Source organism: Phyllostomus discolor, chromosome 5, assembly GCF_004126475.2.
Source record: "Phyllostomus discolor isolate MPI-MPIP mPhyDis1 chromosome 5, mPhyDis1.pri.v3, whole genome shotgun sequence".
NCBI lineage: Eukaryota > Metazoa > Chordata > Mammalia > Chiroptera > Phyllostomidae > Phyllostomus > Phyllostomus discolor.
Window position 1 is genome coordinate 15150084 of NC_040907.2, and position 140404 is coordinate 15290487.

Here is a 140404-nt window from a genome sequence, read left to right on the forward strand (position 1 = left end):
TCCTGCTGCGGGCCTTCCTTCCCCAGGCCTCGGGGCCTCACCTGGCTCCAGGCAGCCTCCTGGGGCCTTGCAAACAGCTTGCATGGTTGGGAGGTTCTCCCCAGGGGCTGCAGGATGGGGTGGCTTTGGGAAGGTGGCACCCAGGCCCTGGCAGACGGATGTGATTTTGTGAAATGTGATTTTGGCAGACAAAGGCATCTGGTACTAATTCTTTTTTCTTTTTGTTTTCTTTCTTTTGGGGGGTGGTACCTTCCAAGTCATCATAGATCTTAGATAGCTGGAAAGTAGCTGAGTGCCCTTCAAATCTAAATCTTTCATTTCATACCGAAGAAACGCAAGCTCAGAGAAGGGCATTAACTTGCCTGAGGTCGGCACAGCCAGGGAGCAGCAGAGCTGAAACAAACCCTCAGCTCCCGACGCCCGGTCCAGTGCTCTCTCTCCCACTGCAGAACAATGGTCCCGGTTACAGCTGTGTCCCAGATCCTATGCTGGGTACTTCACCTGCCTTACATCCTCACAACCTATAAAGCAAATGCTGTTATCCCCATTTTACAGATGGGGAAACAGACTCAGAGTCTGAGTCTGTTTCCCCAAATGATAAAGTTCAGGGTCCCAGTTAGCAAAAAGCTGAGCCAGGTTTCAAACCTAGGTCTGTTTAGAAGCCTGAAACTTGGAACACTGAGCTATCTAAGACACTGTGAGTCTTTCAAGATGAGCGCCTTAACTTTTAACACCCCGAAACCCCCTCACAGGAGTTAGGGAAGCCCAGGGCCTGGGGGCTGGAAGAGAATGAAACCAAAAGCTCCCAAACATGTCCCGTCCAGACGGGGATCTGTCTGAGTCGTCACTTAGTCCAAGAGCAGCCAGATGAAATACTGTGACCCAACACTGGGTCATCAGTCAATTCAGAGGCCACTAGTATTTTTGAAACATGGCCAACCAGCCACCTGCTAGAGAGTCAAGTCACCGTCACCTGACTATCAAGACTCTTAACTTCTTCGAGGTTTCCTCAAGGCCCAGCCACGGGCAACACTGATCGTGTCTGCTTATGGCCTCAACGTGCAGAAAGGAGCAAATGACTGAGCTCATTGTGAAAGGCGAGAGGGCTGCGGCTCAAGGAAGCGTCTCTTTAGGGAGAGCGGTGGAGGCGTGACTCAGGTTTGGAAGGAGCCTGGGAAGAGAAGAACACTCACGCTTACCCGCCCTTGAAGCCGCGGAACCTGGTGACTAACCTCCCCCACCAGGCGCATCCACATGGGGCTGAGCGCCCTGGGTAGCAGGAGCAAAGGAAGAGACAAGGAGCTCACTGTTTCACTGGGAAGGCAAGATGTGCCCACCCCTAAAGATGACAACAGTAGCGGACATTATCTGGACTCAGTGAATGAGAGAAGTGCTGCGTGCTTTCCACGTGTTACCTCATTTAATCTTTGCAACAACCTACACGGTAGGAGCTGTGCCCACTTTAAAGATGAATAAACTGAGGTGCAGAAAGACCAAAGGACTTGCCCAAGGTCACACAGGTGGTACATGGTAGAGCCAAGATTTGAACTCAAATAGTTTGGTCCAGAATTCAAGCTCTCAACTAGAAGTGCTCCACCCTGTATGTGTGTGTGTGTGTGTGTGTGTGTGCACACACACACGCGAGTGTGCACGTACGTGCATAGGGGCTGGTTCTCTGCAGTACAGAGCCCTGTGTCACCTGGAGGGCGAGATTAGAGAACTCCCACGGAGCCCTCCAAAAAGAGGATCTCTGCAATTTGATGACAAATTGAATTTTGAAGAATTCCAGTTGTAGAGAAAGGAGGAAAGGGTTTCCAGAATAGAGGGGCCGATGAAGGTGCCCCACCGGGCTTCCTTGTGGGCAGAAATACACCTTACTGGTTCCCCTCCCCAGCCTGCACTACAGACACTCCACCAGGACGGTTCCTAAGGTTACTGACAGCTGCTTGTTGAGGAAACACACCGTGGTGGTTCGCGGCTTCAGTGTTTGAGCCAAACAGCCTAGGTTCAAATCCCACCTTGACCTGACTGAGTTCTCCAGCCCCTCTAAGCCTCAGTTTCCACATCTGTAAAATGGAGGACGTGATTGTGCCTAAATCCTGGGCCGCTATAAGAATTGAGGGACATGGGGAGGTGAAGTGCTTGGCACAGAGCCTGGTACACAGTTAAGTGGTCAAAGAGGAGAGCTACCTTTATAATTTATAATAATTAAACAAATCTCTATATTCATTGTACAAGTGAAGGAAGCATACACATAGAGCTGGCCTTCCCATGGAGAGGATCCGAGAGCAATTGGAGAATGAAAGGTGGGGCTTACAGAACCAAATAAACGAACCCCATCTGGGAGGGAAAGCCGACCACAGCGTGGCCTGTGCATGGGCTGTGGGGGCGGCCTGTCCAGAGCAGCTGCAAGGGGTGCTGAACTGACGGTGACTTTTCCTGGGGGACGAGCCAGAGGGGGCTGATCTTGGCGCCAGACACGGCTCTTCCAGGCCAATTTCGATGTCCTTCTCCTTCTCACCCCCCACTGCTTAACCACCTGCACCCAAACTTAGAGCCTTAAAAGTCACTCAGGCAGGTCAGCCGTGGATTTAGAGAAACCTTCACCGGAGTGTCCAAGGTCCAAGGTCGAGCACTTCACCTCTGACCACATGGCCTCTGCCTTCCTGAGAAGGTGCAGGGCCCAGAGGCCCTAGCGGATCACTCCCCCTCATCCCACCTCCAGCGAGATCAGATCTAAACAGACTCCAGGGGCAACCTTGGAAGGACAAGTCTTCATGGGAGAGGACCTTATGGGTTAATTGTGTCCACCTGAACCTCTCTGAGCTCGGAGCAGGCCCCGCCCAGCCCGACCCCACCTGACTGCACCCTGCCCCACCTCACCTCACCTAGGACAGCAGCCCGGCCCCCAGACGCTCACCCCTCCTGCCCGGCACTGGGGCGCCAGGACCCCGTCTGCCCGAGCCAGGCATTGGGCATGTCTCCTCCACGTACAGTTCCTCAGGGAGACCCTCATTCGAGCCCTCCAAGCCCCTAGTTTGACTTCAGATAGATGGGGGGGGGGTACGTTTTTAGTGCTGTTTGCCATGCTGGTAGGGGGGATAAGTAGGTTTTTCTCAGTGAAGCCCTCTTGCATTTGGAAGTGGGCAATATTTTGCTTACTGGCCCTTTTAAGATGCAGACTGGTGATGGCCAACAGGGGGCGGGGCAGGGGGCCTCTGGGGCCAAGCCCACTGGATTCTGTTCCGTCCAGCGGGCGCTCTCCTTCGGGGGCTGAGGCTGCATCCTTCCTGGCGGTCCGCTCCCCAGCTGCCTCCTATTCTGGCTGGTTCCTGGTGACAGAGAAAGACCTCAGACAGCCCTCCGGCTGCCTGCACCGTCCCAGCTCAGGGATAAGCCTTCTCCGACTGGTTACTTTTTAATAACTGTCAAGTTTCTTTTTTCCTAGCAACGGAAGAAATAACAGGTATGGACACTAATAGCTTGTGTCCATAGACAAGCTAAAAGAATAAAATGTAAATCACCCCTGACCCCATTATCCGTGGCATTCTGCTGTGTTTCTTTCCTGTATTTCCTCTATTCACACAAATGGGTTTTAAAGATAGGCATGGACCAGTTTACTAAAGGGAAGTGAAAAACTTAAAGGTAAGGGTATCGGACCCAGGTTCGAGATCCAGCTCTGAGACTCCCTGGAAGTAACCTCAGGTAGACTGTTCCCCTCCCGTGTGAAGTGAGGGTGATGGTGCTTCCGTCACGGGGTCGTGAGGACTAGATGGGCATCGACACCGAGCCCGGTGCCTCCCACACAGGAGGGACTCCCGCCTGCTGCCAACTGTGCTGCCAACTGTGCTGTGCGCTGGGGAGGGCACTTCCGGGGCGCTGGGGGGCCTCCTCGGGGCCCTTTTCAACGGGGCTCAGGATGCAGCTGTGTTCAGTGTCTCAGCTTCCCTCCCCAAGCCTCCGCAGAGGGGTATTTACATTCACTCTCATTCTCCAGGATTGGAAACGGTGCTCGGATGCATCTCCTTGCAGACAGCTCTTTGCTCCTGGAGATTATTTGCTCAGACGAAATTCCTGTGAGTGAAATTGCTCGGTCAAAGGGTGAGCTCACATCCGAGGTCGAAGTTTGGGCCAGTTCACACCCCCTCTGGCAAGGAGAGAGGTTTCCCTTCACCTGTGCCAGCGCTAGGGCTTAGCACCCTCTTCCATCCTTATCGTCTTGATTAAAAATAATAAAAAGTAACTGCTCGTTTGCTTCCAGGGTACTGGGAGACTCTTGGTTTTTTTAAAGGGAGCTTTTAGAATGACTTTAGACCCCATGATCCCTCACGTCCAAGGCACCTCTGGGAGGAATGTAGGTGGTGTTGTTGGCAGAACTGTGATAAAAATCTAAAGTACAGAATGTCAAAGGGCCTGGAGACTGCCCGCTGCTTCTGCTGACCCTCCGCTCGCACGACTTCCAGGTCCTTCCATGCCTCCGCATTGGGGCCACATTCTCTGTGCAGGGGGTGTGGCCTCTCCCCCACTTACCTCCACTGACGGGGTGGAGATTACCATGAAGCATTTGCAGAGCTTTCGGCGTGCACCCAGGATAGTACTTCTGGGACCCCTTGGGATCCGTGATGGTATCGGGGGTGATGCTTCACCCAAAATCTGAGGCTCCAATCCAAACTCCTTCGCTTAAGTAGGGGTCTTTCTCTGAACCTGTTTATCTACCACAGGGGGCCAATAACACACTCTCCCTTCCCCCGCCCCTGGCTTTATCAGAGGAGATAAGCACAGGAAGACACTTTGTAAACTGGAAAGAGCTTTGCACACAGAGGGGGCTGATTTTAAGGGGGACCCAGCGCTGAGAGCTGTGCGCTGAGCTGGGCACGGGGGCTGGGGACAGGTGGCGGCAGCGCACCCCGAGGCCAGGGACTCCCCTGCAACACCAGCTGTCTGTTACTGTGTTCCCGCTTCTGGCCATGGGCTCTCCATTGAGATCTGATTTAATGTGATCCCCAGGTCAACCCAAGGAGGTACGACGGGACATGCACTAAGACTTACAGAACTGAGTCACTGGGCCAAATGCGCATACTAATAAGCGGGAGAGTAGGAATTCAAATTACTAGTAGGAGGTCTTCCCTGGGGGTGGGGGTGGGGATAGAGGCAACAATGGCTGATTTTCCTACAATGTCAATTACCTCGTGTAACACCCACACTCCCCATTTTTCATTTATTCAACATGTGTTTATTGAAAACTTACTATGTGGAGAGCTAGGACAAGTGCCACGTAAAATTGATCTTTCCTTGTATAGTTTCCGTATTCCAGAAGCATACAGATCCTTCCTACCTTACAACTCCTATCAACAGCCTATTACTTTTCTTTTTTCTTTCTTCCACCCACCCACCCATCCTAGGCTTTGCTCCAAAAAGGAATGCAGGAGCCTTAAGGACCTGCTTCCACGGCTTTGCGGTAAGACAAACCTTGGTTCGATTCTATCTCTGCCTCTAAGTCTAGAGACAGCTGACCAGCGGCCTCACCTCTCCGAGCCTGTCTCTCTTCTGTGACATGCAGGTGGTTATGACAGCTCCTCGATAAGCCTCGTGTGGAATTTCACCACACGTATATAAAGCGTGGCACACACCAAGGACATCGTGTTATCTCCTCTAATCCACGTCACAGTCATTTCACCGAGAAGGAATTTGGGTGCCAGGAAGGGAAGTTGCCCATCCTGGGTCTTAGTCAACTCCAGAGCTTTCGTCCTCTCGTAGCTCGGCCGATGCTCCAGCAGCCAGTTCCATCTGGGTGGATACTGTGAGCCTATTTTACAGGGAGGAATGAGACCGAACATCTATATCATGAAAATGCTCCTTTTATGATAGCTGATCGTTTTAAGTAAGTCAAGGTCAGATCTGATTCCTGAGCTCACTGCTCACAGCCCACATGCTGGGTGATGTGCTTCGCAGGGACGCTCCGAGCCGGGGTCCTGAATCCCTGCTGTCTTCCCTCGCACCTTTGCTCCAGGAAAAGCAGGGACACACTGACCTCTTAGTCAACGGACATTTATTTTGATTAATGACATTTAAACTGGAATTTTTATATGGAATTTCTCATTACAAAAGCAAGGGGAGATGAAGGCAGAAAGCTTGGTTGGGGGGGTAGAAAAAAATTAAAATTCTGTCATTTTGGAACCTCCGGAGAAGCGCCGTTGACATTTGGGCATTTGCCCTTGCAATATTGCCATAGAGGTCGATGGATTTTCATTGTTTTGGATGACCATGACGTCTTAAAGAGGTAGAAAAGGAAGGGCTGCTAGCAAGGCCACCATGCCCAATGGTGCGAGTCCCGCACTGCAAGTGGCGCTACGACTGTGCAGGACACAACCTCCACAGACACAAAGAGCAGCCCTGGCTCTCGGCACGTACTTGACTTAGTGGTTCTGACCTTTCCTCCTCCCCATGCTAAGGGAATCACGCTCTTTTCGAACTGTGTCTCATGGGCAGCCGCAATCCTGGAAAGGAGAGGGAGGGATGAAGGACTGGGCCATCCTTCAGGAGAGCAGGAGGAGTAATATCAGGAGGAAGAGCATTTCTTTTCCAAGAAGTAATCTAGAAAAGAAAAGCTAGGTGATTTAATATGCAACTGCGCCCTTATAGTGATTCCCTGATCTTGTCTTACACGGAGGGAAACTGAGGTTCCAGGGGAAGAGCTTTACCCAGTCACACAGCTAGTACGTGGCCAGCGATCAGGCAGAACTTGAACCCAGGACAATCCCTAACTCAGTCTAGTCCTACAAGAATGGAAGCAGAAAGATGTGGGTTCAAATCTCAGTTCTTTCACTTATTAACTTCTGACTTTTAACAAATCATTCAGTCCCTCTGAGTCTCAGTTTCTTCATCTGTAAAATGGGGCAACAGCTTCCTCATTAGGTTTAAATGAGAATGAAATGAGGAACAAAGCTTTCCTAAAAAAATTATTAAGCGCTGTGTATCAGATACTGTACAATATAACGCATATACGTTATCTCATTTAACCCTCACGGTGACCCTCTGAGGGGGATACTATCTTCATATCCGGTTTTACAGGTGCGGAGACTGAGGCTCAGGAAGACCGTCTGTCTGCCCAGCGGCACACAGCGGTGAGTGGCTGAGCTGGGATTTGCACCCAGGTCTGTCGGTTTCAGAGCCATACTATCAGATGACACAGGTAACTTTCAGCACAGTGCTTGTGGCATACAAACACAAAACAAATAGTAGCCATCATTTACCGTGACTGTTGTGAATGTAATTATTATGTCACTTGTGATCGGCTGGTCTCTGTTTCCCGTCTCCTCAGCCAAGAATCCAAGAACTGGGCCCATCCAAGAAGGCGAAGAGATGCCGGCCCAGCCTCGCCCTACCCGAGACCACGCCACCCCATCCAGGGCGCCTTCCGGAGCACCCCGGTGTGTGGAGACACAGAAACCCTCTGCCCCGTGGTTTGGGCCTCTGCTGATCTCTGCAGATGGGTGCAGGCGATTAAAGATTCAGAGGGAGAGGGAGAGGACCCATTTCAAAAAGCCCAGCGAGCACAGACACGCCACCTGAATCCCAGTCTCCACCTGAGCCCAGCCGGCATGAGTCACCCACAGCCCTTTACCTGTGAATTGCAACACAGCTGATAGAAACTCCGGGCCTTCCAGGAGGTGGGGAGGCGGGCACACAGACGAGCGTGCCATCGTTTGGGCCGTCGTAAGCTTTGCAGGCACCTCTGTGAAGTGGTCGGACACCCAGACTCCGCTCTCCGGTCCCAGCTTTAGCTCCGCCACCCCCGGGTCTGCGGCTTGAGTAACTTATTTAATCACTTTGTACTGCAGTGCCCTCATCTCTAAAACGGGGCCCATAAAAGTGCCTATCTCAGAGGGCTTGTTGCAAGGATTCAATGAGACGATATATGTGAAGGTTTAGCACAGTGTGGTATACTGAGCGCCTACTGTATGCCAGACAGTGCAGTAGGCCCTGGCGATTCAGCAAGGGAACAAGACGGACAAGGTCCTCACTCTCTGGAGCGCGTGGTCCAGAAGAGAAGACTGACAATAAATAATTAGAAAACTATCAAGAAGTCCTAAGGGCTTTGCAGAGAACCAAAATAAAGAGCTGTCACACAGTGACTGAACGAGTCTGCCGTTGCACGGACGGGTAGCAAGGCCTGCTCTGGGGAGGTGGCGTGATTAGCAATTATCACGACTGTTCACTAGTATCTGACGGGCCCATCTAGGCTGCCCCCCCAACACAGCCTCCCGTTCGGGGCCAGCCCCTGACAGCTCCCAAACCTACTTCTCCCTCTCCGTAGGCCTGCCCCCACTCTGAGAAGGCTCCTCTGGATCCTGACTTTACCCTGAACACCTCCATCGAACTGGCAGGAGCAACTGAAACCCCGCCTTTCCCTGAGAGAGAAAGGAGTGGGCCAAGGTGAGGCTCCCAGGAAAGCAAAGCAAAGGAATAATTTGCCAAAAGAGAAGGCGGGGGTTTGGGGGGTTAAGAAAGAGAGAAAGGGGGGAGAAAAGATGCCAAGATCTTTGGCTTAGATTTAATTTCAGATTAATCCTGGTGTAAGCTCTGGAAAAAGCTCCAGCATTCTCCTGTTTGTGTTTGTGGATCTTCTGGGTTTACCAGCCTTGTTCTTCACAGAGATGGCTCACGGCAGTTGTTCCACAATTACTCAGTCTAACAGGCGCCCGATTTCTCCTGTTCCCAATGCGGAACGAGGCACGCATCCGGGGTTTGTGAAATGCCCGGCCTGCTACGGCTCTGGAGGCGGCTGACCAAGTTTTCCACCCTTCCCGTGCTGGCCAGAGGTATGTGGTTTGCTTGCATCTCGTTCAGATCTGTATCACACCAAATAAAAGGTTGCCTCCCACCCCCCCCACTCCATGCCACCAACACATGCACACACCCCACACTGTGAACTCCCCCAGAGCTGCGATCCTGTCATTCTGGCCTGTGCCTTCTCAGAACCCGGAGTAGGGCAGGGCACACAATAGGTGCTCAATGAATGCTGAATTGAGGCCGCTGAGTGCAGCTCGAAGGGACAGCCAGACTTGGACAGCGAGGTGGCTGAAGACTGGGATCTGGGCTCTGACGCTCACTAGCCTGTGCCCTTGGGCAAGTGACTTTACCGCTCTGGCCTCCATTTCCTCACCTACAAAGGTGATAATAATCTAAAGAAAAAAAAAAAAAACAAAGAAAGGGAACTTATACAGAGACCCACCAAGGAGATCTCCTCTTTCCTTTGAGAATTCCTCAGTGGCCCTGAAGTATGATGCGGGGTAGAGGAGGAGGCAAATGAATTGGGGGGGGGGGGCGCTGTTCCTGGGTATCCAGAACACTAACTAGACACAGGAACTGAGATTTCCTTTAGCCAAGTTTCTGTTTGTCCCTGTACTTTTCCTCTAGCTATCTTCTTTCCAACATTTTTTTTCTTCCCTCTCTCCTCCCTCATCTCCACCCCCCACCCCCTCACCAAGGACGGAATTGGCCAGCTCCACCCAGCCGGCCCCCCTGGCTCCACCCCCAGCTCAGCAGGGCAAGAGTTAACAGCTGCACCTGTTGAGGTATACCTGCTGTCGCCGGCACCTGTACCTGTAGCCAATCAGCACCAGCGCTGCCAGGAACCTACCTGTCAGCAAAATCCCGACACTCAAACCTCAACATAAATCAAACACTTCCCCGGGCAGGGAATGTCTGTGTCAGGCGAGAAATAGAGACAGGAGCAGTCAGCCGAGTCTCGGGGCCGGTGCCTGTCGTCGGAGCCTGGGAGCAGGAAGATGTCGAATGAACTTGAGTGAGTAAACATCGGTGGGTGCCTGGCGCTCTGAGAGCGTGGAGGCTGGACAGGATTTCCAGAGGGGAGCGAGCAGGGAGGCCGGCGCCAGGATTCACAGAGCAATTTGTAAGAGTAAATGAATGGGCTGACGATCTCACTCTGGCGTGTAGGGGCAAGCACCGTCTCAAGGGAGAGCTGAGTGTTTCCCTGGGAAAATAGGGTGTTTTTTTTTTTTCTTTCCGTCTCTGCTGAGCAGTTTCGAGCTGAGCAGGGAAACACGGGGCTGAAACTGTGAAGGCTTTCGGCACCACTTTCTGACACTCCGAGGGCCTCAGCGATCAGAGACAGCCTCGGCTCCGTCTCGGCTGCCTGCCTTCTCGCCAAAGGAAACTTCTCTGAGGCGATTCTAAGAGCTGTCTTGGGCGTAGAGTTGGGTTGCTCCAAAGGGGCTTGTTTGTTGGGTTGGAAGAGTCCCCGGTGGGAAGGACACCGTGTGATGGTTAAACACACACACTCTGTAGTCTGCCGGACCTGGGTTCAAATCCAGGCTCTGCTCCTCGTGGGCTGTGGGATCTTGGATAAGTCATTCAACTTATCTGAGCTCCATTTTCCTCATCCGGAAAATGGGGGCGAGAATGCTTTGTTGGATTCTTAAGAGGGTTAGGTGTGATAAAGGCTGTAAAATGTTTAGCAAAGCTGAGGTCTGAAGAGGCATTCGATAAAATATAGGTGGTTTTATTCAGGGGCAGTCCTCGGGCTGAGGCAGGCGAGGGGTGGTTTTCGGTGCATTTGTCTCTACTGCCTGGCCCGATTCGGGTGCCTTCCCCCCACCTCCGGGGTTTAGAACCCCCACTGGCTGGTGCCGACCCTCCCCAGGACCCCCTGCGTGGGGTCTGGATTTCGGGGAAGGTGGGATACAGCGGAGGTTCTGGGCTGCTTTAGCCAGGCTTCTAAAATACACTCTTTCTGCCGCCTTCAGAGGTGAGTGGGCACAGGCAAGGTCGGAGCGATCTTTTTTTCTAGCTACCCCTCCGTAGACTGTTTTTAAAACTTGAAGGCCTGAGGGCAGAGTCGTTGGTGGGTCCTGGCTGCAGACAGAGTTCCATGATACCGGCTAGCTCCGGGGTTCTCCCGGGCTAGCCGACTATGTTTGGTCATAGTACAGTCACTAGGTGTCAGGTTTCCCTTGGATGAATTCCCTGGAGGTGACGACACGTTGGTAACTGGAATTAGAGCAGGGCCACTGGAACCAATACACGGGTTCAAGCCCCAGCTCTGCCACTGCTTAGCTGTGTGACCTTGGGCTAGTCATTTCTGAGTCTCCGTTCCCTCGCCTGTAAACTGTGGCCACAATGGTGCCTACCTCACAGAGCCGTTGGGGGAAATCCAGCAGCTTCAGAGAACTGATCAGTTTAAAACTCGGTGAGGGGCAAGCTAATAATTCTCTTGGTACTTCACACACAAGTTACCAATCAACAAACATTTCTGAACCTCTTGCTATTTTTCCATACTTTCAAAACAAGCAAGCAATTTTGGGTGTGTGTGTGTGTGTGTGTGTGTGTCTCTCACCCACTTAGAGCTGCTCCTTAAAACTGCAGAGGCTGCAGGCAGAAGCTATTCACTGATGCCCCGCAGGGGGTAAGTGTCCTGGAGCTGAGTTACTCCAGCAGAAAGGTTTCCTGCTTTTCTCTTCCTTAATGATTTGAGTTTGAAGTCAGATGGGCTGACAGTTGACGCTTCCCCATGTGGGGTGGGGTGGGGTGGGGTGGGGTGGGGTGGGGTGAGGGGTCTTGTGCCTGCAGAGTAATTGCAGGCGACTCTGAAGCCACTATTTAAGATTACAATGACAGAGCCTCAGTGCCTGGGGGCTCAGCTGCCCTAGCTGACGTGTGTGTGTTGGGGGGTGGGGGGAGGTGTTGCATCGAGCACTTGGTTTGCTGCTGGTGCTGCTGCGGCCGTGTTCTTGCTTGCTGCCTCATTCCCCTAAAAAGTGTGGCATTGGAGAGGACTGGTCCTGGAGGCCATCTCGCGCCCCGATAGATAGAGAGCAGGACTTGAAGGTGACTCTAATTTCCGTCACTTCCCAACTGCAGGATCCTAGTGAATTTGTTCTCCACCCTGACCCTGCGTTTCCTCCTCGGTCCAGTAGGGATATAAACACTAACCTGGCGGTGGGACAGCGGGGCCCCTCTGCCCAGAGCGGGAGCTCCAGAAACGCAAGCCTGATTCCCAGGTCTCGGTGGGAGGCCCACTTGAGGGTCGGGTCGGGTGTGGAGGAGCCTGGAGGCCAGGGCGGTGACGTCAGACTCAGCTCCAGGCAGCAGCCGGGTGGAGCCCAGGGGCCTTTCATGTGGCCGGGCCCAGCCCACTGGGGAGCGTCAGCCAGCCTCCAGGCCTCCGCAAGGGGTTGCCTCCAGGGCTTGGCCTCCAGTGCTTGTCCTTCGGCTGCCCCGGGGACTAGAGTGGGCCGCAGGGATCTGGGGGCCCAGGGGCACCCAAAGTCGCTGCTGGAAGTCCTCCCCCAGCGGGAAGACAGTGGGTACCTGTGTGCTGCCCGCCATCTGGGCCGCTTGGGGGGCTACGGGTCTGGCAGCCTGAGTCCCAGCCTCAGGAGGGGTGCTGTGGGGCCCTTCTGGACGCTTTGGGGTTCTATGTGCAATGGAGCCCAAGGGCCTACTGTGTGCCAGGCGCACCTGTGCCATCTCACCCTGCCCCTGCCCTCGAGGGGATGAGGTCACGGGATTGAGTGACGAGCATATAGATAGTCCGTCTGTGGAATGGACAGCTGAGTGAGCGAGGCCCTCCCAGATTCCCCTGTACAACCTCGCCGGGTCCACAGGCTGGGCTCCGGAGCCTCGGAGAGACGCACCTGAGGGTGCGAGGGGACGAGAGCCGTCCCTGCTGGATCGCGGGCCTCTGGCGAGTCTCCAACTGGTTCCAGGAGGCTCGGCTCCAGACTGCCTGGAGCACTGAAAGAGTTAACCAGGAACGCCTCCCCGCTGTGGTTTTGTGGTCGAAACCATGATTGCCAGGAGCAAATTTTTGTCGTGCACAAGGTGTGTTATTAAAAGTCGTATGCTGGTGGTGAATGAAAAGTTAAAAGCCCTCATTAAGCTCGGGCTGTAAAACAGGCGGACTGGGCGGAGAGGCTGAGACAACCCTAACGGCGGTGGGGACCCCGGGCTGGCCGCGGATCCCTCCGGAGGGCTCTGCCCCCCAAGACTGCCTTCGACCAGTGAGGGCCCCAGGTCCCGTGCCTGGAGCCAAGAGGGTCTTTGGGGTCCACAGAGAGGCCGCAGGGCTGAAGCATAATTAGTCTTCTCAAAGCTCCATCTTGGTTAAAACAAAAATAACAGTCAGGCGTTTATTGAGCGTGGATTCCACCCTTGACTCAGTGTCCAGTGCCTTGATAAATACAGGATCTCCTTTAACCCTCCCCACAATCCACTGGAGGGCAAGGGGTAGAAATGCAGTTTTGCAAAGAAGAGGACTTAGGCTTGTCCCGAGCTTGCCCAGGATTTCACGGAATAGCTGGGATCTTAACTGAGGGGTTGGAAGGATGTCACCAGTATGCCGCCCGCTTCCCACCTGCACGGGCATTGAAGGAGGATGAGCAGATTGTCAGACCGATACAGCGGCGACCGCTGAGTGGAGGGCGCAGGCGATTCCAGCCAGTGTTTCTGCTTGTTCCCCATTTCATACCTTATGTTTTACAAACCCGCGTGACTTGTGAGATGGGAAGGGGAAAGAGGGAATAATTTTTTAAAGAGAAAATTATTGGCTTACCTAAAAACAGTATTCTCAAGATGTGGTCCCTGGACCATCATCATCATCTTCATCATCATCATCCCCTGGGAACTTATTCAAAATGCAAGTTCTCAGCCCCACCCTAGACCAACTGAATCAGAAACTCTGGGGGTGAGACTCAGCAATATGTGTTTTAACAGGCCCTCCGTGTGATGCTGATGCGCATGCAAGTTTAAGAACGGCTGGCCTGGAGGACGTGGCAGGGAATTGGGAGGCAGGAGGTTCCCAGATCCCCTGCTGACCGGCAGTGGAGTTGCTGAGTCAGCAGGCTGAGTGAGGGCTCTGCTACTTACTGTGTTTGAGCCCAGCTTTGCCACTTATAGACTGGGGGGCTTTTCAGTGAGCTCCTGAACCTCTGGAAGTGTCCGTTTCTGCATGTGTGAATGACAACAATAACACCGCCTCCCCTGGGCATGTGCGTATGAGAATGAAAAGGCACAGTGCCTGACACTATAGAATAACTTCGTTCCCTTCCCTTCCCTCCCCTTCCCTCCCCTTCCCTCCCCTCCCCTCCCCTTTCTGGAATTCAGCTTTCCCATTTGTAAAATGAAGCCCATCGTGGCTGGCTGCCTCCCTGTCTCCCTATTCCTTTTGCCTTTTAAAAGGGTCAGAGCAAATGATCTAGTGAAGGTTTGGAAGAAATAATCTTACTAATATTTGTTACTATTTCACTGGACCTTCCTAGGAGGTCGGCGAAATCGGGAACTTTCGAGGGCAGGGACAGCGTGGTATTTACCTTCGTGCCCCAGCACCCAGCACAGGTCCTGTTACGGAGTAACGCTCAGCGAATGTCTGTGGGGTGAATCAGTGAGCGAATGAATGAATGAAAAGATGTGGCACCCTGGGTTCATGTGGACTCCTTTCTCAACTTTACTGAACAATAAAGAAAAAAATTATAGGAAAATTGGACCCCGCCCCCCTGCCAAAAACAAGAGGAGAATAAAGGATGAAAGAAAAATTCCCATAGAAAGGATTTTTCAAAGGGAAAGTGAGTTTCTGGTATAATCAGAAAATGGCATATAAGTAATTTACATGCAACGAGAAGAGTTGGGCTGGAGCCTGACCGCCCTCGACTTGCCCACTTGGACCTGGATGATGAAGCTGGCAGTGCTCACCCCCCATATCTGGGGATCCCCAAGCATCAGGGCTCCTTCCGCCATGAGGAGGAGATGCCCCACTTACAGGTGGGACAGAGTGAGGCTCTGACTTGTCAGGCACAGGGCTGGGGCTGTCCCACAAAGTCTTCGTAATAAGAATAAGAGTTCGCCTTATTATGTGTTGGCACTACGCTGATTATTTACCTGCATTATCTCATTGCATTTTCCAACAGTGATACCTCACAGGGTTGTTGTAAAGATTAAATAAAACGATGACTGGGAAACTGTTGAGCCAGCACCTGGCACTTGGTAAGCCTCAGCAAACTGTAGCTATCATAATAACTCCATGAGGTTGGTAGCCTCATCTTCCCCCATTTAACAGGAAAACCCCCCCAAGGCACAGAGAGGTCAAATTGCACCGTCACACAGCCAGTAGCCAGGACCCAGGACGCTGCACAGCTGGAGCCCAGGTCTGCAGAGCTCTGGGGCCCACCCCCAGCCACAAATCGGCACTACCTCCTTCAAACTGGAACCATGGCAGAGCTATCCCCCCACCCCCCGTGCTCCACCACTTTCTCACTGAAGCCCCCACACAAGCCCCAGCATGGACGAGGCCCATTTCACAGCCTGTGCCTCCAGAGACCAGACGGGCCGCGGGCAGCAGGAGAACCCTGGAGCACCCCTGCCGTGCCAGGGGACACCTTCCGTGGGGCTGACTGACAAATGAGTCCTTCACGAGTGGCTGTGCCAGGGCCTCCCTGTGGGTAATTAGTGAGTGTGATTGATCACCACTGATGAGGCTGGGTGGCTCCCACAGGGTTTGGCAAGTCATTGGGTGTATCTGGGTGTCAACACCCAGCCCAGGTGGCTCCTGGACCTCTTCCTCCTCAGGTTGGAGGGCAGTGGGGTCCAGCTTGCTCAATGTGTCCTGTGCCAGGACCTCCTTGGGTGGGGCTTGAGGTCACCCCCTTGGTGGTGAGCTTTCTTCCCCCTTCTGCAAAGTTGAGCAAGTCCTTATCCATCTCTGAATCAGTGAGACGGCTTTGAGCTAGGGCCTCGGTTGAAGGAAGCACTGGGTAGGAAGCTGGGAGCCATGAGTCCCAATCCTGTGAAACGCCCTTAGGCAAGTCACGCCCTTTCTCTGAGAGGAGATTTCTAAGGTCCCTCTGCACCCTAAATTGCTAGGATCCTAACAAAAGGAAATGAAAGCAAAAGGCTTCGGCTAATGGCTGAGACACATTTATTTAATCTGACTGGGAGGTTTAAGTGGCTCGTCCAGAAAGCAATTGGCACGTAGAATCCAAGAGGACTCCTGGGGTTGAGACCCCACTTCCCCACAGTAGGCTTCCACTGGTGCCGAGAACAATGCATGTTGGAGGTGTAGACTAAGTAAGGGTCTGAGTGGGGCTGGAGCAACTGGTACCCACCCCCACCCACCTCCTCCAGCCCCGGGGGAAAGACCCCACCCACATTAGAGCCCCTGCTTAGGAGGTTTGCACATTCTCACAGACAAGGGGTAGGAGGCCTCAGGAAGTGCGGCCAATCAGTTAGATGCCCAAGCTCCTCTCTCTTGATTTTGTAGGCAGCCCTCTCCCAGGAGAGAAGCCAGACCAGGCACGCTCTGAGGAAGTGGCCCTGTGAAGGCTCTTGGTGCTGGAAGCCAGAGACCTCTGTTCTAGGCTTGATGCCACGAGATACCAGCTGAGTGGCCTTAGGCAAGCCGGTGGCCTCTCTGTGGCACAGTTTTTCCTTCTATCGAATGGGGATAGTCATACCTTCCCTCCCTACCCTACAGGGGTGTTGCAGAATCAGAGGTGATGACAAATGTATGAGAAGCACGTTGAAAAATATAGCACAGTATGCAAATATGAGGGATTATCAAATCTTAGACTTGAGTTTCCTCCTCAGTAGGCTGGCCTTCCTTGAAACGAGGGAACGTGTGCAGGACCGGGCTCACACCTGACACATAGTAGGCGAACAGGCTCTGGCAGCTGTCCCGGGCTTGGTCTTGAGCCTTGCCTTTCCTCGTGAGGAAGGTCCAAAGTCCTCTCTGCTTGCATCCCTGCTCGCTCTCCCCTCTTCGGCCTTTTTCCCAACAACATCCAGTCACTCCCCGGAGTTCAGCGGGTTGGAAGTCCTCCTGCTTCTCTTCCTCCGTAGCTTTCTTCTCCTCTCTGATATTCGCTGGTTTTGTGGCCATTCTGTCTTGCTGCCACTAAAATTCGGGGTCCGAGACGGTGGGGAGGACCTTACTGTCTTGTTCGCCCAAGGCAAGACCTGGCACATAATGGGAACTCGATAAACATTTGTCCAGATGAGGGATGGGTGCCTCCCAGAATTATTTTTCCCCTCTCTCCTACATCCCTTCTTGGAAACTGGTGGTCTGATGGAAAGGCATCCAGTCATGAAGTTAGTTCCCAGGCCAGATCCCGGGAGGTCTGGCTTTGTAACTCACTGGCCGGCCCCCGTCCCCAGAACAGGTTACCTGTCGTCTATTTCCTGGCCTGCAAAGTAGAGATAATAACACGGCCTGCATGCCGGGAGGCTCCAAGAGATAACGAATGTGAAAGTCAAGGCAAGGGCTTATTACATGTCTCTTGTTTTTCACTCCGAGCCTCGCTCACAGGAGGCTTGGGGAGGATGTTCATTTAAGAACCTCAGGCAGAGTCTCCCCTCTGCTCTCATTTGGGGGTTCTGAGATGATGATGGTCACGATGGTGGTGGTGGTAGTGGTGGCGGTGACGATCGCTAGTATTTACGGAGCGATTATTCTGTGGCAGGCTCCAGGCTAAGCACATTTCTTGCATTAATGCGCTTAATTCTCCTGACAGCCCTCGAGATTAGCCCCGCTCCAAAGTTAGCCAGCCCTGCTGACTCCATCGCTTGGCTGTGTTCTAATTTTCTTCACGGCACTTATCGCTGACTAAAATTAACTTATTTACCTGCTCGTCATGGTCTGTCCTCCCAATTAGACAGTGGGTTTCGTGGGAGCAGAGCCTTATCTATCTTGTTTTTGGCTAATGCCCCAGTGCCTAGAAGATGCCCGGACTGGCGCAGAGAAGGCACTCAATAGACCCATTTAACCGATGGAGAAATAGGCTCAGAGGGGCTAAGCGCCTTCCGTGAGGACACACAGTTCCTCGGGTCTGCCAGGCTCTGACTCCAGTGCTCCTCCCCCCTCCCCACCCCCTGCCCCCGGAGCTCCTGGTTCTCCCAGACTGAGCCCTAGTGGGGATCTGATGCCAAAGACGTTGCCCAGGGCCAAGCCCTCTCCCCATCCCTGCACCCCATTCCCTTTCTCTCTTCTGCTGGCTGAGGAGCTCTGCCTGAGACCGGGACACCAACAGGAAGATTGCGGAGGCCCCGTGCAAGGCGACCGCACTGGGTGGGAGTTGCTTGGTCTCTCCTCTTTGCTCTGGCTTTGTCGCCCCTGAGTAGGCCTCTTTCCCTCTCGGAACTCTTTTCATGGTCTTACCCACTGGGCCCTCGGCCCTCAGTTCCAGCCTTTAAGGGAACAGGTTCTTGGATTTCAGGATTTGGCACATGAGGCAATGTTAACCTTACCCATAGTCAAGACTTTCTAGGCGGCAATTCTTGGTCTTGGAAGGAACATAGAGTTGGTTGGTAGCATGAGTGGGCTCCTGGCCAGGAGCTCTCCCAGTCGTCTTGCTCCCTCACGTATTTGTCCTGCACTGTATTGCGGGAAACCCCTCTTCATCTTGTGCTAGCGGATGAGGTCAATGTATTCCGGGGGGGGGGGGGGGGGGGGGACACTTTCCACAGTAGGACAGGCATCTAAAAGGAGACTAGTTTGGGGTTCAGAGCGGGATCTTGAAGTCCAACAGACCCAGGTTCAAGGAAGCCTCCAACGCCTACCGGCTGAGTTACCTTGAGCAGGTAACAGCGCCTGTGTGGGTCTCTGTTTCCCTAAGAGCTGTCTCTCAGGACTGTTGTGCAGAGCAGAAGATACAACACAGAGGAGGAGCTGGCGGCAGCGTCTGCATATGGGAAATGCTTAAGGCGGCAGCTGCTGTGCACCCGGGAGTCAGAGTTTGGGGTCCCAACGGGGTGGACTGGAGACCCTGGGAGGCCAGAAGAGCCTCCCAGGGGACAGCAGACATTGTCTGTATTTTTGTTTCTGATGCAACTTTACTATTGTCTTCTAAAATGCAATGGTCATTCCACTGGAGTCAGCAAATTGGGGCTCTCAGCCCAAATCTGCCGCTGCCTTGCGGGGTGGCCATGCCTAGTGCCGCTTTGCAGGAGCTTGACATCTAGCTCCAAGCCAGGCCCAGAGCATGATAACAAACAGCTCAGACACATTCAGCACTTGTTATGCGCCAGAAACAGTTCTGAGCATTTTTCATGTGGCAATGCACTCAGTCCTCATAATTCTACATGGTGGGTGCTTTTATTAGACCCCTTTTACAAACAAGGACAATGCTTGGCACCGGGGTCCCCACTCACCCAGAGTGTGAGGTCTACAAGGCCTTTCCCCATTTCTCCCGTGCACTTTGGTTTGGGAGTTCCCTGTAGCCCGGGGCTGGGAGGGGTGGCGGCAGCCACCCTGGGCTTGCTCTGTGAGTTCCTCTAACCCCAGGCCCAGGAGGCAGCTAGGAGGGAGGGGCCCATTCTCATCTCTCATCTTGAGGCCCTTGATTTACAGCAGCAGAATCTCGGGGTGTGCCTTCCTCTCCGCACCCCTGGAGCAGGAAGGTTTCTGTCATTTCTCTTTTTTGTGTGACAGCTCCCTCTCCCTCCCTGCCTTTCAAAGCCCAACGCCCTGCACCCCGGGGCCCAGTGGGATGGGAGACACTGTGCCCTGGATGAAGCCCCTGGGAGGGCCGCTGCCCATGGCCTGCCTGGGTGTGGCTGGGCTGCTGCTCCCACTTGGTGTCTGAGAATGTAGGCCTGAGCCTCGGGGCAGCGGGAAGGTCCTCCCTGTGACACGATTTGCCCCCTGCCTCCCCCCCCCCCCCAACCCCGCCAGTCTGCCGCAGTGCCTGGACTTTTGCCACTTCAGTGTGCGTCTGCTGGGGCAAGGACCTCCCTCCCTCCTGCACGGCGGTAAGGCAGTGTGGCTTCGTGGGGAGCCTGCGGCTCTGGTGCTAGACAAGCCGGGCATTAATTACACCCAGTTGTGCCATGGGCTAGCAGCCTGGTCTTGGGCATTTATCCTCTCCAAGCCTCTGGTTTCTTCGTCTGTGGAATGAAGCAGATGTCCCTTACCTTGTAGTGCTCTTGTGCGGAAGTTAATGAGGGGAGAGCGTTCACACATATTCAATGAAAAGCAGCTGACATTGCTCCCAGGGCCTCACCTGAGCGAGTCTGCTAGGCTCACCCGGGGCACTGGGGACCGGGAGACCAGCCAGTGCCCGCTTCACCTCTGTGGCTCTCTTTCCCAGCCTGACTGTCCCCATTGTCTCGCTCACCACTGCCCTTTGCACGCTCTTCGCTCCGAAAGGAACACAGACAGGACTTTCTCGCCTCTGTGCCTTTGCTCACAAGGAAGAGCATGCTCTGCACCAGGGAGTCTCCAAGGACGGCTCCCAGGCTGCCAGCACCAGCCTTACCCGGGGGACCTGTTAGAAAAGCAAGTGCTCGGCCGCCCCAGACTTGCTGAACAGAAGCTTCCAGTGTGAGGCCCAGGCATCTGCTTTCACAAGCCTTCTAGGTCATTCTGACGCAGCTCCAGTTTGAGAGCACTGTTCTGTAGGACAGCATCATCCCACTGAAGCTTCACCCGCTCTGGGCCAGGAGCTTGGGCAGGAGCCTTAACTTCTCTCAGTTTCAGCTCCCTCACCTACCAAATATGAATAACAATAGTACCTGCCTTACAGGGTTGCTGAGATAGTTAAACGAGAGGATCCATGAAAAGGGCTTAGCAATGGGCCTAAAAACATGGTCAATGCTCAAAAAAGACTAGGTATTATTTTTTTTAACCTGCTTTTTAAAAAAGATTTTATTTATTTATTTTTAGAGAGGGAGAGAGGGAGGGAAACATCAGTGTGTGGTTGCCTCTTGTGCACCTGATACTGGGGACCTGGCCTGCAACTGAGGCAGGTGCCCTGACTGGGAATCGAACTGGCAACCCTTCGGTCCTCAGGCCAGCACTCAACCACTGAGCCACACCAGCCAGGACAGGTGTTATTTTCTTCATCATCATCATCATCATCATCATCATTATTTGGTATATCCCTATTCCCCTCCCCTCCCACACATGTTCCTGAGCGATATAGTCCCCAGCGCTGGGTGTCCCTAACTACAACATCTGCCTCCTCCAAAGAGGCTTTCCCGACCTCTCTCCTTCGAGCGGCTGTGGCTTGACTCTTGGGCCACATGCCTTGTATTTGTCCGAGTTCTCGGCACGGTGCCCAGGTCCTGCTGGCCTCAGGGTGCCAGCAGTGTTCTGTGCCAGGTCCTGGCCTCTGCTGGGAGCACCTGCTTGGACACTGCAGTACGTGTTGGTTTGAAGTACCGTTTCCCAAGACCAAGTGCCCCTGAGGGCTTCCTCGCTCTGACTCTCTCTCTCTCCACGATTGGAAACGATCCCCAGCCTTCTGCACCTGTGGCTTTGGAGAGAATTTCTTCAGAAGAACCCACGCTGCGTTATCTGGAGATGTTATTCTTTGCGGCTTGTCTTTGTTAGTTCGCATCCTGGTTGCACACATTTCCCTCGAATAAATATCCACTATGGAAGTGTGTCGTGAATCCTGTCTGAAGCCCCGCCAGGTTGGGATGAGGGTCCTCATGGTGTAGGTGAGAGAACCGGGGCCCCAGGTCTGCAGCCGCCACATGGTGACATTTAGTGTGGACCCGGAGCACCTAGCTCCAGGGCTCTGGTGCATTCTGGGAGAAGAAGGGGTTTCCAGTTTTCAGGGTCACTCTGCGTTCCTGGGCATGGGTCTGAGGCCGACCATGCTTGGACCTTCTTCTGGGACAGCCTAAATTTGACCCTCCTCGCTTGCCTTCCAGTTTCAGGTCTGTGCGGCTGCTGAAGAACGACCCAGTCAACTTCCAGAAGTTCCCCTACACCAGCGAGGACGAGGCCTGGAAGACCTACCTGGAAAACCCCTTGACGGCTGCCACCAAGGCCATGATGAGAGTCAATGGGGATGACGACAGTGTGGCAGCCCTGAGCTTCCTCTATGACTACTACATGGTGCGTTAACCCCCCCGTGGGCGTGCCCCACTCCGACTGAACACGCGTGTTCGCTCCCAGGCCCCACGGCTCAACAGCCTACGGCCATGCCCAGCCCACCGCCATGTTCTTGCTCACCCCTCGGCCTTTGCACATGCTCTGCCCTCGGCCTGACTCCCTCCACTTTCCCTGGCTACGTCCTCCTCTCGGCTTTGGGTCTCAGCTTCCACCTTACCTCATTCATTCGTTGAAATGGGGGCAGGCTTTCTTGGATCTCCCATTCGGAGCCTCCGCTGGGCACCCTCAGCAACCGCCCCACCATCATCATCCTTGATTCGGGCTGTAGAAACCTGCTGTTTGTGTCTTTATTTCTTCATCTCCCTCTTGGTACTGAGCTCCTAGGGGCCAGGAACTGTGCTGTGATCGTTACCGAATCCCCGGCACCCAGTGCTGCCTGCCGCACAGCACTCAGTACATCCCAATGGAATGGCCCGCGGCCCCATCCACACTCACTCCATCATAGTGACACCCCCAACCTGCCACCTTCCTTCTGCCCCTGTCCCTCAGGTCACCCCAATTGCCTTGTCAGTCCCACCCGCCTCTTTGAACCCCACCACCTAGAACACGCCTCCTGCTCTTGAACCCATTCCCCTCCTGCAGGGCCCTTCCCACAGCCCGCCTTCCCTGGGCAGCCGTGCTGCCACGTCGCCTCTCCCTCTCCTGCCTTACCGCCCTTCCTACCCCCGCTGCCCTTAGGGGCCCTGGAATACCTCTGACAGATGCTCTCCTGTTATTCTCTCATTGTTTCCAGGGCCTCAGCCTCGAGTCTGGGAAACTGTCAGTTACTGGGGACAGAAACTAGGTCCGTCCACATCTGACAGGTGGGCTCGAACCAGCTAGTGATCACTAATATGTAAAACTTCCCCGGCTGCTACCTGCTGCGCATGCGGCTGCAGAAGTACGGCCTGCATTCTTACGGGGGCAGCGTGAGGCCACAGAAGCCCTTTGAACCCAGGCAGCCCCTGCCGCCCAGGTGTCTGCATTGGCACGTGGCAGCCAGCTTGCTTGCTATCCCCAGGCTGGGTGATGGCTCTCAACTGGGAGGATGGGGGACATGAACAGCTAACTGTTGAGATAACTGGCTCTGAACTTGGAGTTTAAAGCCGTCTCATAAGTCCTCAAATTCACTGGCCCAGGCAGTGTTGTGTCTACTCTCAAAAGAAGGCAGGCAGACTGTAAATGTGGACACCAAGGGACAAAGAGGTCCCAGGTATGAGAAGGCCCCACTTCTCCGTCTGGCTTCGGCTGTCATCCTGAAACGGCGTGGTCACCCCTGCCCTACCAGGCCGAGAGCATCCTGGTAGCATTTAGCCCAGGTTGATGGAAAAGAAATCTGATTTGGCCACCTCAGCTTGGGGACGTGGTAGGAGCCAAAATTCTAGGTCTGGACTTAAACTCCAGCCTGGTATTGACAGCTTAAGGTTCAACGATAAAGTAAAACCCAGCACCACCTCCCCTGGGCAATAGGCCATTCCCAGGGCCAGAATGGTAGGGATGGGCTCTGAAAGAGACACATGAAATAGAGGTTTATTGAGATACAGTGTCCTGGTGAGACATACCCACGCCACCCCGGCGCACTGTGGATTCAAGCAGCCCTAACGGGTGGCCTGACAGTGTGGAAAGAGCACCAGGTTGGGAGTTTGAGATCTCGTTGTGCCGCAGACTGGCGAGGGGGCTTTGGACAGTGCAGTCCTGAGGGCTGCCACTGACCGTTGCTTACTGGTTGCCAGGCGCTGTGCCAGGCGCCTCCCCTCATGCTCTGCATGGGGTGTGATGAGGAGCCCAGGTGCTGGAGTGACTGGGCTGGGTTGGACACCTGGGTCTGGCTTCGGCAGCCTAAGGGAGAATCGACCTGGATACTCAGAGATACAATAGTATTATAATCATAGTCAAAAGGTGAAATTTATGTAGTGCTGTCCATGTGCTGGGTGCCAGTCTGAGCACTCACACCCCAAGGCTGGTATTCTTCTTATGATCCCTATTCCACAAATAAGGGCAATAAGCTACAGAGAGGTTCAGGGACCTTCCCAAGGTCACACAGCCAGTGTGCGGCAGATCTAAAAACCGAGCCTGAGAAGTGTGGATTCAGAGTGCAGGTAGGTGTCATGACCCCCTATCTGACGTAGGCAGAAACAGTCTCTGAAAGGTGCCGTCATTTATTCAAAGCGCAAAGCCCTTTCAAGTGGTAGAGCCAGGACTGGGGCCAAGCCCAGCTGACTCCAGCATTCCGAAATTCCTGCTAGTCTGGGGATACTTCTCCCACCTCTAACTCATCAGACTGAATGATGGCCAGACCTCCCGCCATCTCCAAGTACTGGCGGTTTTCTCCCAGGGACCAAGCTTGCTCCCCTGACTGGTCAGGTGCGCAGGAGCGGGTTGAGGCTCCTGACAGCCAGACCTCACCCAAAAGCCATACATATGTCCCTCCTTCTTCCCCTCCCAGGGCCCCAAGGAGAAGCGGATCCTGTCCTCCAGCACCGGGGGCCGGAACGACCAAGGAAAGAGGTGAGGCCCCAGCACCGCCATCTCTGCCCTCTGCCCCACCCACCTCCACCTCCGCCGCCGGCCTCTTAGCCACGGAGCACAGAAGGCACAGTTCTTAGGGCCCACGAAAGTGTTTTAATGTCTTTTAACATTAGAAAGAAAAATACATAATCTAGCCTGGGTTATATTTGTTTTCCTACCAGTGCAATTGTAAAAGGTATTTTAAACTATGTTTTATGGAGGAAGGGACCTATGAAGGCAAAACAGGTCAGGGCTGACAGAAGTCCATGCGACCCTGCGGGCGTGCGCACACCAACATACACACACACACAGGGACACTCACGGATGCCAGCAGGCCATGCGGGCTGGAGTTTACAGAAAACAAACTTCAAAGCCAGAGCAGTGGAAAGGCCCTGAAGGCAGCTTTTCCCAAAACCCTGCGCCTGCAGCCTTCTGGGGAGGGGACACCGAGTTCCTGACTTCCCCCTGGCTTCCTTGGGCCTCTGCCAGCCGGTCTTTCTCCAGGTTCTCCCTTCCCCAGGGAGGCCCTCTGCCGGGAAACCTTCTGGGTGCCTCCGCCTTCTGGAAAGCCTGCGCTGCTGAGGCTCCTGCGGCTGGCACGGGGCCCTCTCCTGCTGGGAACACTGGGTCTCGGTGCATGGAGACATTTCTCAAAATGAGCTTGTAAAAATGTTGTTAGCTTTGCTGATTATAAAAGTAATACCTGCTTGTTGGAAAATATCCTAATTCTACAGCAATGTAAAAAATAAGAACTTTCCTGTAATCCTTCTCCTCTGCCTCCTCTAAAGTTTGGAGTATATCCTTGCAGACCTTTCTCTCGGCGTGTATTAACTGTGCTCAGAGAGATGCACTCCTGTTCACACACCCACAGGAGGGCACGCCAGTTGTTTCAAAGTGGGGACATGGAACTCTGGCTAAGAAAATAAACAAACTTTAGTTGTTAATATTGCCAAAAACTAAAATGAATGAAGCAACCCCCAGCCTGTCCTTGGCCCCATGGTTGACCCCCTCATCCCTTCCCTGCTCGTTCCCATGACAAACTGGCCTACTCCACATCTCGTTCCGTGCGGCACCTAAACGTCACATCCGATTAAAGAAGGTCAGCGTGCCAGTGTGAAGGCCGCCCTCCAGCCCCAGACCGCGGCCCCTGGGGGGGAGGGGCGCGCTCACTTAGCCCCGCCCGCTCTCCGCAGGTTCTACCATGGCATGGAGTATGAGATGGACCTCGCTCCCCTGGAGAGCCCCACGCACCTCATGAAGTTCCTGACAGAGAACGTGTCTGGAAGCCCAGAGTACCCAGACGTGCTCAAGAAGAATAACCTGATGAGCTTGGAGGGGGCCATGCCCTCCCCGGGCAAGGCGGCCCCGCTCCCCGCAGGCCCCAGCAAGCTGGAAGCGGGCTCCGTGGACAGCTACCTGCTGCCCACGAGTGACGTGTATGATAACGGCTCCCTCAGCTCCCTGTTCGAGAGCATTCACGGGGTGCCGCCCACACAGCGCTGGCAGCCGGACAGCACCTTCAAAGACGACCCGCAGGAGGTGAGGGCCCCTCCCCGTCCCCTTACGTGTCCGGAGGGAAATGCGCATGCGTGTGCGGAAGGCGAGAAGGCGGTGAGGCGGCCTGAGCTCTGGAGTCCGGGGGAGGGAGTCCTAGAGCGGAGGTGGGGTTGCCCCGTGCTGTTGTCCCGGTTGGAACTGCGCGACCTGCATAGCCACATTCCGTGCCGCAGCAGCCTAAATAGGGTCACTTACTCCCTTGGGGTTGTGCTTCTCTGCAGTCGCTGCTCTTCCCAGATATCCTGAAAACGTCCCCGGAACCCCTGTGTCCAGAGGACTATCCCAGCCCCAAAAGGTAATTCGGCCCCTGGGAACCCTCGGCCACCTGGGTGGTATGGTAGGCAGGGGGCTGCAGACAGAACCTCTCACTGTCCTCAAACCAGGCATTATCGTGAGTGAAAATCAGCGAGTGAAGATATATAAGAGAAAAGGCACAAAAAGAATGATTTCTACATCCCTTTCCTGGGCTCCGATCTCAGCGCCCTGTTAGAAAACCAAGGCTCTGTTGCCCCCAGTCTGCCCTGTGGCTTTGTCACCTCTCCAAGGTCTCTCTGCGTTCCATTATCTGTTATGCAGCAGGATGGTGACTCAACAAAGCCATTAAATAGAACCCCCCCAAGATGTGGAAACTGAGGCCCAGAGAGGTAGAGTGACTTACCAAGGTCACACAGCAAGTCCACAGCAGAGCCTCAGGCTTCCTGTCCCACTGGCCTCTGGAGAGCTTTCGCCTGGGAGCCCGGTCTCACTGTCCTGTCCCTCCTGTCCTCTCCCTCCTCACAGTGACTTCGAGTACACCCTGGGCTCCCCCAAAGCCATCCACATCAAGGCAGGCGAGTCGCCCATGGCCTACCTTAACAAGGGCCAGTTCTACCCCATTACCCTGCGGACCCCAGGAGGCGGCAAAGGCCTGGCCTTGTCCTCCAACAAAGTCAAGGTGCGTTGGACCTGGAGCAGCTTGGGAGGGGGTTGGATGGCCAGGTCAGCCTGGCCTGCCAGGGGCCCAGGGAGAGGGCACTGTGGGATAACTGCCCATTGCCAGGGAGGGGCGGACGCTGGGGCAAAAGGGCAGGGCCACTGGCGCCAAGCTCAGGGAAGGGACGCAGACAGCGGGGGCCTTTCCCGGGGCTGGGGGTCACACGGCTGCTGTGCTTTGCAGAGCGTGGTGATGGTGGTCTTCGACAACGAGAAGGTCCCGGTGGAGCAGCTGCGGTTCTGGAAACACTGGCATTCGCGGCAACCCACCGCCAAGCAGCGGGTCATCGACGTGGGTGAGAGCCGGCCCCAGCGCCCGTCCCAGCCTCTCTCTCTCTCTCACACCCCTCCCCCCCATCACACCCTTTCTTTCTGTGCCCCTTTTCTCTAGCCCCTGACCTCTGCAGGACTTAGTTCTGACCCCAGCTTCCTGCCCGCCCCCTGTCTCCGGGTCAAAATCTGTGGGTTTGCAGGGATTTGCATCTGTTGTCTGGAAGCGGTGGCCCCTTTTCCGTGTGCTTTGGGATAAACAGGGCCTGGGGGTCCCAGCTGTGTCAGATAAAAGACCCCTGGGATGCGGGCTGCTCCTCACACATGCATAAGATAACAGTGTGGCAGGTCGCTGGTGATTTGAAAGGCTTGAGGCGGGCCCTGGCCAGGTCTGTTTTGGGAGCTGGGATGCAAGCTTTGTCAGAAATCCAGGGGCGGGGGCAGGCTCTCTGTGTGTGCCGCCTTGTCCCTGCCCCAGGCCCCTGATGGGTGGGAGACCAGACCGGCTCAGGCCTCCTGGTTCTGGCTCCATCGGTCTCTTCCGGGTGTGTGGCCTCTGTCACCGCTCCTTCCTGAGCCTCAAACTCTTCAACTGTCAAACGGAGCAAGGCCAGCCGCCCCGCCTGCCTGGCGCCCTGCTTCTGCCTTGGAGCAGTGTGTGCCGGAGGACATGATACAGACGGGGACAACCTGGCGACTTATCCGAAAGGCTAGAGAGTGCAGTGGTTTGGAGCCAGGGTTCCAGAACCAGACAGAGTGGAGCTCCGCCCCTTTTGCTTGTTAGCTGTGGGACCCCGGGCAAGTGCCCGAGCTTCTCTGAGCTTCACTTTCCTCACGTGTCATCGTCTGTGAGGACTAACCAGGGGCTCGCCATACTGCACAGGTTCCTAAGTGCTAGTGGTACGGCTGTCTGTTCCCCGTCAATTCAGTGGTTCAGCATTAGCAGTCCTGGCACCACTGCTGTTCCCGTCACTGTCACTGCAACTGTTCCTTCTGCTTTACCCGAAGGACCTCCTGACTCACAGTCTCAGTGAAAGCATAACCTTCACCCTGAAACAGCGAAGGCCTTGGCCCAGGCGGCAGAGTTAGAGACTCCCTCCAGGGTTTGGGCCAATCTGCTGCCCGGGTTTTCCCGCCGGTAACCCAGGGCACAAGAAGGGTTTCCTCTCTGGACTGACACGTGGTTCTCAGGGGAAAGTACGTCAGTCCCTGCAGGAGCGGGACCCAGCTTCTAAACGCCTCTCCCCCGTGGTGTCCGCAACTCCCCTCCCTCCTGACTGCCCATCTGGTCTCTCGAATTGCAGCTGACTGCAAAGAAAACTTCAACACCGTGCAGCACATTGAGGAGGTGGCCTATAATGCACTGTCCTTCGTGTGGAATGTCAGCGAGGAGGCCAAGGTCAGTGCTGGGGGCCAGGCTGGGCCACAGAAGGCGCCGCCCCGGGCAGAGGGCTTGCCTGCACCCAGGATGGTGGCAGCTGCTCTGCTCCTTGGGGGGCACCGATGGAGGAGGCGGGGGAGAGAGTGGTCGAGAAGCACAGGCTCTGAGGCCAGAAAGGCAGGGTCCACATCCCAGCTCTGTGGTCTTGGGCTGGTGCTGTGGCTTTAAAACTGAGGTGTCATCGTAGTGCCAACTGTCCGGCGGATGGAGGGTCACGTGAGGTCAGAGAAAGGTAGAGCACAGCCTGGCTCAGGAGCGGCGGCTGTGGTCCGTGGGCAGCCCACCCATTTACCAGAGAGGGAACCTGAGCCCAGCACGAGGTCACACAGCAAGCGGCCGGTGACACCAGGTCTCCTGACTCGCAGGGCAGTTGCAGGGGAGATGCCTGGGGGTCCAGAGACGAGGCCTGAGATCCCAGTCACCTCCCTTCCTGGGCCCAAAGGGAGGACGCAGTGATCTGCCTCCTGGGGTTGTGGCGAAGACGCCACGAGACCACTTCTGTCTCAGAGGCGGGCACGCGGCCAAACCCATCAGGAAGGCCTGCGAAACAGAGCCTCTGGTGATTCTTTTCATACCAGCAATTAAGCCACTGAGTGCTTAAGGCCAGCCTCCAGCGTACCGTGTGCTTCTGGGCTCTCGGTGTCTCGGTTTTCTGTTTGGAGAGCTGGCATCGTGCAAAGGGCACTCACTGGCCTGAGAGGCAGGGGCTGGCCGACCCCTGCCTTCCTCTGTCCCTTCCCCTCCCCAGCCTGGGTTTCCTCCGCCAGAGCAGGTCTGGGTCCAGTTCATGGCAAGGGCATTCCTGGCCTTGGACAGGCTGGGAGCTAATCCCTGTCTCCCCACCTGTCCAGGGAGCCAGGGAAAATGGAGGTGAGGGGCTCTGAAAACACAAAGGCAGGGATTATTATTATTCAAACAGACGCCAGGAGCAGGAGGAGGAGCTGAGGCCTCCAGTTCAGGAGGTGGGGAAAGAGTTTCGTGGGAAGGGAGAGGTGGGTTTCGGTTGGGATTTTCTCACAGCCTCTTAAGCCCCCAGGCTTGGGTCTTTCTCAGGTGTGAGCTGGGTGGGGGCTGCAGTAGGGCTGAGCTGGCTGGGGGGAGGTATGTCTGGCATGTGCCCAGGGCCCCCACGGCCTGGGAAGGAAGGGGGTCTGCTCACACCCCACCCCTGCTGTTCAGGTCAGAGTCATTTCCAAGGGAAATGTCCCAAAGAACAGGGGCCAGCTGGCTGGGGCCTACCCGGCCGAGGCTGGCCCCAGGCTGCCCTCAGTCAGGCACAGGCTGCAGGGTGAGACCCCGGCTGCCCCACTCAACAGCTAGGCGTGCCCAGCCGTTACTGCGTGCCAAGCCTTGCAGGCAATCCGCATATCCTCCCAGCACCACGAGATAGGTTTAGTTGTCCCTATTTTGCAGCTAAAGAGACTGGGTTCCATGTGGTTAAAGCAGTTGTCTTGTCCAAAGCCACATGGCTAGTGAGTGGCGGAGCCCAGCGTCCCACCCCAGGTCTGGGTGGCCCCATGTCCAGGCTCCTTCCACTGTGCCACCCCGCCTGTGGAAACGTCAGAAAGTCTCGTGCCTGCCCAGAGCCTCCGTTTCCTCGGCTGTGGAGGGCGGTGACCGGTCCCGGGGTGGCTGGAGCTGGTGGTCGGGTGCAGAGGGGCAGGGTCTTGCTCGCTGTGGCCCAGGCGCAGCAGGACAGTGGTCTCCTGAAGCTGGGAGGCTTCTCTGCCGCCTCGCTCTGAGCTGCAGGAAAAGGAGGCCCCTGACTCTAAGTGCCCACGGCATCTCCCTCTCAGGGCCTTGCTCCCTTGGGCTGCCCCTGGCAGTCTCAGCATGCGTGGCTCCCTGGGTGCAAACCCTGGCTCCCCCACACCCTCCCTGAGTGACCTTGGGCAGCTGCCGCTCCTGAGCACCAGCCCCCCTCTGTAAGAGAGGTGATGTGCGCCTCCCAGGGCAGTGAGAGGTGACAGGCACCGCCCCCGCCCCACGCACACACTGGGCTCAGCAAAGGGGACCGCGGGGCAGCAGCGCTGGGGGCGTGGGCAGGCTGCTCACTCAGCTCCCCGTCTGTCCCCAGGTGTTCATCGGCGTCAACTGCCTCAGCACAGACTTCTCCTCGCAGAAGGGGGTGAAGGGTGTCCCCCTGAACCTGCAGATTGACACCTACGACTGTGGCTCGGGCACCGAGCGCCTGGTACACCGTGCTGTCTGCCAGATCAAGATCTTCTGTGACAAGGTGACCCTCTGCGGGCCCCGGGAGGGGGAGCGGCCGGCAGCCTCCCCGGCCGCTCAGGGGGTGTGTGTTCCTCTCTGTGCTCGCTCCCTGAATCTCTCTCTCTCCCTCTCTCTCTCTCTCTCTCTCTCTGCTTGCTCTCTGAACATCTCTCTCTCTCCCTCTCTCTCTCTCCCTCCCTCTCTCCCTCCCTCCCTCTCTCTCTCTCTCCCCCCCGCTCCTTCTCCTTCTCTCTCCCTGTGTGTGTGCACGTGCGCACCATCTGTCTGTCTTGGTCTCTCTATGTACGTCTTTTCTGTCTGTCTTCATTCCTATCTCATCCCTTTCCGAAGATGTCTTTCTAGAGCTCTGTAGATGTTTCTCCATGTCTCCCTCTTTCACGTCTCTCTTTCTTCTCAACTCCCTCTGACTCCATTTCTTCTCCCTCCCTCTCTCTGCATTGGTGTTGGGCTGGGCAGGACCGGCTGGGCCGGGCTGGGCCAGGCGTCGGTACCTTCCTACCTCCTGGTCTCCGGGTAGAAAGCAGCACCAGAAGGCTGGCCATATTTAAGATGCAAAGCAGCCAGTCCCTCCCCAGACACTTGGTGACCGTCTCCCCCTCCTCTCCCGCAGGGAGCCGAGAGAAAGATGCGGGATGACGAGCGGAAGCAGTTCCGGAGGAAAGTCAAGTGCCCCGAGTCTGGCAACAACGGTCAGTGGGGCCGAGTGGAGAACTGGGCCGGGTGGGTTGGGGTGAAGGGGGGAGAAGAAGACTGAGGAGGTCCCCAACCTCCATTGGGGACATGGATGGTGGGACCTCAGGTCACGGTGCCTCCCTTTCCCCATCAGGCATCAAGGGCTGCCTGCTGTCCGGCTTCAGGGGCAATGAGACCACCTACCTGCGGCCTGAGGCTGACCTGGAGACCCCGCCGGTGCTGTTCATTCCCAACGTGCACTTCTCCGGCCTGCAGCGTCCTGGAGGGGTGAGGGCCTTGGGCTGAGAGAGGATCCCGGCCCCTGGGTGGGGCCTGCCTTAGCACAGGCCAGTGGGGGGGGGGGGGGGGGGCGACCTGCCACTCGGCCAGTCCCGACCCATTTAGATGTTGATGGGTCCTAACATTCTTCACGTCAAAATGAAAGCACCTTCACTGAATCGCAGGAGACTAAACGAACATACAAATGTGGTCCCAGACCTTCGGGGACCTTTTCTCCTCAAGAGGAGAACGCTAACGAGGGAATGGGCTCTAGGGCCGTCAGAACGTCTCTGCCTGGAGCAGACACAGGGGCGGTTTCTGAGGGCTGAGCCCCAGACTCGAGTGCAGCCCCCCAGAGCTGGGAGGGTAACAACCGTCTCGGGCGCCCTCAAGAGCACTCCCTGTGCACCAGGCTCGGGGCTCCCCCCGCACCAGCCCCTCTCACCCTCGCTGCACCCCTGGGAGGTGGGTCGTATTGTTCTCCCTGGATTTGCGGGGTAGAAACTGAGGCACCGGGAGCCCCCAAAGTCACACAGGCAGTGGCGGAGCTGGAGCCAGGCAAGCTGTCTGCAGGATCGGTGCCCTGCACCGCTGGCTACACACCCCCGCAAGCCAGGAGCCATTCATCGAGTGCCGGCATGTGCCGGGCACGCTGGGCCCAGCCCTGAATGCGCCCTTTCAGGTCCCCTCACAGCCACCCTTGGAGGCAGAGACCGGTTGTCCCCATTTTTCCGGACAAGGTCGCACAACAAGTCAGTGGCAGAATCAGGGTCCCAGAGCTTGTCTGCTGGTTTGCTTCCACGTTAATTTCCTTCCCTTGAGTTGGAGCTCACCACTGTTCAGGGGGTGCTGGGGGCAGAAACAAGAAACAGCCTTTAGGGTCCGAGACACATTATGGGGCTGGAAGAGCCGCCGATGCTGGTGTCGCCCTTGGCACACTTTTAAAGCCCTTCCCATGCCCACCGCCTTCCTGTCACTCTGCCCCAGGGTCGGTGCCGTGGCCCGCACAGCACAGGCGGCTGCACTGACCCGCTCTCCTTCCCCAGCCAGAGGCCGAGTGGGGGGATGAGCCCTGGAGATTGAGGGCCCCGTGGCCAGGCTAACAACAGCTCAGCTGTGGGGAGGCAGGGGGACCAGTCTTTGCATATATGCCCTGGGAGGGGAAGGCCCTCCGGGAGGCAGGGAGCCGGAAGAGGAGACCCCGAGTCTGGAGCCTGAATCCTGAGTGCCTCCTGCCGGGGTTTTTCTCAGGGGCTCTCTTCCCTCTCTGGGCCTCAGTGGCCCCTCTAAGGCGCTGGTGGGGACGCACCAGGCAGCGGTGCAGGGCCCCTGCCTGAGCTCCCACAGCTAGTCACCTGCTGCAGGGCAGCCCTCCTGGGCGTGCTGGGGCTCGGGTGGGACTCCCCGCTCCTGCCAGCACTTCTGCTCAGACACCTCCTGTGTCACTGAGTCCCTGACTCACACCACCTGGGTGGGGGTGGCATGCTTCCTTTCAACCCAGGACCTTGGCTCACGGGGGTTGTTACCTGAGCATCACGGACCGGGAGGCACTGAGACGGAGTCTCCCTCCGCTGTCCCAGCCAAAGGCCGTCCCTCCCCTAAAGCCTCCCGCAGCTCAGGGCTCCTCTCGTCTTCCTGCCTGTGATGGACAATGTCTCCTCTTTTCATTTCAGGCGGTGCCCTCGGCAGGACAGGGCAGCTCCGGCAGGTACGGAGACAACAGCCCAGGGCCGCGCCTCCCTGCCTGGCCCCCCTCACTGCTCTCCCTGCCCCCACCTGCCCTTCCCTCTGCTGCTCCCCAAGCCGAGGGCTGGGCTCAGGGGAAGCGGCCACGGGGACTCTGCCCCCAACCCCAAGCTCCTAGATTCATGCTCCCTTCTCACTGAAACTGCCTGGGTTTTTATGGGTTTGTTTTATGTGAAAAGCTGGCGAATCTCTGGCGAGACATTTGCTTGTAAAAGGGGAAAGAAAAAGTCTCAGAGATGGGGATGCAGATTTGGAGGGTGAGGAGGGGACGCTGTGCTGGAGGAATGGGGGTGGGGGGCCGGAGCCCCCCCGCCTCCTTGGGAGGGGCCTGGAAGGGCCTCACCCTCCCTGTGTCAGCCACAGTCCCTTCAGGTCCCTCGGCCTCAGCCCAGAAATCTGTCAGATGAGGAAGGTGGCCTGTGGGGACGAGTCTGCTAGGAGCAGTGGAGTGGAGATGAATCTTTGTAAATGGGGAGCACTTTAGAAAATCATTTGTTGATACCAGTCTCGTCCCTATAAACAGGAGGTGCTTTTCCTAAGGTGTTTTGACACCGAATCATGTCTCCCCTCCCCACGGGCTCAGTGAGGCAGGCCAACAGGGGTTAGTGCTCCACCTACAGAGAAGGAAGCTGCGGCTCAGAGAAGCTAAGTGACTTGCCCGAGGTCACACAGCTCTTAAGTAGCAGGGACAGGCTGGAACCTTAGTCTTACTTCAGTTCAAGCCCACAACCCTTCCTCCTCCCACGGACTCACATCCAGTCGGATTCTTGCAGAGTTTAATGTTGATGATGCAACAGTGGCCCCTGTTCATTGCAGCCCTCCTGCGGGCCACACGCTGTTGGACAGCAGGCACAGCGTCTCCTTCAGCCCCGCGGCCTCATGAAATGCTGTCATTACTCTATCGTCATCCCATTTTATAGATGGGAAAGCTGAGAGGCTAAGAGACTTACTCCAAGTCACCCAGCTAGTGAGAGGCAAGGCTGGGATTTGAACCAAGGCAGTCTAACTCCAGAACATGCTACTCTAACCACTGCTCCGCTGCTTTGTGCCTGCGCTTGGGGGGGTCTCCTTCACCTCTGAGGCTCATGGGCCCTTTGCACTCCGGGATTTCTTCCCCTGGGTTCCTGATGAGCCCTCTCTGCCGCCCCACAGGCTGCCTCTGAAGCGTGCCTGCTTGCCCTTTGCTGAGGAGTTCGAGCCTCTGCCCTCCAAACAGGCCAAGGAAGACGATCTGCAGAGAGGTAGCCTCACTCCCACCCCTCTGTCGCCTGAGCCCACCCTGCCCCTGGCCCCCGTGGGCGTTCCCCAAAGCCTTGGCCACTGGTCCTGGCCCAGGCAGCAGCCGTCCCAACGAGGGGCTGCTTAGGCCCCAGAGCTGGGGTTGGGCCGAGATAAGAGCATGGGAGGAGGGGTAAGGAGGGCACCCAAGGTGCTTAGAGGGACCGTCACAGAGCTGGAGGGGTCCCACCACCTTTGACCTTGTTGGACGTGGGTGTCCTGGGGCAGCCGGTGGAGGTGACAGGCTGGTTATGCTGGACAGGTCCCCTCGCTGTCTCTGATGGAGGTGGGAGCAGGGTGGGGTTCCCATAGCTGCCTTTCTGGCTCAGACACTCCAAATCTGTGATTTCCTGGGGGTGGAGGACACCCCTAAACCCCTGGGGGCCGAGGCTGAAGCTTCCGGTGACCTTAACTGAGCCTTACCTTGCACTTGGCATTTCCAAATGTCATATTGATAATTCCCACAGCAACACCGTGGGTTCCACCTCTGTTTTCTGTTTGGATGAAATGGGACTCAGTGATGTTAAAATAACCTCTTCAGGTCACACAGCGGGCGGAGGGGGGCAGCGGGGATTCACACCTGCCTAGGTCGGCACAGTGCGAGCAAGTGGGTGGCGCCTGCAGAGCCAGGGGTCGCCCAGCTGCGTGCAGACCCTCCGCAAGGACGGGCTTTTTCTGCAGAAATCAATCTTATATTAAAAAAAGAGTATTATTTTTTAAGATGCCCCCACCCCGAGCGGTACCCCCAGGCTCATTTCCCCTCCCGGAGTGACCCTAAAAGTGACTGCTTCTCCCCTCAGTCCTGCTGTACGTGCGGAGGGAGACCGAGGAGGTGTTCGACGCGCTCATGCTGAAGACCCCGGACCTGAAGGGGCTGAGGAACGCGGTAAGCGCCTGCGGACCTCGCCTTGCTGGCCAGAACCCCCCTTGTGCGCCTGCGCACACGCTTCTTCACGCTTTGCCACACCGTTCTGATTTCCCACAGGAAGGCTCTGGGAAGGAACATGATGGAAGCTTGCTCGGCATTGCGGTGGCCCCCCTGGCCTGCCTCGCTGGGGAGGGCCGGTGGAGGGGGGCAGGGGCGGGGTGTGCCTCAGTGATGTTATCTGGCGGCCAGAGTCCTGGCTCCACCCGGGTGTCGCACACCCCATAAATCCTCCGTAATCTGATGGCTGCTGTCTGACAGGCCGGGGCTTTTTGTTGGCTTTGCAAACCTGTTTCTGTGTTAATGGGAATGAAACCCAAAAAGGCTAGGTCCCGGAGACACTTTTTTCTTTCCCAAGGGGCCTCATTCCTGTAGGTTATGGTTGGCTGGGGTTGAGGGGGTAGGTGGCACTGGCAGGAGACACCCCCTCACCTCCACCTCCCAAACCACCGGAGAGCAGGTGGAACAGCCCTGGACAACACCCAGGGCAGCTTTGGGGCTCAACAAAAAACCAAGCAAGCAGCCTCAGCAGGGCCAGATGTACTTAAAGGTCAAACCACTCAGAAAAGCCAGATCGTAGGCTGCAGAAGGACAACATGAATCAGATTATAACATTATCTGCCCTTTGAAGACCCACACAGTGCCCGGCATTGTGCAGGCACGCTGCACGGGCCAGCTCTGCCCCTTCTCTTAACAGCCCTGAAGACTGGGCACTGTCATTAGCTCCTCCTCTCCCAGGAGGAGAAGGCTTCCCAGACAGAGGCCAGGTGACTTGCCCAGGTGACCAGAAGTGGCGGAGCTGGGATTCTGGCCCAGCCTCTGTCCACCCTGCTCTGCTCTCCTGTTCTCTTCACAGATCGTCAGCCTTGCTTGGCGCCAGCCCCAGGAAGCTGGGCTTGCAAAAGGCCATTCCGTGGCATTTAAATATGCTCAGTCTCATTTGGGTCATTTGAATACAGACTCACTGGTACCTGAAAGGCTCAGCTCCCCCGGCTAGTGCCTGAGCTCCCTCGGCACTGGCTCTCCCCAGTGGGCGCCCGCCCACTCGTGACGGGTACAGTTCCTGGGACGCAGAGCTGTTAGCTCACAGGGCAGCCCACATTGTCTCTATGGAACTTACGGTTAGGAAGTTCCTAAATTCTTGCTCACACTGACCTGAGAGCTTCCTGGTAGCTTCCAGCCACGTCACCATTAAGACAGCCCAGGAATTTTTCTGGCCCGGAGGGATCTCTGTCAAAGCAGAGAATAACCGAGGAGCTGAACCTGCTCCTCGTCCTAAGAGGCCCAGCGAGGACACTGTCAGCCTGAAGCCGTTGGCCTGAGGTTCTCTGCCCTTCAAGGCAGCCTGACTGGGCCCTCCCCTGGGGGCCGGGGGCCCTGTTGGTACCTCCTCTTAGCACCCCATCACCCCATTTTACAAACGAGGAAGCTGAGATTCGGCAAAGTAAGACTTCTGCAGCCCCACGTGGAGAAGCTGGGGTCAGGCCAGCTGCGTCTGCCCAGCGGAGACTCGAGGCGCCCTGGGCAGAAGTGGCTGATGGGCGTAGTGGGTGCCGGCAGGCGCCTGCAGCCTCCCAGCTGCAGCTCCCTCATCTGTAGAAGGAGCTCCAGGTTTTAGAACCTGGGTTCTAGGCTGGGCCTGGGCAGTGCTTTAGCCTCTTCGAGCTCAGCATCCACGCCCATCAAATGGGATTACTGATTCCTGATGGAAGGAGGAAATGTTTGAGTTGTCCGCCCCCACCCCCACCCCCACCACCGTAGGGCGGAAGCATCCCTATTGCTGCCCTTCTGAAGTACTAACATGGCCACGGACTGAGTGTTGACCATTCATTCAGTACCTACCAGGAACTGTCCTAAGGGTTTTACGTGGACCGCTTCATTCAGTTCTTCCGGCCACCTTGGGAGCTATGCACTGTAGCCGCTGCTACGAGTAGTTTGCACAGAATTGGCCAGCTGGCAGAAGGGGCGCCCTCCGCACTGGAGCAAACCTCTGACGTCAGCCTGGGGCGGAGGGAGGTGGAGGTGCCCTTTGGGAGATTTTATAGCCACTGAACATGCTGTTTATTGTGATGTGGGAAGGCTTATAACATACAGGGATAAGTAAACCTGCCTATGTAGAATATACAAATACCCATATACATGGCCAAATGACGAGAAGGACTATATCCAGATGTTGGTGGTTATTATCTCTGGGAAACAGGATTATGGATGATTGTAATTTTCTTCTTTGTATCTTCCCACAATCTGGGCATGTATTACCTTCATAATTAGGAAAGTCGAAGTCGTGATATAAAAGAATGTTGCACACCCCCTCGGGGCAGCAGCTGATGAACCCTGCCGTTCTCTTCCAGATCTCCGAGAAGTACGGGCTCCCCGAAGAGAACATCTACAAGGTCTACAAGAAGTGCAAGCGGGGGTAAGTGCCCACTGCCGCTCCCCCTCCCCCCACCCCTCTCTGCCGGTTTCCTGTAAAGCGTTGCCTCAGGGGGCTCGCAGCAGGTCCACTCTGACTGGCATAGCCCTGCTGCTCAGGGCTGCGTGGTGTCTGTACTTGGCTTTGTGGAGAGGACTAGGGGGTCTGGAGTTGGGTAGAGCGCTCCCAGTCAGGCCAGGACCCCCTAAAGAGACCAGACAGGGATTGCTGTTGGGAAGGAAAGGAGTGGGAGACCGGGGGAAGTGCAGGGCCACATGTCAGGAGACTCAGGTTCAAGTCCCAGGGCTGCTGGATAACCAAGTCATTTGATTGTAATGATGACGACAGGGACTGTCATTCACTTGACCACCTACTCCTGTCAGATAGTGCGCTAAATGTATCTCACTTAACCCTCACAGTCGCCCTGCGGCCCACACTTCGCAGGGAGAGAAACGGAGGCCCAGAGGTGGTAGGAGTGTTCAGGGGCAGGAGCAGCAGGGGAGAGTCTCGGCGGCACAGGGCCCGGCGGCGGGGCTCCCTGCTGAGTCAGGGTGCCCAGGAGGGAGTGGCTGGCCGTGTATCTGGAATGTGATTGGGCGTGGTGGAGAGGGGGCCCCACCGGGGATGCTCCCCCGGCCCCCTCACCTGCAGGTCTGCACCCAGTGTGGGGGAGTAGAGCTGTACCCTCGGGGGGGCCAGGCAGTGCCTGTCGCCCACCCTGGGCTCCTGGGGGTTTGTGCTAAGGACCACAGCACTCTTCGTTTTCTTCCCGGGGGACCCCTGGGTAGGGCGAGGTGGGGACAACATGGTGACTGCCCTTCCAGGCCTCAGTCCCTCGGTCAGAGCCCTTGCTGCCTAGGTCACCCCGCCAGCCCAGCCTGGGGCCCCCGGGCAGTGAGGAATGGCCGTTGTCATGCCCTGCCCAGCGGATGCAGGCCCGGGGCTCTGGGAAACAGCCCCAGCCTTGCGTCCACAGCTCCGACCCTGGACGGCTACTCTTACTGGCTGTCCCCGAAAGGTGTTGAGGCATTGTCCCCAGGTCCTGTCTGTGGCCTCTCCCTTTTAGAAGGCTGCAAAGTGAGGCAGATTTTGTACTCAGGCTGAGGCCCCATCCAGTTAGGCCCAGGGCAGCCTCCCTCTCGCAGGCCCAGCCCTGCCTGCCTCCTTGGTTCCCACCCAGCTTCCCATCGGAGGGCGGGGTGGGGAAGGTGTGCGCCCCGCAGCCCCTGGGAAAGGATCTGTTTGGTTTTGGTTGTATGTGTCTAGTGTTTTTGTGTGTGTGTTTTTTCTTCCAAGTTTCGGTTTCAAACTGGGGCTCACACACTCTCGGGAGCGGGACCCAGCTCACAGCGGAGGGCAGGCTCTGCTCTGCCCGGACAAGCCCAGCCCCGCTCCCCGTCCGGTGCCAGTGCCGGCACCCCTGCTGCGGCCCCGCCTGCAGCGGCCTCCCTCCCAGGCCACGCCACGGGCTGGGCCGAGGGGCTGGGCAGGGCCCTCCTGTATGGTCTGGGGTGGTGGTGGTGGGGGTGCACATGAGGATGCCCCAGCCGCTAGCCCCGCTGGCTGAGCTGCAGGCCTTCCCCTTCAGCCCGGCTAGCTGGTGAAATCATAATTATAACTTCTGCTTGTGGAGCACTTTGCACATGCCAGGTGCTGGGCTAGATAACTCCCGGAGCTCATCTCACTGACCCCTTCAGTTTAGTGTGATCGTCTCTGTTTCTGCAGAGGAGGGAGCTGAGGTTCTGGGTAGTCCCAGCCCCAGAGTTAGTGGCTGGCAGAAGGAATCCCGGCCTGGGCACACACCCACTGTTTTATCTTGCTTCCTGCTTTTGCCTCTAACCACTAGCAATGAGCGAATAAAGGCTGTGTCCAGGCCAGCGTCATAGCCCTGGGCATCACTCAGCGGCCTTTCAGAGGCACCCCACACCCCTTGCACACCCCCAGCCATGGGAGCCTCAGGTCTGGGACTGCCTGTGATGCCCAATGAGAAGAGTCCCCCAAAACCCTCTTGGGGGAGGCCAGGTTCATTGCCACCTCCCGCAGAGTCAGACTCTCCTCATCTGAGGAGCAGGAAGTTCTCATCAGCGAACTAAACCTAGTTCTCAACAGCGAAAATAAACCTAGTTTATTTTCATAGAACCCTCCCGATGGTCCTCTGGACAAAGGTAGATACAGTCAGCCTTACAAGCACCACTGAATGCTCGAAAGATTAACAAATACATTGTTTTTGCTGGCAGCTGGCCAGCAGTTTCATGCGAACCAGGACAGAAGACAGCTAGACGCTAGCAAGTGAAGAGGCCCCCATTCAGGGCCAGCGGTTCCTGACAAGCCCCTGCCTCTAGGGCCCAGCCGTCATTGCCCTCTGAGGGGCAGGGGTCCAAGGGCCTGTCTGGGAGCCCCCGTGCACAGGTGTGTGCCTGGGCCCACGGGGGCCCGGCCCGGGGGCAGGCTGGAGGCAGGCAGGCTTCAGTCTGTGCACGCAGGCACTCACATAGCGCCGGGCCCCTAGGCTCACCAGTACAGGCACCCTGTGAACCAAACAAAACCCCGCCCGCCCCTCCACCCCGGGCCTGGCCTCCTGCAGCCCCCAGAGAGCCCTCTGTGAAGTGAAGGAACTGCATCTGAGACCGGAGGAAGCAGGGGCCCGTGATGAGACGCCGGTGCCAGCACCCAGGCCCCAGGGCCAGAGCCCAGACCTCCCTCTGAGAAGCGGCAGCTGCCTGATGCAGCTGCAGAGACCACCAAACCAGGGCGGTGGCTGTGCTCACCGCTGCCTGCGTTGCCCCTCCTAACCTGCGGTGGTGGGGACAGGGCAGCCACCCCCCCTGTGGGGTCCTCACTTGGGGAAGCAGACAGCTCCCTGCCAGGAGTGGTGCCCTGGGCTTCCCACCCTCCTGCCCTCTCACAGTAATCCAGCCCCCGTCTGAGCTCTCCCCAGCCCTGGACTTTGTCTTCCTCATGTATGCCACTTCTTTCATTTGTGGGGTTTTTGCATTTTCTTTCTAAAAAACATGATACAGTGGAAGCAGAAGAAAGTCTGGATTCAAATCCCAGCTCAGCCACCTACTGCCTGTGTGACCTGAGGGGAACGATGTGGCTTCCGTGTGCCGCAGCTTCCCCACCGACAAACTAGAGGGACAGGGGCACAGGGTGTCATCCTCCTGGGCCAGCTAGAGTCTGAGTGCTTGGCAGACAGGATCTGGGATCTCTTCTCGGCCCTGGTTTCCGTTGGCGTCAAGGCCCCGCCTGTGGAGAAGCCTCAGCAGACGCTGGTGGGGCGGGCCCATGAACGGGTGGACGAGATGCTCAGTTTCATTGCAAAGGGAGAGCTGGTCTGATCGGTCGGGTCACCTCTCTGTGGGGCCTTCATCAGGGTGCCCTTCGGCGTGTGCTCTGGCTTTACCCCCCTGCAGAGGGCCACCACCACGGAGGCTCTGTCCCTCACAGGTGGGCCCAGGTGCTTGCCTGAAGGGTGTGGGGAGGGAGACGGCCAAGCCCTTCGAGTCTGTTGCACCGCCCCCGAGGCTGAGCTTCACGGGGGTGGAGCCGAGAGTGGGCTCCTGAGGCACCTGCCTCTGGTTCGGGCAGGCGCCCCCGAGGGACGCACCTCATCTTCTGGCGGATGGAGCCACGCCGGCCCGCCCACCACACCTCCCGGGCGTGAACTCACGCTCTGTGCCCGAGTCCTCGGTCTGGCCTGGTAACCAAGGAGCAGCAAGTCTTCCCCGGGTGAACAGTTGCTCAGACGTGTCCATACACATATGTTTTAAGAGAGGCACCCGGCGCAGTAGGTGGGCGCGGTAGCAGGCGGGCCTGGTTTGAGTGGCGGCTTGGCCACATGGGCATTGTGCCGCCCCTGCAAAGGGGGACAGTGAACACCCACCTTGCGGGTTGCTGTGAGGGTGAGAGGGAGAGTCTGTGAGGTGCTTGGCATATTTGGGGCCCCTGATACGTAGTAGCCATGACTGTCATCCCTGATGCTCAGAGGCCCTGAAAGCAAGGGGCCGCCCACAGTTTAGCCTGTCCCTTGTCTTCCAGAATCTTGGTCAACATGGACAACAACATCATTCAGCACTACAGCAACCACGTCGCCTTCCTGCTGGACATGGGGGAGCTCGACGGCAAGATCCAGATCACCCTCAAGGAGCTGTGAGGACCCGGGGTCGGCTCCGGGCACCCACAGCCTCTCCCCACGCCTCAGCGCTGCTACTTGAACGCCCTCCCCGAGGGAAGAGGCCCTGGGGTCACAGAGGTCAGGGCCAGGAAGGGGCCCGGAGGGGTCCTGATAGGACCCCCGTCTCGTGCCTGGATCTGCTCTCGGAACTCCCGCCAGGGACTTCTCGGCCAGAGACGGCGTCACCTTGGTTCACGCACCCAACGGACCTTCCTCCTCGGCAGCCGCCCGTCGGGCGGGGGAGGCGGCCCCCTCCCCCCCGCGGGGGCTCAGCTGACGTTCTTGGCTCTTCCAGCGACTTCAGACCGAGGAGTCCTCACCCTTTGGTCGGTTAAACTTGAACAGTCTTGATTTTCAGTGTGAATGACTCTCAGAAGACACCGTGGTGGACACGCGTCTTGCTCGTGGACTTCACACCAGACGGACGGACGGAGCCCGTCCGCCAGAACCGCGTGGCTGCTGCTGCTGACCGCCATGTCTGCTCACCGTTGTGCACATTTCTCCCTCCTGGTTTTCGTTTATGTTATATATAATAAGTATATATTGTGTATATATGCAACATTTTATATTTTTCATGGATACATTTTTATCATTTCAAAAAATGTGTATTGCACATTTCTTGGACTATTTTTGTAGTTGTTATTCAGTTATGCATTTTGTATACTCATATAGTGTTTAGTAATAAAACTCTTCCTATGTATTACTTCACATGCTACACTTGTGCCTCTTGTGGAAGTCTTTCAGGAGGAGAGGGTGGAGGCAGACAACGCCTCACCCCTTCTCTGTCCTTGAGCGGTTCGCCCCGGACCTGAAGGGTGGTGAAAGCGCGGGGCACTGGAGGAGCGGAGGTCCCTGCCTGGAGGGCAGCGGACTCCTGATGCCCAGATCTCTGTGTCGTGTGGTCCCACAGGCTAGAGGTGATGACCTTAGGGTCACTGACTGGACATGAAGACGTCCTGGGAGAAGGGCCCAGGACCACCTCGTTGCTTGGGGCCAGCAAGCAGAACCCGGGGCTGGGAGCCGTGCGACCCGAGTTCTGGTGCCCACTCTGCGCCTGCACTCCGGGCTGGGCCACTCCCCGAGAGCCTGCTCCTGCCAGCTCCCGGAAGCCGCTGTGCTGGTCCCTTCTCAGTGAGACCCACGTCGGTGGGAGTGTGCACACCACGGGAGCTGACGGATGCTGCAAACCCAGGCCCTTGTTTCCCTAAGGAACAGATCACAAACCACTCCGTCCTCCCTCCCTCCCTCCCTGCCTCTCCTGGCTCACCAGCACACTGCCACCTCCAGCCCTCCGTTTCTTGAGCTACACAAGGAGGGGTGTGGTCTACATGAGTCATTCGTAACTACCACCTTTGAGCCCCAGGTTCACTGGTGGGTCTCAGAAACCACCACAATGCGGGTGGAAGGACAGCAGGCAGCTCTCAAGTGTCCTCTAGGACTTGATCATGGCAGCTTCACTTTTCTCCATGTACAGACGAGAGTTTTGCAAACTTTTGTCTGAACAAAACATTTTCTTTACAGTCTGAAAACCCTGGCGGTCTCTAGGGGCCTCCAGCCCTGGCAGCAGAGTGTACGGCGCTCGCTCCCGAGGCCCTGCCTGGAGCTGGGGCTGGGACTGCAGCTGGGCAAGTGCGGCACCGGCCCTGGGTGCAAAAGGAAGAGAAGGCGCAGGACTCGGTGATCAAGATATTCAGTGCAACTGTGTGTTTAATGACTGAAAAATTGACGATGAACAGAATATCAAAATTTGAAGTCAGGATCAGTACTGATGGCTCCCATGGCCTTGGGCTCAGACAGGGCTTGCCCTGCATGGGTTGGGGACCCTTGGAGCACCCGGAGCAGGCACCCTGCCCCTGCTCCAGGCCTCACCACTGCTCTGACACCACCCGAGTGGCCAGAGCAGCGTGATGTGTGAGGGTGAGACGGCAGAGTGGGTGCAGAGCACGGGCACATGGCCGGGCACACTGAGGTCCCCCGAGTCTGTTCATTTCCTTCCTTCCTGAGCTTCTTGCCCCCTCCCCTCCTGGAGCCAGCCGGGAAGCTGGAAGGTGGAACTTGTCACCCTTGACTGCACATTGGAATCAACTGGGCAGCTTTTGTGTCAGCACAGATCCCACCCTGGGACAATGAACTCAGAATTTTGAGGGGTGGGGCCCAGGCCTCCGGGCCTTTGAAAGACCCCTTGGTGATTACATTGCGCAATCAAGTTCGAGAACGACTGCTCTGAAGGCGCCAGAATTGCACAGGCCGTGAAGCCTTTGCAACCTGCTGGCGTGTGGCTGGGTGAATATGCACAGGGAACCGGCAGCCTCAGTGCAAAGCCGGCCGCAGAGCTCAGCGAAGGAGCGGGCAGCTCCCAGCCACTGCACAACCTCCTGCCTCCAGCAGAGCCACCGGGCCATTCTCATACCCTCCACATGAGGAGACGAGGGCTGTCGGGGCCCAGAAAGACCCCCGGGACCTCAAGGAGAGAGCACCGCTGGCCTGGAGGGAATGCAGTGCTGCCCTCACAGAGGGTCCGGGAGAGCCGCTCCCAAACCCGACAGCAGCCACCCCGGGCCTGTCCTTCCCTCCAAAGAGTGAAAAGGGTGACGGGGTGAAGGTAAGTCCTTTCCACGCAGGGGGCCACTGAAGAAAGGTGGCTGTTGGCTGGTGGGGAGAGCACCCCCTGTCGGCCTAGCAGTCACAGTCCCTGGGTGAGGGGAGGAAGCCACGGGTGAGGGAAGCCCACGTGCAGGCAGGGATGAGTGAGTAAACGAGGAAACAGGAAGGAAGGGAAGATGGGAGGAAGGAAGGAGGAAAGGAGGGAGGGAGGAAGAATGAAGGGGGGGGGAGGAGAAGGACAAATGGAAGGCCAGAGGAAGAGCAGAACAAAATGGGGCGTATTTTTCAGACCGTTGCTCCTCTAAGCGTGGCCCAGGGGCCAGCAGCATCAGGACCACCTGGGTGAGTGTAAGAAATGTTTCCGCCTCAAACTAATATAATGTTCTATGTCAGCTACATTTCAATGTTTTTAAAGGGAAAAAAGGGCAGATTCTTTGGCCCTACCCCAGACCTATGGAATCTGCCTTTTCAACAAGCTCTCCGAGTGATCTGCATGCACATGCACATTTGCAAACACTTTATTCATAAACTATCGGCGTGTCCTAACCCTAACCAGACACATTACAACCATGCTGAGAACTTGAATAAAGATACCGATGCACGGCCCCTCCCTCGGATCAATTCAACCAGAACTCTGAGGGCCGGGGCCGGGGCAGGCTGTTCCCGCACCAGCCCCCAAGGGCCCCGTAGGAACAGCCAGGCTTTCGGAACCAGAACGGGGGGAGGGGGGGCTGCATGGGGCTGTGGGCGGCCTGCATCATCTTAAGAAGGGACGGAGGCGACCCAGTCCCTCGGAGCTTGTGGCCTCAGCTCCAGCCACGTCTTCTCCAGAACACAGACCGAGAACAGCCCTGCTGCTCTCCTCCCAGGCTCCCTTCTTCCCTGACCCCACTTGGAGGGCGCTCCTTCTGGGGGGACGGCCCTCACCTGCCAGGGCTCAGCCCCACTGCTCAAGGGGAGGAGGAGAGCCTGTCGTGTCTTCTGGTGCGTCGTCCCCAGCCTCTGCCCGCAGTGACCATGGGGCAGGCTGCTTCCAGCCCCACGGCCTGCTAAGGCCCCCCAGGGGCAGAGGGACCTACACGCCGAGACCCTGGGGTCTGGCCCCACTGTTAAGAGTCTGGGAGCAAGGAGAGGCACAGCTCTAAGTGTCAGCTTTGAAAGGGCCTTCCAGACTGTCTAGCACCCAAGGAGACAACTGATGGCTTGCAGAGGCGTTTCCTTTGGCCTGAACAAAAAAAATTTAAATTGGAATGTGGTTGTGAACATCTCAAATGAAGAGGCTGCACATCTTAAAAGCTTCCCAGATGCTGTTGAAAACCTGCACATCTGGCAACAGTTTGCTGGACCAGTGGCTCTGTCCACTCCTCATTTCTGTTCAGGAGGCCGAGGGGTCGGCGAGGGCGGGGGCCCAGTCTCCAGGAGGCAGCTGGGGGCCAGGACAAATGCAGCAGCGCAGCTGCAACACCAGACGGGGGTGGCGGAGCTCATCAGCTGTCGCAGGTAAAAGGCACATTCTCTGAATGAATGTCCAGGGAACCTGGGCGGGGTGGCTGGTGGCCGGGGCTCTCCCCAAGGCCCTCCGAGGCCTCTACAGCACCGGGATCCACTTGTTGTCCTCATTGTAGAGAAAGGACTGCTTGCCAGGGAACTCCGGCTGGTACGTGGCTATGGGGACAGAGCAGGGCAGTATTGAGAGAGAAAAGGCCAAAGAATAGTGCAGGAAACAGAGAAGCTGAAGAGCTGTACGACCCATGGACATGAACTAAGGGGGTGCAGGAATGCTGGTGAGAAGGGCATGCAGGGCAGAGGGGGATAAAGGGGAGAAAACATGGGGGCGATTGTAACAGCATTATCAATAAAATGTATTTAAAAAAAAAAAAGAAGAAGAAAGAGAACAGGCCAATTGCTGGAGTCTCTTTCTTTCTACGTCAGAGCTAGAGGCCAGGCCAGCGGGGCCCCTGTGCCCGCCCCTGCCCCACACGTGCGGGGAGGCAGACAGAGGAAGTTCCCACCCAAGGCCGTCTGATGCCTAACTCCAACATGGCTTCCCACCTTCCTTAACTCACTTTAACTTCTTTAACAGAAGAAAATTGACAAAAGATCTTTCTATGAAATTTGAAAAAAATATATTGAGCAAAGCTATCTATACTCTTAAAGGAGCAAGGTGTCAGCTTGGTGGGGTTTGTTTGGATTTAGCTCAGAAATTTCCAGACAAGCAAGAGCCGTGACACCGCGGGCTCTCCCGGCCCCCAGCAGCCAGACCCACATGGGGCACCGGAACCACCACCGGGGAGATGGGAAAGGAGACAGGAAACTCTCTGTTGATGCCCATCTGGCGGCTGAGGGGCCGTGCAGGGCCCGGCTGGTGAGCTGCGGAGCTGCTGCTGGGGGCACGTGGCCGTCCAGGCAGGTCTGCACCCCCGCCCCGGGAGCCGAGAGGGCAGATGTTCGCACATGCTCACGCCCAGGAGGCCGCTCCAGGAAGCCCGCCTTGGGGTGGACAATCGGCCTGCCCGGTGTGCCGGGTGTCTCACACCGGGTGTCTCGCACCAGGCACAGCACAGAGAAGCTACCGAGAGAAAGCTCCTCCGGGACAGGGCCAAACAGGGTCAGACAAAGCTGCCCGCAGGTCCCCAGGCCTCCGAGACCACCAGCCGGAGCTCGCCACTTGTCTGGGACATTAGTGCATTGGCCGAACCAAACTGACTTCTACCTGGACTGACCAGATGACCTTAGTTAAGGTCAAACCTCTGCGGGTTTGTTGGTTCGATTACATTTCCAAGGCCAGAGCCATGAGGATGACTTTCTCCCTGTCCTGTCTACCTTACACCCTCCTCACTGGTGTGCTTGGAGGGGAGGGTATCTCCCCTGCCAGACGGACACCTCTGGGGGAAAGCACAGGGCTTAAGCCCCCTTCGCCTCCCCAGGGTGGGAGCAGCACCCACGCTCACCGAAAGGCTGAATGTGGCAGCCCCGGCAGCCGCCTCAGCTCGGCCTTCCTCCGCCCACACCACCTGCCCACTGGCATGCCTGTCAGTGCCCGTGCCACCAGGTCTGGTCAATGCCAGGGGTGACAAAGAGCTAAGGGGACCTACAGACAGCCACAGATAGCTCGGTGGGTACAGAGACCACCCACCAGAGTGAGTCCCTCAAGCTATTGGCTCTCAGGTAGGTCCCAGAGGGGACAGGGCTCACTGCTTACACTCCCCTGTGTGGAGGGGATGGAACTGGGTGTCTTAGAAGAGCTGCCCCAGTGAATAGTCCTCAGTTCATTTCACGACAAGCCAGGCACTGGGGGGGGCAGGGGGAGGTGCCCCACCCTGCCCCTCGCTCCCTGAGACCGGCATTCCAGGCCCTCCCCCTGTAGAGAGGCCGGTGATCTCAGCGTTTCTAAGAACATGGACTTTTCTGACAACCTGGCCAAAGCCACGCCCCAGAAACAGTGTTCACAGACAACGTCAGGGTCCCAGACCCCTGGGCACCTGTCTCGGAGCCTCTCGGGTACTCAGGGTCCTTGGTTGTGCATCCCTGGCCGGGATCAGCCCTGAGAGCCCTTTCACCTTAAAAAAAAACCTTTCATGCTCTGAAAGTGTAAGCGGAAAAGTCTTCTCCATCTGCTCTCACCCCTATAACCCGATTGGCAAACAGCCTACAATCAGTGGCATCTGATGGCCCAGGAATGACAAACAGCTCCTCCAGCCTCGGTTTTTACGATCATCTGAAACACTCCCCTGACCTGGGCCGGGCAGGCTGGGCTGGGTCGGCGCCGCCGTCCACCGGCTGGTGTTGGACACGAACGAGGCGCTGGAGACGAACAGCTTGGGGGGGCCGTTGTAGTCCACGATCTCGTACTGACCAGGGCCTGGGAGAGGCGGCCTCGGGGGCAGGGGCAGAGGCGGGGCGGAGAGCTTCAGGCTGGAGTTTCTCCTTTGGAAAAGATAAAACGTGAAGCTGCACTGAGGCCGTCTATGGGGGAAATGGGGGTGTTTAGACACAGCCAAGACCTGCCCCACACCCAGCCGTCTGCAAGAGGGCCGGACATGGTGGGGACGGGGGGTTGGGGGGACGTGGCACTAGGGACCTGCTTCTTCCTGGGGCTCCCCTGTGAGTGCGCTGGGGGCCTGGGACCTCATGTTCCTCATCTGCACCATGGCGATCGTGCTGCTACCTGCCTGGTGGGCCTGTCATCAGGGTTCCCTGAGACGGTACACCTAAGACTCGAACACAGCCCAGCACCAAGCGGGAGCTGAGGACACACTGTTGCCATAACAACGCTACTGAGCTACTCAGGAACGGCAGGCAGCATTTAGCTGGTTGTCAACTCTGCCCCGTTGGTAGTGCCTGGCTGGAGCTCTGTGTGAAGACTGAGGCTTCATGGGGGCTCGATGGGAAGAGCATCGGCAATCTACTTGTGATGTCTGCCATGGCCAGGGAAATAAAACAGGCCTCCCACATTCCCAGGATTTGCTATCCCAAACCCAGCAGATCTCTAGAGGCCATTCCAACGCTGGCATTCCGGAATCCTACCAAATACCTTCCTGTCAAGGCAGGACGTGGGGCAGGAGAATGCTGGGAAATTAAGAGACGTCTGCCTAATACTCACCGCTTACATTGCAATTGTTTGTCTCCAGGTCTGCCTCCCCCTCTCCCAGAAGAGGGGGTCTTTCATGTCTGGTAGTGAGAGAATAAGTGAACGAGAAGTGGTACCTGGACTTACACCCTGGCTCTGGCACTAACTCCCTCTGTGCCTCAGTCTCCCCATCTGTAAAATGGGGGGGTTGGGCCCGATGACCTCTGAGGTCCCTTCCAGCTGTGACATTCCATCAAGCCTTGACTCAAAGGGGGTCCACTGGGCTGCCCAGGGAATTCTGGGATTGTTATGGGAGTCCTACGGCTCCCCTGGCCATGCCGTAGAAGGGCTGCCCACCTCCGCCTCACACCTGAAGCTTCTCCTAAGGCCTCTCAGCACGAGGGAATGGAAGGTTCTCAGGGCACTGAACAGCCGCAAGAGACCCCCAGCTCAAAGCCAACCCATCGGAACAGAGGAGGGAGCGGGGACTCCCGGCCACTGAAGCCCCGTTGTCCCCTGGCCAGCTCCTTCTGGAACACAGGTGTTCTTAAACTTGGGGAGCAAGAAGGGACCTAGAAATGTCTTTTCCAACATCCTCGTTTTGCTGAAGAAGTTGGTGCCCAGAAAAAACAAGTCACCCAAAGTGCAGAGCAGGTTAGAGGTCATGCCAGCACCAGAACCCCAGTGTCAGCTGCCCCACAGTTTGGGGAAGGCACATGGTGGGGGTTGGGGTGGGGGAAGCCTTTGAGTTTTAGAGCCACGCAGACCTGAGTCTGAACTCCCGTGGTGCCTCTCACTGGCTGCGTGACCTCGGCCGGTCCGCTGACCTGCCTGCCTGCCGCCGGGCACGGCACCACCCACTCTTCCTAATGGAGCTGGTGAACGGGGAAAGGCATGGAGGACACCCAACAGAGTGCCAGCACACAGTAAGTGCTCAATAAAAGTAGTCATTGTCATTGTTATGATCCCTGCAGCACCTCTGCCCGCTGCTTGGCCTCAGAGGAGCCACTGAGCCTCAGGAAATGGAGACCAGAGGGCTCCCTCCCAGAGTCACCCAGAGAGTGGCCACTCCCGCTCCCGGGAGCCTTTGAAAGCCCAGCAAACCTTCCCGAGGCTCCCGCAGCTGGCGTTGACGCTTATATTTAGAACAAAGGTGCTGTAGGAAAGGGGGAAACACGTGGCCTCCCTTTTTTCCCCTCCAGCTGGCAGGGAAGAACTGGTTACAGTGTGTGATCAACCACCTCTCCCCTTGAAAATCAAAGCCGGCTGCTCCTTGTTCTGGCTTGGGTCACCCCTTCAAAGCACCCTCAGAAATCGGATGCGTGTGTGACTGGCATCCTTGGGAAACAGGCTTGACTCCAGGATGTCAGGTCTGAAATGGGCCAAGCGTTGTAGGAGGTCACCCCACTGTCCGGGTCACCCCCAAGCCCAGGTCTCTGAGAAGACCACGAGGGGTCTGCTCTCCCGGCCGGGGATGGCCTGCAGGAGGCTGAGCAGCCTGGGTCAGGGGCCTGTCAGGGTTCTAGGGGAGATTAAGCGGGACCGTCACATGCCCTCCACCCCCTTAGCGCCTCCAGGTGGGGCTCGGCACTGCCAGCTCTGCTCTCCCGGTCTGCAGAGAGCGCCGGCCACGAGTGCAGCTCTGCCCCCCACGCTCTGGGGGGGTCCGGGCTCTTCCATGTGAAGACACAGACCCGGAGAGCTCCTGCGGGTGTGGCCACCTGCTGCCAGGGACAGCCGTGCTGGTGACAGCTTCGGCAGCCGCACTCTGCTGTGCACTCAGACGGACTTCCCCAGTTACTAGCTGTGTGTCCTTGCAAAAGTCTCTTTGCCCCTCCTTGCCTGTTTCTTCTTCTGTAAAATGGTGGGTCCTAATACCTGCCGCCCAGGGTCGTCATTAAAACTAGCTAGTGCTTGGTACCCGCATTTTTTTTTAATATGGAATGTAAGACTAGAGATACAAACCACCTCGAGAGGACAGGGAGAGAGAGAGAGAGAGAGAGAGAGAGAGAGAGAGAGAGAGAGAGAGACTCATCGCAACTGAGTGAATCCGGAAATCTGCCCTAGCAGAGCGAGCATTGGCCCTGAAAGGGAAGCTGGAAGTCTTCAGGTGAAATATGCGGGGGAGGCGGCACTTCCAGCAGAGGAAGGAGCAGGGGCCAGAGCGGTACCCCATGTGACAGGAACTGGGACACCAGGAGACCAAAGCTGCACCACCTAGGCTGCCTTCAAACCTCAACCCCCCCATGATTTCTGGGTTGTCCACTTGTTTCGGACCAGCCGCCCTCACAGACCCTGATGAGAAGCTAGAGGAAAAGCTTCTGTTCACAGCCCTCGATCCAGCCCCACCTGCTCTGCTCCTGCTCCCGTGCCACCCTCCAGAAGCGCCCCACAGCACACTGCAGCGGCTCGGCGCCCTCACCCGACTGCCCCTTCTGCCAGGAGCGCCTCCTTCCCCTGCAGACTCTGCTTCAGTCTTCCCTGCTGGCCACCTGCAGGCAACCCCTCTCCCCCACCCCCACCCCCACCCCCACCGGGCTCCCTGGGTGAGCAGGTTTTGGGGTCTGACGGGCCTGGACTCTGCTCCATGCTGCAGCACCTGGGCAGGTCCACGCTTCACCTGTGCAGTCCACGTACAGTGCCGCCCACAGAGGAGCTGGAAGCTCGGCCCTAGATAATATCGGGGTACCTGGCCCCTCCACACATTCTAGCCATTCTTTTCTTGGCACGTAACATGCTGCATTTTTAATGCTCCTCACTTATCCAGCTGTGTCTGTCTGACTCATGTCTGGGGCCCTGTCCCTAATTCCGGGACATGTGCTGGAGGGCAGAGAAGAGCAGAAGCAAAGGGGGGAGCCCAGACAAATATCCCCCCGGCCCCCAGTTTCATCATCACCCAGGGCTGCCCCCTCCACAGCGACGGGACTGGGCAAATCCGAAGGCCAGGCCGGATCAAACCTCGGGCAGCCCTCAGTGCTCTGTGGCTGGGGCTTTTGTGCACGCCTCATTGTCAGGGGTTACGAAAGCCCACCTGGTCCTGCCCCGTAGAGAGAAAGCACCTGTCAAAGGCTCTGCGGTGGCCGCAGCCAGATTAAATGTGTTTGCAGCTTCTAGTGCGAGCTGTTTGCAAATCTTCCGAGAATAAAGGATGTCTGGGAGCACTCGGCAGGTCGCTGGGGGAAGGCTTCCGGGACCCTCGGGACACTCCCAGGCACAGATTCACTCTGCCTCGGGGATTCCCAGGGTCCGGAGGGACAAAGGGGCAATTTTTTTCTCATCATTAAAGGGCAGCTGATGCCTCTGGGGTGGAATGCAGCATCTGTTTAACGCGGCAGCAGGTGACAGATTACAGCGCTTGGGAAGAAGCTCCCCATATCTAATTGAAAATCCCAGGGGAACTTTAGGTGGGTCCCTGGTAATTACCCAAATTGAAGCGGGGCCAGCAGGCTTGGTTCTCGGGCCCCTGCTGTGACAGAACAGCGTGTCGGCGCAGAACCAGGGGCTTAAACCTCCGGGAAGTGGATCAGGGGTTAGGAGAGTGTCAGTGGGTGTTGCACCTCCTCCCCGGGAGGGAGCGTGAGCTGGGAGGCAGCAGCTGGGCGGGACTGTTTTGATCTCTAACAGCCCTTATCCTGACGCGCCCTGACTGATTGAGTCACCACTGAGACACACTCCCAGGCCCTGAAGACGTGACACCTTGGCTGACACTGCTCTTCTCAAGACCCCTGGAAGCGGATAAATCCGCTCAGGTTTTGAGTCACCAAGCTGAGCCATGGCAAAGGGACACCCCGTGACGCGTTCTCCAGCCAAGGACCCCAGAAATGGCCGCGCTAACAGCCTGCCAGCCCCTGGCACAGACCTGCCCTCCAGGCACCCCCCACCCCCCACCTCCAGAAACACCAGGCCAGAGTGGAGGGCCCTCTTCAGCATGTATCTGAAGTCCGCTGTGTGCCATTCCTGGTGTGCTGTGTGGGTCACCTTATTTCATTCTTGCAAGCGCCTTATGAAGCACCTGCTCTAAGTCACGGAGAATGAATTTAAATTTTGCAGGGAGCTAAGTGACCACCTCCCAACCCCACCCTCACCCCCAGTTCTCAAAGCTGGTGAGTGAGAAGGCGAGAGGTTGGCGGGGGATGGGGTGGGGGATGCCCCCCGCCCACCGTCAGCCTCCTGAGCATTCCTGTCAATCACCAACCTCTCGCCTCACTGGGCCCCACTTCTGCTGGTGGGGAGCAGGGGCTGACCACTCCAGGGAGAATGAACATCTCCCCCGTTCCCCCTGACGAAAGCAGAGCCAAACATCACTTTGCAAGCTGGGGCCCTACCCTGAAATGCGGAGCCAAGCACTTCCAACCCAAGAATCTGTCCCAGTGTCCCAGTGTCACCCCAGACACTGTCACCTGTGTGTCTGGTGCCGGCGACAGGAAGCTGCGCAGACCTTCTCAGGGGCCTGACAATCCCGGACCATCAGCGCCCAGGGACTCCTGTCCCTCCTCCCTGCAGGGACACGGGAGAGCCCACGGAACTCAAATTTAAGGGGCTGAGTTTGGACATTCCTGCCATACTCCAACAGTCAGCTGCATCTTTTCTTCCCATTACATCATGTGCCATTCAACACAGACGGACGGATGCCTGTTTAGAACAACCCAAAGCACGCCTCAGCTCTGTGCTCTTGTTTCCAAATGAAATCACAGGTTCCTCACCTTCATCCTTTCCTTGCCAATTTTAAAACTGTATTTTTTGGACCTCCTCCGTGGGTCCAGGCTGGCTCTGCAGTCACCATCCCCTCCACGCTCCCCTGAGTGGCACGCTGAGCACACCTGGGGTCACGAAGCGTCAAAAACGGGAAAAGTTCCCCTCTGTTCACAGGCACAGAGAGGAAGGCACGGCGAGGGGCAGGAGCAGCCCTGGACCACAGAGCCGGCCGACACAGACGTTCTGCCGCAGGCGCCGGGACCCCGTCCCCTCGACAAAGTAAACCCGAATGTAAGAGACCCCGGGCTTCACAGGTTCCTTTCCTGCAGGCCTTCTCCGGGCCTTTCCTAAGCCCACGCTCACTGCGGCGGCCCCAGGGGCAGAGGGCTTGTTGGCAGTGTTCCCGAGGCTCCTTCCCCAAGGCCGCACCATTCGCAAAGCGGCCCAGAGAGCCAGGGAGCCAGACCACAAGCAGGCACCCGGCCCCAGAGCACTGCCCGGCCGGAAAGACTGCCCTTGGGGAGGTGTGGGGCCACACGGCCCGGCATTCTGCACACGCTCCTCTGCCTTGCCCTGAGCTGCTCCCAGGTGGGCCTGGCCGAAGGTGTGTATGGTGTTCTGTTCACCTGAGCAACTCCACAGCCTCCAGCACAGAACCTGAAACCTCCAGAGCCTGTTGATTGACAGATGCAAATGCCATTAAGTGAGAATATTTGAAACCACTCATCCTAACTTAAGCAAAGCCGAGTGGCACCTCTCCGGGGAAAGCTGTTAAACACTGAGGATTCGCCACGCTCCTTGCACGATTTCCTTGATGCAGCTGCCAGGCTCGGGCTGGGGGCTTGAGTGGCCAGGCCGATGGCCAGCTGCTCCCTCTGTCCTGATACGGCCGTAGGTTACAGAGTAGTAGCAGCTGGACTAGGAATGGCTCTGTTCCAGCACTTTCTCGTCTAATCCTTGCAGCAGCCCCGAGATAAAGTTCTTATCTCCACCTAACAATGCGGGAATGGAAGCTCAGAGACAGCCGTGTCTGCAAGGGACAAAGTCAGGGCTCCCACTCGGGTCCGCTGAGCCTGTCCTCTCACCCACTCTTTTGTCTGGCAGAGTAGGGGACAGGCGGTGAGCTGTGGTGCCCCCGGGCCACCTGGAGGCAGGAAGTCCCTGATGTGTGGAGGCCGCCTGCTCCCACAGACTTTCCTGCCCTAGTCCTAGTCCGGGAGCCACATGCAGAGCCCCAGAACCGAAGGGCAGAAGCGGCTTACCCTGTGGGCTCCATCTGAGGCCTGGCTCCCTCCCTCAGGATCCTGAATTGCCCTCATTGGGTTCCGGTCTTGCTCCCCTCCCCGACTCCCTCCTTCTCGCCTTGGACTGACGGTCAGAGTGGCCCAGTGTTGCTGGCCTCCCCGAGGCACCCAGATTTCTGACCCACCGTGGCCATGAGCCCATTCACCTGCTCCACAGTGTCCTGATGCCTCTACGCTCAGTCCCAACCCTCCCAGTCAGCCCTCCCCGTGACCAGTCCCGCCAGGGGATGCCTGCCCAGGGGCGAGGTCTCGATGCTGACAGGGGGCCTGTCCTTAACTGCCATTAGTTTTAGAAGTCCCAGAGCCATTTGAGGAATAAACAAGCCTCGTGAGTTTTTTAGCCTCTTAGCTGAACATAACATTAAATATGCAGGATATTAAAAATGGTAACACAAATCCCTGTCTTCACTTTTTAAATGTGTGTTAATACTAAGTCACCATGTGCACCTACTATACATATGCCAAATATATGTGTGTGTGTGTGTGTATATATATTTTTAAGCATTTTATGTATTTATTTTTAGAAATAAGGAAAGGGAGGGAGAAAGAGAAGGAGAGAAATACAGATCAATTGCTTCTCGCATGCCCCCTACCAGGGACCTCGCCCACAATCCAGACATGTGCCCTGGCCAGGAATCGAACAGGCAATCTTTCGGTTTATCAGGTGATACGCAACCCACTGAGCCACACCAGTCAGGGCATATGCCAAATATGTATTTGTGAATCTGCAAGCAACACTATGGGGCATGAATCATCCCCACTGTACAGACGAGGGCGTGGAGGCTCCAAGGGGCTCGTATGGTGCCCCCCGTCACACAGCAGGAAAACGGCAGGGATGCAGTTTCTGTCCAGGTCTGACCCACCTCAAAGTCTAGGCTTTTAACCCATCAGCACAAAACGGGGAGAGTGCCACTGCTTCTGTATGTCGTGCCCTCCAGGGGAGGTTTCACGTTGTGAAACAGAATAAAGTCGGCACCAGGAGCGTGCAGCCTCACAGGGGATGTGGGAAGAGCCAGGCAGCCCCCAGCGTGATGCCCGGTGGCACCTCCGGCTAGCTGGGCGGACGAGGCGAGTCTGTCGGTCCCACTGACGCCTGACTTCCTCCTCCAGGAAGAATAACTCTTACAACAGGGTTATTATGATAACTGAATGAGACATTAAGTTCCTGGTACACAGTAGTTGCTCAATAAAATCATGCTTTCAATACATACTTACTGCACACCTACTATGTGTCAACAAGTATCCTGGAGAGCAACCTGGCACAGTGTCCTGACAAACTGTGACTCCCCTTCCTTTTCTGCCCATGTTGGGGTCCTTCCCAGAACCACCTTTCCAAAGAAATCAGAAAAATTGGGACTCACGGGATGACAGTCTTTGTCGGAATTTTGATGTGCTCATTGGGGTTGTAGTAAGCAGGTCCTGGGCCTGTTGACATCACTTTCAACCCACGGCCAGTTTTTGATTTGAAACAGGACATTAACACCTTTGGCGATGGTTTCACAAGGGATTCGTTGATATTATAATAACCTGAAGAGAAGGAAATGTTAACACAGAATAAGAAACTCATCTCAAAATAAATAAAAAGCCATACCTTACACCGAAGGATACGTGGAATGACTGTGAGGCGACATCGATCCAGGATGATCGCACGGAAGGGCCGTTGCTCAGGAAGCACGAGCCACCCGCATCACCTGTGTAGCTCATTTAACCCGCCCAGTAGCCCAGCAATATGCGTGTTATCGCCTCCATTTGAAACGCGAGCCATCTGAGACTCAGCGACATCAAATAATTTGCCCAGAGACATTCACCTAACCAGGGACTAAACCCAGCTCCCTCCTCCATACAGTAAGAAGAATAATTCTTCCAACTACAGGGTGGTTATAATAGTTGAATAACATTTTAGGTTCCTGGCACATAGTAGCTGTTGCATAACTATTTTGCAATCAACAAATATTGATTGAACACCTACTACGTGGGCCCAGGGCCACCTGTCTCCAAAGCCCATGCCTTCCCACCATGCCCTGTCTCAGGAAACTGTGACAGAATACAAGTAATCTGACTGTGCACAGCCTTCAAGGAAGAATGGAACGGTCTGATCTGGGACTCAGAGGAACAGTTTCGCCCTAAGTTGTCCATAGCCCTGTCGCCGGGGGTAGGCGTTGTGCAGTCCAAGAGCAGTGCTCGGCAGAAGCCTGGGAGACATCTGCACGCCCAGGCTCTGCACTACTCAGAAGTTAAGAAAATGATCCAGCATGATGGAAAAGCTCTGAGCACCAGGATGCACGTCACAGCAGTCCCTACCCCATGAAGACGGGTAGCCTAGGTGTCTACAGCCCAATCTGGCAGAACGTCAGCCCCGAAGATGATAAATATGAGAACCGTTAAACAATGGAATTCTATGCAGCAGAAAGAAAGAAGGAGCTCCTACCCTTTGCAACAGCGTGGATGGAGCTGGAAAGCATTATGCTAAGCGAAATAAGCCAGGCAGTGAAAGACAAATATTATATGATCTCACCTTTAACAGGAACCTTTAACAACAAAACAAAGAAACAAGCAAAATATAGTCAAAGACACTGAAATAGAGGACAGGCTGACAGTGACCAGAGGGGAGAGGGGAGGGAATTTCAGGGGAGAATGGGAAGGGTTTAAAGGAACAAATATAAAGGACACATGGACAAAAGCTAGGGGGGGGTGGAAATGGGAGGGAGGTGGGGAGGGATGGGTGGGTAGGCTGGGATGGGAGTAAAGGACAGGCAAATGTACTTGAACGATGATTAAAATAAAATTTTAAAAACATATATGAAAACCATAAGGCCACATGGCCAAGTTTCGGAAAATAAAGGTAAGCGAAAAAGTAAAATAAAGCCCAAACGTCTATATGTTCTGTGATGACATCTGGGTACAAATGCATTAAAACAGGCAGGCGCCCAGGAAAGTGGAAGTGATTACAAGGTCTGTCCAGAAGGTATCCAGCCATGCAATATGAAAAATAGAGACATTTATTGCAGAAGATACAAGATACAAGAAACATTGTACATAGGGCAATGATGCCTCACTCCCCTTCAAAGTAGGCACCTGGGGCCCTCACGCAGTTCTCCCAATCACCATCAGCTGCCCCGTTGTATTTTCCTGAATCTCATCAGCAGTCTGAAATCTCTTCCCTTTCAAAGGTGGTTTTAGTTTTGGGAAAAACCAGAAGTTGCAGGGTGCCAAATGCGGGCTACAGAGGGGCTGAGTCATCCGGGTGATTTGATGTTTCACCAAAAAACTCTGCATGAGACGTGATGCATGAGCAGGCGCATCGTCATGACGAAGCTGCCAATCACCAGTTGCCCATAGCTGCCGCCTTCTGAATCATTCGAATAGTTTCCAGTGAGGAATATTCAAACTTAACACAAAATTTGATGCAGATTCATTGCTCTACTCAGTCGGTTTGAATGCAACGACCACACAGTGCACATGCTCACTCAATGACATCTACCGCCCCCACTGACTAGAACAGTGAAGTCATCATTATTCACACATGTGCATTCCAGGCCCCTCTCCTTAGCTGCCAGGTTACATTGATGTCGGGCAAACTGTTCTCATTATATTAACAATGGCTGAACTTTTCCTGGACAGACCTCATATATTAGTGGTGGCATTTTAGGGTGGGGGGAGTATTCCAAATTTTCTAAACATTGAAAAAATGCATTTTGTTTTAAATAAAATGTACTTTTCATTGCACAAGTACTGAAAACAACATTACTACCCGATTAGCAAGATTTTACTTGGATGGTCATGGCCAGGGACAGTGAGGACAAGACGCGGTGCCTCATAGGAGCAGGACGACAGACTGTCCCTGTGCTGAGGGCAGTCCGATCACAAATAGCAGAAACGTGACATATGTCACATCCCTTTTGACTCAGCAATTTTACTGTAAGCAATCCGCATGAGGAAATAATCTCGATTGTACACAAGTTGTGAACGATGGGGACGCTTGCTGCCGCTATATTTGCATCAGTGATCAGTTTAAAACAGCCTGCGCCTCCTTAGAAGATGTGCATTCCTTAACCTGAGGTTCGCCATTCCATGGGGTACTGCGCATCTGTTTGAATAGGCTCCGGTTTCTCTTCAGGTCGCATACACTTTTCCCTCTTTACTATACATCTGTTTTGGGGGTTTTTTTCTTCAAATATTTTATTTATTTATTTTTAGAGAGGGAAGGGAGGGAGAAAGAGAGAGAGAGAGAAACATCAATGTGCGGTTGCTGGGGGCCGTGGCCTGCAAGCCAGGCATGTGCCCTGACTGGGAATCGAACCTGCGACACTTTGGTTCCCAGCCTACGCTCAATCCACTGAGCTACACCAGCCAGGGCTCTTTACTATACATCTGTTTTAAACATGATGTTCTAGGAGGATTTTTAGTAACTTGAAAAGATGTTCCCCACATATAGTTAAGGTTTTTTTAAAGCGGATGTCCAGCCAGCAGCATTTATAACATTGGCTTATGTCTGTCATGTTATCTTCCTGTTTCTTTTTTCCCCCCCTCTCTCTCTGTTCCATCTCCCATTTACCCCTACCAAAAAAAAAAAAAAAAAAAGGCACTCCTGCCCCCCACAGCTCAGAGAGGACCGAGGGTGACGTTCTGGCTCTCGAGGGTCGTGGGACTCTGTCTCACACCGCAGGGGAGCTCCTGCGGCGGATTCAGTTCTGGGCCCCAGGTTTTTCGGATGACACTTCATCAGAGGCATTTCCCTCTATGGCTGGTACGTGTCAACTTTGGAAAAGCCAACCAGCCAACGGGTGGAGGTGAGCGTTTTGCCCAGGCTTGAGGGCGGGGCAGGCCGACCGGGCCCTCAGCCCAGGCAGGGCCCTGGGGCAGCAGGTGTCACAGAGCAGGGGTGCCACCTCTGCTCACGTCTGCTTTTGTCCCACCACGGGGGACGTGGGGCCACAGCATTGCTTCCAAAGGTCAAAGCAGATTTTTTCTGGCAGGCGGCAGGTTGGCCAGGCTCTGGCCTCTGGCAGGCGGAGGTGGAGGAGGCATCTGAGGCACCAGGCAGGCCTCAAACCCACTAGACCCGGGGTTCAAATCCAAAGGGACTCTGGGCTCGTCGCCTGATTCCTGAGTATCATTTTCAGCTGTAAAGTGGGTATAAAACAATAGTGATAGCTCACACCTTCTGATCACGTGCTGGGCAAGTGCTCTGCGGGGGGAGGGGCGTTGGGGGGTGGCAATGAGGCAATGAATGTCAAGCCTCAGACACAGGAGTTTAACAGCTACTGGTGCCCCCTTCCCCCTCCCATTCTCTGTTGTCAGGGGCTGGGGGCCCCTCAGGTCCCCTCCCAAGGGGCAGGCACAGGTGGTTGGCTGTGGTGCCCACACCCCTGCTCCCTGGCAGGCCCCTGGCCAAACCCCAGGGACACTGGCTTTGTTCTCCTATGTAAACAAACAAGGCGGGGCTGTGCCCGAGGATGAGGCGAGGCGGGGAGCTCCGCAGAGGTTTAGCCTCCTAATTAGGGCTGCTTTTGTTATTCCGCTGCAGACTGATCTCAGCTCTAATCTGGATTTGCCCGAAATCTGAAATCTGATGTGCGCTGCAATTTCATCCACACCCCCCTGCAAGAAGCGTGACTGCCAGGGCAAACCCTCCTGTTCCTCCTGGGGCCCCTGGCGCCCAGAGGTCCCGTGGGGTCTTCTGTCCCCATTAGAAAAAAATCTAGTAGAATGAGTGCTTGTGTGTTGCAGACCCCTCTGAAAACTTTTCCCTTGGGCCAGCAGGTGGAGGCGGGGGGTGGAGGTTGTGGGAGGTCGGGGCACAGGAGGGGCGCAGTCACGCCTGGAAGACTCTTGCCAGAGCGCCCTTGTGCGCTCCCAAATCCTGGCGATTCCAGAAGTCACACCGGAACGACAAGGGAACAGTCTCCTCAGTCAGACACCTCTGACTTAGGTCGGCCAGCCATGTGGTGCTGGGCAAGTCACTGCCCCTCTTTGAGCCTCGTTTCCTCACCTGGATGGCCGGCCCAGGAGTGCCGACTGTGAGGACAGGTGTGGGAGGGCCGCAGGGAAGGTGCTGGGCAGGGAGTGGGTGCCCGGCAATCGGGGCTGTTTTCCTCCCCTTGGGGGCCTAGATGCTGACATCACCTCCAGGCAGAGGAGGAGAGGAGTCCTGCAGCTGGGTGCCCGGGCACTGGGCGTCGTGTGCCCCCAGCGGTGGCACCTGGGGTACGGGAATGTGCACACTTTGGAGGGGAGATGCCACTTCCCTACCTGGCTGTCCCCAGCAAGTGTGCCCCGTGGTAAGAGGGGAGGCCAACCAGGCTGCTCTGGGGACACTCCAGGAGGCTGCCACTCTTCCCTGAAGGGGTTACAGCTGGTCTTTGCTCCGCCTTCTCCTCTTCGTTCGACACCTGCCTCCACCCCCCCACCCAAGGCCTAGCTCCTTGCAGAGACCCCCTCAAGGAATGGGTGCCCACAGCTCAGATCTGCACAGGAGCCCTTAGGTCAAGGCCAGTGCAAGGCAGCTGCTTACCTGGGGCAGGTGCTCTTTCAGCAGCAGTGCAGAATCCTCTCTGGGTTTTGGACACAAAGCCGGCCCGGGCGCTGACGTTGTTCCTCTGCTTGCAGCACCAGACGGAGGCCTGGGGAGAGAGACTCGGCGTGGCGTGCCCGGTGCCTCCCCAAGTCCTCGGTCTTCGTCACCATGCCTGGGCGAGGGCCGCATTTGGGCACAAAATCAAATTCACACGTGTCCTTCTCAGAGCATACACTGACATGAGCAGAAAGGCCACACGGACGGTGCCTCACTGCCACACCAGCTGGAGCAGTCCTCGAGCCGGGGTCACCCGCACGCGTCCTCCGCCCCAGAGCGACAGCCTGCAGGCCCGGCTCCCAGGCTCCCCGCGCCACGCACAGGGCGGGCGGCCCTGCACACGAAGTTTAATTTCCCTGAACTTGAATTTGCTCCTCTGTAAATGGCTCAGACCATCCCTCTTCTACCTGACAGAGGTCCCTGGAAATCATCTACAGCAAAGTGTTTTGTTTTGTTTTGTTTTGCTTTTTTCAAACTGTATAACGCTGCACATGCAAATCATTTTCATTGTTTTCCCTAGGGTTCTTACTCTTTTAGAACACTTAGCCCCCCACCCCGCACCTGACTCCCCACCGTGCAAACAGTAGGCTTTGGGGCACACTTGGAAATCGTGCACCGTAAGGTTACAATCAGATTTTTAAGCACAGCTCTTGTCTTGATTTTTCTGGACTGACCAGAAATTAAGAATGTTGGTCAATCCACACACTATACATTTGAGAGCGTCCAGTGTGCTGGAACTCTAAAAATAACAGAAGGAAGGAAAAAAAAAAAAAGAGCCGTGAGATCTCTCTTATGTTACACATGAATCATAAATATTTCAAATGCCAATTTGCAGTCAGCCTCCTGGGATCGTTAGATAAAGCATACCATAAAAACTGTTCTTGCGACGGCTGGGAATATTTACCGAATGAGTGAAAATATTTGCTGGGGCCAGGATGGGTTGATTTTCTGTGATACTCCTTTGTCAGAAAAATGTTTCTCAAGAAATGCAGATGGCGTTTTGATTTTGTGTTGACAAAGGTGGAGGAATTCAGCATTTCCCAGGGTCCTGATGGCTGGGCTGCCTGCAGAGCCGGCAGACAAAGAGATCAGATGCAGCGGGCTAATTACTGGACACGGGGAGAGGAGCCAGGTTGCCAGAGAGGAAGTAATAACAGAACCAAGGAGAAGGATTCCAGCGGAGAAGTGGGGAGCGCGGCGGGCAGGGGCAAAGAAAGGCCCGGGCAGACCTCAATGCACAGTGTGGCTAACAGGATTAGCGCATTTCTGCTCCTGGCCAGGCGGTGCAACCATTGTTCTCCGGGTCTGAAAACAGCCACCTGTAGACCCAGCACTACTGCAGCTCTTCCCACCCCCCCTGCCCACCCCCCCCCCCCCCCCCGTCAGAAAAGCAGTGGGAAAAGAGGGCATTTTTGTACATGCTGAGTGTGTCGCGAGGAGATTGCACCACCGCACCAGGAAGACAGCTCCACGGGCAGCTCAAAGACAGCGAGGCTGGTTTACTGTGTTGGGTGGGGGTTTGGGGGGAGTGTAGTTATATAGTTAAGTAGAAAATACACACGAAGCGTGGACAGCACAACCTGACGCTGGAGCGGGGAGGCGAGGAAGAGACTAGGAAAGAAACCACGCCTGGTGTTTGATGGTGCTTTGCTTTGGGGAGCAGAGCGTTCAGGGACTTCCACTTTGTAGTTCATGGGTTTCCATAATGTTTGAGTATCTTTTATGATGAGTGTGGATTATTTTCAGAGCCACATTAAAATGGCAATGAACAAAAAAAAACCCCATGCACCTAAAATTAATCGGTTGGCAGAAGGACAGAGCTGACTTGGGAAATGGTCTTTTCCAGATGAACAACTGTACACTAATTACTGGGGAGTTACTCCTTTGATGTCGTCAACATTTATTGCGGGCTCACTGAACACCGGGACCTGCGCTGGGCATTGCAGCCGGGAAGCTGGGTGGAGGAGCGCGCCCTGGGGCGGGGGAGCAGACACACAGGAGACACGAACTGCCTCTGCGGGGAACGCAAAAGGGGCGACGGCCAAGAATCTCCACCATCGCTCCATGATCAGGCCTCGACCTCGCTCCTGTCAACATAGCAGCTTCCTAACTGGTTTTCCAAAGTGCACTCTCAGCCCGCACTGTGGTCCAGAAAGCTGCTGGAGGGGGCTTCTTTAAAAACTACGCCGGATGACATCATCCCACAACTTCTCATCCCCTCCAGGGCTTCCCAGTACACAGAGAACAAAATTTGAACTCCCTCCAGGGTTTTCAGAGCCCCAACAAACTGGCCCCTGACCCCCCGATCCCCTGCCCTCCTAGCTAATGCTACTCAAACTGCCTTCTGGCAGCTCCCCAGGGGCAAGGCTGTTCGCTGCCCCAGGGCTGCTGCACATGCTGTGCCCCCAGCTCTGGCTCTCCCTTCAGTCCTTGGGTCCCAGCCTTAGAGCCCTCTCTGACCACCCAGGATACATGTGTGTCATCGCCCACTCCTCACACATTCTCTCTTTCTTAGGCTCCGCTGTTTTTCTCTCTCCCATGCACAGCTATTGTCTGTCTGTTCACTAGTCCTTGCCTGGAGCTCCCCAGTGGGACCTACGCTGCCTCAGTGGTCTGGCACAGGGCAGCCGCGGAACCCGAGAAGGGGTGCCCAGCAGGGCTGGGACGTGGTGACTCTGACCACTCCCCGGCTTTGTACCTCGGCCTCCTGCCTGAGCTCACTGATGGGCAAAGGGTCCCTTGGAGCTGGGCGACACTGGGACAAGTTCCCCTTGACCTCTCTGAGCATCAGTTTCCTCTTCTGTGAACTGAGACTAAGAGAACCCACTGCATGGACTCTTGCGAATGCCCCGGAGGAAGAGTACGCGACAGCACAGGGGCCGTGCAAAGTGCTTCATCGTCATTGTCACCATCTTCAGGCTCTGATTACCCCAGGGGAGGGATCTCTGGGGTTGTGCTGTCAACACAGTAGCCATTGGCCACGGGTGGCCTCTGAGCACTGGACACACAGCTGGTCCAGGTCAAGATGAGCTGCCCGGTGGTGTCCAATGGGTCCTAGCCTCATTAGGGTGACCCACTCCATAAGTTACATAACTGTCTGGTCACAATATTGTACGCCTGAGACTAAGATAATATTCTATGTCAACTGTAGTTAAAAATAAATCCTTTTAAAAGATATGCTTCAAATATAAAATATACGCTGGATTTGAAAAACTTAGTATTCTGGAAAAATGTACAACATCTAATTAATAATTTTATATTGATTAGATGTAATATTTTGATTATACTGGGTTAAAGAGAAATTATTATTAAAATTAATCTCACCTGTTCCTTTTTACTTTTAAATGTGGCTACCAGGAAATTTCAAATGACGTATGTGTCTCCCATCACATTTCTATTGGATGGCGCTGGCCTGGCAGCCACTCACAGCGCTCTGAGCACATTGTGATTGATTGGTTCTGTCATAGAAAGTGGGCGGGATCTTTGTGGCCAGAAAAATAAGTACTTATAAATATTATAGAAGAAAAAGGAAATGAAAAATAAAGTATCTGAGACCAAAATATTTTGAAATATGGCACAACAATACTGATATCTCACGCACAGTTCATGCCTTATGTGTGTTAAGTGCTCAGCCCAGATTACCTCACTTACTATCTGCATGAAAGCTATGGGCTAGACACGTATCCCCATTTTACAGACGAACAAACTGAGTCCTGAAAGGTTAAGGCACTTGCCCGAGGCCACACAGTTAGAAAGTGGTGAAGTCAAGATTTGAACTTGTTTCAAGCCACGAATTGTATACTATTCTGCCTCAGTGATTGCAAAGTGATCACAAACGGCAGAGCACTACTCTTAAGAAACTAGATTTTCTGATATGGAAAGATAGAGGTTCATTTTCCTTATAGGAATCTAAAAATCAAACGAACAGTGTCTGCAGGTAAAGCGGTAACTGACACGCTCCCTGTCAGAGGTGCGAATGCCAGCGGGAGCGACTCCGGGGAGTGTTTTCCCGGGCGGCCGTCCCCCCGGGCTCCACGCTGGCCTCCGCGTGGCCGCAGTTTCCTCTGGGCTCCGTAAATTCCCTCCAAGGGTCCTGCACCAGCCTCATGGATCCACTGGGTACCCAACAGATGCTGCCTGGTTTACCAACGGCATTAAAATACTATTTCCCCAAGTCCCTGCTTCTTTCCTTTCATTTTAGTAAACCACTCCTTCAGCATAGGTCTAGTAAGCATACGCAATGTTCTTACATTGTAATGGTTTGGTGCAGGAGTTTCAGTTCTGAGAACTTTCCCAAAGCTTGGCAACTGGAACATTCTGGAATAGCAATTGCTGAAGTCTTTCTTTGAGACCAGACATGACGGGAGAGTGTATGCATTAGCTGCTGGATACTTGGAAACGACAGTGTCCAGTCGGGCGCACTGCGGGGAGAAAGCCAAAGCAGTCAGTAGTGTCACGTGATGTGGCTCCACAGGGCAGGTGTCAGAGTGACGGTGCCCAACCCCGGGTCTGAAGGCGTTTTACAAAAGGTCAAGCTTGAGCAGGTAACAATAATAAACTGACATCAGGCTTTGAGGATTTGCGCTGGGAAAACGCAAGTTCAGACCTGTTTGAACTTCTGTAAACTAACCAAATTACTCATCTATGTTTAGGACTTGGCAAAAATAATTTTGCCATAGATGCATTTTCACCCAATCCTGCTTCAAGCCACTTACAGCTGACTCACCACCAGCTGTTGGGTAATTTATAAGATGGAACCTGTAGACTTTCTTCTTCCAACCGGAGCTTTCCTTCTCCTCAGAAGGAAGCACCTGCCTTATTTCTAAGGTTAAATGACCTGAATTGCCTCAACAACGAGTCTGTTTCTCACGTCTTCTGGGTCCCAGGCTCCAGAGAGACTGCTGTCCACTGCACCTCCTGTCCCCACCTCATTACCGATTCCATAAAACCCTGCAGTATCTTTGCTGTCTCAATAGAACCAATTCCACTTCTTCCAGGAAGCCACGATAAACTACTTTTAGTTAAAAAAAAAAAAAAAAGCAAACAGAATCAGTCAATGTTTGCCAAATGAAAAGGGACAAAAGCCACAGAAACTAGGCGATAACATCACTTCACCCTGGGACAGTGTGGCCAGGGTTGGAGCGCAGCGCAGCCCCATATTTCTCACTGTTTTCTGGCTAAAAGCTGAGGAACACTGCCCCAGGCCCCCTCGGCTCGGCAGGGTGAGAGACTGCACAAGCGAGCACAGACAGCGAGGGAGGCGGTGGGAAGGCCCCCCTCAGCTCCTCTGTCTCTGCTTGGTTGTACCTCTCAACACCAGGTTCAAGGACTTCCGTGGTGTGTGGGGGGATGGGCCGCCAGGAGCAGGACCGTTCTTGTCCAGAGTGTCAGCTGCTCAGAGTCTACGCTGGGTTTCAGTCCCACCTCCGCCTTCTCCCGCTTGTACGGACTCACTGATGTTCCCAGAAGTACGGGCGCCCCAGCCTCGCACTCACTCCAGCATTGCATTTTGTTTATTTATTATTTATTTTTAGAGACGGGGGAAGGGAGGGAGAAGGAGAGAGAGAGAGACATCAGAGTGTGAGAGAAACATCAATCAGTTGCCTCTTGCACATGCCCAGAGCAGAGGCCACAGGCCTGGTAGTTAAAAGAAAGCCAGGGGCAGGGAGGCTGCTGGGAGGGAACCGGGGACCCGGCCACAACCCAGGCGTGTGCCCTGACCGGGAATCGAACCAAAGACCTTTCGCATTGTGGGACCACACCTAACCGAGCCACACCAGCCAGGGCTGCCTTTGCATTTTGGCCAATAGCTAACTGAGCAGTTTTCATGGGTTGTTGCATTTACTCCTCAGGGCAACCCTGGGTAGTGGATATTATGATTACCCTCACTGAATACATGAGGAAACTCAGCTTCCTCAGCTGGTCAGGCAGCAGAACCAGCATCCTCAGCCAGGCAGGCCGCCTCCACTGTGTGACGTGGCCCAGGCGCCCTGCTCCGAAGAGAGGGGGTCAAGAGGAGCAAGAGCAGCACGTGCGGTCAGTTACGAGAGGAGCAGCCGACGAACGGCTGCGGGAGGTTTTAGTTCAAGAAGCATCCCTGCCCTAGTCTCCTCTGCCCACTGAGATCCGCACACCTTTGCTCTTTTTTTTTGTTTTCAACTTCCATGCAAGGAGGGGGGTGAGGTCAAACCCTCCTCGGTGGTGCCACCCGAGTCACCCGGCAGAGTGGGCAAGCACGCGCTTCCGAAGCACCATTTCCCAGGGTGCGTCCCTTGGCACGCCAGCTCCATAAGGTAAGGTCGCGCTGGTGGCGGCAGCAGCTGGGGCAGAGCTTGCGAGTCAAAAGAAAATTTGCAAATCTCATTCCGTGTTCCCGTTGTGAAGACTCATGGTACACACTGACATATTAAATGCTCTGAGATGGTCTGCAATACAGAAGCCTGTCCAGACTTTATTCAATTTACTGAACCATAGAATCTTTTTGGCCTAGAAAGCCTAATTACATACAGTTTGGGAAAGACTGTTTTAAAACATTCCAATTAGAGGTCGTGTTTTGTAAAGCATTGTACTTTGTCTCGGAGTATATAGCTGAAGTACCGCTCCCTCCCAGCAGCCTCCCTGCCCCTGGCTTTCGTTTAACTGCCAGGCCTGTGGCCTCTGCTCTGGCCACATGCCGGCATTTATGCGCCTCTCCCAGCACACACGGTCTTTTCTAGAACCACTCCCGACACCATGCAAACATGGAAAGGCCGTCAGAGTCCCCTCCCACTGCCTCGGTTACCTCCCTAGTCCTGTGAGTAATGCTGAAACGGAGATGCGGGACAATTAATGAAGTTCATGTACAGTGTGGATGGAGACGGATGACAGGTCCTCTGAAAAGGCTGGGTGTCGCCGCTCCAGTACTCACCAGGAAGTGTCTCAGATTTACAGACCCGGGAGTTTTTTTTGGCCAGCCCCACCCACGGTGGCCCTCCTGCTGGTGGGACCAGTGTCAGGAAGGCAGATTTCCCCCTGACAAGGGCCACTCTTGACTCCCTCAGAGTCATCAGGTCCAGAAACGGAGGAGTTGCTAGAGGCGACAGTCACTCAGAGAGGGTGCGGTATGAAGTTCAAAGCCAGCTCAGGAAGGTACCAGGTCAGGCGTGGGGACCCCCCTGACAGATATAAAAACTTAAATGTTTATAAACACTAATGTAAATTCTCACATCCATCAAGGAGGGGAGAGGAAGCCTGAACAGCCCAGTGTCTGCCTTGTTTTGGGTTTGGCTTGAATTTTTTCACGATCTGTAAGGCCTGATTCGATTCTGTAGTCCTCGGACCGCGCGTGGGCCCCGGCTCCTCCCCACAGCGCCGCCGCCTCCTTTGGAAAGTTACTGCACGCAGATCCTCGCCGGGGACCGGCCGCATGCGTCCTCTGATTCAGCCCCTTCTCTGGCACCACGTGGGAATGGGCAGTGCCACTACTTGGCAAAGGAGTTCACAGAGAAAACCTAGGTGTTGCAGGAAGTAGTGTTAGTGACTCAGGTGGTAACAATCATAACATTTAACCTGTTTACAATGCTCTGCAGTTTCAAAGGGTTTTCCACTCCTGCCAATGTGGAGGTGCCCAGCACCTCCCGGGCGTCTCCGCTTTATGAGCCGACTCAGCCCAGGAGGGCGACGTGTGGGAGGTCACGTCGGGGACCCACAGCAGGGAGCCGGGGTCAGGTCTTCGGTCTGGCCTCTTGTGGCAGGACATCGTGACACAAGGCACTTCTTTCCCTCGTCGCTTTTGAGTCTCTTCACTCTCGGGGCTCGGGGCAGACAGCGAGGTGGAGGCCTGTCGTTCCGTGCGGTGCGGCGCCTGCGCAGCCTCGGAGTCGTTGCTGATGCGAGGCAGCTTCGGAGCCCGTGCGCCCCCAGAGCACGCAGCTCCGCCAAGCTTGAATTCCGATACGTAGCCCCATTCAGTGCGTCTTCAATGGGGGTGTGTGTGTGTGTTTAAAAATCAGTTCCAATGCCAGGCATCATAATACATTTTTGCAAGAGATTATTATAACTTTTAAAGGGAAATACAGCCTATGTGTTTTGTTAATACTAGGGTTTGGGTTTGCTTTCTTTTTTACCTTTTCACTTCAATCAGTCTTACCCTTTCCCTTGCTACATCTTTTTTTTTCCAGCTATAAATATTCAAATAAAAGCTACCTCTGCCCAAGCCTGGCTAAGGACGATGACACTCCCTAGCGCTACTTGACTGTCAGCCCTCCGCGGGGATGAAGAGCCACATCTGACAAAGAGAAGAAACAGGGAGGGGAGGAGCATTGCTAAATGTGGGGCCCGTTGCCTGCCTTCTTTTTGGTCCTGTCGGATTTCTCAATAATTTGAATAATCCAATTAGTCTAAGCAGTGTACAACATCATATTAATGCCAGGTGTATAATGATAATAGCTTTTTGCTGGTTTGCCTAAAAATCTCAGGAAGACATTTGCTTCGTCTGCTTCGTGATGACAAAACTGATTTTGGATGATTAGGTTCTGGCAAAGTGTAGTGATGGGGGAGGGGGGATTAAAGACACGGGCTCTAACTTACCCGCAAGAAACCTGGGGAGGCGGTTACTCTCCTAGTTGGAACCACGGGCCTTTAGACAGAAGGCCCCAGTTGTGCAATACGCGATTATGCAACGCATGAAGGGAACCACTGATCGGGTACCGCCCGTACTGGAGAGAAGGGGGCTCACCATGGAGGGAAAAGCGCACGTCCCTCTCTTGGACAGCGAGACGCTGTTGGACACTGGAGACTGGTGAGTGACGTTGTAGAACCCAGGACCCGGGATGTCATCCTGAAAGGAAAGAGTGCGTGGCGTCACCGGGACGCGTTCGGCTCCAGGGTGCTTCTCCCCAGGCTCCACGCCCATTGACGCTGAGCCCCGCGTAATCCGCCAGGACAGGCACCGCCCCCACGTCACGGTGCCAGCAGGGCTCCACACCCCCTGACCCGCCCGGCGCCGTGACGGCCTCCGAGTGCTGGGGCTGGGACCCCCAAAGCCCTCGCTCTTCCTACTTACTGTGTGCTACATTGCTGCTGTTTTTCCGCCATGGGAGAAATGAGCATAAAAGGGGATGCTAAGGTGCAGGGCTGAGGTGCAGGGCCGTGCACATCGGTTGGGTAAGCCGAGCCCACGGGGAGGGGAAGGGAGGGGAGCGGAGCCGATTCCATGCAACCACACCTCACCTGACTCAGCTTCCTCCTCAGCCTTTCAGAAGAGAAATCAGGGAGTGTTTCTGTTTATGAAGCAAAGTGAAACGAAAACAGCCTTCATCCCGAACGAGGCCGCTTCTAACTCTCAGACAAAAAGAGGCAGGTGCACGGGGCTCAGGTGCTGAACGACGCGGAATGTGAGGAATAAACAAAAGTTTGATTTCGAGGCTTATTCCTGCCGTAGTCACTGACAGAGCCTTCCTCTCCTTTCCCATGCTCGTCACCAGGGGAAGTCGATACTGACAGAGGCTGGCCGAGCAAGGAGCGTGAAATGACAAGGATGCCGCTCTGTCTCGAGGGCCTACTGGGCGCCGACACGGTGCCAGGGGCTTTCCAGAGGTTGTCTCGTTAAACCCTCCGAGGCCGAAGGGACTACTGCCCTCACTTAACAGACGGGGACACTGCGGCCTGTGGAGACGAACTTGCCTTCGGTCCCCCAAGCTCAGTGGCACCTTCGGGTGGTGCCTAAATCCAGTGCTAAGCGCAGGGTGTACACTGGTCCTTTGCCGTGAGGGCACGATCGGGCCCATTCTAAGGAGGAGGCCCAGAGACACAGGGTCCGCAGCTACTAAATGACGACCCCAGAGCTTGCCCTCTCCCACCTCAGCCACGCGGGCTCACTCTGCTGTCTGTGCTGTTCCTACTCCCTTCCCGGGGGCAGAGTGAAAGCTCACGGTACCCCCAGGGCCTTTAAGGACTCTCCTCCGTTCTGGCCTGAGCAGTGTGTGACTATGATTTCATATAAAGCATAAGGCCATTCGAGCTATTAACAGGTTCTCCCATGCTGAATTTTAAATGCAGGGAAGCTGGCTGCCATCTTGTATGTGAAGATGACCCCTGGGGGACAGGGCAGGACTGGCTGCCGGGGAGAGCGAGGCGGCTGTGGGAGATGCAGCACCACCGGGGTCACGAGCACCCCAGGCCCCGTTCAGAGGAGCCCTGGCATGCGGGGGGTACAGGTCGAGGGGCTACAGGGAAACAAGGAAGAGTTTTTTCTAGGGGGTGGCTGTGTGCAGGGGTAGCATTTATTTACCAAGGGGTCACTGTGTGCTGGGCACTGTCCTGAGTACTTTCCATGCCCTTTCCTCCCTGTTTGGAAGATGAGAAGCCGGGGCTGAAAGAGGTAAGGCCCAAGGTCGCAGAGCCAGTAACTGTCAGAGCCAGAATTTGAACCCAGGCAGTCTGAGTACAGAGTCTGCTTTCCACACTGAGTGTGCAGGATAAAAGAACACCCTTTCACTGGGCTAAGAATCAGGAGTTCTTGTTCCCAGGGCCACTGCTAGCGAGACGACCTTGAGCCAGTCCCCTCCCTAGACCTAAATTCCCTCCTTTGTAAATCAGAGACGTTGGACTAAATGTCTGTGGGTGCCTGTGGGCTTTCGACGTGCTCAAACCAAGGGCAAGTGGAAGCAGAGACTGTGATTCTGACTTTCCTGGGTTCGTTTTGTGTGTTTTGCTTTCTTCTCCTCTAGGTTTAAGGGGTGAGCAGTGAAGACACACATCCCTACCTCCCAGCCCATCGCCACACTCTCGCCGTGGCCATCAGCCCACAAGAATTTTCCAGGCCCCCGTAGTGTCGGAGGAGCTAGGGTTGCCAGATAAAATACAAGACCTGCAGAGCTGCCCATGTGCATTTGAATTTCAAATACACTGCAAAAGCTACTTTGGTAGAAGTATTCCCGTGCACTATTTAGGACACACTTATAGTAAAATAGTGTCTCTGTTACTAGTGTCTCTGTTAATAGTTCTCTGTTACTTATCCGAAATTCTAACTTAATTAGGAATCCTGTACTTTCATTTGGTAAATATGCGACCCTACTGGGCCTTAATCACATGTTAATTCTGCACGTTGCAAACTGGTTTGAGTCCAGGCCAGATAAGAAGAGGAGTGTCCCTCTCTGCCTGGAGAGGGAACTGCGGCCTGTTTGCTCTAACAGATGCCTGAGGTGCCCGGGCAGCAGCACAGGGCAGCCTGCAAGGGTGCCTGTTAACACTCCAGAGGTGAGAGTCTTTACACCACAGAAATTGGCAGATACTACAAATCAGAGCTTTTCCTGGTGGAGAGGAGAGCTGGTGTACCAGCTTGCCAGCTTCACGTGACGCCCACGTAGGCTTCTAAGCTACGTGAAGGGAAATGTTCAGCTGCAGAGGATCCAAGCCTTCTCCCGCAACTGCTGGAGGCGGCTCTCCGGGAGGGCGAGGAAAATCCAGACCTTTCAGCGCCCGGCTAACAGTCACGTGACTAATGCCGTGTGACGCGGGGGAGCTGAGGGCTGTCAGAGCACAACCCAGAGAACAAGAGCTCAACCTGCCATTGGCATGCACTTGGCTGCCCCCGAAGTCTCTTGGCCAACACTACCCCACAGAGCAAAATAACAAATAAGCCAACAAAACAAAACTGGGTGTGGGGGGGGGGGAGAAGGGATGAGAACTGTTTCTGTGGGCTCTAGTGAGTGCCTGCTGAGCTCTGCTGACAGCAGCCATGGCTGCTGCCTCCCGCACCTGCCTCTCGGCATGACAATTAAAGGAGTCACAGTGCGGAGAGAGGTCACAGCAGTGCCAGTGTGTGGCCACTGCCATTGTCACTACTACTCTCTGCGTCGCCCACGCAGCCTCCGTGGACCTTCCCTGGCGCGCTGCAGACCTCCAGGGTGGTCTGAGCAAGGGTGACAGGTCGATGCACTCCCGTCTCCCACCGAATGTGCAAACAGGGGTGACGTCTGGTTGCAATGCACTGTGAGAGCTCATTGGAAGGACTACAGTCCCAAACGGGCAGCCGCTGCACGTGCCAAGGGTGAAACGCAGACCTACATCCACTTGGCCTTGGGGCAGGCTGAGAGAGGGATGAGGAGGAGAGGAGGAGAGGGAGCAGGGCATTCACTTCCTTGCCCCAGAGATCTCCACTGGCTGTGGGAAGGCTCACTGCCCCGCAGCCTGGAGCCGCGGACGCCTGCACACAGCCTGGACCTCCTAGTCCTGCTTGCATAGATTCTGTCCAGCTCATACTTCGGGTGGAGATAAGACGTGCACACCCTCTACCATCAGGCCAAGCAGCAGGTGGTCAGGAGTGTAAGACTGGCTTGGGGCGTTCAGAGGAGATTGTACTGGCCTTCACCGAGGGGAGCCACTGGGATACAGCGCCTGGGGACCAGGAGCTGCGGCCTGGGATCGTCCTCACTCTGCCTGGACCCTGGCTGCACAAGTTACTTAACCCTCCATGTGTCTCAGGGTCATTATCTGGACAGTGGGGGCAATGATGGGAGGCAGCTCACAGGGCTGTGATGGGGACTAAACACATTCCCCAAAGACTGCAGAGGTCTTTGAGGGGAGCCCAGCTCGCTGCAGCGGCAGCCGATGCCTGCTGTTTCTGGGGGTGTGCCCCGCAGGCCCCTGAGCAAGGCCCTGGGACTGAGGTAGAGAAGCCAGGCGTCCAGAGCGGGGCGCTGTGGCTCTGACACGCAACCGAGTGCACACTTGGGGTGCTTATCCCCCTGAACATGGTGGCCTGTGCAAAGTCAGCTTATTTTCATTTAAATATCCCTGACATGCAAAATACCCCCAGTCCGGTGCCTTGGGTGAGTTAATGAGTGAACAGTATTAATTTCGTACAATTTCACACAAATTCACCGGCTTACCACTTGAGAGGGTAGATTGACCGTCAGGCTGTGTGTGGAATGGACATGTACTTTTTAAGGCGTGCCCGGCAGAGGATGCGGAGCCCACATCCTACCACTGCTCGTTTATTTGAGCCCAGAGGGATCAGTCAGGTTTGGAACTGGAGAACAGTGATCCCTGGAGAGGGCCGACCCGTGATAACATCCCTATTTTGGGGATGAGGAAACAGAGATGCCAAGACGTTAAGTGGGTGTCCTGAGTGCGACACGGCTTGGGAAACAGTCACCACAGTCCAGGGTGACCCGGGGACAGGACCGGGGAGGTGGGGGCAGAAAATGTCCAGCGGGCTCCTGGGCTCACATTAGACATGTCCCTTCACGTACAAGAGTCGCCAGCACACCCGTAAATAACTGTGACACGTTCAGGAAGCAGACTTCGCTTCCAGCAGCCAGAACCGCCGCCAGTCCTGAGCCTGAGCTCCGTGAAGGGCTCCTTGCACCCAGAAGTCAGACTCCTACGGGGAAGGTCTTGGCGTTTCCTGCAAAGTCAGGCTGATAAGGTAAGAGTGCGTTTCAAAGGGCGCCCTTGGTAGATGTGCTAAGGGGGTCACAGCATTAATGTGAGGCCACAACCAAGTCACGAGACCAGGCCCAGGGGTGTATGCGAGCAGTTTTAAGAAGGGCGGTGAGACACCGGAGCTTTAAAATCTGCTCTTACTCCGCATTGCCTCCCTCAATTATGGGCTGATGCTGAACAAGATCCTTCACTTTGCCATGCCCCGTTCCCTCAGGAAAGACAAGACACCTTAGCATAGAATAAGACATTTTCTCCTGTGTTTATAGCTCGAAGAGCCTGATAAAATTATATCATCCAAGTGTTATGTTTCAGACAAGGCAACTGAAGCCCAGGAAAGCCAGTTGACTGAAGGCATGCAGGCGGGGACAGAATAGGACACGGGGAACCGACGTGGGGACTTCTCGCCCTCTCCACAACCTTCCTAACTTGTTTACCAGATGCTTCCAAACACTTTGGTGGACGTTCTCGTGTCACACCAATGTGACCGTACTCGAAAAGTATGAATCAAATTTCTGAGCTATTTCTCCATGTTGGACGCTGCCTGCAGATTTGGCTGGCTGTGACTGTGGTCCCTTCAGCAGAAATTTTCTGAAAGCAAATAGTAATTTAAGGCGCTGGCTTTAGGAGCCGGCCCACTCCATTTCTGTGTGTGCGTCTCTGGCACTAGGTAGCGTAGGATGGAGACTCACGCCCACCACTTGACAGCTTCCCCTGTCTGTTCTGCTCGGTCCTCTTCAGAAACATGCTCTCCGGCTTCCATAGATCAGATCTGCGGCTTCACGGCCATAAAGGGAGGGGTGGTGCCATGTGTGGCAAGGCTTTGGGGTGAGCTAGACCTGGGTTTGAGGTCTAAATCTTTCAACTGATTCAGCAAATATTTATGTAGGGCCTCTTCTGTGCCAAACCCGGCGTGGTGTGACCTTGGGCGGGTCACTTAACTTCCCTAAGCTTTGGTTTCCTCTTCTGTTAAGATAATAAACCCTTCCCTGTAGCATTGTCCTGAGGATTAGAGATGTGGTCTCAAAATGATTTCACCCAGAGTAGGGTTCAGTCACCCCATGGTGGCTGCTATTATTTTTATTGGAAGCTGGGCTGCAAACGCCCTAGAGGTGGACAATATGTTATTGTCAAATTAACAAATGGGAAACCGGACCAAAGCAAGGGGACAAACACCTGGACAGTTAAAACACAGAGATACTACAGAGAGAAGAGAGAAAACCTTAAGCAAATATTTATCGTCTTTGCGGAAACCCTACAAGTAATTAAAAATATGTATGTGTGTGAGAGTGCATACACACACACACTATAGTCTTTATTATTTGCTTTCTTAGAACCCTAAAGTACCAGAAGTGGAAGGGACTTAAGTGGTCTCTCATTCAGCATTCTTGTTTACAGAGGAGGAACAGGCAAGGGGCAAAGGGGCGGTCCCCAAACTCCTTCTTGACTCACCGGCATTCATTCAGAACCGGCAGGCAGGGAGGGACAGAACAGGACATGGGGAACTGATGTGGGGACATCATTCCCTCTCCACTGTCTTGGCAAGATGGTGAGATGAAAAGCATTTTTAGAATGCGGCAAAAGGTAACCGAGATCACGATTACTCAAAAAAAAAAAAAAAGTTATTCTAAAGGTCTTGATCAAATGAGTAAAGGAATGAAGATTATTTAAAGAAAATTCAAAACGTTTGCAAGCTGCTTGAGCCCCCTGCTGGTAAGAGAGGAAAGGGCAGATTTCCCCAGCCTTTAGCACACGAAATCCCCAGGTAGGTGAGGAGCCCTCAGAAGCCAAGTAGAACTTTCTAGATCAAACAGGATATGAGACACAGATATTTGGGGGAGAGAGTGAGAATGGAGGAAGTGCAGGAACAGTTAAACACATTGTTCCTTATAACACACTGTTAAAAGAAGTCTAAACAAAGAGGGGGCCCTCATCACAAAGGTCATCTTAAATTTATTAGACTTTTATTTTTCTTTTTATGTCATTTGAAGAAAATCTTACTTCCTTTTATGTTATAAGGAGAGAGGCTGAGGGAGAAATAGGAAAAAAATTTTACCTTTTACTTATATCTCTGGGATTGTTTTTAATGTTTTAGCTCTATAATAATTTTAAAATAAATTTCTTACTAAAAAATTCTTTTTTGGTCCAGTGTAGCACCATAAGTCCTGACATGTTGCTTCCCCTAGGTTTAATATCTTTTCAGCCCATTTTTAAAAATTCTTCATTTTTTTTTTTTACTTTCAATATAATTTTGTATTGGTTTCAAGCACACAGCATAGTGGTTAGACCAGCAATGTCAACTTTTTTTTTTAATCTCACGGCACACAAAAACTAATTACTAAAATTCCGCAGCACGCCCAAAAATATATTTTTTGCCAATTTGACAAAGAATAGGAATAACTTTGATTCACTCACACTGGACCACTATTGCTGTGTTGACCGTTGCCATTTTGTTACGGGACAATGGAAGAAGGGAAAGGAGGTCAGTGCCCCGGCCTAAAATGTCAGGCGCTGCTGTTCGAGCAGTTCCCGCGGCGCAGCAGCGCCTCTAGTGGCACAGCAGTGGAAAATCGCTGGGTTAGACGATCCTGTACTTTACAAAGTCCACCCCCCTACACACACCCCTGCTTCCGGATACTTCCAGTGCCCACACCCTCCTGGCACCACACATAGTTATTGCAATATTATTGACTGCATTCCCCATGCTGTACTTTATATCCCGGTGACTATTTTGTAACTGCCAATTTGTACTTCTCAATCCCTTCATCGCCTGTTTCACCCAGACCCCCAAGCCCCTTGCGCTCTGGCAACCAGCCCACAATCTGTGCCTACCAGCCTGGTCCAGCTCCTTCTTACAAGCCAGAGAAAGAACAGCTGGCGAGGCTGCTGTGGCTCTTTGGGTAACACTGCCCTCTGCTGGTCACGGGGACAGACGCACCAGCCAGGCTTGCCTGCCTGTCCCAGGACAGACTCAATTCGAACTAAACATAAAGAATCTCTAATAAGACAATGTCATTACCGTCTTATGATAAAATCTCTTGGTTTGACTATTGAATCCTTTCTTTTCTGATTCTGGAATTACTGGAGACTTATATTTAACAGGAATGGAGGACTGTGTTGGATATGCAGCAGTAAAACCTGAACAACAAAAGTAAAACAAAAATCAGCACAGAACAAAGAATTGAGAAAGGCAGCAAACACAGAGCTGTATATTAATGTCTTATCTTAAATGGAACAGAGGAGAGACTTGCCTTTTGACAAGAAACAAACATGAAAATGGATTTTTTAAAAAAGTATCCCCACTTTATTTCTTTCTTGCTAAATTTTTGGAATTTCCCCCCTCCAGCTCTTAAACTAGTGAGACTGGGTAACACAGTGGATGTGAATTGTCCCAGGGAAGAGGGAGGGCTGACAGGAAAGGCGTCCTTGCCAAGCAGGAAGGGGACGCAAAACCATCACTCATCCCAGGGCGGGAGTCATGCATCAGCAACGCGCCATAAGGACCCAGGGGGGCAGGGGACTCCCAGAGGGGGGCCCTCTCACTCTCAGGGCACCGTGCAAAACAGGATAAATTTATCTCTCTGTGCAGACACGGGGTTAAAAAAAGCAGAAGGGCATCATTTATAGGAAATCAAATTATGATTGCGAACACGTGGGTTGTGAGGTATATAAAATCCCCCTTTTCCCTCCTGCCACTCCCCACGTACGGGAGAACTCCACAGTGTTGGTTCTGTGGGCAGCCTCTATCTGCACACCAGGCTGATCGCAGACTCTGCCCTGTGTAAGGGAGCCTGACTCCAATTTTTAGTGTTTGACTGCTGAGAGCTTTTTTTTTTTTAAGATTTTATTTATTTATTTTTAGAGAGGGACGGGAGGGAGGGAGAGAGAGAGAGAGAGAGACATCAATGTGCGGTTGCTGGGGGTCATGGCCTGCAACCCAGGAATGTACCCTGGCTGGGAATCGAACCTGGGACACTTTGGTTCCCAGCCCGCGCTCAATCCACTGAGCTACGCCAACCAGGGCTGAGAGCTTTTTTTTCCATTTTAAGATTTTATTTATTTATTTTTTTAGAGAGGGAAGGGAGGGAGAAAGAGAGGGAAAGAGAGAAACATCAATGTGCGGTTGCTGGGGGCCGTGGCCTGCAACCCAGGCATGCGCACTGACTGGGAATGGAACCTGCGATGCTTTGGTTTGCAGCCCGCACTCAATCCACTGAGCTACGCCAGCCAGGGCTGACTGCTGAGAGCTTTTAAGCCTCAACAGCCCCTCTCCCTTTTCTGCCCCACATCTGGGTGAGCTGAGGAAAGCCCAGATGGTCCCTCCTGTGGCACCAGCCAGGAGTTCAGCCAACCCCGGCCCTCACCCCAGCCCCACCTCCTGACCCCAAGAGAGCGCCATGTTGGTCTCCTTTCCCTGCTCTCTCATGTTGTTGTCTGTTGTCGGGCCAGATTAGGAAGCCTGCCCTGCTCTCCCCCAGAAAGGCTCATTACGCGGGCAATAAACCTCCTCACAGCCCTCGATGTGTGTGTGGCATCATCAGTCTTGACATCCAAGCCGGGTTTGGGGTGGACACCCTGCAGACTGCAGCATGTCCACGACAGCCAGCCAAGCTACCCCGGCACACGACCCCTCCCCTCAGAGAGAAGACGTGTGCGTGCTGAGAAGGAGAGTGACACCTGAGGTTCGAACACAGTGTGTCTGGTGAGCTCAGAGAGCCAGGAGAAGGAAAGAAGGGATGTGTTGGGGTGGGGGTGAGGTTGCATGAACACTGTCTTGAAGGCCCATTTCTTGGTCTCTGAATTTTTGAAAAAACAAAACCGCTTTTCAGACAGGGGAGCCCAATGCCAACGGGGGGCCCCTCGGGAGGCACTGTTACCAACGAGCTTTGCAGACGAGGAAACTGAGGCTGAGAGAGGCGAAGCTGCTCATTAATCACACAGCAGCACTTCACAGAGCGGCACCTGAGGTTTGAACACAGCCTGTCTGATGAGCTCAGGCTCCTAAACTCTAAGCTGCGCCCCTTTCTCTCTGAGCCCGGCTCACAGACAATGAATGAATGAACAAATTAATGAATGATGAAATACCGGGAGGCAGCGAACTAGCCTCCTGTGCCTGGGCTCTGGATGAAACAAGTAGAAGAAGCAGAAGACATGTTTGGTTAGAAAACATTCGGCAGTATCTGTCTACGGTAGATTTCTTCTTTTCTTCCCTTCTCCCTCCCTCACCTGTTTAAGTAGGTGGCTGCTTGTGTGTTTTCTTTAAGGGAGCTGGGGAGCAAATCAGAAGGCAGTAGATGCAAGGTGTCCCAGCTTTTGTGTCTAAAAACCTAAGTTAGTAGAATAAGCTGAGTTTGCAGAGGAGGCAGTAAAGAAAGGGGGGGGGGGCTGTTTGTTTGTTTGTTTGTTTGACAAGGTCAAAGGGAGGGCTTTCCTCTGGCGGAAGGAAAGGTTTCTCTTGGACTAAAAAGGAGATCAAACACTTCGGCTCCTGGCTGTGGTGGGGCAGCGGGTGCCAACGCAACCCTCCATGAGACCCACCAAAAAAACAGGATTTTTAAAAAACAGTCTAGATAACTGGCCTTTCATTTCCAACCAAAATGGGACTGGATCTGCCCTCCTAACTGGAAAAAAACAGTGAACAATGGGCAAAGTATATGAAACGATAATTTTCAAGGCACTGAACTCCGAGCAGCAGAGGTCAGGGACCCCTGGGAACGGGAAACATGTAAGGTCTGCCATAAGACGGCCCGCGGCCGCCTGCTCACTGGAGGAGCTTCCAGGCCATGGCGGCACAGGAAGGAGGAGTGCAGGTGGAGCTGGGCGGTCTCAAGTTGGGGACACCGATCTGGGAGCCCAGAAAGCCCAGAGGGTAGACCTCACAGGACCCAGAACCAGAGACGAGAGAGTGACACAGAGAAAGAGCTCCCAAGAGGGGCGCTGGGGTCCCCTTGAGTGGTGTCCTGAGTACTGACCAGCGCACGCCCACGAGGGAACAACCCGGGGCTGGGGAAGGAGGCGACGGAAAGAACCCGGGTGGATGATGCCTGAAGTGCACGCTGGGCAGGAAGAGTTCTTGTCCCACAAGCCAGAGCGGGCAACCTCTTAATTCACAGAACCTACAGCAGAGTGTGAGGAAGGGTTCTGCCTCAGAAATAGGGTGACATTATCCCTAGATTAAATATTGCTCTGGTTCCAAAGGGCAAAGCTAAAAGCGAGACTTCGTAAGATCAGACTGTTTCTAAGTACCTTAAGTGTATCTCGGAATAAAGCACAGGAATGGACAGGACTACAAAGAATACATAGACATAGGCCCAATTCAAAATATCTGGCACCCAATAAAAACTTAGGGAGCATGCAAAGGAGGGAGAAGATACACTTTATCACCAGGAGAAAATCATTGAAACCAATTCAGAAATGATACAGATGAGAATTACAAGAATATTATAGTCTATAATAGCTGTATGTGATATCTTCAAGAAGCCACAGAAACAATTAATGTATTAAGTAGAGACATGGAAGGTATAAAAATGATCCCAAACAAACTTTTATAGATGAAAACTGAGATATCTGAGGTTAAGAAATACACTAGATGAGATTAACACTAGACTACACACTGTTGGGGTGGGGGAAAGCTACTAAAGTCGAAGACATAGAAACTACCCCAAATAAAACACAGAGAGAAAAGGATTAAAAAACGCAGAGCATTCAGCGAGCTGTGTGACAACTGCTGGGAGGCTAATATGCACGCGATGGAGTCTCCAAAGAAAGGATGTGGGGAGAGGGAAAAAAATATTTCAAGAAAAAAATGAAAAATTTCCATATTGGATAAAAATTATAGACCTCCAGATCCAAGAGAATTCATGAACCTCAAGCACATGAAACATGAATAAAACCACACTGTGGCAGTGATAAAGAGAAAAACCTTAAAATTAGGCAGAGAAAAGAAAGACACTTTACATACAAAGGGAACAACTATGAGACAGCAGACCACTGTCAGAAACAACATCTTTAAGGCAGGAGAAGAAAAAAAAATCTATCACCCTAGAATCCTGTACCTGGTAAAATACCTGGCAAAACAAAAGCAAAATAAAGACACACACACACACACACACACACACAGGCTGAAAGAATTAATCACCAGCAAACTGGAACTATAAGAAATGTTAAAGGGCCCTGGCTGGTGTGGCTCAGTGGATTGAGCACAGGCCTTCAAACCAAAGAGTCATCGGTTCGATTCCCAGTCAGGGCACATGCCTGGGTTGCAGGCCAGGTCCCCAGTAGGGGGCATGTGAGAGGCAACCACACATTGATGTTTGTCTCCCTCTCTTTCTCCTTCCTTTCCAATATCTCTAAAAGTAAATAAATAAAATCTTTTTTAAAAAGAAATGTTAAAGGAATTCCTTCAGGAAGAAGAAAAATGATACCAGTTGGGAATCTGTGTGAAGGGATGAAAAAGCTCTGGAAATAGCGAATGTGTGGATAAATACAGGGCCTGGCTCAAATAATGCCCCCTCCCCTTTGTATTGCAACATAAGCATGTAATTCTGTAACATACCAATATCACACTCAAGCACACCATATGACATTTTAGGTGAAATGTTCAAATGAAAACTATAAATGATTACACCCATATTATCACCCTACCAACCACACTCAAGCAGGCGTTACTTCTGCCAGATCCTGTATAGAATATAGAATGATGAGTATAAATGGATATATTTAGATACAACTATAAAATTCAACCCCCCGCCCCCAAGACACCTGTTATTAAATTCACTAGACCTTTCTGTATTTTGCTGACCATTCTGGAATATTTTGGGCCAGGCTGTCTGTCTTTCTGTGTGGAGATGTCCATCTTATTAGCAAAGTTCTGTGTCGTGTTTCATTTGATGAAAAACCCCACTACGACATGTTCCTCCCGGCACCTGAAACAGCAGAAGACAGCTTTGGTAGGGATCATTTCCCACTGTTCCGTTAACCACATTGAGTTCTGTTCTCCCTACAGACCGCGAAAACCCGCGGGCGAGGCTGAGGTTTTCCAGGCTCTCTGCCCTGGAGTCGCAAGCGCACCGCACTCAGCGCCGGTAGGGGGAGCTCTGAAAACCCTCACAGCTGGTGCTGCTTCCAGAGCTTTCAGAGGCTTGCATTTTATAAACGTATCTTCCTTGAGATAATTTACATATGCTATAATCCAGTAGTTCTATGTGTCCAATTCTAAATTTTGGCAAGTGTTTAAAATGGTGTTCAATACCATCGCAATTCACATGTAAATATACCCATCAGCCCCAAAAGTGTGCTGTGCTTCTTTGCTGAGGATACCTTCCCAACCCTGGTGTCTGGCGTCCATCGCCCTGCTTTTGGCCACAGCTGGTGCCTTTTCTAGAATGTCATGAATATGTAATCATACAGTATACACTGTTTCTGTGTCTTTTTTTTTCACTTAGCACAGTGCTTTGGAGATTCTTCCCCGCTGTTGCATGCATTGGTCTTTTGCTCCATTTGCTACACACCCTCACTAACACTTTCCTGATAGATCTGATTAATTTATTCATTCTAGCGGGTCTATAGCGGTATCTCATTGTTACTTTAATTTGTGTATTTTCATGTGCTTATTTGCCATCTGTTTACCTTCCTTGGTGAAGTGTCTGTCCAAATCTTCTGCCCTTTTTTTAAACAAGTGGGTCATCTTATTACAGAGTTGTGCAAGTTCTTAATATATTCTGGATGCAAGCCTTTCGTCATATATATGTTTTGGAAATATTTGCTCCCAGTTGGAGGCTTGCCTTTTCATGTTCTTTATACTGAACTGTCTTGAATTTTCACAGAATGTTGCAGTTCCCTAGAACTCCGTTCAGAAATTCTTGAGGCGGTTCACTGTTGGGTATTTCTAATTGTAAAAAGTACCTGTCTGTACCAAAGCATTCTGTTCTATTCTCTCTCTCCCTCTCTCTCTCCACTCATCCTAATTCCAACCCTTCAAATCAGCTCAGAATAAGGCTCACTCTTCTTCCACACTAGTGATTTTCAAAATGCAGGTCCATAGCCTGTGGTTTTTTGTTAAATGTGTTTGTTATGTAGGTGTGTGTGCTGGGTCACAATGTAAAATGTATTTCTAACCACAGGTCACAGTCAAACAGTTTGAAAGTCGCTGTTCTATATGACTAGTCTTCCAGTTTGTAAAGGCGGCTGTCATATCATACTACCTAAGGACTGGTCCCCTTCTCCACGAGGGACCTCTCCAGCTTCTCCAATGCCTCCTTGTGGCACGGGGCCTGCTCCCCTCACTGTATCGGGCACCATCTTTTGGCCTTGTCACCAGATGCATCTGGGTCTCTGCTCAAACCTTAGGGACGACTTCCTTGACCACTCTCAAGGAGCACCACCCCATCTTTCTCTAGCCCGGGACTCTGCCGTATTTTTCCCATAACATTGTTTTCTATGCGGCATCTTATTTTATGTATATTTCTTTATGATCTTCCCCAAGAGAATGTCCACCACTGAATCCCCAGTCTGTTTGCCGGCACATAGTAGTTACTCAATAAACATTTGTGGAATGAATGAGTGACTGTGTTTACAAGGAGTGACCACATTTTGGCAACAATGTATATAGGTGTGCTCCTAATACAACTCTTTCCTTTCAGGAGCTACATTCCTACAGATTCGCCTGGCGTGAATACAACCATGGGCATGTTTTCACTCTACCACCTCTGTGTTTCTGAAAACCTTTGTCATTTATGTTACAGTATTATCACACATTTTATACAGGTATGTTACTGTATGGGGTATATCAATGTATGCTAAACCATGTATGCTGTTACTTTATGGGATTTGCATGAGTAGTTTTGACTATGAGATTTTTTATCCATTCAGTTATAATGCTGTGGTGCATCTTGGAAATATTTTACACTTTTCCAAGCACTGTCAGATAAATAACCCATTTGATAATTTTTATAAGCGGAGAACATGTGTTGGAAAGTGTCGCAGGCAGCTAGTGAGCACTAGGTTCCAATATCACCCTTTTGTTTTACAGATGGCTAAACTGAGGCCCGGAGCAGGAAAGATGTTGGCAGAGAGACACCTAAGGAGCTGGGATTAGAACTCTCCTTTTTGTCGCCCACCAAATGCCAGGCACTGCAGCCCCCAAACGTGTGTAAACTTGTAGGGGCTGAGGCAGGGGAGTCAGATGCCCATGCCCATCACAGAAGCTCCGTGGGGAGGGCATGCTGGGCTATAATCACCACTTTTCAGGCCAGGACTCTGAGGGCACAATTCCAGGGAGGATCACCTCCAACGGTGGCTTCTTGCCCTCAGGTCATCACCTAGTAAGCACCAAAATTCTACAAGCACCCAGGAGCGCAGGGACTCAGGGGCAGTCCCATGAGGTGTGCCAGGTCCTCCTCCCCTGACCTTGGGACCAGTGCCCCCCCAGCAACCGCCTCCTACCTCATCAGGTCCCCCTGGGATGAGTCTCGCCTTGCCCAACTTTCCCCGTCGCTATGGCAACCACAGGCCTAACATTCTAGAGTCCACCTTCCTGCCTGAGTAACTCTAGCCAATGGTGTCCTCTGTTTCTTTAGAACGAAAAGTTATTGGCCAATCGTTAGAGACGTTTTAAAGGCTGCAGGGAAGCTGCCAGAACTTTAGGCTTCAGTTTGGTTAAACCCCAGGACCCATGGGGAAACTTAATAGGGGCTTATCTACGCGACCCCTCAAAACTCTTGTGATAGACAAAAAGCCTTACAATTTGTCCACCCGAAAATCCTACTTCAAGGAATGAGCCTAAGAGAACTAACCATCATCGAAGCCCTGTTTATAACAACAAAAGAAAAGGATTGCTCTGGGCGGCGGTACAAAGTCAACCACGTATTGAGTCCCTCTTCACCAGCTTCGGAGCAGTCACACCTCATCTCATCATTCCCCTGCTTAGAACCCTCCTAGGCTTCTCTTTAAACTTACGACGAAATCCAAACATCTTGACACAAGTTGTCCCTGGCCCATCCCTCTGAAGGCAGCTCCCACCACCCACGCCCCAGAAAATTCTCGCACCAGTCCCAACCTCGATCCGCTCTCAGGCGTTCCCTCTGAGCTCTCTCTGCCACAACTGGCTCTTTGTCATCACCGAGGGCTCTGCCCAAATGCCGTTTCTTCCTCAGGAAAATGGGGCGAGCTCAATGTCTCACTCAGAGGGTGGTCGCGAGGATCTGGAATGCGTGTGAGTGGGAAGGTGTAAGTTCCATGCTCGTGGTAGTGATTCCAGTTGTGCATCAGGGAAACCTCGCTGCTAGCTAGGCTCGCTGGGAGTTTTCAAGATTTGCTGAGCCGTGGACATGCTGGGAGGGTTGGTATACCGTGCACCCAACCAGTGTTCCAGGAGGGCAGGCCCTGCAACTCTGGGGGGCAACGGGGTCTTGAAGGATGTGCAGGATTTGAATCGTGGTGAGAGCACAGGGGAACAGCAGGAGCAAAATCCGGGAAGTGGCTCTGAGGTTAAGGAGGGAGGACACCTGGCAAGCTAGCTGCCCACCACCTGAGCTCTCCCGGACAGAGGGAGACCGGGAGCCGAGTGTGTCCCAAGGTCCTTCCTGTGACCGGTAGGGGGGACCGGCTTCAGGTGAGCTGGAGGCTCCAGCAGGGCGCCGCCTTCTCAAGTCTCACCCTACGCTTCAACCAAGCTTTGCGGCGCAGCCGATACACGGGGATGACCCGCCCATCCTCCTCCTCCTAGCCACTCGTCTGAGCAAAGTGTCTCCAGTGTCTGATTGGCAGGGGGAAGAGCAAATCAAATCGCGGTCTTTGAAAGCAAAACACTGCAGGATCCAGGCAGCGCCGAGTTGGGGAAGGAATTAAGGGGGCTGTGCCTCCGGTTGCGCGAAGAGTCAAAGTCATTTCTCTGAAACCTCTGATAGGTGGGCCTTGGAGGAAACGCCGCGGGTGAGTAGTGATTAAGACTGATAGAGGGGGGACTTGAGTTCAGTCTTCATTTCTAGAAAAGCGAGTGTATTTGTTATTATCTAAGGTTCCCTAGTATAAATTACGCTTCCTTCTTGCTGTCAGCAGCCTTGCCAGTGTGAGTCTTGCTGCCTCCGAATATTTTTTCCATTTTGGCACTGGGAGTGCAAGGAGGGGGGCCTGGGTTTGCCTTAATGAAGGTGCTGACGGGCTTTACTAAATCGGGAAGTGAAATGGAGTAACTTTGCCAAAATCATTCTTCTACACGCTGGCTCGGGCTTCCAGGCAATAGCAGGTGCAGTAAGAGGAAGTGTTCCTAATCTACGTAGCCTGCTGGAAGTTGCATTTTCCAGTTCACTAGGAAGGGACTGGGGAGCAACTAACTGGCACTCAACAGCAAAAAGCTGAATCGTGAAGGGGGGAGGCATGTTTTATCTATTTTTTCCTTATTTTTTTAGATCAAGCCCAATTCTGATACAGACCCTACTCTTAGCAGCCATGACTATAGTTCTCTCCTCTGTAAAACCTGCTCTGTGGGTCGGTGAGATATTGTAATTCATTGAGATAAGGCGTGCAGGGTGGAGTGGAGCAAGCACCTAGAGAATTATACCTTTCCTCTCCAGCAGGAACCCTGTGCTCCGTGGTGACTGTGAGGGCCTCAAAATTAAGGGACAGCTGACGACAGTCAGTTACTTGTCCCTTGGGCATATGTCCGTCCTGGGGAAGTGCTTTGAAGTCAGGAAAAGGGAGCCACTGGGAGAAGTATGTGTACCTTATAAGGAAGGACGACTTGCAAAGCATTCCTCCAAGGCTTTCATTCCGAACTCCTAGCAGCTAGGGAGAGCCCTTTTTCGTAGACAATTCCTCAGGGGCCTTGGTCTTTCTCAGGCAGAGAGGGAGGCTGCTTTTAAAAAGCAAATTAAATGACAGCAACCACCACCACCACAAACAAAAGCAGAAACAAATCCACCTGGGCGAACCAGCTGGTCTAGAGGAGGGTAGCAGGCCTGGGTTCCCTTCACCCCCTTGGCGTGTCCCCAAGGCCTGTTTGCTTTCTCTCACATCCTGCGGGTGGGGCTGGGTGTATCTGTTGAATCTCTGGAGTTGCGGTTGAGTACCACTCTTGATTGGGAAGCAGCCACAGTACAGCAGGTGCTTATCAGGCCTGCCTGTTTCGGCTGTCAGGAGGTAGCATGGAGGTCACCTTGCCAGGTTCTGGACTAGGTCTGGGGAGGGAGCAACTGAATGGGGGATTCAGCAGACATCTTGCCAGAGTTTGAGCCCTTCCAGCTCCAGGTCGAAAGCCTCTAAGGGTTTTGCAGAGGAAGAGAGACCCCCTTGGCCACTCTGTCTTCCTAAGGCTATTGTACTAAATAGTTAAAATAGGGATAAAGAATTTAACAAAATTACGCTTGTCACACACACATAAAAGTGAAGTGATAAATAATTACGCTTTCTACAAGATTACTAACATTCATAGGGCTTTCCAGTCTGGGAGGTCTGGTTCTGGGATGTAAGTTATGAAGTTGCCTGATTGTAACGTGTGTGTGTGTACTGTGTATGTACATATATGTGTACACACATGCACACAGAAGTATAACCCCATCTGAAGGCCCTTTGATAACGTGACACCTGGGCCAAATGCTCTACATGGCTGTCCCTGTGCCAAGCCCTGCATCTGGTGTCTCCCAGATGCCAGACACAGTGTTAGCACCATGACACATGACTGTGCTAGTCACACCAGGAACCAGAATCCCTAGGCCCGGGGCTATCTTCCAGATAATGGAAGAAACTGACGCCACCTAGAAGACCAGAGGCAGCCTTCTGGGGCCTGGGGGCATGGCAGAGACGCATAGTCAGCCCTCCATAAATATGTGTTGCATGCGGTAAAGAAAGGAGTATTCATGGGTAAATGAAATAATTAAACTGGTAAGAATAAAAGCAATACTTATGACAGCTGACATTCATTCACCACTCACTGCACATGCATTTTACATGCACGATTTCAGCAAATTCTCCCCACGACCCTGTGGGGTAGGAATGTTATTATCTGCATTTTACAGCAGAGGAAACTAGCTGAAAAGTTAAATGATTTGCCCAAGGTAAAACCAGTAGCACATGGCAGATAAAAAGCAACTTAAAATATTTGTATATTAAAATAAACACGGACTTTGCAGTAGAATCCAAATGTGTATGATTTTGTTACAATATAAGAGGACCTCAAAGAAACACTTAACATTTTTTTTTGGCCAGGGGGGGCGGGGCGGGCGCAGTTAGGTCACGCTTCCCAAACCATGAGAGGCATACTTTCTCTATTTGGTAGAAAAGTTTGAGACCCCCTGAGAGTATCAGTCCAATGGAGTTAACAGGAATTGCCATCCTTGCTGGTTGTCCTTGAGGTCACATTATTACCCCCACTTTATAGATGAGGCAACAGCCTCCCGGAGGCAAAGCGAGCTGGTCACATAGCCACCTTCCAGGCCAGTGTCACCTCTGTGACCCTCGGTAGCTGCCCAGTTCTTCCCTCTTCCATGGAGATAACTCTTCGAATTCTTTCTTTCCTGAGTCAGAACCCAGATGTTCCCTATTTATGGTGGTGGGGTTCTTTTGTGTTTTTTTTTTTATTTTTGTTGTTTGTTTTTGAGGCCTGGAGAAGTAGACATAGGTAGGATTCTGCTATGTGGAGGAGCCTATGGAAAAGGTAGAACTTAAATTAGGATGCAATGGAAGGAAGAAAGTGAAGGGGGAGAGGATAGGGGATTTTTAAGGGCCAAGGAGAAAGATTTTGAGGTAGAGGAGCTATATTTTTATTAGGGGGGTCAAGACATGATATAATTTTGTAAATGGCCTCACTTCTCATGACAGCTTGCTATTTTAACCTACTGGTATTCTCAGGTAACAGAGTTGGCCTCCGTGTTTCATGGTACATGCATTTTTAATGTTCCTCCACCCCCCTCCCCAGAGCACTGCAAGGTTCAGAAACACATTCCTGGGTGTCTGCTTGGGAGAGACAGAAGTTGGCGCTTTTCTGAGCGAAGATGAGGAGAGAGCAGTAAACCAGCCGGAAGAGCCCCGAAGTGCAGTTCTGGTGTGAGACAGAGATGGCTGGCCGGAGGGGGTGAACACCGCGAGGGGAGACGGCTTTCTGCCCGCGTCCCGCTTAGAGCAGCCCCAGCCCCCGAGCCAGGCCTGCGGAATGCACCCTTAGACGCCATGGACGGAGCCCACAGCGCGGCCCTGCACCTGCAGCAGCTCCCGCCCACCAGCAGCACCAGCCCCCCGAGCCAGGGCTCCTTCTCCTACAAGGCAAGAGCTTTTTTTTTTTTGGTTTTGGAATTTTGTATTTCTCTAAGGAGAAGGTAACAAACACTGCACAGAGTCAGCTGACAGAGATGTCCAGGGCATGCGTGCCTGTCACTGGCAGACATAGGCTGGCTCTCTACACACAGGAGAACGTGTAACCAAAAGAAAAGAAACGCTCATTCAAATACAAAAATACAGGGAGGCAGAGAAATATTTTTAAAAGAATGCAGTCACACTTAGAAGATTTGATTTTTTTTAAGATTTGGTGTATTTACTTTTAGAGAGAGAGGAAGGGAGGGAGAAAGATAGGGAGAGAAACATTGACGCATGAGAGACACATTAATCAATCGCCTCTCGTGCACCCCCAACTGGGAACCTGGCCTGCAACCCAGGCATGTGCCCTGACTGGGAATTGAACCGGCGACCTCTCGGTTTGCAGGCTGGCACTGTGCCGCACCAGCCAGGGCAAGATTTGATTTTTTTTTCCAACTACCTATCCCATTACTCTTACACAGGCTAAGTTCATACTTCAGTATTACTTGCTTCTGGTCTATTTCTGGCATCACAGATTTGATCAGATTGTACAGGAAGTTTTGTGCCTTGGTTGATTCGGTTGACCTTGTCCGTGGAGTGTGTCCCCACGTCACTGAGTGAAATCATGATCGAAAGCATGCTGTTGGAATGATTGTCCAGGGATCTGCTGAGCATCCGTATCGGACTCGCTGGCAGACCCCCTCCTTTTGGGGGTGCAGACTGTTTCTGACACAGGCTGTGCACAGCGAACATCCCGGAGTGCGTGTCCCTTTGCCCTGCTAGGAATGGCCAGGCCTGTGAGAGGCGGTCTCTCCCTACTCAGCGAGGCCGCCAATGCCAGAGCACCAAGAACACAGAAAATACGAAAATATTGTTAATACAATTGGTCCTGTATGGAATGGATGCCAAAGAGACAAACACAGAATCAAAGAAAATGCAACACTCTCCCCGATGAGATGTTTAATGTTTCCATTTTAATCACAAATTAATGCAGTTACTTATTATAGAAATGCCTGCGTGCCAGAGCAAAGACAAACAATCCGTGGTGACTCTGCCAAAGAGCCTGAGAATTGAAATGGGAGACAAGAATGTGAACAAAGGGGTATGCACTGTCTAAAACACCAGGCGGGGTAAAAGGAAAAAGACCTGGGTTCAAATCCCTACTCTGCTCCTTTCTAACTAAGTGACCTCGGGCACGACGGCTTCACCTGTCAGAGCTTCTGTTATGGGCAGAATGGTGGTGATAATACCTCCCTCCATCCTTCATCCCTCCAGGGCTGTGTGGATCCGTGCAAAAGCCCCCAGCCTAAGTGCCAGGCATAAAGAGGGTACCTGCCCTGGAAATGCCTCGTGGTTATCAGAAAGAATATTAAGGTGCAGAGAGCAGAGGAAGGTATAGTTAATTGTGCCTGGGGGTGCCCTGACTGGTGTGACTCAGTGGGTTGGGCATAGCCCTGCAAACCAAAGGGCTGCTGGTTCAATTCCCGGTCAGGGCACATGCCTGGGTTGCAGGCCAGGTCCCCCACTGGGGGTGTGTGAGAGGCAACTGATCGATGTTTCTCTCCTTTTTTCCCTCCCATACCTTCTCTAAAAAAATAAATAAAACCTTTAAAACAAATTTTGCCTGGGGGTAAGAGAAAGCGTTTTTAAGGGAAATCGTCTCCTTTTGATTTTGTTAAGGCTGTGTTGCTTGCAAGGAATAAAAACCCCTTTCAGAAACACTAAGGCAAAAAGGAAAATCCTAATAAGGCTACAGAGTAGCTCCTGAAACCCAAGGGCAGGAAGGGCAGTGGGGCTTGGAAGGTGCTAGAACTCTTACATTCACCTTCAAAAGAGGGAAGATCTGAGTGGTGTCTACCTTGGTCCACTGAGTAGTGCCCGGGGGTGGGGGGGGGGTCACCCAGCAGACATGAAGACATGATCCCTGGGCCCCATCACTGTGGGGAGCTCTCGGAGAAGAGTGGGCCCGTGGGCTGGGCAGGCTGCCCTCACACTGTCTCTTTCCTGTGGGGCAAGGAGAACGTCAAGCAGCCCCAAGTCCAACTTGATCAGTGGGACGGAGGTAGGAGCACTCGGCTGGCCTTGAGTTGCAGCCCTGTGCTCTGCCTGACCCAACAGGAAATGGATCCTGGTTGTTGCGCGAGGGTGGTCTGTGAAAGAGACCCACAGGCGGAGCCGCCCGGGAGGCAGCATGGCAGCCCGTCCTTGACACTGAAGGCTGTGCCTCCGCCCAGAAGAGTCAGGCCTCAATTTCTTCTATTTAGCAAATAGGCACTTGTTTCCATGCCTGCACCGGGTGGGGCGGGAGCTGTGTGTATTGTTGCCATAGCGCTTCCCTGAAAGAGCTTACAGTCTACAAGGGCGGTAGGGGAAGCTATTTCCACGAGTGCCTGCCCTCCAGGACAGAATTGGGTGCACAAGCAGAGACCGAGCAGGGTGTTAGCAGCACGGCCTTTAGAATCCGAGATACCTGGCTTCAAATCCCGGCTCTGTCACTTGCCAGCAGTATAACTTGGGGAAAGCCGTGGAACTCCTGCAGGCCAGTTCTAAATCCGTCCTAGAGGGTGGTCGCGAAGATGACCCGAGCTCACAGAGGAAACCGAAGCTGCCCGCACCATCCTGTTTCTGCCTTTGGAAATCCTACCCACCCTTCCAGCTCCAGCTCAGGTGTCGCCTTGTCCATGAAGCCTTCATCAGCCTTCCGGTCAGGAAATACCGGTCCTCCATCCACACTTCCATAGCCCGTTCACAGTTCCTGTGGTAATAATTAATCTCATCACAATAATAATAATAATAATAGCAGCTAAGCTTTGTTGAGTGTTTCCTGTATGACAAGGACTGTGCTAATCTTCACAAAACCCCCAGAAGGTGGGTACAGTATAATCTCATTTTACATCTGAGGAAACTGATACACAGAGAGGTTCATGAACTGTCCCAATGCCACACAGTAGGTATAGTAAAGCTGGGTTTCTAATGGAAATCTGTGCATTGCCAAGGCCCTTGGTTTTACCCACCACTCCCTGCCGCCTGCATTATGCCAGCACTCTGGGAAGCCCCCTCTCTCCCCGACACTGGTTGTTTGCTGTCGAAATGGCAATGCCTTACCTGCTGGAGAAGGTGAGCATCGGGAGCTGGCCTGAAACCCGGTTATAGGTGTAGCAGAGACTCCTTACCCAGACTGCTGCATCTCCTGTGTTTGAATGGGAGTAACCCTCCGAGCAAGCCAGAATGCTTACACTTGAACTGTTAGCAGTTGAAGCCCACGGGATTGTGGGAGGCCAGTTGCAATAACAAGTGATGACTGGTCTTGTCACTGTGGGATTTCAAGAAAAGTTGTTGTTGGCGGAGGTAAGGCAGCCCGTGGAACAAGAGATTTGAGCTGAGCTTTCCCTCGGACACCGGCACCCACGCAGAGTTTCCTGCCCCTGCGACCTTCGGCTGCTTTTCTGGGAACGGCTTCTTTGCTTTCAGAGTTGTAGCTGGTGAAAGATCAATTCTTGGATCAGGGAATATCAGAGCCAGAAGGGTCCTGATATTTATTTTGCAATAAAAATTGCAAAAATAACAGTGACAGCCGGAATTGCTTTTGCATCTCATGTGTCATGTAAGGTTTCAGCTTGCACCTCATTTCGCATAACACGGCCACCGTGTGGGGGTCTGAGGTCGGCTCCACTTCTCAGGGGGGAAGCCGAGGCTCCCAGAGGGAAGGTAATTCCGCCAAAGTCACACAGCAGCGGGGCGCAGAGGCCAGACCCCAGCCCAGGTCTGCTGGTTCTCAGAGTGCAGCCCACAGGAGGTAGCTGAAGCAAAGAGGGAAGTGGCTTTGGGTTCGCCGCCCCTCCCCCTCCCCCTCCCCCATGTCTGGTCAGCTGAAGCCCTGGCTAGATGCAGCTGAGTCTGACATCCAGTTGCCCGCCTGTCGTTCTGCCCTCACCCCGTTCCCGTCGCCAGAAACACTCCCGTTCAGAGCCTGTGCGATGAGTACAGTGACCGAGGGCCCTGGTGTGTGCCCCATGTCCACGTGTATTAATAAGGCCCCTCATCCTTCTGGAAATACCCCAGTTTGGACTAGATGTGTCCTAAACATGAGGGCCCCGACAGTTGGGAGGCCTCACTGCCTCCTTGCCCGTGATACACTGGGGACCAAGTGCTAGGGGACCTGTGTCCAGGTCTGGTTTTGCCACTTTGCTCACTCTGTGACCTGGGCTGAGTCTTGGACCTCCTTAGGTAACTGAGATTCCCCCCACCCCGCCCAGGAATTTGCCTTCAGAATAAGGACAGCCCTCTTCCCCTTCCCCATCCCCTTCCACGTCAGTGGAAATCCGACTAGGCATTGCCTCAGAAGAACCCTCCCCATCTGGTGGTGTCGGGGAAGGAACTCAAGAACCCAAGATGCCACAGTGCAGACGGTGGCCGCCACGAGGCCCGCCCGGCAGCGGGAACGGCGGTGTTTCAGTCCGCACCTTGCCTTACACACAGAGTCACTGGTCCCAGGGCCAGATCCCTGTGAGTCCTTGTGAACGCCCAACACTGCAAGTAACGTCCATGAAAACACCGGGAGTGTTCCGCGGCAAACAGACGAGCCACGCGGATGGGGAGAGTTCCACTGGGGTCCAGAGGTGGGAGCTGGCCAGGCACTGTAGCCTCCCACTTCCCTCAGCATCTGGCAGACCTGGGCACCCCACTGCGCAGTTAGGAAGCTCTGACCCTGGCCGGGTCACCCGTGTCAGGAGTCCTGCTGGCCGGTGCCTGACCCTGAGTCGCCCTTTACCAGGCACTGGGGGCGGCTCGTAGGTGTGTGTTCGAACTGTGACCCCTGGGCCTAAGGCAACTTCTTTGCTTGACTTTAAATGCCCATAAAATTGCACCAATCACCACCTCACAAGGGTTTGGGGTGTAATTAGTGTTGAGGAAACCCTTTGAACCGCTTGGATGACAGGGCATTAGTTACATTACGCTGCTACTAACTGAGTCCATAGCCAGTTATTATTCGTGGAGACTAATATGTGTATAGACATGGCTTTTTAAAGAAACCTCAGCTGCCTGCGTCATTCCCGGGAAGGTAGCACTTACAAGGTGGGGTTTTTTTTTCCAAATTTACCTTGAAGCCATGGTCTGGAGGGAGTTATCCCCAGAGAGTGGAAGCCAGACTTCCAGCTTCAAACCCTTCCGTCCTCACCTTGGGCAGGTTATTTTACTTCTTTGAGCCTTACTTTGTTCATCTATAAACTCCTTTCAACTTAGGTGTTAAGAATAGGTCTCCCAGCAGGACCCACTCGGGAAGGCTGCCTGTGGCCCAGAGGAGGTGATGTGCAGAAAGGGCCGAGCACCCGTGCCCGCATGTGTAAATGCTCTGCAAACGTCAGCCTCTGTTACCATAGTAACCTTTTTACCATGTTTTTGCTGCTTAGTTTGGTTCATCCTTGTGATGCTTACAGGTTTCATCTCCAGTCTCACCCCCTCCACACGCCCTCCCTGAAATGGTATCGGCTTCTCTGCCCGCCCCACGGCAGCCCGTTTCCCTTCACCTCCTCACTGCCATCCCCGCCGAGGGTCTGGGGAGGGGCTTTGTGATGGAAGTTTTTCTGGGGCCTGCAAACACTGGGGTTTCAAGTGCGCCCTGGGACCCTTCGCTTAGGCCCAGCTCATATCTGCCCCTGTGAACTTCCCTTACAGGAAAACCTGATCGGCGCCCTGTTGGCGATTTTCGGGCACCTCGTGGTCAGCATTGCACTTAACCTCCAGGTGAGTTTGCCACCGGCCCGTCTGGAGCAGAGGTCCAGGCAGCGAGCCAAGGCGTCTGGTGCGGGCGCAGCGGCCTGTGCTCTGTGCTCGGTCGCCCATTCCCTCCCTGGGCCGGGCCTGGGGCAGTAGCTTGCGGGTCTTTCCAGAATCTCTTGATTCTTTGCCCCAGCTCCATCCACCCATCACCCCTCTAATGCCAGGACTCTCCATTACCTAACAATCTCTGGCCTGCAAGTGTGACTGGAAAATGCGGTGTGTGTGTTGGGTGGTGGTTAATGCCCCTGGGGCAGCCTTCAGGGGTGGGGTCGGGGGTGGGGGGTGGAAGTCAAGCTCTGGCCTCAGGTGGGATGGTTCTGAGGTGAGTTTACAGGGTTCTCAGAGGGTCCCCAGTGGGACTGAACCCCTTGCTTAAGGCACTGACTCGCCCATGAGTACACTCCTCATTGGGCCTCCCCCCTCCCCCTGCCTCTTCCCCCCACTCCCTCACATGTGCTTCCTGGAATCACTTCCCAAATCAACTACCTGCTCCCAACACCTTGTTTCAGGGACTGCTTCTGGGGACCCAGACTAAGTCTCGACCCCGTGGACAGAATAATCCCACAATGGGGTGGCCACCCCCCTTCCCCGGTGGTGAACCCTCTCCCTCCCTGGAGCAAGGATGTAAACACACGTGTACATCTCGGCTCCCGTGTACACATATGTGAGGGCATGTTTCTGAGGTTGCACGGTCTCCCAGCTACTTGTCTGCTTCACGCTCTTCTTGTCACAGACCAGCATCTCTGCTTCCGTATCTGCTTCCCCGCAGCCCCCATCCCCACCCTCCCCGGGAGGCGGCCCTGGCCCTCAGAGTCAGTGGCCCTGGCCCTCAGAGTCATTGTGACTTCCTTGCTTTCCTTAGTCACCGCCTCAGCTCCCAGTCCACATTTCTAGAACAGAGGGTGCTGTCGGCCCTACATGGGCCAAGCCTCCACCCAAAGGTCCGCTAACACCCACGTCCTGCCCAGGAGAGCAGTCGACACTCCTCCAGAAGAGAGTGTTGCTGAGCAGGCACCCGACCGTGGGGACGCCTGGGCATTGCAGTTAGAGGGAGGAGGTCTCCCTGAGGCCAGGCTGCAGTGGGGGTCCTGAGACCGTGGCTGCCACCGCAGACTGCTCACAGCTGTGATGTGTGTTAGAAACACGCACCTTCCCTGAGGATGAGACTCGTGGATTTTTCAGACCTTCCCAGGGAACTTTTGAGGTGTCCCAGCCCGTTTGAAACGGACTGTCCTAGAGTAACAGTCCAGCACTCAGACCGCCGCCGCTTTGCTTACCGTTGCAGAAGTACTGCCACATCCGGCTGGCGGGCTCCAAGGACCCCCGGGCCTATTTCAAGACCAAGACATGGTGGCTGGGCCTGTTCCTGATGCTACTGGGCGAGCTGGGCGTGTTTGCCTCCTACGCCTTCGCTCCGCTCTCGCTGATCGTGCCCCTCGGCGCGGTCTCCGTGATCGGTAAGGTCCGGTGCCCCCCCCACACCCCCCCACCCCGTTCCTCCCCTGGGACTTACTGCCTGTGTGCCCACAGTGTCCCCACCGGGGTCAGAGACACTCGTTAAACACACCAGCTTTTGCTTTGATAGTAACAGCCAGCACTTACAAAGGGCTTCACACACACCGGGCCCTGCTCTAAGCACTTTATGGTTGTTAATTCTCCTAATCCTCCGGCAACCTTTTGAGGGAGATACTGTTATTAGCCCCATTTTACGGATGAGGAAACGGAGGCACAGAATGGTGGAGTTGCTGGCCCCAAGTCACACAGCTGTTGAGGAGCAGGGCTGCGACATGAACTGGAATGTCTGGCTCCAGAATCTGTTTAAGATTCAGAAAGTTTATCGGAATTGCTCTTTATTTCTACTACAGGGAGAAGCTAAACTTTAACCTATTCATTGTAACGCTGTCAAGATAATCTAAGCTTTTACAGACTTCAGATGTCTTACACTTTTAAGAAATTCAGCTTATTGTCTGATCTTTTTCACATCATCAGATACCACTTTAAAAACATCATTAACCTCCTCTGCCATCTTCGTGTGACTGCTGTAACCACTGAACCAGTGTCTCAGAACATTGGAACCAACTGAAAGACAAAAGAGCTTTAAAACCCATGAGGTCACAAATAAAACAGAATTAGAAAATAATTCTTTCCCTCTTAAATAAAAGATGTTCACAGACTGCTGATCAGTAGCTTACTGGACATAGGAGCAAAGGCAATGAACTTGCTTTGAAATGTTTTCCTCCCGTCTTGCTGGCAAGCAGCGCACTGCCTAGAAGCTCTTCCCTGCCCTTAAAGGAGAAGGCCATATTTCAAATCTTACTCTGCCTGAAATTAGGAGTATGCCATGGCATACTCATGGCAACTACCTGCCCCTCCTGTGCCCGAGGCAGACATCACTAATCAATCACAGCATTCCTCCCTAGCGAGCCTGGATGGGCCCTCAGACTCCTCGGAGCTTCAGGCAGTCACTGCCAGTCACCAGGGCCAGGCTCTCGCTGATCCTACGATGGGACCCTCTTTTTCTTAACCAGGGGTGATACACTGGCAGCCCACGAGAAGAATGAGGTCCTCGAACGTGTTGTTTCCCGCACGGTATTTTTTAAGAATGTAGTTCGAGTGCCTGTAGCTGAGGCAAGTCGTTGGCCACGGCCCCAGCCTTTCCCTGTCGTCTCTGGTCTGGCCCGCTTCCTGCATCCGTGTCACTGCCCGGCCCCTGTGTGTACTTAGATTTGTCCTCTGCCCACTGCTGACCTCGCCAAAGGGCTCTCGGGACTTTATTTACAATGAGGAATAAGTGCCTGGGTGACCAGACGCATTAAATAGTAGCCTTTGGATTTTAATAAAAGTCAAATAATTGAATTCTTCAAAACAAGGGGTTGAATTATAATGATGGGAATTCTGGTATCTGCCACTGGAAAGTACGAGGTTCTTAGAGCTTCTCAAGTCGCCCAGTGAGAAATAATAATAAAAATAATAACAACCACTGTTTATTGGTACTTATTACTCATCAGGCACTGTTCCAACTACTTGAATAATAGTACTGGCCCAGTTATTGAGCATTTACTGTGTGATAAATGATTTACATACATTAGCTCATTGATTTGCCCCTATCAGCCAGAGGAGTAGGTATTTTCAGTGGTGTGCTGATACATCAACTCAGAGAAAGGGCGAGAGAAGAAGAGGTGGAGGGAGGGAAGAAGGGGGAGGGAGGGAGGGGAAGGAGGGAGGGAGGGTCAGAAAAGTGAGAAGGCAGAATAGGTAGACCTGATTTGTAATGCTTCCGATCTACATGTTCTAAACACCCCCCACTGTGGCTGTTTTCAAGCCACCGACAGTTTCCTGGTTATGTAGCAATCCGCAGCAGAGGCCCTGGACCCAGCACACTATTTCATAGACTTGGAACCTGAGATCCAGGGGAACCGACTGTCCCTGGGACACGCGGCCAGAAGGGGCAGAACTGAGATAGCAGCAGCCCAGGGCTGTTCTCAGGGCAGGCCAGCCCCGTCCCGCAGGGCGGTCACAGGAAGTCTGAGTACATCTGCGGATGTGGAAGGTCAGGGAGAAACAAGATTCAGGATGACAATGTCAGAGGCAGACAGTGCCGGACAAGGAGCAAGAGCCCTGGCGCCCGACAGTCCTGGGCTCAAGTCCAGCCCTCGCCTACCAGCTGCACGACCTTTAGCGGGTCCTTCACCTCTCTTAGCCTCAGTGTCCCCATCTTTCAAATGGGAATAATAATAGCACCTAGATCAAAGGGGGAACATACCAGGAATAACTTTAGTAAATTGCCTGTTGCTCAGGAAGTACTCAGCAAACACCCAGTGCTCCAGGTCTTGTAAGACATCCTCAGGAAGGCTCAGAGAGCACCCTCCCTGTCCGAGATGGAATAACGGGGAACGGTAGGGCCGGAGCTCTTGGGAGCAGGAGTGAGAGGACAGGAAGCATCAAGTCCAGCCTCCAACGCAGACGAGACAGCCCAGCGGGCCTGGGCGAAGGCGCTCCTTCTGACTGATGGCAGCCTCAATTCTTTTCCCCATGTGTGTTTTTGTTTTTTGTCTTTTTATAGCTAGCGCCATCATAGGAATCATATTCATCAAAGAAAAATGGAAACCGAAGGACTTTCTGAGTAAGTTCACCGATCGGAGCCCCTGTTCATTTTGTGCTTGTGCATTTTCTCGTTATAAAACCCGCTCACCCCAATTTCGAGACCTTCCGCTTCCCGCTCTCCAGTGTGGGTCTCAACTCCACTCTCATCAGGACAGCTGGGCTTTTCAGTCACTGGTCCCCAAACCATTCCATCAATATTTGTTGAGTATCTACTATTGGGGTTTTACAAAGCCAAATAAAAGGCACCCCCTTTCCCTAACTGCTTTCTGAAACAATGGGGAACAAACATGGCAGTCAGAGGCAGGAGGTCGGAAGTTAGGCTTTGTTACTGATGGAGGCCAAGTCAGAGCCTACAGCTTAGGTGTGCAGCCGGATGACCTCTGCTCCCATGTGCCCCAGCTCCCAGCTAGGCCTTGGGCCAGTCTCCCAAGAAAGCACTTGGGTTTCCAGAAAGGAACGCTTAGCCGGAGTCACTTCGTCACGTGATCTGGGGCAGTGTGTGCTTCTGGGGCAATGCCGCTGGCCTGCCATGGTCTGTACCCTCTGTGAGCCCTGCGACAGCCTCCCCTCCCCCGCAGGGCGCTACGTCTTGTCCTTCGTTGGCTGCGGGTTGGCTGTGGTGGGCACCTACCTGCTGGTGACGTTCGCACCCAACAGTCACGAGAAGATGACCGGCGAGAACATCACCAGGCACCTCGTGAGCTGGCCTTTCCTCCTGTACATGGTAAGAGAAGCCGCTGGCCCTTCTGCCTGAGGTGTTGGGAACGGGGATCTGGTTCTAGGAACCCGAATACCCGGCAACAGGGGTTCACGTGAGCCGTGGTGTGTTTCACTGCACTGAACATGATGCTTGTGCAGAGTACACAGTTCATGGGAAACACTTATTCTCTTAGGTCCTGAGTAATGTCTACATCATTTCACTTCACTTTATTTGAATACAATTTAATTTTATTTTTAGAGAGAGAGGAAAGGAAGGAGGAAGAGAGGGTGAGAAACATCAACATGAGAGAGTGAGAGAGAAATACCAGTGGGTTGCCTTTCATTCATACCCCGACCGGGGACTGAACCTGCAACCAGGAACAGAACTGGTGACCTTTGGCTCTTTGAGACAACACCCAACCAACTGAGCCACACTGGTCGGGGCCACTGATAACTTGATTTTTTAGAGGCATTTGTAGGTGGCACATATATTGTAGCTATAAAAGACTACATGGGGGAAAAGTTCCATCAGTAGTTGCCTCTAGGAGATAGAATAATGACCGAGTTTATTATTTTGTCTTTATGCATCATCCAAAATTTCTACAGGGAGCGTTTAAAACTTTTATGGTAAGAAGAAAAATTGACATTTTAAACAGTTATTTATTTATTCATTTCTGCCCAGTGTCACACGGCTGGGAGACACTGGAAGCGGTGTCTCCTACCCCCCAGCCGAGCTCAGTGCTGTCTGCCCCAGGTACATCCCGTGTGGGGTCTGCAGGTAAACCAACCAAGGAAAACGTCCGAGGGGCGGGGGTGTCCAGCCCGCGGCCCACAGGCTACCCGAGGCCCAGGATGGCTGTGCGGCCCAACACAAAATCGTAAATTTATTAAAACATGATGAGATCATTTTGTGATTACGTGTCACAAGGCATTAAATGTGTGGCCCAAGGCAACTCTGCTTCTTCCAGTGTGGCCCAGAGACGCCACAAGCCTGGACACCCCCAGAAGGCGTTTGCTGAAGCTGCTGGTACATGAGCGCCCCCGTTCCATGCCCAGCTCTGTGCTCAATGCTCTTTATGTGTCATCTCAGGGTCTCTCAACAACCCTGGGAAGGAAGTGCTTTTCCCTGTTTCTTGGATGAGAAAACCAGAGCTCAGGGAGGTTAGCTCGCTTGTTCCGAATCCCGCGAGAGCAGCGCTGGACTTGAAGCCGGGCGGCCTGGCCTCGCGTGCCACCGTCCTTCACCGTGGCCCGCTGACCAGGGTGTTCACTGTGCCCCCTCCAATGTGAGCACCTGGGACTGCCCGGAGGCCTCAGGACACCACCTTTCCTCGGATCGCCCAGAAGGCAGAAGAAAGATTTCCCTGAGCTGGGGCTGTGTCACCTCCCCACCGCCAGCCCGCCCCAGCGTTGACCCGGTGGGCGTGGAGGCCTGTCTGCGGGACACAGCCAGAGCCCCACCTCTTCAGTGAAAGGTTCACCCTGAACACAGGCCCAAATCCATCATGTGCTGCGTGACCTTAGCCAAGTCCCTTGACCCGAGGCCAAGTCACTGGACCTGGGCTGGCTGCTGGGAGAGACACGAGGTGGCGTGGAAGCCACCCAGCACTTGGCAGATGCTCAGCTGGTCCTTTTTCATTGTGACTACGAGACGGTGCTGCCAGCTGGAGTGATTTGGCCAAATCGAATTCAATAAATACTTCTGAGTGTCTTTTACGTGCCAGACACTGTGGACTTAAGAAAAAATAAATGAGGCACGCTCACAGAGCTCACGGTCTATCGGGAGGCCCCAGCTCGTACGTACTCCGCCATCTCGCGAGACAATGCCGAGTGCCGTGGCAGCTTGCATTTAGGCGTCGTGAAGAACAGCCGAGAAATTGGACCCCCCCTGGATGCGCGCACGCTGGTCGGGAATGCTGAATATCTCTCCATCTGCCTGATGGGCTATTCTGCAGCCATTAAAGATAATTATGACAACTTCATAAAACATGAAAGTTATTTATGGTAACTAAAAGCAGCCCCATACAAAATTGTGCGTGGACTACGGCGATGAGTAGATAAAATAGATATTCACTGCGACAAAGCCAGGAAGAAACAGGAAAATGAAAACAGCTGTGTTTTGTGGTCTCTCATTACGAGGAATTTTCTAAAATTTTCTTTTCAAAGTGCCATTAATATCTCTGCATTGGTTTTTATAGCAAATCATCTTTGGTAGGCGGTTGGTGTAAGCAAACAGAGCTGAGCTATTGTCGAGTATTTTTGCTTTAGTTTTGCTGGGTGCTGGGCTGACTTTACTCCTTGGAAAGTACTTCCCAGCGTCTGAGCCCTTAAGGAGCAGAAGGGACAAGTTGTTGATCCAGAATAGGGGGGAATTCTCACACTGTAGATTTGCCATTGTTTTGTAGTAAGTCTACTGATTGAGAGCCTTATAATTGCCAAGCACATAGCTGTCTGTCCTCAGGCTGTGTAGCTTAGTGGTAAAGTACATGGGCCCTGGAGCTAGAGTGTCTAGGTTCAAATCCTGGCTCTGCCATTTTCTAGCTTGGGGGTGTAATAGTGTCTACTTCATGGAATTACTGTGCCAACTTAATTACTCGAGTATAGATAAAATGCTTAGAACAGTACCTGGCTTATTCATGTGTTCATTAAGTGTAAGCTTTAATTATGGCCCTGTGAGGTAAGAATTATTCTTCCGATTTCACAGAGGAGGTAACTGAATTTTGAGAAGCTAAGTGACTTGCCCAAGATCACACAACTAGTTTAGAAGCAGGCCCAAGTCCACTCCTGGACCTCCCTGACTCCAGTGCCCTCTCTTCCTACTCTGCAGAGCCACACACATTGGAGGGTTGGCTGGGGGCAAGGGGTGCGAATACTTGCACGCTTCACCAAAGAGCTGTCCCCGGTGAGCAAGTGTCTCCCCCCTTGACCGACCCCCAGTTTTAGTGGGGTTACCCACAGAGCAGTAGAGTGGGAAGAGGCCATCTCAGCCTATGAATCCTGTCCATCCAAGAAAGGGTAAACGTGAGGCCAGCCTGTCACCCTCAAAGCTCAACCATGAAGCAGACTCCTCTGTGTTGTCCAGGGGTTCGAGAGATTCACGCAGCGTCCCCTCCTTTACCACAGGATCCTTTCAGTGGTTTGGGGAGTGCTGGGTGTTTCCGTGCCCTCGAAGGTCTGTGACTAATGAAGTCAGCCCAGTAACCTCCAGCCCAGGCTCCCGGGGTCTCCCGGTCTTGCCCACTGACACCCCACCCCCTCTCGCTGCTTTCCGTAGCTTGTGGAGATCATTCTGTTCTGCTTGCTGCTGTACTTCTACAAGGAGAAGAACGCCAACAACATCGTCGTGATTCTCCTCTTGGTGGCGTTACTCGGTAAGTGGGGCCGGGTGAATGAGTTGTGCCATCGCCGTGAGCCCCAGCAGGTCCCCGCCTGCTGGAGGCCGTTCCCGTTAGTTCCATCACGTACTGGCTGCATGTGGCGTTCTCACTCAAGTGCCGAGTCGCCTGAGTGCCAGCAATGTGCTGGAAACTGGCATCAGCGATGCACAGGACAGACAAACCCCAGGTGCCTCCATTCTAAAGGGAGGAATCGGCAGCAAACGAGGAGGCGAATGCACAGTAATGCACATTCGGCCGGTGATGCGTGCAGTGTGGAGAAGGGCGGAGTACGGGCGGAGAGGGTGAGCAGGTTATTTCAGAGACGTCACAGGTGGGCCAGCTTTCAACAACCGAGGCCTTAAGGGTCCGTGGAAAACCAGTCAGAGCTCCGGAAGCAATTCTGGATTCAAAGGCAAGAATTTTTTTCCTTCCCTTTTAGAGACACGGGTGCCATGGGGGAAATGGTTCCTAAATCAGACTGGGGCAAGGCTGTAACCCCACACAGTGTTTGATTACTAAACGGAGCTTTGATAAACACCTGCTTCCTGGGGAAGGGGAAAGGCAAGGGGTGGGCGGAACCCCGCCACTGTCTCCCGGTTCTCTCCCTGTCCAAGCCGCACTGCCCTCCACCAGTGGGCCTAGGAGAACACCCGGGCCCCGGGGGAGAGGGGAATTCAGCGGGATGAGCACAGAGGCCCCACACGTGTTGCTTCTCTTCTGTCCTTCCCATAGTGAGCCCCCACTCCAGCGACATGCCATCAGCCACAGAGAGGTGTCACCCTAAGACAGGGTGGATTATTTTGATTTTTCTTCAAACAACTTTATTTTTTAAAGGTTTATTTTCTTCAAATAAGACTTTATTTATTTATTTATTTATTTTTAGACAGAGGGGAAGGGAAGAAGAGAGAGAGGGAGAGAAACTTCAATGTGTGGTTGCTTGTGTGCCCCCTACTGGAGATCTGGCCCATAACCCAGGATGTGTCCTGACTGGGAATCGAACCAGTGACCTGTTAATTCACAGGCCCAATACTCGATCTACTAAGCCATGCCAGCCAGAGCTAAAAACAGCTTTACTGAGACATAATTCACATGCCATAAAGTTAACCTGTTCGAAGTACACAATTCAGTGGATTTTAGTGTATTCGCAGAGTTATGCAACTGCCATGGTTCAAGTTCAGAACATTTTTGTCACCCAGAAAGAACCCTATGCCCATGAGCAGTCACTCCCCACTTCCCCCTCCTCCCAGCCCCTGGCAACCACTGATCCGCCTTCTGTCTCTATAGACCTGCCTTCCTGGACATATCCCATACATAGAAGCATGCATCACGTGGCTTTTCGTGATTGGCTTCTTTCACTGAGCATAGTGTTTCAGGGGTTCATCCCTTGGTGGTGTTTTAAAACTGGGTCAGAAGATCACAGCCCCAAAATGTGTTCCCCCGCCAAAGAGCAAGGCCAGAAGGTTCCAAGGCACATCGGCCACTCCTCCTGTCCCCTTCTTACTCACAAGGGCAGCCTGATGAAGTGGCTTGGCTCACCCGGCTGCTGCTGTTCGAAACCAGCCTCGGAGCCGAGGGGGCCTGGGAGCCGCCATGTGAGATGGGCAGTGGCCGCAGCAGAAGCTGAGAGAAATGGGAAGCAGAGCATTTCAGCCAGAATGAGGGGCTCCGTCTGTACCACCATTGGGGGTGGCTTCTTTTAACTCTTGCTTCAGCAGGGGGGTCTGGCAGTTCAGAGTCAGGAGTCGTTTCTGCGCCAGCGGTGGTCTTTGTGCTGAGTGAGCAGGACCACCACCAGGTGCGTGAGAAGACCACATTGGAATTTGTTTTTATCTCCACCTTTTAAGTGGTGTTTCCTGCACATGTCCCGTCATGTGCACACATGTAAACACAGTGTCGCACAACCATAACTTTCGAATACATGAACACGTATGTTTTGGAAAAGCACGTGCCCATCCATTAAGAGTAGGGTTCTAAAACACGTCAAACACAGCCCGGTGAGCTAAGCAGCTGCATCAGGCTGCCCACGTGAGTGAGAAGGGGACAGGAGGAGTGGCCGACGTGCCTCGGAACCTTCTGGACTTGCTCTTCAGCGGGGGAACATGTTTTGGGACCTCTGTCTGAAGAAGTGATTTTTAAAAATACAACCGAGTGAGATTTTTTTAGAGGGCTTTACACAGCACGTGTTTTCCCTGTGGTCGCCACGAGGAGGATACTCAATAAGTCCGTTTGTCCGTTCAGAGACTGCGTGGCTCCCCCCGTGTCCCGGGCACTTACACGAGTTGTGGGGATGAAACAAACCCACTCTGGGGTTCAGAGACCTGAACTCATTGCTTTTCCTGGTAGAGTTTAGAAGCAACATTCGGAAACACCTGTCAGGGCTCTGCCCACCTTGCTTCTCCGGTCCAGGGGCACAGACAGTGGGGCGTCCAAGAGCCCCGGACAGAGAGCGACTTCTCCCCACGTGAATCCCTGTGTCGGCTGCGCCGGGGTTCCCTCCATTCTCCTCACCAAGCCCTTTGCGGCGATAAACTGACCTTCAGGGCCCGGCTCCCTCCGTGTTCCCGAGGTCCCCACATGCCCTTTCGCCCTCTCTGCAGGCTCAATGACGGTGGTGACAGTGAAGGCCGTGGCCGGGATGCTCGTCTTGTCCATCCAGGGGAACCTGCAGCTCAACTACCCCATCTTCTACGTGATGCTCGTGTGCATGGTGGCAACCGCCGTCTACCAAGCCACGTGAGTAGCGAGTTCTCTCCTGCTAGGCCTCTCGGCACACGGGCTGGGCTCCTCCATTGTCTGGGCCCCATCGCGTTGCTGTTGAAGCTGCCGGAGAGGCAGAACGTGCAGAGGCAGCCTGGGGCCGGGGTCTGGCGCCCGCTGTGGAGAGAGCGGAGTGGCCAATTTGCTGAGCTGTCACATGTGGGAGCTCCGTTGCTGGAAAGACGAAGCCTGGAGTGGGGGTGTTTGACGCTCGGCCCCAGAACGTGAGAGATGGTCAGAGGCAGCCTCGTCTCCCACCTGCCCCTGGCAGGCGCGCATTTCTGACGCCAGGGCTGCTCCAGCCTCACGAGGCACCGGCTGGTGGGCGAGGTGAAAGACAAAGGGTGGTCATTTCTTGTCCTCAAGGAATCTCCCCCACATCATCCCAAGTGGAAGAGCAAGGTGATCGCTTCTCTCTGGGCACAAGAGTTAAGTCAGAAGCAGCCGTAGTGAGGGGGCCTTGTTCACATTTGAGACTCGGTGCCCAGCTGTGGGCCTGGAAGGGAATGAGACACCCTGCGTGGGGACAGGAGGGTGGACTGTGCAGGTTTCAGGGTGATGTGTGAGGCTGATTCGCCTGGGCAGGCCTGGGCTCACTGTCCACCAGTGTGGCCTCAAGGGATCGTGGGAGTGACTGATGCCCAGCGTGGGCTGACTTTACATTCAGTGATTCCACGTGAACTTGAATTCGTTGCATCCCCACAGCACCCCATTCATGTGGATGGTACAGCCCTCGTCTTGCACATGAGGGACCACACAGCAAAGTGAGGTTAAAGGGCCAGGAAGTGGTGCAGCTGAGATTTGACATCCTGCTCCCAGCCCATGGCCCTCACCCCTCTGCATGGCCACCTCCCCTCAGCTTCTCTAAGACGCAGATTCTTTGTCTGCAAATGCAAATAACAGGCCCTGCCTGAGGGAACCACATAAAGCCCGGTAGACAGCAGCTTCTTTTACGACCATTGTTACTATTACTCTGTCGATTACAGCTGTTCACAGCCATACTGCATCAATTCTAGGCATCGCCACTGAGCCCCTGCCAAGCGGAGACCCTGTGCCCAGCACTGCAGGGGTTACAAGGATGAACCAGATGCCCCGCCCACCTCCTGAGTGCTTCTCAGTCACCTACTCAGTACACATTCACTGAGGGCCTACTGTGTACCAGGCCTGTGCGGGGCCTTCCACACACACAGACTGTCCTCAAGGCTCTCATAGCCCTGCTGGGAGCAGCCTGGGGAACACGGTTACAGTTGAATGGGAAACAAGTTACAGTGTAAGCAACCATAGTAACTAAAATACTACACATACAAAGGACAAAGATATGTTCTGAAACAATGGCAATGTTTATCCTAGAGGGAGAGATTAGGAATAGTTCCAACTTTCCCTCTCTTTTTCCTATGTACAGGGACAGACAAAAGTAGGTTTACAGTTGTGAGTATGCGAAACAGTTTATTCTTGTGTTATTATCATCGTAGCCTGCATGCCTGTTCCCTTTACACGAACAACTGTAAGCCTACTTTTGCCTACCCCTGTATATTACAGTGATCACGGTGGTTTTGAATGAAGAAGAAAATTTGGCTTAAAAAATTGTTAACAAGACAGAATGTTACCAGTGAAATTACAGTTTCTTGGAGTGTTTAAGCCACCTGGAATGGCTCTTTTTAGTGGAGGGGACCCAGGGGACACCACGGTGAGGGAAAGGACATTTCCAGTTACGAGAACCACGTGGTCAAAGGTGTCAGACCAGGAAGGCACGGCCCACTTGGTGAATGGGGGTGGGCCTCAGCTTATGACCCTGGGGAAGAACAGGAGCAAAGCATGGACCTCAGACCTAGAGACGCACAAGGATGGCACCTTCATGAACCCGAGGAACGTTCTGTCGTGGGTCATCTTCACATCTCAAACCAAGGCTGCTGTCCACAGCTTCCTCCTCGGCCTTTCCAGCACCCTCACGGCCTGCTGACCAGAGTGCTTTTGCCTTGCAGGTTCTTAACTCAAGCCTCACAGATGTACGACTCCTCTCTGATTGCCAGCGTGGGCTACATTCTGTCCACCACCACCGCCATCACCGCAGGTAAGGGTGGCGGATCGCCAGGTTTCCGTCTTCCCCCTGAGCAGCAGGGGCAGCGCCCCCGTGTGGAGGAAGGAGGCTCTGCCTTGGCCAGTTGCTCCGACTCATTCTGCCCCTGGAGAGAGCGCAGGGTTTAGAGCCAGGGAGACGCAGGACTGTGTGGCTCTGGGAAAACCGCTTCACCCCTCTGTGCCTGAGTTCTGCATTCGTGACATAGAAGTGATAACACTTACCTCCTGAGGTTGAAATATGTACAAACTGAATGTCCCTGACTTTTTGGTGCTTATGCAAGGTTTCTTTAACCGTTTCTACTGTCCTCTGCTAGCTGCGCAGCCTTCCCAGCACAAGTGCCCGCAGGCTCCTCCCACAGAAATCCCAGAGATCATCGGTCCATGAAGCATCTGCAACATGATAGGGGCTCGGTCCGTGATCACTATTATTGTGACACTGCCCTTTTCTTCTACTCCACCCCTAATTGTTTTAAAGTTTCTTTCTGAGGGGGCTTTAGAGGCTACAAGCACGTCAGAGTCTGTTTGTTTTTACGTGGCCGCAGTGACTACAATCTTCAAAGCGGCGGGCTGCTTGGGCTCCCTAGAAACATTACAGGAAAGAAGTGAGTGGGGGGTGGGGCTGCTGCCGCTCCCTGCAAAGTCAGAGGAAAGGGGCCTCGGGGACAGTTCAGGGCTAGTCAGGGACAGGCTGCTGCTGCCCGTGGCTCCCCTCATTGCAAGTCTCCTGGGGCCCTTTCCAAACTCATTGTCACCGGGGGCCCCATCAGCCTCGCGGTTGCCTTCAAAGGGCCGAATGTAATTTTAGGACTGCGTCACGTAACTACTCCTGAACAGTTAAGGGAGAGCTCGGCACTGCCGGTGGGTAGAAACAAGGTGGAGGGCGGGATTCAGCCCGTGGGCCTTGTGGTCGCCACCTGTGCTCAGAGTTGAAGAGAGAAAAGTGAAGAAGATGCATGCCTGAGAGGGAGGTCACAGGCAGGCCCCAGAGAGAGCGCACCGTTTTTGCGAGTGGAGTATTATCTCGAAATAAAAAGTTAAAAATAGATGAAGATAAGAGAGGCCTAGGCGTGGGAGAAAGAAGACAATCTCTTCCCTTAAATGGCTTTTATTCCCTTCTCCTGGTACTTCGCTAAGTGCAGTCATAGTAGATGTTGATTGCTTTGGTTCCCTGCGGGAAAGAGAGCTCAGCTGGGCCCCAGACACAGGGGCACGCGGGCAGGCGGGTGCCCCCAAAACAGCTCTCTCCCCTCCTTTGCTGCAGGCGCGGTGTTCTACCTGGACTTCCTCGGTGAGGACGCGCTGCACATCTGCATGTTTGCGCTGGGGTGAGTCCGCCCCACCCCGGCCCCGCCCCGGCCCCGCCCTCTCGTGCGCAACAGCGCCCCCGTGTGGGCGGCCCCTCTCCCGGTCCCTGCCTCAGCCCCGCAGGCAGCACTTGAGAGCCAGTGTGGGGGGCGGGGCGCTGGTGCTTTGTCCCCAGAGGGGACCTCTTTACTCTCCCTCGGGCTTTGTTTCCTTCCCCTTTCCTCCCTTTCGGTCTTCAATCTCCTCGTCTTTTCTAAAAATCCTACTTTAATACATGAAAGGCCTCACTCTCTGACCTCAGATCAAAGAAATACATATTGAAGCTCCATGAGGTGCCTTCGTTTTACAAAAACTAATAGGACTGATAATATTCCCTGTTGGCAAGAGGATGAGGAGACCGTGAGAAGTTCTTTAATGTGCAAGAGGACAATTTGGCCATATCAATAAAAACTGTAAATGAGCATACTTTTGAGGTAGCATTTCATTTCTACTCATTTATCTTGGGGGAATCATTGAAATGGGGCACAAAAACACATGTGTGAGGCTACTTATTAATTTTCAAATTAATTGTGTAAGCAAATAATTGGAAACCACTTAAATGCCCAGCAGTAGGAACAGGTTAAATTAGAGTATATTTATACAGTAAAGTAGCATGGTGCCTATTGCACCAATTGCCTCAAGTAGCAATTTTTTGAAAAATTGAGGCCAGTCTGTTGGCATGGATACATTAGGTGGAAAAAGTTACTCTTTCTGTTTATGTGTAGTCTATTCTAAGATCCCACGATTCCACCTCTAGATAGATATATTCCCAAGAGAAGTGAGTACCTATATTGACCAAATGACCTATACATGAATATTTATAATAGTTTTATTCATAATGTGCCCAAATGGGGTACAACCCCAATGTCTACCAACAGGAGAATGAAAAACAGATTGTGGTCTATTCAGACAATGGATTCACCACAACAATTAAAACGAATGAACTAAAACACACAATAAAGTAGATGAATCTTAAAAACATTTGCTGGGTGAAAGGAACTAGCTATGAAAGACCCATCCACGCGGCGAGGTAGCTTCGGAGAAGTTCAGAACCTGGCACCTCGAGTCTGTGGCGAGAACAGTCACAACAGGGGCTTCCTCTGGGGGACGGTGGCATGAATTGGGCCAGGGCCCAGGGACACTGTTGGGAGTGGAGGGGATGGCAGTGTCTTCTCTGTTGGCCTGGCAATGATCACACGTGTGTGTACACAGGTAAAACTCATGACACTGTAATTAGGGTTTGCTCATTTTACTGCACGAATATTACACCTCGGTTTTTAGGAAGTGCGCTTGCTGAAGCTCTAGAGAAATGGAAAAAAAAAACAAAAAAGACTTTGGAGAAACATATGCCTCCCCGGGGAATGCGATGGGGGAGTGCAGGCATTTGCGTTTTCACTCTCTCACTCCTGCATTGAGTAAGCGTGGGCCCTAAAGAACTGCTTGTTAAGTTACAACAAACCTTTTCTAGGGCAGGGCTCTGAGATGCAGGCTAACGAGGAGTGAAGAACCACTCAAGTTCTACCTGGGAGAGTCTAGTTCATTCTGATGAAGGCTTGTGCGGAGTGCTGGAAGGGGTATTATCATTCATCTCACATCTGCTCCCCAGTGGTCTCAGGCCCAGCAGCCCCTGCGGGCCGCTGGGCGGCCAGCACCCCACTCCGCAGCTGCGGCCTCCTTCCCACCTTTTTTCCATTCCCTGGGTCTGGAAGCGCCCTCCCACCCTCACCGTGGCCTGACTTCTCTGCCTCCCTTATCTCTCTGTCCCTCAGGTGCCTCATCGCATTCTTCGGCGTCTTCTTAATCACACGGAACAGGAAGAAGGCCGTTCCATTTGAGCCCTATATTTCCATGGACGCCATGCCAGGTAATGTTAAAACCTCCCGTCTCCAGCTGGCCGGCTCGTCGCTGTAGGATGACTGCTGCGTCCCCTTTGAAAAGAGACAGCCGGCCGCCGCCGGGTGTGGTACGGGGAGGGCGTGCTGTGCCGTTTCGGTGTGACTGTCTCTCTGTTCTTTATTTTTTTCATCTCAGCGTGCCAAAAAGGAGGTAACGGCTGAGAAGCCTCAGTCGGTTCTGAGCACATCTTGCCAGTTCCCGTGTCTATTTGGGGATCTTTTAAAGACCATCCTGACTCCCAGTGGATATCACTAATTACGATCTGCAGCACCAGGCTTCCCGCCTGCAAAAGGAAAAACCCGTTTATCTCGCTGGAATGGATTGATCAGAGAGGGGAAGGAAAGTAGGATGAAGGAAATTCAAATACTATAACCTCACTCGTCACACCACAAAGGAGTGGATTGTTCTGGAAAGCTGAATTTCCTAGGACCTAAAAAGAGTTTAGGCTGAGAAGCACAAGCTTGAATGCCCTTAAGGCCTAACAGGAACAGGAACATGCAGTCAGGGAAGCCAAAGCCGAAGCCCACCGAAATGGGGGCGCGGTGGCCAGTGGAGAACCGGGGAGGACCCGCCCAGCCCAATGGCATCCAGATCAGAAAAGTTAGGGCGCTGGGCCAGCCCCTCCAGGTCTGCTGACCTAAATTTTTTGAGTTGCCAGGGACCACTGGCTTTCACCATTTAACTCACACTTGTTATTTTCAATATATTTGATAGAACTCTTTCCCGCGCTTCATTAAGACAGTCTGACGAGCCAGGTATAGTCACGGTGGCAGCACAGAGTGCTGCTGTGTCCGGAGTGCTGCGGCGCAAGTGTGTCCTCAGGGCCGACTGAGGTGCCCCTGCCGCAAATGCGCCCAGGGTTTGTGTGTCTACTTTCTATTTCATTTCTTCCTCCCTTGCTGTGAAGCCGTGGTCTGTCCTTCTTGCCGCTACCGGCCTGTGACTCCTGCTGTTACCAGCAGGGCGACTCCGTGTCCGTCTTGTCCTTGGACCCCACTTGTTCAAATTGTGCATAAAATTAAATAAGCTCTGAGATGGGGCCTTCAGGTTTCTCCTAGGAGTGCAGTGCATGGGCTTTAGTGCATGGACTTTGTAAACGTCTAACCTGGCAGCTCAGATGCCTTTTTTGCTTACTTCCTTGTTCTCGGCTGTGTTCCGGATAGATGAGGGCGCTGGATAGCTGAGTTCCAGATAGGTGAGGTGTCAACTCCGTGTGTGTGCAAGTATGTGTATGTGTCCGTGTGTCCGTGTGTTGATGAACCGTGTACATGTGTACATCTGTGGAAGTGTTTGTATATGTACATATACAGACGGATTTCCTGGTAGGACACAGAAGGCGACCCAAAGTTGTCCCAAAGACCAACGCTCTGTGGCCTCTTTGTGGATGTGGCCCGTGCTTCCTCCTTGTACCTGGTGACCCATGGGAAGCAGGTGTCGAAGGAGGGAGACTCTGCCCTGTTGCTGTGGCCTGTCACACGCTCCTGGGCAGACGTGTCTCGTGCCATGAAGAGTGTGGGCTTCGAGTCCAGGCGGCCTGGGGTCCAACCCCAGCTCTGCCCCTGCCCGCTCTGTGACCTCGGGCCTCCTTTCGGGATGGCGACACGACATGTGACTGGCCCCTTGCACAGTGCCTGGGACATGGAAGATGCCTGGTTAAATTTGCTTTCACTGCCCTTTTGCTTTAGAACACTTCAAACGCTGGTGTGGCCTGAGGCCAGGCAGAACTTGGAGAGCACAAGTCCACACACAGAGTGGCTTTCCTAGCCCCTTGGTTTCCCTGACCAGCGTCGGGGTCTTGTTTGTGGCCTCCCTAGACTGGTCTCTTCCCAACAGACCAGTGCCTGCTGTCCAAGAGGCATTTGAAGCCCCTGGATTCACCCCCCGTCAGAATTTGGAGGGGCTGGAAGTAATTCTAGCACCTGAAAGACTTCCCAAGAAGGAGAAAGAGGAAAGCAGGGCCTGGTGGGTAGGAGCTGGGCCTTGCTGTCCCCCGGCTGCACACACACAGCCTCACCACATCGGGCAAGGCCGCTCTGTGACGGTGAAGGATCGAGACACACACGGGGACCGCTCCCGAATCACGTCTGAATACAGACGACCCGTGAACATTGTCCAGCCACAGAGAGGACCAACCGTCTCCCTAACATGAGTGACCGCTGCTCTTAACCAATCGCAGCATTAGCCTCAATCTGGTCTTCTCTCCTTCTATATAAGAATTATTAAGAGCTTCAATTATAGAACCATCTCTGCTTCCTTAAACCCTGCCCAAAATCACCTAACACAAACCCAAGTAGTAAGTCCTTCCTACTACCTTCTTGCTAAAGCAGCCCACAGTTCCCCATGGTGTCCGTCTCCCTCCCTGCAGTGAGCCGGTGAAGCCAGGATTGTGAGACGATAGGTGTGTTCCTGGTGATTTGTGGCTGGAGAACGTTGGCAAAATCCAAAAGCTCAGCTACACCTAGTAAGGCAACTCTCTTCCCTGAGGAGCAGGCTTCCCCTCGCCTTCCCCAGATTCAAACCACAGCCACTTAAACTGCATCCTTCAGATGACCGTCAGCTCAGGCTTGTGCAGTGTGGTAGCAAAGCGTCTCCCACACACCGGGCCTGCCCAGCCCGTTTGCAGAGGGAATAGGAGGAGCACGGGCCTCAGCGCCAGATCCCAGCTCTGTCTCTCATCGCTGTGTGACCTTGGGCAAGTCACTTCACCTCTCTGAATCTGGTTTCTTGTCCAGCAAATGAGGATAGTAGCATATCTCTGTCATAGCATTTTTGGAGATTAAGTGCAGGTGTATAGGGTGGCCACACAGTGTTCCAGTCAAGAGTGTGAGTTTCAGCCCCATCTGGCATGGCTCAGTGGATGGAGTGCTGGCCTGCGAACCAAAGGGTTGCTTAGTTTGATTCCCAGTCGGGGCACGTGCCTGGGTTGTGGGCCAGGCCCCCCTCCCCCCGCCCCAGTTGGGGGCGTGGAAGAGGCAACCACACACATCAATGTTTCTCTCCCTTTCTTTCTCCCTTCCCTTCTCTCTAAACATAAGTAAGAGTGTGGATTTCAGAGTTTAAACCACCCGAGTGTGCATCCTGGCACCGCCACGTAATCCCTTCCTGACCTCCAGCTGCCTCATCTTCCTTATTGGTAGCTGTGAGGATAGAATGAAATCAAATTTTGTGACCGCATCTGCCACCAAGTGAACATTCAGCACACGTTATCTATTGTCATTATTTCTGTCGCTGTTATTACTCCTCGAAGCACTCAGCCTGGTGCCTGAGGCACATTAAGCAGCCAGATGTCCTCTGTTTCTGCCATCACCCCGCCCTCACAGACAACACTCCGCACTGAGTTTCTCATGATGCAGCCCGGGGGCAGGTGGGTTCCAAGGGTCTTGGTTCTCTACAGCGTCAGACTTGGCCTTGTGCAGTGGCCTCAGCTCAGGTTGTGCAATGTGGTAGCAAAGCGTCTTCCACAAACCGGGCCTGCCCAGCCTGTTTGCAGAGTGAATGAGAGCTGGCCTCAGAAAGCATCAGGCCCCCACCCGACTAGGGGCGCTGCACAGTAAGGCTAAAGGAATCAGCGACGGAAGTCTTTGCCCTCAAGTGTAAGCGGGAATCCAACATCACTGTGCCCAGAGCAACACTCGAAATGACACCTCACCCTGTGGATGGCTCGGGGGTGTCGACATTACGGTCAGGCTCTCCCTCTGAGCTTTCAGATGCATCTGTCACCGTGACGTGTCCATGGCACAGAGGTTCCCCTCTTCTGTCAACAATTTTCTGACGACATTTTCTGGATCCCGATTTAACTCAGAAAAGTGATGGCATCTACCATGTTCAAAGCACAGTGTTGGTCCCTCCCCCCCCCCCCCCGACGCCCCTGGTGGCCCAGACAGGCACTCCCACTGTCAAGTTCTAGGTCAGCCCGTGGTTCTTCGTGACAGAGGGCTGGTCTGTGTGCATATTTCCTGAAGATGCGTCCCTTCTTGCTTAGCAACCATAATGTTTCCAGTGTATATTTATGGGTGTTCTTTCTTCAATCTAAAGCATTCAGGAAATGGACAATGCACATGATTAGCTCTTGAGCCCTGTAATTAGTCTGTGGCGGGACAGAGAGAGGTGCAGCCTCCTTCGCCCGCTCACGGCATAATGATTCGGGGGAAATGGCTTTCATTTCAGGTCTGCAGAACATGCATGACAAGGGGATGGCCGTCCAGCCCGACCTCAAAGCTTCTTTTTCCTACGGGGCACTGGAAAACAACGACAACATCTCCGAGATCTACGCTCCTGCCACCCTGCCCGTCATGCAAGAAGAGCACGGCTCCAGGAGCGCCTCCGGCGTTCCCTACCGAGTCCTGGAGCACACCAAGAAGGAGTGAGCCCACCTCGAAGGGGATCCCCTACCTCCCCTCCACTTACAGCTGCTCACGCCGTGCTGTCAGTGGTCCAGCTCCCAGTTCTAAAACTTGCCTTTCAAGTCTAATCTTTGTAAACCGGGAACTGTGCTGATGGGGATCTTGAAAAGGCTTTGTCTCTGGCAGAGGGTGTTACCTTGGTCTTGGAAATTTCAAAGGTTGGGGGTGAGGGGGGAGGACGGAAGCAGGATCCCAGGTGGGTGGTGTGGTGTTCAGCCTCTGCCTGGTGAGCCAAGCCGGACTTGGGAAGCCTTCATCCTCCTCGAGGTCGGTGACTGTGCTTCCTCAGTCTCACACCGAAAAGGCTGCCACGTGCTCCAGAGCTAAAGCGAGGCGGAGAGCCTGCGCTTCCTCTCCAAGTCCAGGGAAAGGCTGGAGACCTTTAAGTCTATCTAATCTTTCCCCACCTCGAGCGCAGGCCTGCCCTCTGCCCCTCTCACTTGTGCTTCCGTATTTGTGATAACATTTGTGTCGCCTTTGCACAGCCCAGTGGGCCAGCCGTGGGCGGGACATCCTGTCATTCACCGGTAGGAAATGCACTTCTGCCTTCCCGGTGTCTGCGCTCCCCAGTGAAAATGTGCTTGATGTGTTTTTAGTGGATCCGCTCTGAAAAGTAATTTCGTTTTGGTTCTGTGAACTATTTGCTTGCTTTCCCTCCCTGCCCGGAAAGGAACTGGGAAGTTAAGAGAAGAAGGACGAGAATAGGACAGGGGCAGAGAGATGACACTTCAGCCCGCAAGGGAGGAAGAAACCCTTTCCATCCTATAGAATGGGATCACATCACTTAAAAAGAATAGACGGGAATTCTGGCTGTTTTACATGGATCTTCCTGCACACCAGTGCCCTCTGGGAAGGTTGAGGGAGCTCCTCCCTCCATCCTCCTCACCTCGCCTGTAGGTCAGTGAACCAAGCTGGAGTTGCTGGTTAATTTCTCTGGAGTCAGCAGGGACGGTTTGGGTCCCCCATCCCCATGGGGATACATGTCTGGGAGACGCACTCGATCTCCGGAATGGAGCTACAGCCTTCTTTCTGGCTGCAAACCTTCTTCCCCTAGACCGACTGTACGTTTTCAAGAATGGCGGGTAAAGGTTTGCAAACCTTCATGAGCCTGCGGATCCCCTAGGGAGTTCCCTTAAAATGCAGAATCCTACACCCCAACCACAGATATTCCCAGTGGGACTGGGGTAGGGTCCAAGAGTCTGCATTCTTACCTAACAGCACAGGTGGTTCTGATGCAGGTAACCCAAGGATCACACACCTTGAAAGCCTGATGTTTGGGATGATCTGCTTTAAAACGCCCAGGGCCAACACACTCCTACTGGAAGGTTGGAGTTACCATTCCTTGTCTCCTTCCCGGGGTTCACTCGGCAGGTCACGTGGTCCCCAAAGGACCAGAGGCGTGTCTCCGTTCATTGATTACCACTTAGAGCCACACTTACTGCTTCCCTCGGCCGCCTTTGACCACTGGGCAAGATAACAGTGTTAACAGACCAGTGTTGATAGCTCGTTAACCTTTATGGATTGTGCTTAATACTGATTTAGTACCTTGACTTCAAAAACTGACTGTTGCCTGTGGTAACCACTTCGGTATTGCATCTCAGCCACTTCTGCGCTGGGTCTTACATGCCTAGGAGAGCAGCAGGCGATGAAGGGCCTTGTTCCCTTGAGGATAGGTGTCAGCTCCATGCAACAGTATTTATGAGGCATTCATTCACTGTTTGTTAAGCACCTGGATGGTGAGGGCAAAAAGTGAGAATGGTTCCGGCCCTCCAGGCCAGCAACTGGGGGAAACACAAATGCCCAGGAAGGGAACTGGCAGGGAAACCAGCAAGCCAGGCCAAGTGCAATAGTGGACCACAGAAAATGAGTTTCGGAGGCCCTGCTAAAGGTCAGGCCCTGAGCTCAGAACGAGTGATCCAAAATGGGGGTGCTTTTGGTCCCATTCATTGATGAGTGGCAAACCCAGCAAAGTTTGGGCAAAGCAGAGAAGGTCGAGTGGGCACCCCCACACCCCCAACACCGCCCGCCCCCCCCCCCCCCCCCCCCCCCCCCGGCCCAGGTGGAGGAGCCAGCATTTGCAAAGGCACAGAGGGAAATCACAGGAAGGGAGAGCCAGGGAGGGGGTGGGAGATGAGCCCGGAAAAAGAAGCATAGGAAGCCGCTTCTCAGAGGGCCTTGAATGCCTGATGAGGAGTTTAAAGTGACCCTAGAAGGCATGGGAGTCACTGATGGCTCGTGAGGGAGGGAATGGCAGGGTCAACACTGATTGGAAAGGAGGCCTTATGCAATGTGGGAGAAGGGTCTGAAGGGACAATAAATGCCCTTTTCAAGGTCAAGCGGCAGTCCTGCAGGACAGAACGCAAAAGAAGAAATAAAACCGTTTCATTGCTGTTCAGGGGACGATGATATCAACTTTCCACTCACATCCCTGAATCCTTATGTCCTCTCATGGCTCCGACATTCCCCAGCCCTTTTGAATGCTCCAAGCAACGTTAAATATCACGCCTCTCATCTATCTCCTAGCAGCCACAAGTTAAACTTGGGTTTAAATTTTTCCGTTGTTCTGCGATCTTCCTCTCCCTACCCTTCTGCCCCACTTGTTTAGAGGCTGGGATTCTGGATTCCCTGATCAGAGGTCAGAACCAGCTCTTCGAGATTGGTTCCTGCGGGTTTTGAGGAGAGCTCAGCGCCCCCACTTCTGACCCCTCCCATGAAGCTCCGGGGCTGATGACACCATCCCATTAAGCTTCAGGTCATGTGGGGGCGTTGGATGCTGGGTAGGGAAGCGGGGACTGACATCCCTTTACTTTTCTGATGGGAACCAGCCGGCTTGATGGTGTGTGGATACAAGTCGTCCGTCACGGCATTGCTGCGGAGCCTTCCCCCCTGCAGCCTTGTGAATTCTAAATCTAGTCCAACACTGGCTGATACGCAAAAAGAATTCATTGTGTGTTTCTTTGAGAAGCCGTGTAAACGAAGTCACCTTCAAACACATTCTATGTGGATGCTTATATTTTGTTAACTTCCTGACTAATATGGCATGTCTTATTTTTCAAAAAAAAAAAATGTGTGTGCTAGGTGCAAATAAAATTATGAAGTGGTATTTAATTTTAAAACAGCTCACGCGATACCTGTTGAGTGTGAGTCTTATATTTGGCTAGTCACTTTCTAGGGTTATCTAGGGCAGTGCGGGCCATGGAACCTCCTGTGATGACAGAAATGTTCTGTGTCTGTGCTGCCTGCTATGGCAGCCACAGCCCACACCCATTCTGACTGAGATCAGTCATGGTGATGCGAAGAAAGAAAGAAAACAGACTCTACTCTGGACATTCCCAGTCTGCTGCTACCATTTTAAAAACTGAAGACTCTTAAAATCAGAAAGGGCCGAAGCTCCTTGGGTGCTTCTGAAATCACAGAGCCAGACGCATCGGAGCTCTGAGTCCATTCACTAAAGCCAACAACATGGTCTAAGACCCACTTAGATCAATGTGTTTGTCTACTTTGCATTTCAGTTTTAACCCATCCTCACAGGCCTCGCCAGACCATGACTTTGGCTAACGATGTTTTTCCTCTTTATACCCAGATGATTGTCTCACAAGTGCCTGAGAGCAGGAAATTAACCGCCTTCAGGGTGACGTTCTCTCCCCGACCCACATCTGCTGCCTTGAGAGATCCTCAGGGAGGGTTTATGGTGCCCTGCATGCCCTGCAACTTCTCTGGGGCTTCATATTCTGACTCTCTCATCTGCCACAACCTCTGCTCTAGCAGCCCCTTTGAGACCAGCACCCAGTGAGGTCAGCTGCCCCTGCTGGTGACCTCCTAGTGACACACCCACCTCCCACCCTCTGGTCCTAGAGAGGAAACACCCTGCCCATGGGCCTCCCCCTCCAAAGCCTGGAACGGGCCCTCAATGGCCCCTGGAAATGACCTTGTGAGCCAGCCCATCAGCAAAAACAACTGCAGGGCTCTCACTACCTAGGTCTCACCATGGGGCCAGCAACCCATCCCCTTTCTCCTTCACCAGGTTTCTCCAAGCACATGCAAGTCCAGGCCTGACTGACCCTGGGCCCAGAAGGAGCAAGTCTTTCCTCAAGAACTTGACTTACATATGCTTCCTCAAAGAATCCCAACTTGGTGGCCCTCCCTGAGGCAACTCATGCCTCCCCACTAGAATCAGAAAATAGTTCAAGTGGTAGATCTTTCCAGCTTCAGAATTCTTATTAAGGCCTTCACCAAGCACCCCCTACACTCTGAGATGATGCCAGTCTAGCCCTCCAGACAACTGCCAGCGTCAAGGTGAATGCTGGTAGTAGCATCGAAAGCCCTCGCAAGTAGCCACATGAGGCACAGCCATGCATCATGACCTCTGGTTTGATCACTTAATCAGGTTTCAAGGGTCATCCTGACCTGTGCTGATGCTGCAACCTGGCTGAAGCAGACCCCGCGCCTGGCCAGCACTAACGGAAAGCACAGGGCAGGTCACGGGACACAGCACGTCTCGGCTGAGAGTGCAGACTCAGGAGTGTGACCTCTCTGCAACCTTGGGGAAGTGCTTGACCCCTCCACGCCTCAGTTTCCTCCTACGTAAGATTGGGAGAATACTGCCACCCTCGTAGGTTGTTGTAAGGATTGAATATAGGACGATGGCGGGCACATCCACAGTAAAGTCTCAGTAACGTTAGCCATGGGCACGTCCTCTTCAAGCTAGGGAGCTGCGTGAGAGGCACAGAGGCACGGGGCTGAAGTCAAGAGCTTCATGCCTAGATTTTAGCCTCCTGCATTTTCCCTGGGTCTTGAGGCTCCACTGTGGCCACCTTAGGGAGAGAGAAGGGTTACCATTCCAAAGACTTGTATCTCGTTTACTTGTGAGTGGATTTGCACAAGTTTCACTTATGTCCAGATTTGTGGGTATCTTTTAAAGACCCCCTTGCAGACACAGTCTCAGATGACAAAGCCGGTTTTAGTCAAACTGAAGGACAAAGTCTTCCAGTCGCCAAGGTGTGCAAGTGCCAAGGACTAAAGGTTTCTGTCCTCCACCTCCCGAACTCCTGTCAAAACCCTAACCCCTTTGTAACGGTGTTAGCAGATGGGGCCTTTGGGAGGTGATGAGATCATGAGGGTGGAGCCTCCATGAGTGGGATTAGTGCCGTCCTCGGGAAAGGCCAGGAGCTAGCTGGCTGTCCACCCTGTGAGGACTCAGAGAAGACCGCAGTAAACCGAGCAGCAGGCACTCACCAGACCCCGGTCCCACAGGTTCCGTGAGCTCAGACTTCTGGCCTCCAGGACTGAAAAATAAATTTCTGTTGTTGATAAGCCACCCACTTACGGTATTTTGCCATAGCAACCTGAGCTGAGTGAGCCAGGCGTCAGGCTCTCCTCTCTCCTTCCAAGAGGTGGCTTTGGGATGCTGCGGCTGGAACTCGGCCAGCTGCTCCCCGCTGGGAGCCTGAGAGAGGGACTGCAAGGCTGCAGCAGGCTCCTTCCTGTCTGTTTCCGGTTCCTCGCCTGCCACCCCAGCCACGCTTCTTCACTCTGGGATAGCGCAGCCGCTGAGTCGAGTGGGACAGTGCCTCCCGACTCCTGCACAGTCAGCTTCAGGGCACCCCCTCCGACATCGGCACCCCCTCCAACATCAGCGCCCCCCCCTCAGAGATCTGGGCCCCAGCTCCTCTTACCTCTCTCCCTTTAAAAAAAAAACAGCTTTATTGACATAATTCACATGCTATACAATTCACTCACTCCCAGTGTACATTTCAGTGTTTTTAATACGTTCACGGATACGTGCGGCCATCACCATCGTGGATTTGAGAACATTTCATCACTTCAAAAGGAAACCCCAACAATGAATGTCCCTGAGGACGTGGGGAAGCTGGAATCCTGGTGGATTGCTAGCAGGAATGTAATAAAACAATGCAGCTGCTACAGAACACAGGGGGTCTCTCAAAACATTGAAAGTAGAATTATTACCATACGATTCAGAAATGCCACTTCTGAGTGCATATGAAAAGGATGGAGAGCAGGGACTCAAAAGGTATTTCCACACCCGTGATCACAGCGGCACTATTCCCAACAGCCAACGGGTGGACGCGACTCGGCCCGCGGACAGAGGAACGGGGAGAGGACAGGCGCAGCGCGCTCGACGGAACGTTCTTCAGCCCTAAAAGGACGGGAATGCTGACGTGTGCTGCCACGTGGGTGAACCTTGAGGACACTATGCTGAGTGGGAAAAGCAAGACACGAGAGGGAGAACACGTAATGATTCTATGTACAGGAGGCGCTTCAAGTCTCAGAGTCAGAGAGACAGGAAGTAGAAAGGCAGTCGCCGGGAGGCCGGGGGTGGGGCAGGGTGGGGGCAGGGAGTTTTTGTGTATTGGGGAGCATCTCAATTTGGCAAGATGAAAAACGTTCTGGAGATGGATGGAGGCGAAGGCTGCACATCAGTGCAAGTGCACTTAATGCTACTAAATTGTACACTTAAAGACGGTTAAAACGCTAACCTGTATGTATATTTTACCACAACTTTAAAAAAAGAAACCCTGCACCTTTCACTATCACCTCCTCAGACTCCCCATCCTGCCTCCTCTCCCAGCCTCTGGCAACCCCTAACCTACTTTTCATCCCGACAGAGTCTGCATTTCGGATTTCCGTGTGAATGGAATCGCATGATGTATGGACTTGGGTGTCTGGCTTCTTTCACCTTGCATAATGTTTTCACAGTTCATCTAAATTCATTCATTTTTATGGCTGGATACCCTCTTATCTTTTAACTTTTAATAATTGCAGCTGTTCCCTCAGTGCCTTTCCTCCTGGGGATCGTAGCTGCTTTCTGCAACTGCTCTTCCATAATCCCTCGGAGTTCTTTTTCGCCTGTTCAGTTACCAGTTAATAACTCTCCGTGTCTCTAGATAGCAATTCTTTATATGAACTTCTTCCTGGTCAAATCACCAGTGTGACTCCTGTCGCCTGACTTAACCTGGACTGATAGTTAAGAAAAGTCAAAACAATTCGAATCCCTGGGCTGCCCATTTTTAATGTCCCCTTTTCTCCGTGGCTCTCTCCGCACCCCTTCGTCCTTCCTGATTCTGGCCGTGTGGCTCTTACTCTCCTCGGCCCATCTGCAGCTCAGACTAACCAGGAAAGAATACCTCCTCCTAACAGATTCAAGGACGGCACGCTTTAAAGAACAGGTCATGTAGCGTTGCGTTGTTTGAACACACCCTATTTTGTTTATCCATTCTTCTTTTGACGGGTACTTGAGGTATGTCCAGTTCGGGGATATTAGGAATAAAGAGCATTCTTTGTACAAACTTTTTTTTTGGTTTTGGTGGACATTTACTTACATTTCCCTCGAGTATATATCTAGGAGTAGAATTTCTGGGTCATAGGGTAGGTGTGTACATTCAGCTCGATAAAGTGGCACACAGCGTCCCACAACAGTCATCTCCGTTTACATTCCACCGACAGCGCGTGAGCGTGAGGCGGAGGTCTTTCAGCACTTCTGCTGCTTCCCCAGCACAAACCTCACGTGCACGTAACACAGACATCTTAAGAGTACTGGCTTCTAAATCTACTCCAATAAGAACGACAGAATCGGAAATGAAATCGCCCGTCTGGAAATTCTCCCGAAAGGCAAGAGAGGCGCTACTCCAGATCTACAGCGTCATCTGACAGGTTCGACTTGAGTTTTCCAGGACAGCACAGCACTTATCAGCCTTGGCATGGCTTTCAGGTGGATCGAGCCACAAGGGATCGATTTCTGTCTCTTTTTTTCTCTCTGCCTGAAACTCAAACCTCACAATGATGAGGAGGAAAGGGAAGGAGGGGGGTTGGAAATGTGAAACTGTGCAAAGTTCATTCATAACCAGCATTTATTACACACTGTGCCCTTGCCGGACACAATGGCAAAGAGGAAAGATGGGGAAGATTCCATTCTTGTTCTTGAGGTTCTCATAACCTAGGTGACAGATGCAAGATGGAAACTCTTCTTCTGCCCACCGTGTAAAGGCTGATGCTGTTTCGGATTCTTCCCTTTGCCTTTTTTGGGTTCGATTCTGCGCTCTCCCTGGGTCATCTCTTCCGAGCCCATGATTTCAACTAGTCACCAAGCCTCCCTCCTAACTCACTACAGCGGGGCTCTGTTCACGTGCAGACTCCAGGTCTGTGTTTTCCAACCACTTCCATCCTCAACTCCTCTCTAATGCTCATAACTTACATTTGACTCACGGGTAAATTTCGTTAAACTTGCCCTTCTAATATAGCCAGAATCATACTATTTTTCACCACCTCCTCCCCTGCGACCCTTGCCCAACCCGCTATCATCTCTGGTTTGCATTATTACAATAGCTCCACTGAACCGGGACCGCTGTCTCACTGCTGTTGCTGGTTCCTGATCACTCCCCTTTCTTTTGCTAAGAGAAACTTGAATTGCTTTTGGTGGATGTAACCTTCAGGGTTCCAGCAGAAAGTTAACCTGAGGGGAGCTTGGAAAAGGTTACTTACAAACATGAGGACGGGGTTGAGGGAAACGAGAAAGAATGATGGTAATGCACTCTGAGCTTCCGACAGAGAGGAGCCATTACCGCGTCTAGGCCAAGAGAAAGGAGACTCTACCAAAACCAGGAGAGAGACCTGGATGAAGAGTCACTTGACAGAAGCCTCAGTAGGTGGATGTGGCCTACCTGCAGTGACCTAGAAGGGAAGGGGCCTGTGAAATACAATACTACCCTTACTCCACCCTCCTCCACCCCTCTGATCTCCTCCCCACGTCTTCTATCGGATAAATTCAACTGTAAGCCAGAGGCACCCATCGGAGACATCCGTGCAGGTTGGCGTTGTGAGGTGCCAATCAATAAGGCAAACGGTGGAGGAGAGCAGACCTGAGGGGAGCAACAGAAAACACCTTGCACAGGAAGCCACTTCTCCCCAGGACCCAGTCCATGAGATCTGAGAGCTGCTGACCTCACCCCAGCTCCAGAGGTAAGCACGTGAGCCAGGCCTGGGCTGTGAGCATATTCCACGCCCCTTCTCAAGAGAGTGGTTGCGTGATGTACAAGTAGCCAAGTTAGACCAAGAAGCAGCCACCCTGGGACTTTTGTTGACAACATGGAGGAAAAGAAACCCTCTTTCTGCTGCTAAGATTGTGACTGGAAGTTGTAAGCAGCCATTCTATCATCTCATTGGGAAAGGCGGCCAGAGAATGAAAAGTAAATGCAAAGGAAACAGAGTTAGGAAATGAAGAACAAAGACTACATCCCAATGGCACAGTTTATGCCCCTGGATCCAGCCATGGCTGAAGTCCATGACTTTTCTGTTACACGAGACAATGAATCCCACTGCTGCTTAACCTAGCTTGAGTGGTATATTGCATGTGAAAAAAAAGACTCTTGAATAATATTTAATAACCCAAAGACCAATGCAAAGGTGTACTTATATGTCCAAATATGCTGTTATTTCAATGGAATGCCCTTTCCCACATTCTCCACCTAGAAAACTCTTACTCAAACAGCCTCTTAACAGCGAAGCTTCCCCTTAATCTTCCAGGCAGAATTGCTCACTTCTTCCTCTGTGTTTGTCAGCACTTTGCAAATACCCCTGTGAGTGCATGTATAAAATCGTATCACAGTTAGTGGTTTACTTACCTGTCTCCCCTCGCTGTGAGCCCTTGAAGGGCTAGATTTGTGTGGGCCTCACCCTTTCAAGCCCAGGGCCCAGCACAGGGCCTAATACCTCAGGGAAACTCTGAGTTAGGGCTAACCCAGTCTTTCTATCTGGGGACTTCTCAGAGCCATGGCTGCATTCACGTGCATTATGGATTCCCAACAAGGGTTGCAGAACGCTGCAGTTTCCAAACTCATTTGACCTAAAAACTCATTTTTTTTTGGCTGAAGTTGCTGTGTTAGACGAATTTAGAGAAGAAAAATTTCTGTTCTTCTTAGGGCGACAATGAAAGAAGTGGCTCTCAATAAATATTTGTTACGTAGATGAAAGAAAAGAACTTGGTTAGGCCAAGGTGGGGGGCAGGGGCAGCAGCCAAGCTGCGAGCAACCGAAACAACAGAAATAATGAGCAGGAAGCAGGAGTGGGTGATCCTCGGCCAGGCCATATGCTCTGATGGTGCAGGGTCAGCTGTGAAAGAGCGATTCGGACCATAATCCAGCCCTGTGTCCTTAGTTTAAACCTAACGGAGACTGGATGTATTTCACACACGTGAACCCTTCTTCCTCCGCCACGACCCAGGCGCTCGGTGCCTGACAACACTGCCTCCTTGATTTTGACCTTCAATTTGCTTCACTTTGACTCCGAGGGGGTTATGGGTGGGTGATCAGAGCTGATTTCTTCCAACTTCACATCCTTCAGACAAATTCCTTTCTGGTACTGTGCTTCTGTTTCTCTCTCTGTAAACTAAGGAAAGAGACACAGGCTCCCCCGCCCCCAAGCTTGGTCCAGCTGTCTTGTAATAACAACAACAACTACAACATCTACCAACTAAAGCCCCAGTCCTACCACTGTAACTTTGAACTCATTGAGCAGCTTAGGCCTTTGTTCTATTTGTAAAATAAGCATAATTATGTTCCACTGTCTCCCAGGGCTTCTGAGAGACTCAAGCAAGACTGTGCATGGAAACCGTTTTGTAAACGGGAAACTAAAAATGTAAACATTATTGATACTTTACACAGGGCTAAGAGGAGAGCCGTGGAGGAGCGGGTGGAGGGGCGGCGGCAGTACCCCACGGTGGTTAAGAGCCCAGCGCGAGGCTCTGCACGTCCAAGTGCTACCTATAGCTCAGCTACCTACCAGCAGCCTCTTGTCAGGTGATCAAGCACACAGAAACCCTCCTAATCTATAAAATGAGGATCATAATATCCGGCTCGCTGCTTACTGTGAGGTTAAATGAGGTAACGCTCGGAAAGCACGCGGCGCATTGTACATAGTAACTGGCCTTCAGTAAATGCTCCTATATCCCTACTATTCCTGTGGCCGACACACGGGCTACGCAGGAAAAAGATAAACTATTTCTGGTCACGATGGAAAACGAAAAGGTCACCAAAGGTCCTGTGGTCGTGAGGACCTAACGCCCCCGCCCCAGCATGACCGTGCACACCCCACCGCCCGGAACACGAAATCCGGCGTTGCGGGCCCAGCGAGCACGCGCGCGCGCGCGCGCCCAGACCCCGCCCGCCCCCACGGCCGCGCGCCAGGGGCGGGGCCGCTTCCTGCCGGCAACTGGGACCCGCGCACCCCTTCAGGCCGCTGACCTCGGGCGCCTGCGCCGCGCTCCCTTTGCTGGAGGAGGGGGCGAGACAGGGCGGGAGCGCGCGGGCTGGTGCACGCGCGCGACGCCAGCCCCTGGCTTGGACCTGGCGCCGCTCGCTCCTTGGCCTAGGCTGTCGCTCCCGCCGGCCGGCGTCGAGGGCGTGGCGGTGAGGCTCCTTGCACCGACTCTGCCCAGACTGCCATCCGGGGTGTCTCCCCAGGCCCGGCTTCTCGTGGCGCCCGGTCCTCTCCCTTGGCTTCCTGCCTGTCTTCCTGCAGCAGCCAAGCGCTCAGGTGAGTCTCCCCTTTGCAGGGTGGGGCGAGCCCCTGGCATTTCCGAGCCAGGTATGCGACCAGCACTGGCGGAGGTGGTGGTCCAGCCCCAGTCGCGCCCAGCGTCTCCTCTGATTCTTCTAGGGTGGTGTCTTGGAAAAAAACAAAAACAAGAAAATTGTCGTCTCCTCTCCACCAATAATTTCCTCCCAAACAATTGTTAGACTTTCTGCAAAGCTGCCAGGCCCAATCTGAAGGCAGGAAGGGTGCAGTCAGCAAAACGGAGAAGGCCAGAAGTTGGAAGCCCCTCTTTCCCTCTTATTCCTCCTCGGATAACCATCGCATTGCTTCTTCGCTAACTTCTTGAAACTTGTCTGTCTGCTTCCATCTGCCGCCTGGACCGGTGGAGCGACCGTGCTGTTTTCAGGTCGCTTCGTTGCAGCTTCCGTGCAAAATCTGATCATCTCCTTCAGGGATTAGGAGTCCAGTGTAGAGAGCAGTTCAGATCTGAGTTGCAGATACAGACCGGGATTACTTAAACGGATGTTTCAGTGTAGTGCGAAGCCAAAAACACGCACTCCCCCTTACTGAAAATTGCCTAGCACACTACGTTTAATTCTGACTTTTCACAGAACTCTGCATTTGGCAAAAGAAACAACTGACTTATTTGTGGCTGTGATTACATATGACTTAAGGCTGTTTCGTTAGCTCTGGCTCTATATTAAATTATAAAAACACAATATTGAGAATGAAAGTATAGACGTTGGTGCATCCCGTGAGTTTGTACTTCGGGGTGGGGATTTTATGATGGTATTCTAGAAGGGCACTTTTGATGCAGGAAGACAATGCAAGGCCTGAAAAACAACAGCCCCTTTTTTAGCCATGCCATCAGCTGTATATTTTACTGGGTTGGCAAACCTTTTCTTTCTTAGGTTGGGAAGGTATTTCAGTGCTTTTAGGGCAAACAAGATTTTTCCCACTATTGAACTGTAATGTTTGTAAAGCTTTTAAACATGTGGATCTTCAGGGTTGCAGATGAGAACAGATATTGCGTGGTGCTAGAGGATTTGTTGGTTGAAAGACTTAAGCCAAACATGAAAAATAGCGTGGTTTGGAAATCTATGAAGCTGAAGCCTGTGAAATAACGGAAGCTCTAAATTTCAATGTCATTTGTTCTTTAGACCCCAAAGCCCCACAGAAGGTGGAGTTCAGACAGTGGATCTCCATTTTTCTCTTACAATGTAGGGGTTAGAGTGAGAGAAAATGAACTGCATACATCAGAACAAATAATATCAGTTCTTTTTATATCCCCACTGCAATTATTCTTTAAAGTCTGTTATTTTCATATGTCCTGACAGTTCATTTGTGGTGTTTGTTTCTGTTCCCTCTCTGGCGCTAACAAATACCACTATTCCTGGTGGGGCACGGAACCTCGGGGATTGCAGCAGGACCAGTTCTAGATTACCTGTCAAAAGAGGGCATAGGTCATCGAAATATATCAGAAAATCTAATTTTCCCCTCTTTCACTTTACAGTTGCCCCAATTTTATTTTTTCCCACAGCTACTAACATGTAGTAAAATTCTACCTATAATATAAATGGTGAATGAGGAGGGAGTAGAAGGTAGAGGTTTGTAGATGGCCATTCATGGACCATCCTGAGGGTTTTTTTTTAAAAAAAAAATGAAACTTAATCTAAATTTATAATGTAGAAGTTTTGAAGAGGAGTTTAGTATATAGAGGAGTTTAGTATATGAAGAGGAGTTTAGTAAATATTCAGCAGCATCCGCGAATATTTCCCGTATGTTCCATGTGAGACAACGAACAGAACACGGAAAGCCAAGTGACTTTCCCAGGGCGGTTCGGCAGGGCCCTGCAGAACTGGGGTGGGGCCCCTGTGTGCTTCCAGGGTTGTTCAGGAGCATTTTGGATGCATCAAAAAATAATAAGTGCATCTAGCCTGAGGTATTTGACATGGTCACCAAGTTGAGATGCATATGATTTTCAAATTTTTTTTTTTATAAAAATCCGGGAGGAGGAGGAGGAGAAGGAATTTAGCTTTTCTGATCAGAACTGAAAAATGCAAAGTCAAATCCGTGTGCTTGACATTTCTGGCTTGATGGATTACTTTTGTCACAAGACTTGTAGCAGAGCAGATGGTCACGCCACTTGGACTTTTCCACTCATTTGATGTTTCCATGAAGAAACCATTTGCCGGAAGCCAGCCACAGCTGCAGTTGCGCTGCAGGTGATGGTGAACTTGGCTTGCGGAAGCTGGGGCGGCAGCCCTTTGTGTCCAGCCGGTCCCTGCCCCCTGGGTTAGTAAACTGAGGGACAGCTTAGTTTTGTCATAGTTGGAGTGGGGGCAGAGTTAGCAACAACTCCAGTAATAACAGCATGGAAACAGTGTATACTTTTTAATTCTTTTCTTCGCCTAATAAAACCAAGCCACTCTTTAAGTACCAGCTGAGTTACCTTGTAAGATGATTTGTTTACACTCACGCTGGGATTGTCATGTCCAGTGGCTGACTTTGATCATATCTCTATTAAAATCTAATTGCATTTATAGTGTCAAAAATCATGAAGTGGTTGACAATGTTGAGTTAAGCTATCACCCAGAAAATCTCATGGCTTGCCTTTAGCAAGGAAGCCGCCATTGGGATGATACTATGTGCGCTGGATTACAACATAAAATTTGGTGAGGCCTTTTTCAGTTAGTTCTCTGATTTTGAATCTTGAAACATTTTCATACAGCAGCCGCATTGCCACCGCCCGTGGTTGCTGGTTTCGTGGATAGGTGTGTGCTTGCACAGTTTCCTTAAAACGGCACACGCAAAGTGTTAGTTTTACTTTTGTAGCCATTTTGGTGCTTGGAATGAGATGATCATTTGGGTGTGAATTTTGCTCATTTTATTGTGTTGATGTCAGTTCCGCCGATGGTGCTGATGTTCCTTGGGCCCTTTCAACCCAGCAGTGCGCTGCCATAGACAGTGCCTGTGTGCGAATCATGGCTGAGCACCAGCTCTGTGCAAAGTGTGACTCTGAACACTTAGCATGGATTCTTTCATTTAATTCTTCTACTATCCGAGGGCTAGTAGAGGGCTCCTTCTTATAGTTGAGAAAACCAAAAGAGAAACAAAGCAGTTTATGTAACGGAGTACTGGGGGAGCCGGAGTTGAAATCTGGGAGAGCGTCGTGGAGCCTGACCCAGGTCTGAGGCGGGACACGTGCAGACGGCTCACTCTTGTTTGCAGCTCCCGTGGTGGTTCATCAGGCCGTGCTTTTAAACTGTATCAAATGTACAGTGGTGTGTCAGTGAAGAAAATGCACCCAAACTAGAAAGATTATTGAACTGTCTTGTGGCAAAACGCAAAAAATTCAACAATAATCTTTAAAGGTTGAAGAGAAAGTAGCTACAAAGGACATTATTGGGATAACGGGCAGGATTCGGAGATGGACTCTGATCTGGATGACAGAATCATGTCAGTGTTGAAGTTCCTGGTTTGGAGCATTGTAGCTCGGCTTGTGACAGAAAACGGTCGGTGTTGGGGGATTCAGGGGGCACACCCATCTTACTCTCAGTGGTTCGGGGGGAGTATAAGTGTAAAAACAGGGAGAGAATGCGTTTTAAAATGGGCAAAACCGTAAGTAATTGGTAACTCTGGGTGAAGAGTAGATAGGAATTCCTCAGTATGGTTCTTAAAACTTTTGTTTGAAATTATATCCCCTCCAAAAAAAAGTTACCCAAAAACAAAGGTAGAAAACAGGAAACGAAGGTGTAACATTCTAAGAATTTTTTTTCAAGTCAGGTAAAGGATCGTTTCCTGTGCTCTGATTTTTTTTAAGGGGTTGGAGGAAGAAGCTTGAAAAAAATCATATCAAAAGTACCTTGACTTTCTCAAATGTAAAAATCTAGCCCTTCAGAGCTTCCCAGCTCTCCATCCTCCAAAAAAGGAGTCAGTACTTTCCTCACCTCTTTTTAATGGGTTGGAGATGGGGGGGGGGGGGGATCCAAAACACTGGTGTCACTAGGAGCTAAGATACAAAGACGGTCCACTTGAGTGACACTGAAGGTTAAATTGGGTTGGTCATATCATTGCCCTGCCTGAAAGCCTTCAATGGCACGCTGGTGATGAGTGGGTCTCATGTCGGAACACGCTAACCTTGTTCTCAAGGGCACCTCGCCCACACCTACCTCTCTAACTTTGTCTCCTGCCACCCCCCACCCCTGTCCCCCGCCCAGCTTGCACACTCTGGCCGCATCAGGTCACGTGATCTTTGTGGGTGCTGATTTTCTCATCTTCCCGCTGTTGCCCATGAACTGTTGGCTTTGCTTGGAACGTTCCCATTCTTTTCCGGCTGCAATTCTGTTCATCCTTCAAGTCGCACCATAACCTCCTTTGGGAAGCTGTCCCTGATCTCACGCAGAATTACATTTTCCTTGGCCTGTGCTGCCCTGTCAGCGGTGTAAGCACAGTGTTACCTGCTTTCATTCAGCAATCCTTATTAAGCATATACTGGGAGCTAGAAACTGTGCCAGGGACCGGGAATTCAGCCGCCCTCCCAGTCTGGTAGCCAGGAGTGCTTTGTAAACAAACAGTCATAAAGTAAGTATATAACAGAGAAATAAACAAAGGGCTGTGAGAGCAACATCTGCTCGGGACAATTTAGTCTTGAAGAAAAGATTACATTGAAAGCCACAATGAGATACATTTCCCTCCTGGGCGGGTTCCTTTCCAGATTGGAGATTTCCAGCACAGTAATCTAATTAAATGAGTAAATTTGAAACAATGGTAGTCCCTGTGGGGCTACCGAAGCAGATCTATTGGATAGAAATCTAAAAATAGAAGTCTGGTGCTCAGGAGAGGGAGGTTGAGTCCAGAGACAGAAATCGCAGGGAGCAGTGATGTCAGTGAGGTCAGGCAGGAAAGACAGAGCAGGAGCAAGTCACGGTCCCTTGGGGTCACGTGCTTTTTCCAAACTCCCCACCCCCTTCATTGCCCGAGATTCTGCTCTCACTTCCCCCTCAACTTCGGTGGATCCTTCCTGATTTAAGGATCACTGCGTGGAACCAGAGACAGTGTTGACACACACGTGATGCGTGTGCACCTTAGGGAGGCAAGGAGCAAAGCTGAGACGTCCTGGTGGTGAAGTCGTTAAAGGCTTGGATGTGGATAAAGCCACCCAAGAAAAGGGGAGAGGAGGAAGAGGATGGGGAGGCACCTTTCAAGAGCTGAGTTGTAAAGGGTGAGTGGAGAAAGAAGAGCCAGTGACAGAGACAGCTGGCGAGGAGGAAGAGGCAGGAAGGACCAGGACCCAGAAGACAGAGGCACAGGGAGGCCCCCCAGTGACTTGGGTGGGCGGCAGGGTTCGTGCTGCAGAGAGCGGCTGCGGCCTGAGATTAGGTTCCAACCGTGAGGAAACCGTTGCTGTCCACACTGAGGGCAGTTGGAGCCCACACGGAGCGGCGGAAGTCCAGCTACACAATTCAGGAGTGGCTGGAACAACACCGCAAATACTGCAGTCTTGCCAGCAAGCTGGTAGGAAAGGGGAGGAAGAGACAGAGAGACATAGACTGAGGGGAAGGTCGCATCTGAAAGGAAGGTTTTCTTGAGCGTTGGGTGGGTGGGGACGGCAATCTGGAACAGGTATGTTTGCTGAGGAAGAGCGACAGATGGAGGAGGAGAAATCGAAAGAATAGGAACCAGTTAATGGAACAAGATCCTTCGGGCATGGCTAGATGGCGAGTGTTGTCGAGAAGAAATTCTCGCTTTGAGGGAGCTCTTTGAGGGTAAGAACCGTGTCTTATTTCCCTAGTATCCCTCGCAATCCCTGCATGCAGCAGGCATTCAGAAAATGTTTGCAAAAGCGATTAAAGATTTTACTTTTTAGAATGCCTTTCCTGATTGATGGAATAGAATAACAACAACAACAAAGGAAACACTGTTTTTGTCCTGTAATGAACATTCCGTAACACGCTCTATCGAGGCGATGTATTTGTGGCCTTGTGTTCTTTGAAGTAAAAGGGAAAGTGAACTGGGTGACATTGAGGTAGTGATACTCATGAGCGCTTCATTTTTCTGTGCCCAATGTTTCTTGGAGTTGTGTTTCAGCACCCTCACGTGCCTTACCTTACGTTCGAGGCATCCTGCGTGGCGGGGGTGGGGGCAGCTGGTTGGAGGAGACAGACTCCCTCCCGCCCTTTGACGGGGAAGACACCCGCAGCTGCACGCTTTGGGGTGAAAATGATTGATTATGAAACATTCAGAAAAGGGCATTGTTTTTTTTTTAAGATTTTATTTATGTATTTTTAGGGAGGGAAGGGAGAGAGAGAGAGAGAGAGAGAAGCATCAATGTGCGGTTGCTGGGGTTCTGGCCTGCAACCCAGGAATGTACCCTGGCTGGGAATCGAACCTGGGACACTTTGGCTCCCAGCCCACGCTCAATCCACTGAGCTACGCCAGCCAGGGCTAAAAGGGCATTGTTTTGATTGTCATCTGTGTCCAATTTTTGTCTGCTGTCAATATTTCTAATATTAACAAAAACTGACTTTCTATAGAACTTTTGGCTGTGTGTAACTTCATCCTTTGGGAGTGGACCCAAAAAAGCCACATTGCTTGAGAGAGAGGTGGAGCCGGCTGCTCGCAGGCGGCGTTTCAGGGCGCAGATGGTGAGTGGGTCCGCGTGGGCTTCGCTCCGCCGCGCCAGCTCCGGTGCTGTCGACCCGAAACCCACAACAAATATGTGACGGCAGCTCTGGTTCACATTTTCCTTCCTACGCCTTGTAAACTCGCGTACATATTGATGTTATCTCATGTTCTGTTATCTTTTTTTACCCCCGATTTCACTAGAAAACTTTTGGCCTTTTTTTTTTTGTATTATATCATTGCCAGTGAACTGTATTGCACAAAATATGCTAAGCAAATCAAATTAGTTGATATAGAATTCATGTATGAAGACTGCCATGAGTTGATTTACATGCTGATTTAAACGCTGATTTGTCTTGATTGAATAAAATGGTTGCCTTTGATGGATTGTTTCCTGGAGAATCGACTGGAACATGACTTGACCCTCAAAGTCTTCTTCTGTTGTTTTCTTTCTTAGCAGCAGATGCCCGGTCCATGTCTTAGAACTTGAAGAACGGGAAAGACCTGCTTTTAGGGGATAATGCTGAGGGACACTATGAAATCCTGGAATGACAGCCAGTCAGATCTCTGTAGCAGTGACCAAGAAGAGGAAGAGGAGATGATTTTTGGGGAAAATGAAGACGATTTGGAGGAGATGATGGATTTCAGTGATCTGCCCACCTCACTTTTTGCGTGCAGTGTCCACGAAGCCGTGTTCAAGGTGCCGGAGCAGAAGGTAGGCCCGCCCCCTGCCCCTTCCTGCCGTGGGTGGTATGTTGCACGTGTGTGGATTCGGGGGGACAGGGCTGACGGCTGGCCGTGTGCAAAGATTGTTACCAGTCCATGACAAGTACAGAAAGTATGCATCAACCTTTAGACGTTGCTGCAGCATTTTCATTACATGTTATAAGAGCATCATCAACCTGGCCCTGGCTGGTGTGGCCCAGTGGATTGAGTGCTGGCTTGCAAACCAGAAGGTTGTCGGTTCGATTCCCAGTCAGGGCACATGCCTGGGTTGCGGGCCAGGGCCCAAGTTGGGGGTATGCAAGAGGCAACCGATCGATGTTCCTCTCACACAGTGATGTTTCTCTCCCTCGCTTTCTCCGTCCCTCCTGCACCCCCTCTAAAAATAAACAAAATCTTAAAGAAAAAAAGAAAGAGTATCAACCTGCAACAGACAGGACAGACCTAGAAACCAGTTCTCCACACGTATTTTGAAAACCACTAGTTTATAGTGAATCAGGTCTTACCAAGTGCATTCATTCATTCATTCACTCACTTTTGGAGGCTGTAGTTAAGAAAAAGCCACTGATTTTTAGTGTGGCTTCCTGTTACCTGGGAGTAGATCCACAAAAGAAGGAATATTTCTTAAAGTCTTTTTCTAGGGCTAGTTACATAATTAGGACTATTTACAATTTCATTGTAACAGATTTGCTAACATTTTCTTTTACTTTCTACATTTTTTTGACTTGGGCAAAATGATTACGTTTATTTTTTTAAAGGTTACTCTCCTTTAGTTCATTTATTATTTACCTGGAAAGAAAGAGGTTTTGTATGTTTATTTTTCCATCACGACCTCCCAAAAGCCTATGTATGGGTCTTAGTCCTACGAAAGTAACGTATTTCTCGTGTCGGTGTAAGTTTTGCATGTTCTGAGACGTCTCCTCACAGTGCCACCGGCAGCCCTCCCGCTTCGTGTCTCTGCACCCAGCGTGTTTTCCTCCTGGTGCCCTTCTTGGGCAGCACTCCCTAGGGTCTGACTCGGAGCACACCTGAGTGAGCACACCCGAGTGCCTGCATGGGTAAGGCACTGTGCCGGTTGCTGCAGGGGGTAGAGCAGGCACTTAAACACCTTCTGCCTCAGTGTGAAGCCCAGTGGTGGAGAGAAGAAGTCACTTGATGGAAGGTGGAGTACCAGTGTCCTTAAAGACACGTGAAAGTATGTTGGGTTATCAGAGGAGAGGGGATCACAGTCCATGGGAATAAATGATTGTATGGGGAGGTGGCATTGGAGTAGAGCTGTGAAAGTTGTTAGGAGGTTAGTAGGGGAAGGAAAGCGAATTCTGGCCAAAGGGAAGAGTTTGAGCGGGAGAACTGAATCACGAAAAGTGTGGACCACTTCGGTGAGTCGGAGGCAGTTCCGTGTGGCTGGTACGCAGGTGAGATGTAGCCAAAGTCAAGGGCAGCCGAACAGGAAAGGTGAGTGCGGGACATCCTGCAAAGCGTGGGAGCTTGTCCTTCTGTGGTGAATCATCGAGCAAAGCAGCTCTGGCCAGAATCACCTTTCGGACGATCACCGGCAGCAAGTGCGGGCAGAGTGGCAGAAGGAGAGCAGCACGAAACACTATTTGGGGTCGTGCAAGGTGGGGGCAGAAGTAGGCGTGCAGTTGTGAGTACACGAAACACAGTTCACTCTTGTGTTGTTATTTATCGATCATTGTATTTATTGGTTTTACAACTGTAAACCTACTTTTGCCCACCTCCGTATCTCACCTAAAGATATATGTTGGAAATGGTATCAGCAGAAATTCTAGTAGCCGTTCAGTGGACTTCAGGTTGGTTTTATGCAATTCTTAGTCATAGTAAATTCTATATGATAGCCTTAATGCTAATAAGCTGAAACTGTAAAATATAAAATGTTTCTATAATAAAATTATGTGGATCGTCATTTGGATATAAAATGGGAGGAGAGTCAGTGTTCCCTTTGCGTTCTTCTCACTGTGCCCTACGCTGCTCTAATTCCCCCTGGAAGAACCCATTTGTGCAGGTCATCCGCACATGTGCAAAACACAAAGCAAAACAAAACCGTTTCTGGTGGATTAGAGGCAAGGTAATCATAATTGCAATTACACGCTTTATTTTCAAAAGAACTTTAGTGTTTTTCCCCCTGACTCGAAGAGCTTTTGTCTTTATAATTGTGTAATCGTTGGAATGAACTTTCACCTTCTACTGAATAGTAGCCTAAAGAACACAGATACCATTTTTATATACAGGTGACTCCTCATTTTAGATGGCTAGATGTTGGCTGTACATTTTCATTTATGTTCCTTGAAAATAGTGTGTACGAGGTGGAGGAGGAAAAGTAAAGAATATAATAAGCCGTAAGAAAAATAAACTGAGGCTTATCTGATGATTTAGAATGCTGCAGCAACACAGGTGTTAGTGTTTATGTGTTTGCTCGGCTAATCAGGAGCTCCGCTGCAGGCTTTCGTACCTCATTTTTCCAGAAGAGGTTTGTATATTTCCCAGTGTGATTTTGCTTACTTGCTTGTTGTTTTTAATTCCAGTTTTCTCTTTCTTTTTTTTAAAGGAACCATTTTTTAAGATTTTATTTATTTTTTAGAGAGGGAAGGGAGGGAGAAAACGAGAGAGAGAGAAGTATCAATGTACAGTTGCTGGGGGCCGTGGCCTGCAACCCAGGCATGTGCCCTGACTGGGAATCGAACCTGCGATGCTTTGGGTCGCAGCCCACGCTCAATCCACTGAGCTGCGCCAGCCAGGGCCAGTTTTCTCTTTCTTAAAGTAAGAAAAAAATTAAGCAGGCTTCTGATTTGAACATGAGAGGTGTTAAAAATACAGCTTGGGTTTTTATAATGTAGGAAATAGGACCGCTCTTTCTGTTTTAGGTCTGTGTGTCTGAGGGGACTCAGTAAATGTTAATGCAAAGCAGTGTTGTTGATAAGGTTGTCTTTATAAGGAAATGCATATGGCTTTTGGATAGTGGCCCCTCCGCACTGCCCTGAAACTGTCTCTGCTCATCTACTCACCATAGGACATTTGCTCTGAGTTGTTTTCCTGATGGTGGTGGTTGGGGTGTTTGAAAACATCCCTGCTTGCTCTTTTTTGGTTCAATGACACTTGGCATCTAATACAGCTCTCAGCACAAGGTAACACCCGTTAAATGTTTATTGAATGAATGGACTCTGTAAGGTGGTTGCTGAGGATTAGTGCTGTGATGAAGAAACAGAATTATGAGCTGAGTGAGGTTACGTACTATGTCGGAGATTTCATCCAAAATTATGATTTCAGATACACTGGCCTAAAACCTCTTGTGCTCTGTGTAATCATAAGCTCAACATAAAGCTTCCTATCAAGTATTTGGTTCTACTCCCTCTGTTTAAAGAGGAGAAAGTATTATTTAAGAAAAGTAGCCCTGGCTGGTGTAGCTCAGTGGATTGAGCGCGGGCTGCGAACCAAAATGTCACAGGTTCGATTCCCAGTCAGGGCACATGCCTGGGTTGCAGGCCACGGCCCCCAGCAACCGCACATTGATGTTTCTCTCTCTCTCTCTCTTTCTCCCTCCCTTCCCTCTCTTAATTAATTAATTAAAAATAAAATAAATAAAAGTAAATGGTCTTTGGAAGTTAACTGAATGCACTGATTCTCTGGTTTTTAAATGAAATCAATTGTGTGACACAACCTTCAATCCCGAAGAAGTAAGTCCTTCTTTGAGAAAAGGATTTGTTTTACATTTGGGAACTGAAAAAGGGATTTGAAGGAAGAATGTTTCTGTTTAACGAATTCTGTTTTTAATAGTGCCTGGAATATAATAAGGTTTCCGTAAATATTTGTTTAATTGAATCTGTGGCCATTCTGGCTACAAAGAAATGGAAAGACATCCTGTGTCATGGACTGGGAGACTTAATGTTGTTAAGATGTCAATACTGCTGAAAGCGATCTGCAAAGTCAGTGCAAAATCCCAATGGCATTTCTTGCAGAAATAGAAAAGCTCATCCTAAAAATCACGTGGGATCTCAAGAGACCCCAACTGGCCAAAAGAATCTTGAAAAAGAACAAAGTTGGAGGACTCACACTTCCTGATTTCAAAACTTAATGGGAAGCTGTGGTAGTCAGAACAGAAGGTACTTATATGTCAATTATATCCTAATAAAAATAAAAATGAACCAGTGTGGTACTGGCATAAAGACAGGCATATTGACCAGTGGAATAGAACAGAGACCCCAGAAATGAACTTGGCCCGTAAGGTCAATTGAT

The 140404-nt window shown here is 52.8% G+C and overlaps 4 protein-coding genes across 7 annotated transcripts in view; 3 read left to right on the top strand and 1 right to left on the bottom strand.

Moving 5' to 3' along the window:
* The first annotated feature begins 9567 nt into the window (after window positions 1-9567).
* GRHL3 (grainyhead like transcription factor 3) lies at window positions 9568-42587 on the top strand. The gene is made up of 16 exons (XM_028512882.2): window positions 9568-9808; window positions 21670-21856; window positions 24339-24400; window positions 25594-25939; window positions 26179-26252; window positions 26738-26891; window positions 27114-27225; window positions 28504-28598; window positions 30718-30876; window positions 31486-31564; window positions 31702-31835; window positions 33500-33534; window positions 34725-34813; window positions 35651-35736; window positions 38127-38191; window positions 42227-42587. Exons 1-16 carry the CDS (start codon window positions 9792-9794, stop codon window positions 42339-42341), a joined length of 1809 nt encoding a protein of 602 aa, XP_028368683.1. The 5' UTR covers window positions 9568-9791; the 3' UTR covers window positions 42342-42587.
* A 3142-nt stretch (window positions 42588-45729) lies between these two features.
* On the bottom strand, window positions 45730-86051 carry STPG1 (sperm tail PG-rich repeat containing 1). Its single transcript, XM_028514234.2, has 9 exons — window positions 85978-86051; window positions 83317-83459; window positions 78554-78672; window positions 70826-70927; window positions 66360-66530; window positions 62050-62158; window positions 56897-57062; window positions 48703-48893; window positions 45730-46631 (listed from the first exon to the last, which is right to left on the bottom strand). Exons 2-9 carry the CDS (start codon window positions 83387-83389, stop codon window positions 46555-46557), a joined length of 1008 nt encoding a protein of 335 aa, XP_028370035.1. The 5' UTR covers window positions 83390-83459; window positions 85978-86051; the 3' UTR covers window positions 45730-46554.
* Window positions 86052-87320: 1269 nt separating this feature from the next.
* Window positions 87321-118994, top strand: NIPAL3 (NIPA like domain containing 3). Of its 2 annotated transcripts, none has more exons than XM_036025527.1 (12): window positions 87321-87465; window positions 90446-90789; window positions 96496-96564; window positions 97886-98057; window positions 100664-100723; window positions 101283-101428; window positions 104678-104774; window positions 107378-107513; window positions 109520-109608; window positions 110878-110941; window positions 112730-112824; window positions 114020-114051. In XM_036025527.1, exons 2-12 carry the CDS (start codon window positions 90697-90699, stop codon window positions 114034-114036), a joined length of 1038 nt encoding a protein of 345 aa, XP_035881420.1. In that variant the 5' UTR covers window positions 87321-87465; window positions 90446-90696; the 3' UTR covers window positions 114037-114051. The 2 variants fall into 2 exon arrangements, with proteins under 2 accessions (XP_035881420.1, XP_028368038.1); XM_028512237.2 differs by lacking the exon at window positions 114020-114051 and adding an exon at window positions 117024-118994 and having other exon boundaries at window positions 87323-87465.
* Window positions 118995-128485: 9491 nt separating this feature from the next.
* The window catches only part of RCAN3 (RCAN family member 3), a 26549-nt gene continuing 14630 nt past the window's right edge, over window positions 128486-140404 (top strand). Inside the window, exons 1-2 of one of the 3 annotated variants that reach the window (XM_036025529.1) lie at window positions 128486-128810; window positions 135894-136145. In XM_036025529.1, the coding sequence (XP_035881422.1) occupies window positions 135951-136145 (195 nt within the window). In that variant the 5' untranslated portion in view covers window positions 128486-128810; window positions 135894-135950. Of the gene's footprint in view, window positions 128811-135887; window positions 136146-140404 lie in introns of all 3 variants that reach the window. The other 2 variants (XM_028512350.2, XM_028512349.2) reach the window with 2 other exon arrangements.

Coding starts and splice junctions, on each gene's coding strand:
- GRHL3 (XM_028512882.2), top strand. Junction 21,857..24,338: donor TCCTCTATGACTACTACATG/GTGCGTTAACCC, acceptor TTCCCCTCCCAG/GGCCCCAAGGAGAAGCGGAT. Junction 33,535..34,724: donor GGACAGGGCAGCTCCGGCAG/GTACGGAGACAA, acceptor GCCGCCCCACAG/GCTGCCTCTGAAGCGTGCCT.
- STPG1 (XM_028514234.2), bottom strand. CDS start 83,389: ATGGACATCTCCACACAGAAAGACAGACAGCCTGGCCCAAAATATTCC. Junction 62,159..66,359: donor CTGCACCAAACCATTACAAT/GTAAGAACATTG, acceptor CTCTCTCCCCAG/GCCTCCGTCTGGTGCTGCAA. Junction 46,632..48,702: donor GCCCAGCCTGCCCGGCCCAG/GTCAGGGGAGTG, acceptor CTGTCCCCATAG/CCACGTACCAGCCGGAGTTC.
- NIPAL3 (XM_028512237.2), top strand. CDS start 90,697: ATGGACGGAGCCCACAGCGCGGCCCTGCACCTGCAGCAGCTCCCGCCC. Junction 96,565..97,885: donor GCATTGCACTTAACCTCCAG/GTGAGTTTGCCA, acceptor TTACCGTTGCAG/AAGTACTGCCACATCCGGCT. Junction 107,514..109,519: donor ACCGCCGTCTACCAAGCCAC/GTGAGTAGCGAG, acceptor TTTGCCTTGCAG/GTTCTTAACTCAAGCCTCAC.